Raw genomic sequence first — 144,179 nt, forward strand, 5'->3', positions numbered from 1 at the left:
AAGTGGTGCACTATGCAGCTTGATTGATTGATTGATTGATTGAATATGAAACTAATGGTGCATTATGTATTACTTTCTTTTGCACTACTGATAGGCACAGGGTCTAAATGTGTGTCTAATATTTTTCTTTTTAATTTTTCGCACCAACCAGCACACCATTGCAGCCTTAAGTTACTGAACTAAGATGAACTCTCTCTCTCTGTCTCTCTCTCTCTCTCTCTCTCTCACACACACACACACACACACACACACACACACACACACACACACACACACACACACACACACACACACACACACACACACACACACACACACACACACACACGTCGCGCGGGACTGAGACAAAATCAGTGTGATTCTGCCCCCTAACGGTGAATAATTCAAACTACAGCTATCACTGGACGTGTACACGGCAGATGGGGGAATTCATCACAGCAACTCTCCTCTCCCTGTGTTGCTGAATGATAGGGTTGACTGTTATTTGGGATTAACTAGCTTTAAGCAATTTCCTTCAAAAATATCTTAATTACTTTAAAACTTTTATTATAAGCAGTGGATTGTCCTTTGTGATATCTCTGTGTCACAGCAACGCATGACATCAAGTTCCTGATAGGTAAAAACTCGTGTGTCAAATGAAACAGCTTCAGATTCCATCCATCCATCCATCATCTGAACCGTTTATCCTGCTCTCAGGGATGCTGGAGCCTATCCCAGCAGTCACTGGGCGGCAGGCGGGGAGACACCCTGGACAGGCCACCAGGCCATCACACAGGGCACACACACACACATTCATACCTAAGGGCAATTTAGTATGGCCGATTCACCTGACCTACATGTCTTTGGACTGTGGGAGGAAACCGGAGCCGCCGGAGGAAACCCACGCAGACACGGGGAGAACATGCAAACAGAAGACGACCGAGACGACCCCCAAGATTGGACTACTCCAAGGCTCGAACCCAGAAACTTCTTGCTGTGAGGCGACCGCGCTAACCACTGCGCCACCGTGCTGCTGCTTCGGAAAGGCAAGGAAAGTGGATTTTAGGGGTTTTAACGGATTCAAGGGGAAAAAAGCTTGAGTTACATGCTTTTATGTAGAGTGACCGAAAGAGTGGCACAATTCCTACGGATGAGCATTTGGTAGTGGACACTTAAACATTTTAAATATTGTGTTCAGTCCTGGCGGCATGGTGGCACAGTGGTTAACGCGGTCGCCTCACAGCAAAAAAGGCCCTGGTTTGAACCCCAGGGTTGTCCAACCTTGAGGGTCATCCCAGGTCTTCCTCAGTGTGGAGTTTGCATGTTCTCCCCGTGCCTGCCTGGGTTTCCTCCTACAGTCCAAAGACATGTAGGTCAGGTGATTCGATCACACTAAATTGTCCCGAGTTGTGTGTGTGTGTGTGTGGGGGCCCCGTGATGGACTGGCAGCCTGTCCAGGGTGTCTCCTTGCCTGCCGCCCAATGACTGCTGGAATAGGCTCCAGCATCCCTGTGACCCTATGTAGGATAAGCGGTTTGGATAATGGATGGATGGCTATTCAGTCTTTTCATAGTAAGTGGGTCAGATATACACCTGCCCTCAATCCCCTGTCCCCTAAAAACTCAACTAATCAGACGATTTGCACATTGAAGAATTTATTTATATGCAAGTATGCACAGGACAGCGTACATTTTATTTTATCTTTAGTCTCAAGCCGGTGCCCTACCTTAGGAATTCAATGAATATGGAGCTGTGTCATAAGGTTTTGTACAGTACATTTTATTGGCTAAAAGGAATTGTGGTATCAGGAATCAACCTCTCCAAAGGTCATCATTACCAGATGTGATAATGTTGAGACAGATGCTGTGAAGTGTTGCAGTGTTCTCACACACCTCATCACTCCACCGTGTAAATAACCTTACAGTGTCCGTGGGCTGTATTTGAAACTCCTTTAAATGGCTAAAGTGAATATTCCCTTGTACAAACCAAACTGTCCGACATAGAGAGATAATGCATGCCATGGCAGATATTCCTGATTAAAATGATGAAGAACTTACAACAGAGTGACATTTGTTATTTAACAATATTTTTTTATTTGCATCTTCAATATCTATATTTTTTTCTTAAGTGGCCTGACAGCCCTGGCAGTGTTCAGTGTTACACTAAGTATGGAAAAACAACTATAAAACTTAACAGTTTGATTCTTCACATTTTGACATTTTGCACAATTTCTAATTCAACTCGTGCATACTTTCATGTATCATTATATATGTCTTGTGCAGTCTCACACATTGCTCTTAATCTCTGCGCGGTGACACGTAACGTCAGACTTTGCTCTCTATGCAAACCTATACTGATCTACATGGTATTTCAATATTCTGCACACAAATCCACTACAGCTGCAATCAAGCTGCTGTTTGTTGGTGTGTAGAGTTACACTATGTAAGACAAAAAGATAAAGAAAAAAAAGAAATGTCTTTATGCAAGCCCCTACTGTAGGCACAGAATGATCAAACTGAAAGCAAAGGATGATTTGTATTTGGCCTTTTCAGCCTATTTTACTTGATAAACCAATAAAACAGGTTTGCAAATCGTGAGTGTGAACTTAGTTTACACACTTTCTGGAGAAACTTCCACAATTTTTTTTGGACAATCATCAAAATCATCCACAAAATCATCTTATAACTCTCTCCTAATCTCAAGGTGAAAATCAGAGCTGCAGAGCTGTGCACAACATGGCATGAATTCATACGTTCACTGACTGTGGAATCGATGTATGTGTCTATGTACTATATGGCACGAGAACACGCCGAATCTGAGTTATTCATCCAGCCATACATTATCCAAACCGCTTATCCATATGCAGGGTCGCGGGGGTGCCGGAGCCTATCCCAGCAGTCATTGTGCAGCAAGCGGGGAGACACCCTGGACAGGCCGCCAGTCCATCACAGCCCCCCACCCCCACCCCCACCACACACCACACACCCCACACACACACACACACACACACACACACACACACACAATTTAGTATGGCCGATTCACCTGATCTACATGTCTTTGGACTGTGGGAGGAAACTGGGGCATCTGGAGGAAACCCACGCAGACACGGGAGAACATGCAAACTCCACACAGAGGACGACCCCAAGGTTGGACTACCCTGGGGCTTGAACCCAGGACCTTCTTGCTGTGAGGCGACAGCGCTAACCACAGCGCCACCATGCCACCCGAATCTGAATTAAGAAAAGAGAAATTTCCACACAGTATATTGCTTTCACGTGCTTTAAATTCCACACACAAACTGATCATAAATTAAAGCACAAGACATTAATACACTCTGTGAAAAATTATTTTTCTTCTTTTATTTTATGCATACTCATTAATCCAGGTAAGGAAATCTCAGAAAGTTGAATCAGTTCATCTGGACACAACGTTCAACTTTCTGTGATTATTTTTCTTCATTTAAAACTTTTTCTAATTTAGCAGCAGTTCTGCAAAGGCTCATGGGGATGTGCATACACTGCTCTTCTTTATGGACGGCATTTATGGACTGTATTTATGCATTATGCATGGACTGCAGTTATGGACAACACACACACACATGCGTGAATTTATGCACGTGTGTGTGTGTGTGTGTTCTTGGATGTATGAGTACGTTTATCACTAGGAATGTGTCGTGTTCTCTTTGCAGCCACAGAAAGGAAAGGTTCCACAGCAGGGCTGCAGCCACGGCTTCCACAAAATCTTCTCCCATGACATCTGGTTTGGGATGGTGTGCACGTGTGCATCGCTGTTTGTGTGAGTACCATCGGATAGTTGTAAGTTTGTGAGCGTGCTCCGATGCTTCTCCATGGCTTTGGCAGTTTGCTCGAGGATCTCAGCAAATCGTCGCTCAGTCTCATGTGTGAGTGGGCGAGACTCTGATGGGTCAAGGAGTAAGTCATAGACTATTGGTGGGTTGTGGTGGGTCACATGGTCCCCGTGACATAAGCAGATCTTTGTTTCGTAACAACCGCCAGCTCCCGGGGGAGAGAAGTTGGGAGTGAAGAAGTGCACCTTAAAGATGGAGTTGCCTGGACAGACAAACATGTGCACACACAAAAACAAATGTAAAACAAATAAATGTAATACATCAATGTAAATAAATGTAAAAAAAACAAATGAGCAGAAACAATGTAGAAGGCATGTATGAACACTCACACAAACATACATCTATGAAGCTTGCATCTATAACGCCCTATAAGCATCTATAATGCCCTATAAGTGTAGCTATATGTCATTGTAAGATTCATTATAACCATGTATATGCTCTCACAACTCCTCATAACCACCTTTATGATACATTATGTCAATTTAAAACGGATTTATGCATTATACATATGTCATCATTATGCCCATTATGATATGCCTGTTTATCTGTCAAATGTCATAATGCATCAACTTGTTTTGCTGAAGTTTTGTAGAGGTGCATAATGAGACTTCAGTGCTATTTCACAGTCTTCAGCCATAGCCGTTAGTCATTGTAATACACATTATAGGAAAGTATGGGCGTTATAGATGCTTATAGGGTGTTATAGATGCAAGCTTCATAGAAAGTGTTACCACTAACTCCCCCCCCTTTTTTCTCCCCAATTGTATTTGGCCAATTACCCCACTCTTCCGAGCCGTCCTGGTCGCTGCTCCACCCCCTTTTCCTATCCAGGGAGGGCTGCAGACTACCACATGCCTCCTTTGATACATGTGGACGCACCTGCTGCTTCTTTTCACCTGACGGTGAGGAGTTTCACCAGGGGATGTAGCGCATGGGAGGATCACGCTATTCCCCCCAGTCCCCCCCAAACAGGCGCCCCGACTGACTGACCAGAGGAGGCGCTAGTGCAGTGACCAGGACACATACCCACATCCGGCTTCCCACCCGCAGATATGGCCAATTGTGTCTGTAGGGACACCCGACCAAGCCGGAGGTAATACGGGGAATTGAACTGCCGATCCCCATGTTGGTAGGCAATGGAATAGACCGCTACACTACCTGGATGCCCTTTCAAGCAGTAAGTTAATCTAAAAGTTTCTTCAAAGATTTGAGTAATCAAAAGGACACGCATTATGTCACAGCTGGAAGTCTAGTGTTAGGTGCTCATATTCCACTACTGCTTACACATAAACAATCTTTATCCTATACAAACACATTTACCTCCACACTGAAAGTTCTGTTTGTTTGTTTTCCACAATGTTTTTCTAACAAAACTGCAAATGTTGTCTAAGTGCTTGTGTTTGTGCATGTTATAATGACTGAGTGTGTGCATATGTGTCTGAGCTGGCATGTCAGTGTCAATGTTTGTGTGTGTGTGTGTGTGTGTGTGCGCGCGCGTGCGTGCGCATACATGTGTCTGAGCTGACATGTCAGTGTCAATGTGTATGTGTGTGTGTGCACGCACGTGCAGGTGTATGTGTATATATCTATGTTTATGCACTTACTCCCGGGTGGGTGCCAGCGTACTGCGTTGAGGTAGATGCCGCAGTAGTGGAACAGGAACTCATGTTCTGATCGCTCTGCTTTCCCCTCTAACAGAGGCATGAGGTTATGGCCATCCAGTGGTCTGAGTAAGGATAACCCAATGAACAAATAGCAGAAAAAGTGGAATAAGAGGAGATGAACATGCACCCCCCCTTTTTTTTCTCCCCAATTGTACCTGGCCAATTACCCCACTCTTCCGAGCCGTCCCGGCTGCAGACTACCACATGCCCCCTCCGATACATGTGGAGTCACCAGCCGCTTCTTTTCACCTGACAGTGAGGAGTTTCACCATGGGGATGAAGCACATGGGAGGATCACGCTATTCCCCCCGGTTCCCCCTCCACCTTGAACAGGTGCCCTGACTGACCAGAAGAGGTGCTAGTGCAGCGACCAGGACACACACCCACACCCAGCTTCCCGCTGCAGACATGGCCAATTGTGTCTGTAGGGACACCTGACCAAGCTGGGGGTAACATGGGGATTCGAACCAGCAATCCCCATGTTGGTAGGCAACGGAATAGACAAGTACGCTACCCTGACACCCCACGGAGATGAACATGTTAAACATGGGGGACAAAGGTCAAGAAAAAACATGTAAGCACCTGTGCAAAAAGACTGAGCGAGAGCAAGAGAGATAGAAATAAAGAGTCAGGTACAGTCAGACAGAAAGGAACATCGTATTGCCTCGCAAGCCAGACCAATCTCAACAACGAAATCATGTTGATCTCCTCGTACACTGCTCAAAAAAATAAAGGGAACACATAAGCAATGCAATGTAGCTCCAAGTCAATCACACTTTTGAGATATTAACCTGTCCAGTTAGGAAGCAACACTGATTTGTGAATCAATTTCACCTGTTGGTAAATTGTCTAATTTCCACCTGGTGGAAATTAGACAATTTGCAAGACAACCCCTATAAAAGGAATGGATTTGCAGGTGGTGGCCACAGACCATTTGCCTGTCCTCATCTTTTCTGGCCGATCTTTGGTTAGTTTTTCATTTTGCTAGTGCCCTCACCACTAGAGGTGGCATGAGGCGGTATCTGCAACCTACAGAAGTTGCTCAGGTAGTGCAGCTCATCCAGGATGGCACATCAATGCGTGCTGTGGCAAGAAGATTTGATGTGTCTCCCAGCACAGTGTCCAGAGCATGGAGGAGGTACCAGGAGACAGGCCAGTACACCAGGAGACGTGGAGGGGGCCGCAGGAGGACAACAACCCCGCAGCAGGACCGCTATCTGGTCCTTTGTGCAAGGAGGAACTGGAGGAGCACTGCCGGAGCCCTACAAAACGACCTTCAACAGGCCACTAATGTGCAGGTTTCTGCTCAAACAGTGAGAAACAGAATGCACAAGGATGGTATGAGGGCCCGACATCCACAATTGGGGCCTGTGCTCACAGCCCAACACCGTGCAGCCCAATTGACCTTTGCCAGAGAACATCTTGGTTGGCAGATTCGCCATTGGCGCCCTGTGCTCTTCACAGATGAGAGCAGGTTCACACTGAACACATGTGACAGACGTGAGAGAGTCTGGAGACGCTGTGGAGAACGTTCTGCTGCCTGCAACATCCTCCAGCATGACCGGTTTGGTGGTGGGTCAGTGATGGTCTGGGGAGGCATATCCTTGGAGGGCCGCACAGACCTCTACGTGCTAGCCAGAGGTACCATGACTGCCATTAGGTACCGGGATGAGATCCTCAGACCCATTGTCAGACCATATGCTGGTGCAGTGGGCCCTGGGTTCCTGCTCATGCATGACAATGCTCGTCCTCATGTGGCCAGAGTGTGTCAGCAGTTCCTGTATGTCGAGGGCATTGATGCTATGGACTGGCCTGCACGTTCCCCAGACCTGAATCCAATCGAGCACCTCTGGGACATCATGTCTCGTACCATCCGCCAACGCGATGTCGCACCACAGACTGTCCAGGAGTTGACCGATGCCCTGATCCAGGTCTGGGAGGAGATCCCTCAGGAGACCATCCGTCGTCTCATCAGGAGCATGCCCAGATGTTGTAGGGAGTGCATACAGGCACGTGGAGGCCACACACACTATTGAGCCTCATTTTGAATCGTCTTGAAGAATTTCCACAGAAGTTGGATCAGCCTATGTTCTCATTTTCCACTTTGATTTTGAGTATGATTCTGAATCCAGACCTTAATGGGCTAATGATTTTGATTTCCATTGATCATTCTTAGGTTATTTTGCTCTAAACACATTCCTCTGTCTAATAAATAAAGATTTTCAGCTGGAATATTTCATTCATCGAGGTCTATATTGTGTTTTTTAGGTGTTCCCTTTATTTTTTTGAGCAGTGTAGATTGGGTCTGTCTCTCCTCTCTATCTATGAGAGCTATTTTAATAAGGCAGGGTTGCTGCAAAGTCTAATCAAAGCCTTGCAGACTAATCAAAAGGGGGCTACGTGAAACACGGGCAGCAGACTTCTAACCAGCAATGCCGAGTTATTAATCTTACATCGCCGAATAATTTCTATGACAGCGGACAACACACATACACATTGTGCCAACTTCACATGGAATGTTGTTCTTCGGCTCTCGCCTATTGTTTGGTTGGGGCCCACCCTTTTGAAATCGCTCTCAGAATTCCCTCTGCAACATGATCAATTGGTGAGATCTGTCCATCTGGCAAGGTCACCATATTACACCTTTCACAACAAAAATGAAAACACACCACCAGTCGAACACACACACATACACACACACACACACACACACACATACACACACACACACACACACACACACACACACACACACACACACACACACACACACTCTCCATTATCATAATCATCATCATCGACAATCACTCGGGTTCGAGTATGACCGTCCTCCCTCTGGGTCCTCAGGTGGGTGTAGAGGCCAATCCTGGAGCCCCATATCAGGAGGACGCCTTTCCGTGACAGCTCTTTATGTGGAGTGGCTGATACACCCGCAGCCACCACATGGTCCTTGGGAAGGGGTGGCCAGAGTCCAACGTCATGTAGAACCAAGACGACTGGGGACCACCCTCTGTTGCAGCCTTCATCAACCTTCACTGCTGTTGTGACCTTGAGACATCTTCCACCAGCCCCACCGTTGAGGTCTTTGTTGGATCGGGCTTCGTCTGGAAACTCCTCCTTGACCTGTCCACCTTGGGTGACCCTACTAGGAGCCAAGCTCCGGACGGCATGGTTCTTGGGATTATTAGTACACGCAAGTTTCTCCACCATGGCAAGGTGGCGATCCAGGAGAAGACACACGCACACGGGCACGCACGCACGCACGCACGCACACACACACACACACACACACACACACACACACACACACACACACACACACACACACACACACACACACATGCACGTGAGAGGCGAGAGTGTCCCCTTCACCTGTCTGGTTCTGTGTCCTGGGCCAGGTGTTTGAGTGTGGGGTACAGGTCCATGAGGCTGGTTGGTTCGTCTACTTCCCTCCCAGCTGGCAATCTGCCAGGCCAGCGGAAGATTCCGGGTACTCTGATCCCCCCCTCCCAACCCCCCATAGCCTTCCCACCTATTGGGATGAGGAGAGGGGGAATTGATTATCTAAAACAGTGCTACTCCCAGCATTAAAATACTGACACAGAGACTCCCGAAGACATACTCTTCCTCAGAAATATAATGATTAAAGTAGTCAGACTATCAAAGTTCTGTAGTAACTCTAGTTTGGAGCATTAAAACTGCAGCTTTAACTGTCTATATGCTCCCTAAAAGCACTCCCACCCGGACACTTGAGTTTTATTTCATTTTGCACAGTACTGTGGTCTTAAATCTGCTTCTTTTTTTTTCTTTGCCTGCTTGTATGAAATCTCTTAGTCCTTGAATAAATGATCCTACACTTGTCATATTTTGTGCAAGTATTAATATTTAGAAGACAGCAGAGGAGACGACGGGAGAGGAGGAAATGTGTGGCAGTTATGAGCACTAAATTCTTTAAAAAAAAGAAAGAAAAAAAACTCCTCAGTTGGCAAATATGTCTTTTCATCTTGATGAATTAGGGACATTTTGCTGTGAATTTAAATTATGTAAATGGTGTCTTTAAGCTATGTTAACTGATGCTGTTTTAGGTTATGAGACATGATTTAATGATTTCCCCATGGCTGTGGATGAAAGTGTAGATTTTTTTTTTCTTTGCAGATTTCATGTAATGTTGTAAATATGTTTAGTGGACTGAAAGCCACAGAGGGCCATGCACATCCAATCATTTGACATCTAAAACTATCAGACACCTAAGTGGCTGCATACATTAACTTGTGTTTGCGTTATGGTAACTCAAAGCTCGGCATACAGAACAAAGTAAGTGTGACATGTGATTATGTACCTTTATAAATACCATTCCAACCTCCTTTCTGGCCCTGGGCATCAGCGTCTTCAATGTGTCCGCCATGGTCCGAAGTAAAGTACATCAGCGTGTTATTTGCTAGTCCTAAAGAATCAACCGTCTCTGTCACTTGACCTAAAAACATAAATACACCATTTTAACAGCATTAGTGCACCATACTGTGGAGTGCATGGCAATCTTTTTCAGCAGAACTGAACTTAGTTGCTTTTAAGGTCTCACAAATGTTATGCATTGATATACACTGTTATAATTGTACTGTAACATAATTGTTACAATACACTCAATGAGTTAAAAGCTTCTCCGAGGTTAAATGCATAGTTATCATGTACTTTTTTTTATGTATGTATACTACCGTTGCCCTTCAGCAAAAACTTGTACACATGCAAACATGTGCGTGTGAACACATGCACATGCACACAAACACAAACATAGGGGTGGGCATAGCTCAGGAGGTAGAGCAGGTCGTCTAGTAATCAGAAGGTCGCTGGTTCGATCCCCGGCTCCTGCGGAGAGTGTGTCGAAGTGTCCTTGAGCAAGACGCTGAACCCTTAACTGCTCCTGATGAGCAGGTTGGCACCTTGCATGGCAGCCTCCACCATCATCAGTGTATGAATGTGTGTGTGAATGGGTGAATCTGAGGCATACGCTGAAAAGCACTTTGAGAGGTCAGTAGACTAGAAAAGTGCTCTATAAATGCAGTCCATTTACCATTTTACACACAAACACACACAGGCTTTACCATAACCGGGATTCTCATTTCTCATATTTATGTAACCTTGTCTCTGCATGTTTCCTTTGTCCTAATTCTGACGCTCTTAGTAAACTTTAGCTTGAAAAGAATGCAGTTAAAATAGTTATTATGATCAGCATTGTTATTTCTACAATTATTTTAACTTATCAGTGGTATCATGTAATACAATGGATTCCTGAAAGTCTGGACAGCCACTTTATTTTGTTATTGTACAGGTTACAATGAATGTGTTCTCTGCATTTAACCCATCCTATTGTATAGGAGCAGTGGGCAGCTGTAGCACCCGGGGACCAACTACAGTTCTTCTTTCCATTGCCTTGCTCAGGGGCACAGACAGGAGTATTAACCCTAACGTGCATGTCTTTTTGATGGTGGGAGGAAACCGGAGCACCCGGAGGAAACCCACGCAGACACGGGGAGAACATGCAAACTCCACACAGAAAGGACCTGGGACAAGCCTTAATTATGATTTACATAAAATTACCTTAATTATCTTCTTCTTTCAGCTTGTTCCCTGTTTCTCAGGGGTTGCCACAGCGGATTTTACAGTTTCCATTCGGTACCCTGTGAGGGCACAGCACCAATGGTGGCCATTGTTAACCTGGGCCTTGACCGATCAGGTATGGTCTTGTCAATCCGCATACTGATTTGGCAAAATGTTATGTGGGATGCCCTTCCTGACAACCACTAACCATATGGATGAGGGCACAGGTAAAGTGCTGGATGCCATCCCAGTATTCATGGACTTGTGCCAATGCCTGTCGGCAAAAAAATTACCTTAATTACGTTTTACGTAAAAAAAAAGCTTTCTATTTTCTGGTGGAATTATAAAGTGAGAATAGACCATATGCTTCTCTTTGCTACTTTTGACCAATTCACCTCTGGAATTTTTTTCCCTCATTACCTCTTGCGTCGTTAAAAATATGCATATAGCTAGAATTCATTTTTTCTCCCCCTCTTTTTCTCTCCAATTGTATCTGGTCAATTACCCCACTCTTCCGAGCTGTCCCGGTCACTGCTCTACCCCCTCTGCTGAGCCAGGGAGGGCTGCAGACTACCACATGCCCCATCTGATACATGTGGAGTCGCCAGTTACTTCTTTTCACCTGACAGTGAGGAGCGTCACCAGGGGGGCGTAGTGCGTGGGAAGATCACGCTATTCCCCCCAGACGTTCATTTAGGATGGAAGAGCTGGAGAACATTCTAAAATCAGTGAGGTCCAAGCACAACCACTGATAAGGCAATTTAATACGTCATGTCTTCTCCGTCTAACCAACCTATGATCCAGTCCATTTCCTCTATGTTGTCACCATAGGACCCATGGCGGCTTTTGCCAGCGAAGGCAGGAGTTGTGAAGAGCGGGGTGTGAACATGGGCCAATGAGAGGAAGAGGAGGAATGGACGATCTGCATTCCTGAACAGAGGAGAGGAGAAGTTTGTGAATGCGAGCCAATGAAATGAAAAACAGCAAAGTAGGTTAGGGCAAGCAGCTGAAAAAGGAAAAGGAACACGAAGAAGAAAGTAAAGATGAAGGCAAGTTAATGAGCCATATGAAATAAATAGACCTCCTCTATCCATCCATCCATTGTCTTAACCGCTTATCCTGCTCTCAGGGTCGTGGGGATGCTGGAGCCTATTCCAGCAGTCATTGGGCGGCAGGCGGGGAGACACCCTAGACAGGCCGCCAGGCCATCACAGGGCCGACACACACACCCATTCATTCCTAGGGACAATTTAGTACCGCCAATTCACCTGTCATACATGCTTTTGGATTGTGGGAGGAAACCGGGGCCCCCGGAGGAAACCCACGCAGACATGGGGAGAACATGCAAACTCCACACAGAGGACGACCTGGGATGACCCACCAAGGTTGGACTACCCCGGGGATCGAACCCAGGACCTTCTTGCTGTGAGGCGAGAAGGTCCCTAGGCCTCCTCTAATTAACTAGTTATCAACTGTTAAACCTTGAGGGTCTTAAATGTAAGGATAATTACATCCTCTAAAATAGAATAACAAATATTCTTCAATAATGAGGTTTTGTTTCATACCAAAGAATGTTAAGCTTTTAAGTTTCCCATTTTCAAAACGGTGGGTATTAAGTATGGACATCCTTAAAATCACCAAAAGCGATGAGGAAGAACAATGACAGCAACAAATGAGTCAGCACCTTGGACCAGTGTAGGACACTTGAATAAGAAACAACTCGCTCCCAAAGTTAGAAACCAACACAATAAGGCCTGGTCCACTACGCCTCCTTCTACCTGTGTGTGTGTGTGTGTGTGTGTGTGTGTGTGTGTGTGTGTGTGTGTGTGTGTGTGTGTGTGTGTGTGTGTGTGTGTGTGTGTGTGTGTGTGTGTGTGTGTGTGAGCTACCTGGCTGGCTACCTGCTGTGTGGTGTCCACACAGACAGCTGCTGCAACTGCAGGCCTGTCTGTCTACATCCAGTTTACTGTTGATAATGGCCATCAATACTGGAATATTTCATTTCATCATATATTACATTATAAATTGTTATCATAAATTATAAATTATTATATTATTTATTATAAATTAAAAAAAATATTAGCATTTATTTTTTCCATGTTTGTGACATATTCTGCAGATATAGACATTGAAACTATAGCTGTTATTGGTGTGGTTGTAACATAGGTATATAATATAGTATGTAGTTTGACGTTGTGAGAATAGTCCAATATAGTGAGAATATATAGATAGCATTGTTCATGGGCATGATAGGTAGTGGAGCTGTAGTATGGTATAAGGTATAGTGTATGGGCGATATAGTATATAAGCAATATAGTATAATATATGGGCATAGGTTGTTGATTCACAAAACCCTGTATAGTAGTGACATACCTGCTGTGCATACATGCTTGCCTCCAATGTCCTGTTGTTGTTCCATTTATTTCTTGCTTTTTTGTTTGTTGTTTTCTTTTGTTTTCCTTTTTCTTTTCTTGCATGAGTGATGTCTGCAAGTGCTAAAAGCTGCTGTGTACCAGAGTCAAATTCCTCGTGTGCATATAGGCACACTTGGCCAGTAAAGCTGATTCTGATTCTGATAGTGAAAGGTGTCAGTTACGTAATGTAATGTTGCTGGTGTGAGGTCAACATGACTATCAGCAGATCATTTTATCTGTCTATTTTTGCTGAGCCGTGCTGCTGACGCGGGCTCTGTGGCTGCTCTGTTAACGTGGGCGTCCAAATGACAAGCAAGAGGTTCTGCTGCACACACGCTGCTCAGGTGGGCGGTGTGGCCCGCCCGGGCTACTTGCAAAGGCAGCTAGACAGAGGACACAGCTACAAAAGGTTGCTCAGATGATTGTGAGAGCAGCCTGGGATACTTTCTGGAGATATGAGTACACTTTCGATTTAAGAAGTTAGTAAAACCATGACATAATGAAGCTAGTTCCAAAAAAGGAAAAAGATAAATCAAAGAATGATATTATTGGTAAGGCACTTTTTCAAACAAATGCTACAAAGTATTTCATAACAGACTGCAAAACTAACTGAGTAGTTGGACAAAAAATAAAAAATAAAATAAAATGGCAACAAAACGACTGAAATGAACAAAAAAAAAAATTAAACCAAAGTAAAATAGGGAGAAATCGTAGGACAAAATATAAGAAAGATTTGTTCATAAAGGTGCATTTTAAATGGTGACTTAAAAGATGAATCTGATTTTGCCAGTCTAAGCATAATATCAAGGAGCCTGACGGCAAAATCTTGACACTGTAGGTTTACACAATGAATCAACAATTCACTGTCTGTTACACTTTCTGAGGTGTGATTGCATGTCTTACCTCTTTATAAAGTTTTGTGCCTCACCCAGAATTCTCTGGGGTAGTGTCTCCAGTGTCATTGGCTGTTCAATCACCTCCTGGTTCCTCATGATGATGCAGTTCCAGGTTGGCAGGAGTTGAAATGGCACAATCCACACAGCAACCAGCAGGATACTGACACAGGCCACTGCCGCAATGAAAAAGAAGCTGACCTTGAAAAGGCCACAAAGACGAACAAACACCTGAAAAAGCAATGCACACAAACACAAATACATAAATACATACCTAGGCAGACCACACACACACACACACAAATATACATGACTGTGGGGCTGCATGTGTGCACATGTTTGTGAGAGAGAGAAAGTAAAGTGAATTGTATGTGAACATGCAATATGCAATTGCATGTAAAAACACACACACACACACACACACACACACACACACACACACACACACACACACACACACACACACACACACACACACACACACACACACACACACACACACACACTCACACACACACACACACACACACACACACACACACACACACACACACACACTGTTTTAGGTTGTCCGTCGTGTCCGATGATGACAATCCTGCCTCTGTCACTTGTGAGTCTTCTTATGGCTGTAAAGCCCAATCCGCGATCCACAATGTCTGCCACAGACAGAACAGGTGAAATCACTGACTGGGGGTGTAGGTGTGGTACTGGCTTCATGTCTCTTCAGACGTCTTCTGGTCCGTCGATCACCGCGGTCCTTCTCGAGGTTTTGCACCCCTTGTTGACAGAGCTGCCGCCAGATGGAGCGTTGGGCGGCAGTGTCTTCCAGCTGGCTCGGGTTCAGGCCGCACTTCTTTATGATGGTCTTCAGCTGGTCTTTGTACCGTTTTTTCTGGCCCCCTGCCAAGCGGCGGCCAAGATGTAGCTGGCCATACAGCACTTTACGCGGTAAGCGCTCCTTTGGCATCCTGATGACGTGACCGAGCCATCGAAGTTGGTGCTGGGTGACGGTAGCCTCCATGCTGATGCAGTTGGTCTTGCGGAGTATTTCAGTATGGGGCACTCGGTCACGCCAGGTTATCCTCAGGATGCATTGTAGGCATCTGATGTGGAAGGCCTCAAGCATCCTGAGGTGGTGGCTGTACAGGGTCCACGCCTCACAGCTGTAGAGGAGAGTCGTGATGACAACTGCCAAGTAGACAGATATTTTGGTGTGGAGGTTGAGGTCTTTGTTTTGAAAGACCCTTCTCCTAAGTCTGCCAAAAGAGGATGACGCTTGTTTAATCCGGTTTTGCATCTCCCTGTCGATGCTGCAGTCGTCAGAGAGAAAGCTGCCCAGGTATTTGAAGGATTCCACTGTTGCAAGCGGTTTGTCGGAGATGTTGAAGGTTGGTGAATGAGATGGAGGAGTAGATGCCCACTGGCATACTACTTCAGTCTTTGTCACATTTATAGAGAGCCCCAGCCTACCATACGCCCTTGTAGCAGCTGCAAGGGTAGCTTGTAGTGCCTCGGGTGTGTGGGCCACAACTGCACAGTCATCTGCGTACTGTAACTCAATGATGTGCTCCGATGTCATTTTTGTGACCGCTTGGAGCCTACGGATGTTAAATAGGTTTCCATCTAGTCTGAAGTCCACAGTAACCCCACTGTCCTTCCTGATTTCCTTGTGGAGCAGCAATGTCACACACAGGAGGAAGATGTTAAAAAGAACTGGAGCAAGGATGCACCCCTGACGTACCCCGGTGCACACCCTGAAGGGCTCAGATTCCTGGCCTCCAATGGTCACACGTGCCATCATCCCCACGTGAAATCTTTGAAGGATGTTGACAAACTTTCGTGGACAGCCAAACTTCAGGAGGATGTTCCATAGGATGTCCCTGTTGACTGTGTCGAAAGCCTTTGACAGGTCGATGAAGGCTATGAAGAGGTTCTGATGTTGCTCCCTGCACTTCTCTTGGAGTTGCCGTGCTGTGAACACCATGTCCACAGTACTCCTATTCTTCCTAAACCCACACTGTGACTCAGGCAACAGCTCCTCTGAGATGTGTTTTACCAGCCTGTGTAACATGAGTTTGGCCAGGACTTTTCCAGCAACAGCCAGTAGTGAAATGCCACGGCTGTTGCAACAGAGGGACTTGTCTCCTTTGCCTTTATATATGGAGATGATGTTAGCATCCCTCCACTGCTGAGGGACAGTTTCGTTCTTCCATACGTGTGAGATGAACAGGAAAAGTGCACGGGTGCAGAGGTAGCCTCCCTGTTTAAAAATCTCTGCAGGGATACTGTCAGGGCCAGGGGTCTTGTTATTTTTCAGCGACCTAACTGCACAATGAACCTCTTCAAAGGTTGGTGGAAGGTCAAGGTCTTGGATGGTGGGGCGGACAGGTAGTTCATCCAAGATCGAGGGATCGGTTGGGGAGGGCTGGTTCAAAAGAGTCTCAAAATGTTCTGCCCATCTTTTTGTGATGAGTTTCTGGTCTTTTATGAGGGTGGTACCATCATCAGACTTCAGGGGGGAGACAGAGCAGTTTCTTGGGCCGTAGATGGTTTTCACTGCATCATAAAAGTTGTGCATATCATTTCTATCGGCATGGGATTGTATTTCATTTGCCTTCGATATCCACCACTCATTCTGCAGGGCACGCAATTTTGACTGCACCTCTCTCCTGGATGCTTGCCATTGTTGCCGGAGTGTAGCTGATGTGGGATTGTTGAGGACAGCACTGTGTGCTTTATGCATGCCTTTGAGTATGGAAGTTATTGTGCCTGTGTTGTCATTGAACCAGTCCTGGTGTTTTCTGCTCTTGTAACCGATGGATTGGGATGCTGCCTTGTAGAGTCTGGAGCTCACGGAAGACCATTTCCTGTCAATGGAATCATCCGTGCTCAAGAGAAGCTCAATGTCTTCCAGGTTTTCAGCCAGAGAGAGGCGGAGATTGTTCTGGACCTCAGCCTTTTCTAGCCGGGTACAGTCAAGCCTCTTCTTTCCTGACCTTTGGAGACGAACAGCAGGGCGTACCTCCACCTGGAGCCTGGTCATGATGAGCCGGTGATCTGTCCAGCACTCAGCACCTCTCATTGCACGAGTGAGTAAGACGTCTTTTGTATCAGCACGTCTCACAATGATGTAGTCCAATAGGTGCCAATGTTTGGAGCGTGGGTGCATCCAGGATGTTTTGTGCTTGTTTTTTAATTGGAAGAGGGTGTTTGTGATGGTCAAGCCATGCTCAGCACAGAGGCTTAGGAGGCGCAGTCCATTTGCATTGACTTTCCCAATGCCATGCCCACCAATGACACCACTCCACACCTTGTTGTCTTTCCCCACTCTGGCATTGAAATCGCCCAGCAAAAAGATCTTGTCCTCCTTGGGTATATGACGGAGAGCCTCATCTAGTGACTGATAGAAGCGGTCCTTTACGTCATCCTCTGATGGCAGTGTTGGTGCATAGGCACCTAGGAGGGTGGCATAACGTTTCTTGGCCAGAGGGATCCTGAGCGACATGAGTCTTTCACTTATGCCAATCGGTGTTTCAGTGAGTCTTGGTAGGAGGCTGTTTTTTATTGCAAATCCCACACCATGCTGATGTTGTCCTCCTGCAGGGTATCCCTTCCAGAAGAAGGTGTAGGTGTCCTCCTTCAGGGAGCCTTCATCCAGGAACCTGGTTTCACTGAGTGCAGCAATGTCAATATTGTAGCGATTGAGTTCCGCTGCAATTAGTGCAGTCCTTCGCTGAGGTCTTTCGGCATTAACGTCCAGCAGAGTTCTTATGTTCCATGTTGCCAGTTTAAAGGGAATTATTTTCTTTTTTTTATTTCGACCGCAGAGTGGAATGTCCTGATAGGTGCGGTAGCCTATCCAGGATGTTTTGAGTGGGCAATGTTTAGGCCACCTTTTCTAGGCCCCTCCCCAGTTGGGGTGAGCAGTGTGGCTCCTAAATAGGGCTGCTCAGACACACAGGGGTCTGCCGAGAGCAGCTGCCACTCAAGCCCAGCTGCTGGCGACCATGAATAGCCCTGTGCCGCTGGCGTGCAGGGGTCTGATTAGGAGCTTCCAGTGCATTCATACCTGCTCCCGTCACCAGACACCCCATCGCCGCCAGACTTTGATCCATATTCCGGTTGCTGGTCTCACCGAGGCAGAGGTGGATACCTGCGCAAAGAGATTATTTACAGTGCCGCTGGGGGTGCGCATGTCCCAGCAGCACTTCTTCACTGTGAGAGGGTGGGATCTGGTGGCAAGGGGGGCCCAAGACGACCAGCACTCTTCCACAGCTGCAGGAGGCTGCCGGAGCTCCAGTCTGTCAGAGGACCGCCTATCGTGCGCCGCCATGCACATTGCTTTTCTCTCAGGGTGTGCTCCCCTAGCCTTTGTCGTCCTACACTTACCCACAAGGCAGTGGGACAGTGGTTGGTCAATGCCAGGGCGTATCCACTTCACATGGGCCTGCGCATTAGACCTCTGGGGACCACTGTAGCTCCGAGATCCCCTACAGTTTAGCCAGGGACCGCAAGGTACCCAGTTACCGTGTGTGGCCACGAGGAGGCACTGCAGGAGTCTTGGCGGTAGAGAGGCTATGTACCGGCAGGGGAGACTTACGCACTCGGCTCCTCTTTTCACCCCCACAAAGAGGGCTAGCCGGCGGCAGTAGCTGAGAGCAGAGAGTAGCAAGCAGAAGCAGCATGCAGCATGCACTAACTACAAGCACTACTACCCCAGTATTACTGCACTGACGCATCACACACGCCCTGTGCATCACACACACACACACACACACACACACACACACACACACACACACACACACACACACACACACACACACACACACACTATAGGGAAACCACACAAATTGTGGTAAGTGTTTGTGTGTATTAATGTCAAGTTATTTAGGGGAATTTGCTTCAGCTCTGGCCCAAACTTGAAAAAGGCCTTAGCCAACCACAGGGAATTTATGGCACAACTCGAACAGCAATCTTCTTTACTCTTGTTTTAATTGAATTATTTCAACTTTTAAGCTTTTTGATGATTGTGTTGTTAGGTTGAAAACCTTTACAATACAAAAACAGAAAAAAAATAATGCTGCCATTACTGCTAATTTCATTCCACAAGTACAGAAAAATAAACCTCATGTTTTATTTAATCATTCTTTTTAAGGGTATGAACAAAATTAATCTCACTCATATTCTACATCCTTTACCAAATTAAATCCATATATAACCAGACACATTGCACTTAATTGCACAGAACATAGCTAACCTCAAGCTAACTGAATTACACGTGAGATAAACTACACAGCAAGGCAATCTGAGTGATTTGCTAACCGTTTTAACATTAGCCTAATACCTGAATGCTAACTAGTGTAGCGAATTCGAGGGGGCCACGCAACCACTGAACTGCTGCGGCCGGGAAGCGAACCCGTATCACCAGCACCGCAGGAGACATCGCTAACCGCTGGACTAAAGGGTCAGACCCGCCAGCCAGCGGCCAGCGTGTCTACTTATCCATGCTCGTTACACTAGCAATGAATTATAACAGTAACGCTAACCACCAATGAATTCTTGTGAGAAAAAAGGATTAATTAGCCCACCAGTGGCATCCCTGTAGACGGCCAGCAAGATGAAGCTCTCCCTGCTCCAATTTTGGTTTAACTGCGACTAGTTGGCTCCCAGATAGCACGCATCTGCAGCTCACGCCACACTCTCCGTCTCTCCCGTCGTGAGCTGAGACTGCCGAGTCTACTCTTTGTTGCTCTTCAACTGGAAGCAGGATAACCAGATGCCTGATGGCTCTGTGAAGAATTGTGGCAGGAATCTTGTTGATGGGTTTCTTCCCATTTCTTGCACTCCTACTCATGGCTGTCTCATGAGCTGGTTTCTTAATCATAACTGGGTGGCTGGGAAATGTCTGGAAATTGACGTCTCTCACAATGCCTTTCTTGTCAGTATATACACTGTTCACCCTGCCCAACTTCAACTGACCTCTCAAGGAATTCTGATCTGCTAGGCACATAACATCCCCTACAGCAAGATTCCTCTCTCTCGTGTGCCACTTGCTCCTGACAAACAGGTTCGGACCTGCCAACTGACACCACTTCCTGCAGAACTTGTTTACCTCTGATTGGATGGCTCTCAACCTCTTGTGGGGGTAACCCTCGAGTTGGAAGTCTCCTGGGTCCCCTCTCAATAATGTAAACCTTTGGTAGGTAAGCAGAAATCCCTCTGCTGACAGGTCACCAACAATATCAGCGTTCATGGCCCTGGATGCAATGCAGCTGAATACAACTCCCCAGACTTTTAGCCTTACTCACTTACTCACCTCATGTTTTCCTTCATAGGGCCCAAACAAGTCCATGGTGGTGAACTCAAATGGAGATGCTGGTCCTGCCCACTCTGGTGGGAGGTCACTCATTATCTGTTGACAACAATTTGCTCTCGCTTTCCTACATGTCCCACAGTCATCTACCACCTTTTTGGCTACTCTTCGACCTTTAACTACCCAGGCTTTTCTTCTCATCCTCAAGAGTTTTCCTGCCACTACCTCATGATTTGCACTGTGGGCCTCTCTAGCTAGAAGTTTAGATATCCACGCTTCATGTGGGAGAATCGGCATTGCAGTTTTCTCTTAACTGAAGGACTGGATCCTGGCTCTGCAGATAAGAGGTCCAGAATCTTTGTCTTTAAACACCACTAACCTGTTGAGTGTTGTGTCAGAGAATGTCACACCTTCCTGAGCTGCTAAACAGAGGTCTCTAAAAGCATACTCATGGTCTTTGACATTAACCACAAGCACTCTGGGTTTTTCATTTGAGGGTAGTGTCTCCCACTTTGCCTGCTTTATGGCCTGGCTCTTCAGGCCGAACCACTTGTTAGCGGCTCGCCACACCCAAGCAACGACTCCAGCCAACCTAGACAAACTGCTGAACTCCTTCACATCAAGAAGGTTTTTGACAACTGAGCCGGCACCTATTATTCTCGGTAAAGGCCCATCCAACCTCATTCATACATCAGTTTCAGATGTGTCTGAGCAGAGAATGGGTTGAGTCAGGTTAGCGACGTTTCTTATCTTCGATTCTTCAACCTTGGGGTTCTCCTGAGGGATGTCCCCTGGGCCTCTCTTTACCTGAGCTCTTGTTACCACTGCTGAAAATGCCTTCCTCTGCAGCTTGTTGACGCTGTCCCTTGCGTTAGCCACAACATCTCCAGCAGACTTTACTGGCAATTTTTCCAATGGCAATCTCAAGAACTTCGGTCCACTCTGCCAAGCAGTATCATCTCGTTGCTCCCAATACTGTTTGGCTGTCAACCATGGCATTTTGCAGGTAAATTGTCTTTGTTTTGAAGGGGACTTCACCAGTGACCTCCTCATACTTGACAGCAGCTGTTCTCATGGAACGAGCAAAGTGTCTTCGACTTACGTGCGGTCACATTTATTTTCTCAAACAGGTCAGGGTGTGCCCCGCCCACAGACTTTCCAAGAGGGCTCTCCCACAAAACAAGGTCTCCCACAACTTTAACCCTTTGCGGGGCGAGTCTCCCTTTTCTGTGACTGATAAGCAACTCAATCTTCTCAGGTCTCTTTAGCTCTTCGAGCTCAACTTCTGGGAAGAACCTCTTAAGCTGTTCAGGCCTGACTAACTTGATAATTTTGGCAATTTCCCTCAGGCCGTAGCAGACATGTTTGTGAGCTTTCTCAGTTCCCTTAGGGGCTTTGACTCGGACCCTGAACAGATATCTTCTTGTGGCTACTTTAGTGGTCATTCCACCGACCCCATGCACAACTAGTGTAATCTTTTCACTCCTCGGATTCAATCTGTTGGCAGTTTCATGGGTGATGTAGTTGGTGTCTGAAGCCAGGTCTACCAAGGTCCCAATCTTCTGCCCTGCATTAGCAGTTACTTCCATCAGCATCATGATAACAGGGAGCTCCTGCAGCCCACTTTCTTTCAAAATTCCCAACTGGGACTTAGCAGCAGAGTTTACCTTTGCAGACTTGTCAGTGAATGCCTTCTTGCACCTTTCTGCTAACTCTGGGGAAAGTTCCCTCATGGACTTCTCCTGTTCCTCTGTTAGGCCCCTTTTGTTTCTGCTGTCTTTCTACATTTTCTGCCAGTCACCTCTCTTGGCTTCTCCTCTTGGAGAGAGAAAGAAGTGATGATCTGACAACGCTCTCTTTCTGCAGTCCTTGTTTCTGCACAGATAATAATCTTTACAGCCATCATCATTCTTATGGCATTCTAAGCACTCCCTGCATGCACCAATCATTTCAACTACAGTTTCCTTTTCTGACAGCTTCAGGCCTTTAATTTTTTTGCAGAAGAAAATCTTGTCTTAGTGCTTCTCATCTTCACAGACAATACACCCATCTTCAGTGTCATCATTCTTGGTGGCTTTAGTTGAGGCATATTCTTTGTTAAATTTCCTTTCTGCTTTATCTGATTTCTCTGATTTGTTTATTATTTTAAGGTGCTCCAGTCTCTCAAAGATCTCCTCCTGCCTTTTCAGGAATGTGAGAAGCATGTCAAAATGATTGTCTTGTGTGACACCATTATTGGGATCAACCATGAAGACAAGCCAGTCTTTCTTCACAAATTAAGGAAGCTTGCTCTATATGGACCTTACCACCAACAGGTTTTTGATGGCACCAGTATTCCCAAGATCAGTGAGATCTGAAAGGGCTTTTTCTGCTGTCTGGATTAGGTCTATCACTTTCCTTGGCTGGTTTCCTTTCACAGGTGGGATTTTGTCCAGCTCTTCAATAATTTCTAAAGCAATGGAGGACTTATTATCATGCCTGTTTGCCAGCACTCTGAATATGTCCTTAGCTGTGTTGTAAGTCGACAGCCTAAGGTCTCTAGCAATCTTCTCATCCACGCTGTCAAGAAGCTGGACCTTTTTGACCTCAGCTGAACCAGTCGGCTCACTCTGCTTTTGCAGGCTTTCCCAGTCCTTCTTCCAGCAATAGAAATCTCTCTTGCAGCCACTAAATTTAGGTAGCTTAGTTGGATTAATTGTCACCGTTGGCATTATCTGTCTGGTTGGTTGTTCTCACACCTATAGCTGCTGAAGCCTGCTCTTCCTCAGTAACCCTCCGTGCTCTGGCAAACTCGGCCTTTCTTACCTCAAGATCATTGTTGGCTATTTTTAGGCCCCTGATACTTTTTTGAAAGTCACTTCCCTCTGTTGTGGGGATCCATGGCTCCCAGACTGACAGAGCTTTAGACGCTTCCTTGATCGATTTTTCCAATACAGTTAGATGAACTTCACAGCCTTCACAGTTAACGCTTTCTACAATTATTTTGTAAGCGTGTTCACAGACCTTTTCAGCTTCTCCAAATGGCACTGTCAGCTCATCTAGCCCATACCTAGTCCAGAGGTTAGCTTGAACAATCTCCTTTACTTCATCAAACCTTTTCTCACAGTCACTGGTGACCTTCTCAAGGCTTGTCTCCTGCTCCCTCTCTTGCAACGCCTCTTCACCATCTTCAGCCTTGGCTTCAACCTCTAACAATAGCCTAGTTCTGAAATCATCATTAGCTTCAATGACCCTCCGCACATTGGCAGAGAACTCTGCAAATTCTTTTCTGAACTCTGATTCAGTTAAAGTGCTTGCCTTCCGACTGAGGTAGTTGGCCTGCCTAGTGAAGCAGCTCTTTGCAGCCGTTCTCTCCTTTCTTAGCTGATCCAATGTTTTTGCCAAGAACTTCATCTGCCATCTTGATCTGTGAGATGTTTCTTCTCTTTTCTGGACATTCTGAAGCCTTTGATCTTCTTGTCCTGTTGCTGCACTGATGAGTATCAACAGCTACCTTTTGATCATCAACTGAAATGCCGGTGGTTTTTCAAGTGTAACGCCTTTGGTTTTCAACTGTCAAGTTATTTAGGGGAATTTGCTTCAGCTCCTGCCCAAACTTGAAAAAGGCCTTGGCCAACCACAGGGAATTTATGGCACAACTCGAACAGCAATCTTCTTTAGTCTCATTTTAAGTGAATTATTTCAACTTTGAAGTTTTTTGATGATTGTGTTGTTAGGTTGAAAACCTTTACAATACAAAAAGAGAAAAAAATAATGCTGCCATTAGTGCTAATTTCATTCCACAAGTACAGAAAAATAAACCTAATTTTTTTACTTAATCATTCTTTGTAAGGTATGCACAAAATTAATCTCACTCATATTCTACATCCTTTACCAAATTAAGTCGATATATAACTGTAAGGACCTCTAAAATCTATTGTACATACGTTGTGGTACTTCATTTACCAGCATGCTTTGTGTCTTGGATATTTCCTATGTTCGTGTGGTTTCCAAACATGTGGACCAATGGAATGTATTTGTTCTTTGTATTTGTATTTGAATTTTGTTATTAGCCAATGATGTGGTGTGGAGTTTATATGCCCGCGAAATCGCGAGGTTCGCAACGGTCGATCTCCTCACGGGAAGGGAGGAGTTTGTGATTCGAGGCAAGACTCTGAGGAGAGACATCCATTTTTCTCTACTGTTCCGTCTGAGTACCCGTTTCGCGGAGACTTTATAAACAGCCGTGTACTAGGCCCGCATTTGAAGACAGGAGTGTTGCGATTGGCCCGCGGTCGTATGCTTGCTGGTGGGGTTTGATTTAGTCCGATTATTTTGTTTCTGCCCCATAGCCAGTGTCGCCGCTAGCTAGCTAAGTGGATTTAGCATCCAGTGCTAGTGTTAGCCGACTAGAGTTGTTGAGGCTACCCAGAAGTCATCGGGCTGCGCTGCACGCTGCTCTCCGGCGCTGGCCCACTGGAGGACCATTATCTTCGTCAGGGTTGTCTGAACATTGCAACCTGTGGCCATCTTGCGGGTGGAGGCCGCTACCGGGGAGCCGACACTTAGCACTACGCCTTCCATCCTCTGGACTGCACACAGCCTCCCGGTCGAGGGAGCGATGGGTTGTGAGTAACCCGAAAATTTCATTTATACTGACCACACACATACACTTTTATCTCGTCGCCTGGGCATCGTAGCGGTGGCTGCCTTGCCCTCCGCTCAGAGAACTGCTTTAATGTGCACCAACGGGCCCCAATGGAAAGCGCTGGGTATTTTTGTGTTCTTTTGATACGTTCTTTCTGTTTATTGTGACCGGTTGTCACACCCTGTGTAATTTAAATTAATATTTATTTAATCAACAATACTACACGCTGTCTCTCTCTCTCTCTCTCTCTCTCTCTCTCTCTCTCTCTCTCTCTCTCTCTCTCTCTCTCTCTCTCTCTCTCTCTCTCAGTATTATCAAATAAATCCTATTATTATCAATTATATTTCGGGTGTATTGGCAGCTCATTTACTTTGAGAGTGCTGGTAATAAGCTTGTACAGTACTTCAGTACACAGCAGGGTTATAAGATCTGCATTAACCACATGTTTGTTTAATTCTGGGAAGATACACCATTCACTAGCCGTAGGTAAGTGTAGTATTTTCACAATGGAGGCACCGTGCTACTAAATTTATTTTTATCTTGGTTAATTATTTCTATTATCAATTATCACTAACATTGTCATTAGTGGCGCTAGCCTACTAGTACACAGGAGGTTCAGCCAGCTCACCATCCCACCGCTGAGAACTCAGGATCCTGTTGCGCTATTGATTTGTATTGTAACACTTTAGTAACTGGTAGCATTACGCTTTTGTCTTGTTTAAATGTGCTTGGTGTTGCCTGCCAGTGAAAAAGGGGTTACATTTTGGAGGCACCGCTAGGATTTTCCCGTTTTACTAACTTTAGTAGGTAGTTTGCTGTTTATTGTTGTTTGTTGTTGTGATTTAAGACAGTTAGCATGGAGCTTAGTCAGGCTGTCGAGTAGAGCTGTGAGGAAAAGTGGATGTGTCTCATGCTATTTTGCTTGGCAAGGTGCCAATGAATGTCGGAAATTATATTGTGAGCCGTGTACTTGATACAGTCAAAGTTTTGGGTCGCACTCGGATACGTGGTTGCCGTAGCGACAAGACTGGTAGGCACATGTTCATTCTAGTGGAGACCTGCTGCTTTAGAGCCCGTTTCTTTACCCCCTGAGGTGGGAATTGTAGGTGAAGTGGGTCCCTGGTCTGTTCATGCTCTGAGTAGCTTGCCGTATGCTAACCCTGTCCCTGAAGGGGATGCATTTGAGGCCAAGCTGTTGGCATTGTTACAGCAGGAGGGTAAGTCAATGGGTGATGTTAAGGCTGTTGTCATGGGCACCCAGCCTCCTACACCTGATGTGAACACGGATTTAGTCAATGTCATAGGCAAGCTGGTTGACCGCTGTAATCAGGCCCCATCTGATGCACCTAGTTATAGGAAGCTGAGGGCTGAGGTTGTTTTCAGGTTTGCGACCTGTTCCCCCTGGTGAGGAGGAATATGATTCCTTGATAGAACAGGCTACTCAGATGATCACTGAATGGCAGTGTGCAGATGCTGCAAAGAGGCAACGCATTGTTGAAAGCTTGCGTGGGCCTGCTGCAGACATCGTGAGGTTCTTGAAGGTCGGTAATCCCTCTTCCACAGCTACTGAGTATTTAGCTGCTCTTGACATTGTATATGGGTCCACTGAGAGTGGGGCAGATCTTATGGCGTCGTTTCGCCATACATTCCAGGAAGATGGAGAGAGACTGTCTGCTTACCTCTATCGCTTAGAGAAACTCCTCCACCATGTTCTTGTGAGAGGAGGGATTGGTCCTGCTGACTTGAATCATGCACACATGGAGCAGCTCTTCAAGGGTGCCCTTACCACTGACTTGGTGGCTTTACGTGTGCGAATGATGCATACTTTACAAGATCCACCTACTTTCTCTCATCTGATGCGAGAAATCCGAGAAGAGGAGCATTGGGCAAGTCTGAGAGAAAACACTAAGCTTTCTGTTGCTGCCACTGCTGTTCCTCGTTTGCCTGTGTCTGTTGCTGCCGCCGTTCCTCATGCACCTGTGACTGCTGCTGCTGCTGTTCCCCAGGTGGCTGTGAATCCGATGCCATCTGAGGTGGATAGTCTAAGGAATGAAGTCAAGGAACTGACAGCTTTAGTAAGTAGAGTTTTGAGTACTGCTACCCTGACTCCTGCAATGCCAGCCCCGCAGACTGCAGTGGGCCCCAGCTTAGAGACCACTGTTTCGGCTGTTTCCCCGAGGGTTGTTTCCTCGACCTTTCCCACGACTGCTGCTTTATCTTCTTTGCCTGGCATCTTTTGCTATAAGTGTGGGGAGGATGGTCACACCAAGCGAGGGTGTACGCATTCTGAGAACCTCATACTGGTGAATCAGAAGCTGATCAAAAGGGTCACTGCCACAGGGAAACTTCAGCAGAACTCAGTGACGGAACGGCGTCGAGCTCCATCACACAAAATCCGTTCCACCCAATGCTTACCTCAAATTAAAGTCAGCCAGTCACCCCTGCCGGCTTTCTTAGTGGGGACCTCTACCGAGGTGCCTGTGCAGATAGAGGGGATTTATGCCAAAGCTCTTCTTGATAGTGGTTCCCAGGTCACTATCTTGTATCGCAGCTTTTATGATGCACATTTGAAACATTTGCCACTGCAGCCAGTGGAAAATCTTGAAATATGGGGTTTGAGCTCTCACAAATACCCATATGATGGCTACTTGTCTCTCAGGCTTGAGTTTACTGAGGCTGTTACTGGAGTGCCTCAGGTGGTAGACACCCTAGCTCTTTTGTATTCTGACCCTCAGACCAAACAGGGGATAGCTATTTTGGTTGGCACAAACACTCAGGTAGAGAGAAAGTTGTTTGCTTCTTGTAGGGAACAGGCAGGAGACCGGTTTCTCAGCACTCTTGAGAATACACCCGGTCATTAAAAAGGCTTTTGAGTCCCTCCAACACACTGGTGTCATGGAAGATTGTGTGGACAAGCATGGCACTGTGTGGTTTACAAAGCCTAAACCTGTTGTCCTGCAGCCTGGCCAGGTGTTGCAGCTTTCCGGCGTGCCTAAATTACATGGTACCTGTAGTGAGTGTTCTGTGCTTGTAGACCAGGCTGTTACCAGTGAGGAATCGTCTGTCCCTGAGCTACAAGTGAGGCCTGAAGTTCATCCTGTCTCTGTTGTGTCTAGTCGGCATATTATAGTAACCATAAGGAATGTTTCCTCTAGGGAATTATTGGTGAAGAGAGGAAGTCCCCTCGCTCACCTCTTTCCAGTTGAAGTAGTGCCGCAGGTTCCGTCCACTAGCCGCTCTGAGGATGTCGGTGTGCTCAGCCCTTCTTCTTTTGACTTTGGCACTTCTATGCCAGAGGAGGCCAAGCGGCGCCTCTTCGAGAAGATGATGCAGCGAAAAGATGTGTTTTCCTGTCATGAGTGGGAAGTGGGCTGTTCCAAAAGCACCATGCATGATATTAGGTTAAATGATGCACGGCCTTTTCGAGAGAGGTCTCGCCGCTTGGCCCCAGCAGATTTAGAGGATGTGCGAAAGCATTTGCAAGAGCTTCAGGAGAACGGCATCATCTCAGAATCCAGGAGTCCGTACGCCTTGCCTATTGTAGTTGTGCGCAAGAAGTCTGGAAAGGTCGGGATGTGTGTGGACTACAAAACGCTTAACAAGCGGACCATCCCTGACCAATACACGGTTCCCAGAATTGAGGACGCCCTCCATTGCCTCTCTGGCAGCAAGTGGTTCTCTGTTTTGGACTTAAGATCTGGTTACTACCTGATCCCCATGAGTGAGGCTGATAAGGAGAAAACTGCCTTCATCTGTCCTTTGGGGTTCTATCAGTTTGAGAGGATGCCTCAGGGAATCTGTGGTGCCCCCGCCACATTTCAGAGAGTCATGGAGCGGACTGTCGGGGACATAAATTTCCTGGACGTTCTGGTGTACCTAGATGACTTGATTGTGTTCGGACACACATTAGAGCAGCATGAGGAACGGCTCCTTAAGGTTCTGGACAGGTTGAGAGATGAGGGTCTGAAACTATCTCTGGACAAATGTCAGTTCGGCAGGACATCGGTGAACTATGTTGGGCGCATAGTTTCACAGGACGGTATAGCCACTGACCCTTCCAAGATAGCTGCTGTTGTTTCTTGGCCTCGACCTCAGACGGTGACTGAGCTGCGGTCATTTCTGGGTTTTTGCGGTTATTACCGTCGCTTTGTGAAGGGTTTTTCCACACTGTGTCGACCCTTGAATGAGTTGCTGCAAGGCTGCCCATCGCGTGTCAAGAAGAAACCAGTGAGTTCCCAGTCCCCGGACTCAAAACCTTCTTTTCGGCCCTCTGAGCCATTTGGCCCCAGATGGAGCGACCTGTGTGAGTCTGCTTTTCAGGAGTTGAAGATGAGGGTTACTCAGGCTCCGGTGCTGGCCTTTGCAGACCCCCAAAAGCCATATGTGTTGCATGTTGATGCGAGTTTGGATGGTTTAGGTGGCGTCCTGTATCAGGAGCATGTTGACGGTTTGCGCCCAGTAGCTTTCATCAGCCGTAGTCTTTCCCCTTCGGAAAAGAATTATCCAGCTCATAAGCTGGAGTTTTTAGCTTTGAAGTGGGCTATTGTTGACCGGCTGCATGACTATCTTTATGGGGCCACTTTGGAGGTCAGGACTGACAATAACCCGCTGACTTATATAACTAAGTCAGCTAAGCTGGATGCCACTGGTCACCGTTGGTTGTCAGCCTTGTCCACCTACAGCTTCAGCTTGAAGTATAGGCTGGGGCGGCGAAACATTGATGCAGACGCGCTGTCGAGACGCCCTCACATCAGTCTGTCCCCTGATGATGAGTGGCAAGAAATTCCAGCGCCTGGTGTCCGAGCCATTTGTCAGGTGGTGTCCTTACAGCGAGCAGGTTGTTCCTCGTTCCCCTGTGTTGTCAAGCAGATTGGTAATCATGAGTCAGCCATTCCGAAAGTGTTCTGTAATGTTGCTGTGGTAGCGACTGATCAGATGCCCTCTCTCAGTTCTGCTGAGCTTCAGGATGCTCAGAGGACAGATCCTTTCATAGGAGAGGTGTGGCATGCCATTAGTCTGAAGAAACCTGCTGGCAGTATCCAGACTACGCACCCAGATTTTAGGCTCTTGAAAAGGGAGTGGGACAAGTTTTCTATTGAAGGAGGGTTGCTTTAAAGGACAGTTACAAGGGGGGACCAGCGTGTTAAGCAGCTGCTCCTGCCAAAGCGTTTTCACAGTCTTGTCTGTAAGATGCTACATGATGACATTGGTCACCTGGGGTTTGACAAGTCATACAGCTTGGTGAGGGACAGGTTTCATTGGCCTCGCATGAAACTTGATGTTGAACGGTATTGCAAGTCCTGTGAACGCTGCATCAAGCGGAAGACTCTTCCTCAAAGAGCTGCTCCTCTCTCCCACATCCAGAGTTCTGGGCCCATGGATCTAGTTTGCGTCGACTTTCTTTCGATTGAGCCTGACTCTCGGAATGTCTGCAATGTGCTAGTGGTCACTGACCACTTCACACACTATGCCCAGGCTTTTCCCACCAAGGACCAGACAGCTGTCATGGTGGCAAAGACTCTGTGGGAGAGGTATTTTATCCATTATGGCTTGCCTACGCGTGTACATTCTGACAAGGGGAGAGATTTTGAAAGTCGGCTAGTGACTGAGATGTTGTCCATGTTGGGTGTAAAGAAGTCTAGGACGTCTCCTTACCACCCACAGGGTGATCCTCAACCTGAGAGATTCAACAGGACCCTGTTGGATATGTTAGGTACTCTGGAGTCTCATGAGAAGTCTAAATGGAGCCAGCACATTGCACACCTGGTGCATGCATATAATTGCACACCTAATGAGGCTACTGGGTACTCACCCTATTTCTTGATGTTTGGTCGGGAAGCTTGGCTCCCTATAGACGTTTGTTTTGGTGTTTCATCTGATGACACGTCGTCTGCGTCACATATGAAATATGTGGCAAAGATGAAAGAGGAGTTGCAAACTGCTTATCAGCTAGCGCAAGCTTCCGCGGATAGGATGAACCAGAGCAACAAGAAGCGTTATGAACAGAAAATTCGTTATCATAGTCTGAGTCCTGGGGATCGGGTTTTGATTCGGAATCTAGGTTTGAAAGGGAAGCAAGCTTGCAGACCGGTGGAGCTCCTGTCCTTATGTGGTGGATGGGCGGCTGGCAGATCTTCCTGTGTACCGCCTAAAACCTGTGGATGATGGGCCAGTCAAAGTGATGCACCGTAACCACATCTTGCCTTTGGGACAGGAGGTAAGATTGGGTCCTGTGGCTGACACCACTCCTGCTCCCAGCGCTAGAGCTGTCAGGCGAAGAAGAGCTAAGGATAAGCGTAGAGTCATTGAACCTGAAGTTCCGACTGCTGTAACTCAGGAACGGTTCAGTTTCTCAAATAGCGATTCCGAGTCTGAGTTTGGCTGTTATGCTGAGGATGCAGTGCAAAACGCTCCTCTGGGTGTAAACATCCAGGATGTGCAGCCTGTGATGGAGTTAGACTCCGCAGTGCCTTGTGTCTCCATTGCGGGTAGAGGTTCTAGTCCAGTGCATTCACCTAGTAAGAGGGTTAGTGTTCCCGCAGAGATGGAACCTACTGTCAGCTCACACGGTATAGTGGAGGTTGAAGAACCTGTTAACCAGCACTATAGTTCTGATGCTCCCCTTCCAAATGCCTCTGATGTAGTTTCTTCAGAGTCCTTACCTGCAGTACGAAGGTCTCAACGGACGAGGAAACCTACTGATAGGTTAGTGTATGGAGAGTTAGGAGTCCAGGGTACGAACCATGTAGTAGCATCACACATAGCGCCAGTGCAGCCTCATGCCTGGTGGTGTAGCCCAAACTCCTGTTGCAACACATGCGCACCCACACCTGTGCTTATGCCATGCGCTCCTGCCATTGCACCCATAGCTAGTTTCTGAGTGCTAGACTATGTCTGTTGTTTTGGTAATTTCTTTATGTTCTTTTCTTTTCTTCCTTATTCACCTTAGTAAGTATGTGACCTGGTATGGGCAGGACATGTTATTTATTTGGTGGGGTTGGTGGGTGAGTTTTTTTTGTTTGTTTATTGGGTTCTTTCTTCTCTTAATGCCTGTGTGACTCAGCATGGGGGCATGCTGTTTATTTGGTGGGGGGAGAGTGTAAGGACCTCTAAAATCTATTGTACATACGTTGTGGTACTTCATTTACCAGCATGCTTTGTGTCTTGGATATTTCCTATGTTCGTGTGGTTTCCAAACATGTGGACCAATGGAATGTATTTGTTCTTTGTATTTGTATTTGAATTTTGTTATTAGCCAATGATGTGGTGTGGAGTTGTTATGCCCGCGAAATCGCGAGGTTCGCAACGGTCGATCTCTTCACGGGAAGGGAGGAGTTTGGGATTCGAGGCAAGACTCTGAGGAGAGACATCCATTTTTCTCTACTGTTCTGTCTGAGTACCCGTTTCGCGGAGACCTTATACACAGCCGTGTACTAGGCCTGCATTTGAAGACAGGAGTGTTGCGATTGGCCCGCGGTCGTATGCTTGCTGGTGGGGCTTGATTTAGTCCGATTATTTTGTTTCTGCCCTATAGCCAGTGTCGCCGCTAGCTAGCTAAGTGGATTTAGCATCCTGTGCTAGTGTTAGCCGACTAGAGTTGTGGAGGCTACCCAGAAGTCATCGGGCTGCGCTGGATGTTGATCTAACTAGGGGAGCCGCTCTGCTCCATTCCTGGGACCTGTCTGCTGTCCAAAGAGGACTCGCTTCATCTGCTCTCCGGCGCTGGCCCACCGGAGGACCATTATCTTTGCCAGGGTTGTCTGAACATTGCAACCTGTGGCCATCTTGCGGGTGGAGGCCGCTACCGGGGAGCCGACAGCTAGCACTACGCCTTCCATCCTCTGGACTGCACACAGCCTCCCGGTCGAGGGAGTGATGGGTTGTGAGTAACCCGAAAATTTCATTTATACTGACCACGCACACACACTTTTATCTCGTCGCCAGGGCATCGTAGCGATGGCTGCCTTGCCCTCCGCTCAGAGAACTGCTTTAATGTGCACCAACGGGCCCCAACGGAAAGCGCTGGGTATTTTTGTGTTCTTTTGATGCTTTCTTTCTGTTTATTGTGACCGGTTGTCACACCCTGTGTAATTTAAATTAATATTTATTTAATCAACAATACTACACGCTGTCTCTCTCTCTCTCTCTCTTTCTCTCTCTCAGTATTATCAAATAAATCCTATTATTATTAATTATATTTCGGGTGTATTGGCAGCTCATTTACTTTTAGAGTGCTGGTAATAAGCTTGTACAGTACTTCAGTACACAGCAGGGTTATAAGATCTGCATTAACCACATGTTTGTTTAATTCTGGGAAGATACACCATTCACTAGCCTTAGGTAAGTGTAGTATTTTCACAGTGGAGGCACCGCGCTACTAAATTTATTTTTATCTTGGTTAATTATTTCTATTATCAATTATCACTAATATTGTCATAAGTGGCACTAGCCTACTAGTACACAGAAGGTTCAGCCAGCTCATCATCCCACCGCTGAGAACTCAGGATCCGGTTGCGCTATTGATTTGTATTGTAACACTTTAGTAACTGGTAGCATTAGGCTTTTGTCTTGTTTAAATGTGCTTGGCGTTGCCCGCCAGTGAAAAAGGGGTTACATAACCATACACATTGCCCTAATTGCACAGAACATAGCTAACCTCAAGTTAACTGAATTACACGTAAGATAAACTACACAGCAAGGCAATCTGAGTGATTAGCGAATCATTTTAACATTAGCCCAATACCAGAATGCTAACTAGCAATGAATTATAACAGTAACGCTATCCACCAATGAATTCTAATGACAAAAAAGAATTAATTAGCCCAGCAGTGGCATCCCTGTAGACAGCCAGCAAGATGAAGCTCTCCCTGCTCCAATCTTGGTTTAACTGCGACTAGTTGGCTCTCAGATAGCACACATCTGCAGCTCACGCCACACTCTCCGTCTCTCCCGTCGTCAACTCCCCTTATCTTTCTTCTTCTTCGTGATTTTTTGCACGACAACCACCAAACTCAACTTCCTTCCATCAAAATAAAAGCCGCCGTTGATTTAGGCTCCGGCAGCACAAGTAATGTGTGTACAAGATAGAAACAGAGATGGACAAGAGTATTTTAACATGAAAATGTGTCACACAAACAATGACCTACACACACACACACACACACACACATAAAAAAAGGAGATGTATAAAAAACACCCACAAACAAACTAACTGTGGTGTGTGCGAGAGAAACAGAGTTAGAAAGAGTCTGTATTTGAGCTTCCATGTCGTATGAATGCATGTGTGTGTGTGTGTGTGTGTGTGTGTGTGTGTGTGTGTGTGTGTGTGTGTGTGTGTGTGTGTGTATGTCTCTACATGTGCACTCTAGACACACCCAATTAATTACACCTACCAATGTAACCAGTCCAAGTCCTAGCCACAATGACAGACTTTGAAGCATGTGCTGCAAGTCTGCCAGGACAACCGACTCATTTCCAGGCACACAGTCACTAAACAGGGTGAATGGTAGGCCGTAGTAGTAACTGAAGCCATGCTGATTAGGATGATGGCAGTGGTCCCCTCGGTGTTCACAGTTCAGTCCAAGGTGCCACTTTCCTATGGGGGTTGGGAGTGAGTAGAGTGGGATACAGACGCATAATGGGAAGGAGGGAGAGAGAGAGAGACGGTGGGTGAGAGAGAGAGAGAGAGAGAAAGAGAGAGTGGCAGAGTGGGACAGACAGAGAGACAATGGGAAGAAGGGGAGAGAGAGAGGACAAAGGGAAAATAAGAAAGGTAGAAATAGAGCAGGGGATTAATGATTGTCTGAGGGTTAAAGAATAGTGACAGGGCCAAAAAGGCACTCTTTTCATTGATCATCGGTCAAATTCAACATGCTGCAATATCTATATTAGCTCATTTTTGTAAGCCAGTTATAGGTCAAAAAACTGAAAAACACAAGTACAAGCTCTGTTCTAGACAGGCACACACCCTACTTGAATCCCTACCAGCTCTAGGGACTACAAACAGCTCTGGCAAATTCCTGTGATTAAACCTCCCTGGAGAGGAGCGAGTGAAAAGAGAATCTCCCTACGGGAATTAATATAAATCCTAATGAACTCTCTTACATAAGTAATAAACATAACCGTAGGTTTCTGTTTAGTACTATCAATCAGTTTGTGAATCCCTCTCTTCCTACCATTTCCGCCTATTCTGCTAATGACTTCGAAAATTTCTTGTCTTTCTTTGTTGACAAGATAAATGGTCCAATTTTACCCCCACTGTTTACCCCGCCCCCCCCCTCGCCGATTTCCGTCCAATTTTAATATAGGACTTTGCTCCTGTGATATAATTCCAATAAACATTTTAAAATCTATCCTCCCTGGCTTAGGTCCCAGCCTGCTCTCTATCATCAACTGCTCACTCACATCTGGGTCTGTACCTGACTACTTTAAAATCGCCTGAGTTCAGCCCCTCCTCAACAAAAAAAAAAACCCTCTCTTGATCCAGCAAGGGTAGAGAATCATAGACCAATTTCCAAGCTTTCTTTTTTATCCAAAATCCTTGAAAAAATTGTTGCGGACGAAATCCTGCAGCTGACTGAGGGTCATAACATTTTCGATAAATTTCAATCTGGCTTTAGTCACAAGCATAATACTGAGACTGCATTACTAAGAACGTCTAATGACATTCTTATGCATGCTGATGAAAGTGAATAACTCTATTCTTATTCTCCTAGATTTAACTGCTGTCTTTGATACCATCGATCATGCCATCTTACTTGATAGGTTGGAGAACTGGGTTGACATTTCTTGTACAGCATTAAATTGGTTTCACTCTTATCTGACTAATAGCTATTTTAATGTTTGTATTAACAATCTTGCATCCTCGTCAGCTCCCCTAATGTTTGGAGTCCCTCAGGGGTGTGTACTTGAGCCAATCCTCTTCTCTTTATACATGCACCCCCTGGGTCATTTATTTAGTCACTTTCAAGTCATACCAAACCACTGCTATGCCGATGATACTCAGATCTATTTCCCTGCCAAACCCAATAACCTGAATCAACTGTCCTCCCTCCATGATTGTTTAGCTGCCACCAAAGACTGGCTGTCCCTTAATTTCCTTCATCTAAATCCTGACAAAACTGAAGTTCTCTTAATTGGTCCTGAGAACTTTGCCACAGCAGTTGATCAGTTTACTGGTTCACTTCATTCAAACATCAAACCTACCACTAAAAATCTTGGTATCATCTTTGACCAGAATATGTCTTTTGATCACCATGTTACTAAGCTTGTCCAATCCTGTTTTCTTCAGCTAAGAAATATTGCAAAAATCAGAAATATTTTGTCTTTTAAGGATATTGAATTATTAATTCACTTTAATTTTCTCCTTTCTAGATTAATGTAACTTCCTCTACTCTGGCCTCAACCAAGCTACTTTAAATTGTCTACAGTTGGTTCAGAATGCAGCTGCTAGACTACTAGCTAGAACTAGCTGTAGGTCCCATATTGCCCCTATTCTTGCATCCCTCCATTGGCTTCCTGTAAAACTCAGAATAATCTATAAGATCTTATTCATTACATTTAAAGCACTGCATGATCTTGTCCCCAGTTACATTTATGATCTTCTCATTTCTCATTCCACTTCCCGACCACTCTGATCCTCAAACCTCGGTCTTGTATCCACCTCTCACTCCAACTGCAAAACAAATCATCGCCAATCCATTAGATTTGCTGAATCTTTGGACTGTTTTAAGCAACTTCTAAAAACCAATCTTTTCAGGCAAGCCTTTTTATAGATCCCCACCCTGCCTTCTGGTTCGGTTCATTTTTAGCTTGGTCAGTTACTCCCTACGCCATGTTTTATATTAATTCAATTTATTTTATGTATTTATTCATATTTTGTGTATTGAGTGTAAAGCACTTTATAACCGTGTTTTTAAAAGTGCTATATAGATAAAATTTTATTTACTTACTTACTTACCTACAAGACCAGTGATGTAGCCTTGTTGCTGTAGCCTCATAGCGAAGGTGGTCTCACTCAGCGGCAGCCCCCCTGAACCTCCCAGGAAAAGCAAAACCTGCACCCGGCCTGTGCTGCCCAGGCCTTGAATGTCCACACATACATACACAAATACACACACAAATGCATGCATGCACAGATGGCCTCACACATAAAAACATACGTATGCATGCACTCACATCTGTACATGCACACACGCACACACACACACACACACACACACACACACACACACACACACACACGCACACACAGACATGGATGCAGACATACACACACAAACATTAACTTATGAGCCCATACTTGCATACACACAAACACACACATGCATTAACACACATACACATAAGCATGAGCACACAAACTAACAGATAGGAGTATATGCATTCTTGCACAGATGTACACACATAGAACAGATTCACAAAGCAGAATTTGCAACACATTGGTCATCACTAAACAGCCTTATTGTAAAAACCTATTATATACACTCACCGGCCACTTTATCAGGCACACCTGTCCAACTGCTCGTTAATGCAAATTTCTAATCAGCCAATCACATGGCAGCAACTCAATGCATTTAGGCATGTAGACATGGTCAAGACGATCTGCTGCAGTTCAAACCGAGCATCAGAATGGGGAAGAAAGGTGATTTAAGTGACTTTGAACGTGGCATGGTTGTTGGTGCCAGACGGGCTGGTCTGAGTATTTCAGAAACTGCTGATCTACTGGGATTTTCACGCACAACCATCTCTAGGGTTTACAGAGAATGGTCCGAAAAAGAGAAAATATCCAGTGAGCGGCAGTTCTGTGGGCGAAAATGCCTTGTTGATGCCAGAGGTCAGAGGAGAATGGCCAGACTGGTTCGAGCTGACAGAAAGGCAACAGTAACTCAAATAACCACTCATTACAACCGAGGTATGCAGAAGAGCATCTCTGAACGCACAACACGTCGAACCTTGAGGCAGATGGGCTACAGCAGCAGAAGACCACACCGGGTGCCACTCCTGTCAGCTAAGAACAGGAAACTGAGGCTACAATTCGCACAGGCTCACCAAAATTGGACAATAGAAGATTGGAAAAACGTTGCCTGGTCTGATGAGTCTCGATTTCTGCTGCGACATTCGGATGGTAGGGTCAGAATTTGGCGTCAACAACATGAAAGCATGGATCCATCCTGCCTTGTATCAACGCTTCAGGCTGGTGGTGGTTTAATGGTGTGGGAGATATTTTCTTGGCACACTTTGGGCCCCTTAGTACCAATTGAGCATCGTGTCAACGCCACAGCCTACCTGAGTATTGTTGCTGACCATGTCCATCCCTTTATGACCACAGTGTTCCCATCTTCTGATGGCTACTTCCAGCAGGATAACGCGCCATGTCATAAAGCTCGAATCATCTCAGACTGGTTTCTTGAACATGACAATGAGTTCACTGTGCTCAAATGGCCTCCACAGTCACCAGATCTCAATCCAATAGAGCACCTTTTGGATGTGGTGGACCGGGAGATTCGCATCATGGATGTGCAGCCGACAAATCTGCAGCAACTGCGTGATGCTATCATGTCAATATGGACCAAACTCTCTGAGGAATGTTTCCAGTACCTTGTTGAATCTATGCCACGAAGGATTAAGGCAGTTCTGAAGGCAAAAGGGGGTCCAACCTGGTACTAGCAAGGTGTACCTAATAAAGTGGCCAGTGAGTGTATATGGATATGCACTCTTTGTGAGTGCAAACTGTAAGTCTACTTTTGATAGAGAGATTTTAAAGATTATTTTCTCTTGGCATTTCTGCTTTTATTTTAGGACACATGAAGAGGAAGGGGGTTGATTCAAATACAGGATGTTACAGATACAGTTTGAAGCCAAATGGTATGAGTGCTATATGGTTCAGCTACCAGGACACCCTGTGTTTGTGTCTACAACTGTGTATGCAAGTGTTTATACACTACCTGAACGCAGTGCATAGCGCCCAGTCATGAAAGCGGCCCTGCTGGGAGTACAGAGAGGAGCAGCTGTAATATGCTGACTCAGCTTCACCCCTTCTGAAGCTAGTCTGTCTATGTTAGGAGTCCTTCATAGATAGATTGAATAGACAGAGAGAGAGAGAGAGAGAAGAAAGACAAAAGAAAGAGAGACTGAGACATTGTTTATTAGCATTAGATGTCAAATCTATATGCAATATTCTGGTGTGAGTGAGAGGAAAGATGAGAGAGAGACAGAGAGAGGTATAGCAAGATAGATAAGTAGACAGAAGCAGGGTGAGAGATATGACAACATACAGCACTGAGAGGAAGTTATACAGTTTTTGTGTAAAGACATTCGAAAATACCAGCTTGGGGGGGGGGTGAAGAAAGAAAGAAAGAATGATTTGGAAACTATGTGTTAGACACATATTTTGCTCTTGGCTTTTACCTTATAGTGTCATTACCGTAGCAACCCACGTCGCCGATGCCTAGATCATCTGCCATCATCAGAATGAAATTGGGCCTCCTGTCGACCTCAGCTCCTGTGACATAATTTCCTGTTGCCAAGAGTATGGCTAGGAGGGGAATGACGAGCAGGATGGGCCTAAAGCTGGCAATTTAAAATTGGTAACTTTAATTAAAATGATGAAATCATTTATTAGAATTGTTTTTCCCAAATACATGCAAATCAAAGACTGGTATGCATTAATTTTGTGCTGGGTGATTTTTCCTGTCAGCTTATAGACTTATAGGAATACTAATCATTTTCACTCACGATGGACAATACCAGTAATTTGTTATTACAAAGTGAGAGTGCAGAATATAGCTCCAGCAATAACAGTGCCACTGAGGACTAGGTTAAATGAACAAATGCACACAACAATGCACCTAACAAGCTAATTAATAATCAACGACAGTGTAAAAGATTGTAATTTACAGTTACATAATTAGGCAATAGCCAATATCAGCAGGAGTTATAGTCCATGGGCCAGAGCCCAAAATTTCCTATTTCGGTACACTCAAGGTGGCAAAACTTACTTATAATTTTTGAAAGGATCCATGTCTGTAGATGATATTTTGGTATGATAACCATTCCTGAGTGGCAGCTGTATCACAGTTTTCAGCTCATGAAGTTAACCACCCCCTAAAGTAAATTGCATTTTAGACGCTGGTGCATATCCTGGTTTAGCCTCATGGTCAGGACATTTTTCAATGTTCTATAATATTGTCTTTGGTATCATTTTAAAGGGGACCTTCTTAGCTTTCATTCAAGCCCTGTTGTGGATATTTCTCACAAATATAGAGGTCACTTGAGCTCTTCAACCCGTCAATAACACACATCTTTCTGCAATGTTCGCCTAAACTATATACTTTCTTTTAGCCCTGTGGCATCTAGGAATATCAGGGACACAAAACACAAAAACTGGAATACTCACAGGACTGTAAAGATTCAGGAAATGTATAATATACCCATACTATTTCATTGTGTGAGGTGATTGTGAACCTTAAATTAGAAGGGCATTATTACTAAGAAACTAACTAGACCAAAGCCAGTTAGTCCATGGGTCAGACCAGATATCGATATCACCCAAGGTGACACAACTTCACTGGTGCCATTTTATTTGGTACACTACAGAAGTAAAATAATACATGATAACCTTTCCAAATGAGCAGCTATTTCATTTTTCTTTCAGGAAACCTGTTTCTGTGCCTCTCACGATCGTGTATTTGCCCAGATTTTTACAAATATAGCATTTCAACACCCCTGGTACTGATTAGCCTAGCTTAAACTCTGGGACAGTTCTTAGTTGGCCAACAACCAAGGATAACCAGTACTGTGTACTTCCATTCATTGTGCTAAGCTAGGCTAACGTGCAGCCAGATAGCTTTCTACTAAACACATATAGAGGAAACTGGTATCTATCTTCTTGTCTCACTCTGGAGAAGATTGTAAGCTAATTTCCCATAATGTTAGCATGTTCTTTTAATGTATATGTTAATATGATTAGTTAAAGTGGCTACGAGGAACTTTCATCTTGTGTTGATTTTAGTGGCCTCATGTGGACAAAATACAGCTGTTGCATAGCAACTAGGTAATGTATCTATTTGTGGCTATGTAAGATAAATAATGGTAATATGACGCTGGTGAACCAAAGTAAACTTTATTTTAGTAGTGTTCATACACCTAAGTTACATGTATTTGTTTGTATGTGGCAGGTGAAAACTGACAGAATATGGCCACTGGTGAACAAGCAAGTTTTTACCCAATACCAAAGCGCCCACGGGTGGAGTGCATTATCCACTGTTCTGATGATACAGATAAGCTGGTTTCACTACAAAGTGTCGACTCATGGAGAGCTCTGCTCAGGGCAGCTCAGATACGAAATCATGCACCAGTTTTGAAACTGGCAAAAGACATTCCTGAGGGACAGATTCCAGCAATCTACTACCACAGAAAGTGTCGCAGTATCTTCACTACGAAGCAAATTCTTGATGGCCTCCTTGCAAAAGAAAAGAAAAGTTGTGTCTCTGCTGAAGAGAAACAATCTAAGAGAGTAGCTCGACATGCTCCAAGTACATCTAGGACTTATGATGCAGAGTGCATATTTTGTCAGAAAAACAGCAAATATTCCAAGAGACAGAATACGAGAGAAGTACTGGTGCAGTGTCGAGAACTGCGAGCTGATGCAAAGATCAGGAGTGCAGCCACAAAGAAAAGGGACAGCAGAATCCTTGCCATTGTGAGTAGAGACCTTGTAGCAGCTGAAGGGCACTACCACAGGTCATGCTATAGACTTTACACCAAAGAAGAGGTTTCCAAAGGAGAGGTTGCCAGCAATGAAGATGATGATGCTGCAGCCCAGTATGAAGCTGCTGTGAATAAGGCATACAATGAGCTGTTCCCCTTCATCAGGATGGAGCTTTTTGGCAATCCTCAAGTGATGACAATGACTGATCTCTCTTCTAGACTGGTAGCTTCAATGAACTCCCAAGGCATTGCCCAAGTCAAGGAATCAACCAAGAAGCACATAAGGCGAAACCTGGAGAGTGAGTTTGCTGGAGCCTTGCAGATATTCCCTGATGAGAAAGGAAAATTCCTCCTCTATCCCGATAACTTGTCCATGAGGGAACTTGCCAAAGAAAATCAGTCTCTCAAAAGGGAGCTGCAGACCCTGAAAAGTGTCAGTGCACAAGATGTTATAGCCAAAGCAGCCATCAAATTGAGAGCAGACATTAAAAGTCAAGATGTTCCTCAAACCTGGCCGCCTGAAGTCAAACCAGAAGCAGAATGTCCTACCATTCCAGAGTCGCTCATTATCTTCCTGTACTCTCTACTCACAGGCTCAAATGATCCTGATCATGCATCCCAGAGAGTGCAGTGCTTTCTGCAGTCATTTGGCCATGACATAGTATATGCAGTGACATGTGGAAATACCAAGCCTTCCAAGCACATTGTTCTGCCACTCAGTGTCAAATCGTTGACAGGAAATGTAGAGTTGATAAACATCCTCAACCGACTTGGTCACAGTGTGTCCTATTCACAGATGGAAGAGATCAACACTGCCCTGTGTCTCCAGAAACTCTCATCATCAGGGAGTGGCATTGCCCTTCCAGCTAACATCCATCCTGGCATATTCACAACTTTAGCCTGGGACAATATCGACCGTCTTGAAGAAACTGTCAGTGGTGAGGGAACATCTCACAGAGTCAATGGGATTGCTGTGCAAGCAAAGCCAGTCAACCCACTTCCTGTCCAACCCATGCCCACTGTTCCCAAAACAAAGAAGAGAAGCATTGATGGACCCCCACCAATGTTACCAACTTACAATGCTGGACAACGGGTAGGGCCACCACAAAGCAAAAAGTCAGATGCCGATACTGCAGCCAATACTAAGCTTGCCAGAGAGAAAAACCTTCTTTGGGTCCTAGCACGCATGTCACAACAAGAAGAACAGTCAGTCAGCAGCTGGACAGGCTTCAACATCCTGACTCGAGGAGAGATGACGGTCATCCCCGACAATATAGGCTATCTGCCTACCATCAATGCTCCAGCGACACAAATGTCTACTGTCAACGAGGTGCTTAACCAGTCACTGAGCATCATGCAGCGCCTAGGCCTGAGGAAGATTGTCTGTGTCTTTGACCAAGCCCTGTATGCGAAGGCTGTCGAGATCACATGGAAACACCATGACAAGTTCCATGATATCATCGTTAGGCTTGGGGTATTCCACACCATCTGCACACTGCTGGCAATAATAGGAAAGCATTTCCAAGATGCTGGACTCAAAGACCTCTGCATTGAGTCTGGCATGATTGCAGAAGGCTCAATTGCTGGTATTATGGATGGCCGCAAGTACAACAGGGCAGTGCGACTACACAAGCTCCTGTATGAGGCTCTCATGCGACCGACCTTGAATGGTTTCCTGTCCTGGTTGGAAGAAACTCACAGGAATGACATGGTTCACCTGAATGAGACACTGAAGACCATTGACAGCCTTGGGAAAGAAGTCTCACAACATGCTTTGAAGGAGGTCCTCGAGAACAGCTCTTGTACACGCATCATGGATCTATTTGAAGTCTACCGTGAGTTCCTTAGAGGTGGAAACGGCAGCCTCTCGAACTTCTGGATGTCCTATTTGGACATGGTTGAAATCTTGTTGGGGCTCATCCGAGCATCCAGAGAGGGAAACTGGATGCTACACTTGGCTAGCATTCGAGCAATGATCCCATGGTGCTTTGCTTATGACAGGATGAATTATGCACGCTACCTCCCCTACTACTACGCCCAGATGTCTGAGCTGCCCATCACACACCCAGATGTGTACACAGAATTCATGGAAGGAGGCTTCTCAGTCCAACTGGGCTCCACCAATCCCTTTGGCCGAATCCCTGTTGACCAAGCTATAGAAGAAACGGTGAACAAAGACACCCAAACAGCTGGAGGGACAAAGGGATTCAGCTTGAAGCCAGGAGCTGTGACCAAATATTATCTCACAGCTGAGTATAGAAGCATGTACCTCAGACAGCTGAGAGACCTGACAGGTCAAGGCAGGTGCAAATGGTCTCATCCAGATCTACAGAGTCCAAGGATCAAGAGAGATGAAGCAGATGTCCAGTCTCTCATGGACCTTATGGAGAATAACTGGCTCAATCCTATGTCCCCTGATGAGATTGATTTGGTTAGCCTCTCCACTGGCAACATGGCTCCACCTGATGTGACCACAGATCTCTTGAGCGCTCTTGAGAAAGGAGAAGAGGCCTACCAAGCATTCCAGCAAACAAGGTTAGATGCAGACCCACCACCTGTGAAATTCCACAACAAGATGACCAAGCAAAGTCTGAAAACATTCTCCAATGTCAGCACAAAAAAAGCTCATGGAAAGAAAGCACAGGATGTGGTTCTGAAGGCAGATAGAAACCTTTTCAGTCACATGATCCTGGTGGCTGAAAGCAGGAAGGTGAATCTGAAGGATGTCCTTGCCTACCCATTGGGCCCACTACCATGGGCACTGGCAAATGCTGATGGGTCCTTACGAAAAACAAACAAGGCTGCACTTGCCAGAGAGCTTGAAAAGAATGTATCTCCTGCAGAAGACATCCCAATCCCATCTACTTCCATCATTGATGGGATGAGCCTGGTCCAAAAAATGAATGGCAACAACAAAACCTTTGCACAGGTGGCAGAGTCAGCCTTGACCCAGGTCCTCCATGAGGGAGCACAGAGTGGGAGGATTGATGTTATTTTTGATGTCTATCACCAGACTTCGATCAAAGATGCTGAACGACTGAACCGGGGTGGAGACATCACTCTCCAGTACAAGAATCTTGCAGGGGGACACCACGTCCAGCAGTGGAGAAAATTTCTGTGCAGTTCCTCCAACAAGACCAGTCTCATCAAGTTTCTGGTGGAAGAGTGGAAACTCCCACGATACAGAGCTATGCTGCATGGCAAGCTGTTGTACATGACCTGTGAGGAAACCTGCTACAAGTTGACAGAAGATGGGTGTGAGGAAGCAGCAGAACTGCACTCCACACATGAAGAAGCTGACACCCGTCTGCTCCTGCATGCATTGCATGCAGCAAATGCGGGCTCAAAGTCAGTTATCATCACAGCTGAGGACACTGATGTCATGGTGCTTTGTCTTGGCTTCCAGAAGGACATCACCTGTCCCATCTACCAGAAGTGTGGGACTCAGAACCGCACACGGTTTGTTGACATCACCAAACTGGCAAGTTCACTTGGAGACAGCATCTGTGACAGCCTAATTGGCTTACATGCCTTCACAGGCTGCGACACTGTCAGTGCATTCGCTGGTCGAGGGAAGCTGAATGCCCTGAAGATAGTGAGAAAGCACACTTCCTGCCAAGAGACTTTTAGTCAACTGGGACAGACATGGAATGTGAGTGATGAGCTGTTCCAGAAAATTGAGCAGTTCACCTGTCGGATGTATGTTGCTAATAGCAGCACTGCTGAGGTGAACAAACTGCGTTACCAGCTCTTCTGCACCAAAACGGGAGAGGTTGAGTCCAGCCAGCTGCCACCATGTAGAGACTGTCTCTTTATGCATGTTCAACGAGCCAACTATCAGGCAGCAATATGGAAGTGCTGTCTGCAGGCTAACCCTGTGGTGCCAAGCCCTACTGAGTATGGATGGACAGACGATGAAGGCAAGCTGGCCATTTACTGGATGCGCTCCCCACCTGCACCAGATGTGGTCTTGGAAATGCTAACATGCAAGTGTGTGCATTCATGCAAAATGCCAAGCTGCATGTGCCTGTCAAATGGACTTCCATGCACAGACATGTGCAGGTTACAGACCTGCAGTAACCAAAAACAGCAGGATGGTCCAGAACTGGACTTTGAACTTGGGGAGTCAGATGATGAGAGAAACGAGCAGTTTGATGAATGACAGTGTGATGATTCTGATGGTATCACTGTGGTAGTAGTCTATTGATGCACAGGATGTTGATTCTGGACTTGGTTACCCAGAGCTTGATAACAATAATGTAACCATATTCACATATACCCATTACCCTACCCATTACCATTACATATACCCACTAATGATATGGGATTACATGTATCATTGACTAAGTATATGTAAATGTCAATGTTGTTTAAAATATTAAAATAGTTCATTACCTCACTATGGTATTCCTTTTTATCATGTATTTTGATTGTGTATTTAAACAAATGTATAGAGACCAGTTTGTGACCTAACTGGCTTTGGTCTAGTTCTCATTTAAGGCTCACAATCACCTCACACAATGAAATAGTATGGGTATATTATACATTTTCTGAATCTTTACAGTCCTGTGAGTATTCCAGTTTTTGTGTTTTGTGTCCCTGATATTCCTAGATGCCACAGGGCTAAAAGAAAGTATATAGTTTAGGCGAAAATTGCAGAAAGATGTGTGTTATTGACGGGTTGAAGAGCTCAAGTGACCTCTATATTTGTGAGAAATATCCACAACAGGGCTTGAATGAAAGCTAAGAAGGTCCCCTTTAAAATGATACCAAAGACAATATTATAGAACATTGAAAAATGTCCTGACCATGAGGCTAAACCAGGATATGCACCAGCGTCTAAAATGCAATTTAGTTTAGCGGGTGGTTAACTTCATGAGCTGATAACTGTGATACAGCTGCCACTCAGGAATGGTTATCATACCAAAATATCATCTACAGACATGGATCCTTTCAAAAATTATAAGTAAGTTTTGCCACCTTGAGTGTACCGAAATATCGTCTGGCCCATGGACTATTAATTGGGATTTGTTATGTGTGTGTGTGTGTGGGGGGGGGGGGGAGCTCTGTGGTTTCAGGGCAGTGTTACCAACTTAGTGACTTTCTCACTAGAGTTGGTGACTTTTCAGACCCTCTTAGAGACTTTATTTCTAAAATGCAACTAGCGACAAATCTAGCAATTTATTCAGACATCAGGCAAAAGGTGAGCGATTACATTAGATTGTTTTATTCACCACATGACTAAGGCCAGTGGAATTTGCTTTCGGTACACATTAAACTCTGCAACACAATACATACATGGACAACAGCAGACACTCCACATATTATCACAAACAATAAAGTTACGCAATAGCAAAAACAAACATATTACACACAACAATTAGCGAAATGATAGTATGCATGCCCATGGTGTGTGAGGAGGGGACTATAGGGAGGAATTCTGAGTCCTGACAGCTAGGCAGAAAAAAAACTGTTTGTGAAGCATTTAGCCTTGGTGAACAGTGACCTGTAGCACCTCCCTGAGTGAAGGCGCTGGAAGAGGTGACGAGCAGGATGTGAGGGGTCGGAGATGATCTTCATTGCTTGCTTTACAGTCCAGTGAGTTTGCAGCAATTCACCTGAGGGGGGCGGGCTGCCTATGCTTTTGGGTGCCTCGTTGACAAGCCACTGCAGTTTTTTCTGTGTTTGACTGTCCATGCCGCTGTACCATTCTGTAATAGAAGATGTTATGATGGACTCGATATTGGCTAAGTAAAACAGAACGAGAAGTTGATGATTGATCCAGTAAACATATCAGCTAGGCTGATGTGTTTTCCATACGATGTGCAGTACCACCCAGGTAGTCAGAATGTTGTGGCAGACTGCCTCTCACATGTTTCCCTGGTCAACTCCAGCATGGCTGTGGATTCTGAGCAAGACTTATTCACAGATAGCTGAGATATCTCCTCTCCTGACTGCACTCCCACTTGCGGAATTCAAAGCTGAATGTGAGGACTGTCCTGAACTTGCACAACTGCGGCAGGTCATTAATTCAGGCTGACCTAAGCTGAAAAAGTCTCTTCCAAGTGATGTACAGCCATATTTCGTAGTGTGACATGAACTTGCTGTTGAGTTGCCAATGATCTTCCGTGGAACATGTCTGGTGGTTCCCAAGTCCCTTCAAGAGAGGATAGTACATCTGGCACATGAAGGACACCAGGGCATAGTTCCCACAAAACAACACCTCAGAGAGCTTTACTGGTGGCCACACATGGATGGCTTAGTCCACACAGTTCTGTCATCATGCACATTCTGTCAGTCATCTGACAAAACAGCCAAAACTCCTCCTGTCCCATTGCAGCCTGTTGAGTTTCCAGGGGGCCCTTCTCAGCATGTGGCTGTTGACATTGTGGGTCTGTTTAAACATGGGGCCTATGACTGAAGATTTACCATCACCCTCATTGACTATTTCAGCAAATGGCTGGAAGTAGCCTTTACTTCAACTGCAATGACAGCCACAGTAATGACGTTCCTGGCTTCTATCTTTGCATGTGAAAGAAACCCCTGTGCCATTAATACAGATAATGAGCCACAGTTCACTTCTTCTGCCTTCACGGAGTTCCTGAGAAAAAGAGGCATCAAGCACATCAGAATGAGTGCCTACCACCCTCAAGCAAATGGATGTGTTGAACAGTTTAACAAGAGTGCTGAAAGACTGTATTCAAGCAGCACAGACAGCTCAACGACCATGGAAGCCTACAGTCACTGAGATAATTCATAGCTACCACACCACAGCGCATGCAACAATCAGTGAATCCCCATTTCAGCTCCTGAGGGGGAGACCAATGTGGACAAAGATAAATGTCCTATCACCTCCCAAGGATAGAGGGAAATACGATCAAGTCAGGGCCAGAGTTGTCCTACAGCAGGCCAAGAGTAAACATTACATGGACGCCAAGAAAGGTGCAAAACCTCCCAAGGTCACAGTTGGTAATAAAGTTCGGGTATGCAAGCCTTTCCACATGGGAAGGGAGAAAGACAGTACACTGACCCCTTGTTTGTGCAGCAACAGACTGGGCTGAACACCTTTATCCTGAGCGATGGGAAAAGGTGGAATGCAGCACATCTTTCTCTCTGCCCAGAGAAACCAGAGGAGTTACTGTGGGCTGGTATAGCTGAGGAAAACATCAGCCCAGCAGAGACTTCAACAAGACCAACTGCTCATCATAGAGAGAGACAGCTACCAACTTAGACAAAAGACTATGTGATGACATAGGTCTAAGCCTAAAACAAGAAGGCATATAAAGGGTGTAAGTGGATCACTACCCTATGAAAATAAAATGTGAAAGTGAAATGTGGAAAAAGTGAAACTAAAGGGAAAAGAAATAGAGTACAATACAATTGTGAATTGGAGTTAAGGTGGCATTAATGTGAATTTTAGTTACTATGTTAGAATGTTTTGAGTATTATATATGATGCACTTTCAGTTGCACTTATATGGTAAGGCTTATTAAAATACCATGGAGAATTCAAGTTGGTTACAGGAACCTTATGTTTTCTGATATTATAACATTGCTTAAGTTATTACTTAGCCCAACTACTTTATATGCTTCATTTTGGAATACAGTAATACAGTACAGCCCCTTTTGTAAGTGTAGTTTCTGGAAAGATATTGTTCCAGTTTACATTAATGCCATATACAGTTGTAATTATATACCAACATACTGGATAGAAAAGGTTTATGAGAATGGAACATTAATTTACCTGATAATGTTACATTACAAAAGGAAAATGTTTAAGGCTGCCTAGGGTAAGTTCAGTCATAATGAGGTAGTAGTATTTCCATGAGTAATGGGGGAGATGTTAGACATTACATTCTATCACCAGTCGTTGTTGAGCTTTTGCAATGATGTGTCCAGTGCTAATTTTCCACTTCACGTTATTGCTGATGTATGTTCCAAGGAATTTAACAGAGTCAGTGGTGGTGATGGGGTCTCCGTTCATTTGGATGCATGTTTTGGGATTCAGCATGCATCGGAAGTCCATAATGAGTTCTTGGGTTTTGGCTGTATTAAGCAGAAGGTTGTTGTTTGCACACAAAGTGAGAGCTTGGTCTACTTCAGTGCGGTACTGTGTTTCATCATTCTTGGCGATGAGGCTTACAGTTGTCGTCTCTCATCTGTGTATTTTATTATTTTCACAGAATTGTCTGTAAAGTGAGTAGTGTAAAGTGAGAAGTGCCAGGGGAGAGAACACAGCCCTGAGGAGCAGCTTTACTGAGGGTAAGAGGGTGTGAGGTTAGATTATTAACTTTCACCCTCTGTGGCTTGTTCCACAAGAAGCTCCACATCCAGTGGCATATGGCTGGGTCAATGCTCATAACCAAGAGTATGGTAAAGAGTTTGAAAGGGTTGATGGAGTTGAAGGTGGAACTAAAGTCTATGAACAGGATGCGTGTTAGGTGTTTGGTGATTAAAGGTGTTGCAGGGCATGCTTAAGGGCTATGCTAACTGCATCCTCAACAGACCGGTTGGCTTGGTAGGCAAATTGATATGGGTCCATCATTGGGGAGGTGCAAGATTTCAAGTATGACAGAATGATATGCTCAAATGCTTTCATGGCCATAGATGTTGGGGCATCCGGTCTGAAGTCATTGAGGCAGGTGATCTTTGAGGACTTTGGCACAGGAATTATGGTAGAGAGTTTAAAGCACTGTGGGACTGTACATTGGCTTAGAGAGGTGCTAAATATGGTGGAAAATATTGGGGCCAATTGTGCTGCACAGGGGCTCAACAAAGCAGAACTGATGCCGTCTGGCTCTGCTGCTTTCCTAATGTTCAGCTTCTTAAATGTCGCTCTCACCTAATACTCCTGGATGCAGAAGGGTGGGGCATTGGAGTGGGAGTAGGGGGTATAGCTGGTTTTTCAAATCTTGCAGAAAACTCATCTAATTTATTTGGGAGGTTATGGCCATTATCTGGAGGGGAGCAGGGGTGTTTTTTGTAATCTGTCATTGCCTTAAGATTTTTTCCATATTGATCTGGAGTTACTGGGAGAGAATTGTTGTTCCAGTTTTGTTGCATAGCTGGACTTTGCTTTTCTAATTGCAGCACGCAACTTATACTTGTTCTCCATCTCCCTCTGCTAGGTGTATTTCCACAGAATGGCGATCCAGTGCTGTTTACAACCAGTATATCCTCTGTTAGCAGAAATGTTGGCAGAGAGTCCCAAACCACCAAATGTTGTCCTCCTGATGTACAGCAACTCCTCATGGTTGTATTTCCATAGACGTTATGCTTTTTTGACATAAACCATAGACAAAAGTGCAAGAAACAGCAGCAAAGCAGGAACTGGGGCAAGCCTCATGGCAGCCAACTTGCCTATCTTTAGAGATTGTAATTCATTCCCATGCAAGAATCTCAGAGTAATCGCAGTCCTCTTGCACTGTGTGCAGGCAGTCAGTAGGCATTGGCAGGTGGATGCGTCTCACCGCAGGAGTGGAGTTCAGTTGTAGTGAGTTTCTATGGTTGCACTGACATTGTCGCTCTGAAACTTTCTCTGGATTGGCACTTTTCAAAGCGTGAGAAAGTAGTGCTCATACCATTCAAATGTTTTCTTGAGGATTTTTTTTTATAGAATCTAATTCAGCAAAGTTGTAAAGTGCTTTCATAGCTTGTACATAGTAAATACTTAGTTTGATCTTGTAAATATTTGAATAGTTCATTTGATCTTCTCCATAACTTTGTAGATTTTTTTTTTTACTTCAAATATACGATGTCCCTGTAGTGAGTTTGTGATTATTTGGCTAAGGATTTCGCTATCTACCCTCGCTGCAACCGACACAACCCCTCAGCTTTATGCAAATGAAGATGTGATGATGCCAACAATATACAAATGAACATATGACATCATCTGGTGACTTTTAGCGACTTTTGGAGCTAGTGCTAACTACTGTCATTGGAAAAGAGTTGGCAACACTGCTTCAGGGTTGGCATGGGTGCATGTGTGTGCACATAGATTTTGATATGTGCTAGCTTGCTTGACAGTTTGACTCAAACTAGAGCTTGCCAAAGATTGGTGGCAAACTGCCAGAAACTATAATGCGTTCGTATCATTTTGCAAAATGGAAACATTGTTTAAACAGAATATCAGACCAATTTACATTTTGTTATTAAACCTGTCAGTTACTGACCTGTTGTTTTCTCCACCTTGCCATCCATCTATGCCACATACTGGCCTCCGGCCTAATTTGATTAACAGCCTAATTTGATTCATATCAATTTACAGTCACAAAATTAAGCCTAGTAAAATGGCCCTGGCTGCTGATATTACTGAAATACCTACACTACCGTTCAAAAGTTTGGGATCACCCAAACAATTTCGTGTTTTCCATGAAAAGTCACACTTATTCACCACCATATGTTGTGAAATGAATAGAAAATAGAGTCAAGACATTGACAAGGTTAGAAATAATGATTTTTATTTGAAATAAGATTTTTTTTTACATCAAACTTTGCTTTCGTTAAAGAATCCTCCATTTGCAGCAATTACAGCATTGCAGACCTTTGGCATTCTAGCTGTTAATTTGTTGAGGTAATCTGGAGAAATTGCACCCCACGCTTCCAGAAGCAGCTCCCACAAGTTGGATTGGTTGGATGGGCACTTCTTTGAGCAGATTGAGTTTCTGGAGCATCACATTTGTGGGGTCAATTAAACGCTCAAAATGGCCAGAAAAAGAGAACTTTCATCTGAAACTCGACAGTCTATTCTTGTTCTTAGAAATGAAGGCTATTCCATGCGAGAAATTGCTAAGAAATTGAAGATTTCCTACACCGGTGTGTACTACTCCCTTCAGAGGACAGCACAAACAGGCTCTAACAGGTACTATTTAATGAAGATGCCAGTTGGGGACCTGTGAGGCGTCTGTTTCTCAAACTAGAGACTCTAATGTACTTATCTTCTTGCTCAGTTGTGCAACGCGGCCTCCCACTTCTTTTTCTACTCTGGTTAGAGCCTGTACCAACGACCGCCACCAGTACTGTTAACCAGCAGGGTGCCAGTGGAAACTATGCTACTGTTGGGCGAAGGAGAGGGAAAGGGAGAAGGCATGTCCAGAGGCAGCGAGAGAGGAGGAAGGGTAGGAGTGTGGAGGTGAGAGTCGGAACATTGAATGTTGGCACTATGACTGGTAAAGGGAGAGAGCTGGCTGATATGATATAAAGAAGAAAGGTAGGCATACTGTGTGCAAGAGACCAGGTGGAAGGGGAGTAAGGCCAGGAGTATCGGAGGTGGGTTCAAACTCTTCTACCATGGTGTGAATGGGAGGTGAAATGGGGTAGGGATAATTCTGAAGGAAGAGTATGTCAAGAGTGTGCTGGAGGTGAGGAGAGTGTCAGACAGAGTGATGAGTATGAAGCTGGAAATCGAAGGTGTATTGCTGAATGTTATCAGTGCATATGCCCCACAAGTTGGGTGTGAGATGGAAAAGAAATAAGAATTCTGGAATGAGTTGGATGACGTGGTGGAGAGGGTACCCAAGGAGGAGAGAGTGGTGATTGGAACAGACTTCAATGGACATGTTGGTGAAGGGAACAGAGGTGATGAGGAGGTATGGTGTCAAGGAGAAATGTGGAAGGACAGATGGTGGTGGATTTTGTGAAAAAGATGGAAATGGCTGTGGTGAATACATATTTCAAGAAGAGGGAGGAACACAGGGTGATGTACAAGAGTGGAGGAAAGTGCACAAAGGTGGACTATATATTATGTAGAAGGCGCAATCTAAAAGGGATTGGAGACTGCAAGGTGGTGACAGGGGAGAATGTAGCTAGGCAGCATTGGATGGTGGTCTGTAGGATGACTTTGGAGACCAAGAAGAGGAAGCAAGTGAAGGCAGAGCCGAAGAACAAATGATGGAAGTTGAAGGAGGACTGTTGTGTGGAGTTCAGGCAGGAGTTAAGACAGGCACTGGGTGGTAGTGAAGAGTTGTCTGATGGCTGGGCAACCACTGCAGAAATAGTGGGGGAGACAGCTAGGAAGGTACTTGTGTGTCATCAGAACAGAGGAAGGAAGACAAAGAGACTTGGTGGTGGAATGAGGAAGTACAGCAAATTATACAGGAAGAGGTTGGCAAAGAAGAAGTGGGATAGTCAGAGAGATGAAGAAAGTAGATAGGAGTACAAGGAGATGCAGTGTAAAGTGAAGAGAGAGGTGGCAACGGCAAAGGAAAAGGCATATGGTGAGTTGTAAGACAGGTTAAACACTAAGGAAGGACAAAAGGATTTGTACCGTTTGGCTAGACATAGGGACCGAGCTGCGAAGGATGTGCAGCAGGTTACAGCGATCAAGGATCGAGATGGAAATGTGCTGACAAGCGAGGAGAGTGCTGAGAAGGTGGGAGGAGTGCTTTGAGGGGCTGATAAATGAAGAAAATGAGAGAGAGAGAGAAGGTTGGTTGATGTAGGTATAATGAATCAGGAAGTGCAGTGGATTAGCAAGGAGGAAGTGAGGGCAGCTATGAAGAGGATGAAGAGTGGAAAGGCGGTTGGTCCTGATAACATACCTGTGGAGGCATGGAGATGTTTAGGAGAGATGGCAGTGGGGTTTTTAACTAGATTGTTTAGCACAATCTTGGAAAGTGAAAGGATGTCTGAGGAGTGGAGAAGCATCATACTGGTACCGATTTTCAAGAACAAGGGCAATGTGCAGAACTGTAGCAACTACAGCGGTATAAAGTTGATCAGCCACAGCATGAAGATATGGGAAAGAGTAATAGAAGCTAGGTTAAGAGGAGAGGTGATGATTAGTGAGCAGCAGTATGGTTTCATGCCACGAAACAGCACAACAGATGTGATGTTTGCTTTGAGAATGTTGATTGAGAAGTATAGAGAAGGCCAGAAGGAGTTACATTGTATCTTTGCAGATTTAGTGAAAGCATACGACAGGGTGCTGAGAGAGGAGGTGTGTTATTGTATGAGGAAGTCGGGAGTTGCAGAGAAGTATGTAGGAGTGGTGCAGGATATGTATGAGGGAAGTGTGACAATGGTGAGGTGTGCAGTTGGAATGACAGATGGGTTCAAGGTGGAGGTGGGATTATATCAAGGATCGGCTCTGAGCCCTTTCTTGTTTGCAATGGTGATGGACAGGTTGACGGACAAGTTCAGGCAGGAGTCTCCATGGACGATGATGTTCGTAGATGACATTGTGATCTGTAGCGAGAGTAGGGTGCAGGTTGAGGAGAGCCTGGATGTATGCACTGGAGAGAAGAGGAATGAAAGTCAGTAGGAGCAAGACGGAATACCTATGCGTGAATGAGAGGGAGGAAAGTGGAATGGTGAGGATGCAAGGAGTGGAGGTGACAAAGGCATATGAGTTTAAATACTTGGGGTCAACTGTCCAAAGTAATGGGGAGTGCAGGAGAGAGATGAAGAAGAGAGTTCAGGCAGGGTGGAGTGGGTAGAGAAGAGTGTCAGGAGTGATTTGCGATAGAAGGGTACCAGCAAGAGTGAAAGGGAAGGTTTACAAGATGGTTGTCAGATCAGCTATGTTATATGGTTTGGAGACAGTGGCACTAGCGAAAAGACAGGAGGCGGAGCTGGAGGTGTCAGAGTTGAAGATGCTAAGATTTTCACTGAGAATGACGAAGAAGGACAGGATTAGGAATGATTATATTAGAGGGACTGCTCAAGTCTCCTCTGACCTCTGGCATCAACAAGGCATTTTCGCCCACAGAACTGCCGCTCACTGGATATTTTCTCTTTTTCGGACCATTCTCTGTAAACCCTAGAGATGGTTGTGCGTGAAAATCCCAGTAGATCAGCAGTTTCTGAAATACTCAGACCAGCCCGTCTGGCACCAACAACCATGCCACGTTCAAAGTCACTTAAATCACCTTTCTTCCCCATTCTGATGCTCGGTTTGAACTGCAGCAGATCGTCTTGACCATGTCTACATGCCTAAATGCATTGAGTTGCTGCCATGTGATTGGCTGATTAGAAATTTGCGTTAACGAGCAGTTGGACGGGTGTGCCTAATAAAGTGGCCGGTGAGTGTATGTTTCTGCAATCTCTGACTGCACATCAACAAGGCATTGTTTTCTTATTGCATAAGTCATAGGCCTTGATATCATCCCCAAATCATAAAATACATTGGTTTATCATAATTATCATAATAATTTTTGCTGTTCTTATTTAATTTGTCCTAATTAAATGTGAATAGGCCTACTTTCCCCGCCCCCCTTTTCTCCTCAATTGTATCCAGTCAATTACCCCACTCTTCCAAGCCGTCCTGGTCGCTGCTTCACCCCTTCTGCCGATCCAGGAGGACTGCAGACTACCACATGCCTCCTCCGATACATGTGGCCAGCCGCTTCTTTCACCTCACAATTAGCCCTTTTCCACCAACAAGGAACGGGTTCGGTGTCGGTTCTCAAACCCTTTTTTGAATGGTTCAGACTATTTCAACCAAAAATAAATTGGTTTCGAAACCGAAAAGTTAGTTCCGAACCGGCACCAAAAAATAGCAGGCTTTTCAGCGCGAACCGTGACGACATCAATGGCTGCGTGACAATCCAAAGGAAGAAGAGAGGCCTAACGGTAGATAATGGTGAAATCGGCAGATAACAAGGGTGCACAGTGGTCAGCTGAGGTAACTCAGTGTTTGGTTGTTATCTGGGCATCTCCCGAGTTTCAGGAAAAACTAGAGTAGCACGAGAAAGAGTAAGCTGTATGGCAAATTAGTAGAAGAGATGGCCAAGAATGGGTTCACTCGAACACAAGAACAAATTATCAACAAGTTAAAAAAACTTAAGGAGGACTACCGAGACGATAAAAAAGAGTTGTCCAAAAGTGGAGCTGGATGACGTATTATGCCATATTATGATGTACTTGACGGCGTCATGGGTCACAGACCAGCAAACCAGATGAGTGGGACACTGAATTCAGTCACATTAGCAACAGTGGAGTCCACGGAACCTCATCTGTCCACGCCAGAATCTGATGGTAGGTTGACTGCATTAATATTATAGTCTTACATTTTGTCTTTTAAATACACAATGCAACGTTCATATTGGGACACACAGACAGGCATGCAGGAAGACAAGTGGACAGTCTAATCGCAACACACTTTTATAGCCTAATAAGCCTATAATTAAAACCAAGCAAATGCTGGGGATATGCTATTGACTTTACTGTCAACTTTATGCATGCCTACATTTCCAAGCTGTTTTACATACATTCGCCTCATGTGTGACGTGCAAGTAACATTACATCACATTACAGTCATTTAGCCGACGCTTTTATCCAAAGAGACTTACAATAAGTCCATTTAACATAAGAAATCAGGAGAACTACTAGTCATCTGAGGTCATAAGTGCATCTAAACAAGCATCTAAGAGCAAAACCAGTGCTAAAGTAAAAGTGCAAGAAAGAGTTTTTTTTTCTAATGAGTGAATACAATAAGTGCTAAGAACAAGTAACAGGGTAGTAGTTCTGAAAGAGGGGAGTTTTCAACCTGCGCTGAAAGATGGGCAGTGACTCCGCTGTCCTGACATCAGAGTTCATTCCACCACTGTGGGGCCAGGACTGAAAAGAGTCGTGACCGGGTCGATCGCAGCAGGGGCTTCTGAGCGACAGGGCAACCAGGCGTCCCGAGGCAGCAGAACGAAGTGGTCGGGCGGGGGTGTAGGGCTTGACCATGGCTTGGAGATAGGAAGGAGCTGTTCCTTTCACTGCCCTGTAAGCTAGCACCAGAGTCTTAAACTGGATGCGAGCAGCTACTGGGAGCCAGTGTAGGGACATGAGAAGGGGAGTTGTGTGGGAGAACTTAGGGCGGTTGAACACCAGACAAGCTGCAGCTTTCTGAACAAACTCCAGAGGTCTGATGGCCGACGCCGGGGCACAAGCAAGGAGAGTTGCCGTAGTCCAGCCCAGAGAAGACCAGAGCCTGGATGAGCACCTGTGCCATCTCGTCGGTGAGGAATGGGTGAATCCTCCTGATGTTATAGAGGAGAAATTTGCAGGAGCGAGCAACCGATGCAACGTTTGTAGCATATGACAGTTGTTCATCAAGGATCAGTCCCAGATTCCTCACAGTCCGAGTTGGCGTCACCACAGTGTTGTCAATGGTGATGGCCAGGTCTCGGTGCAGGCAACCTTTCCTCGGGAGGAACATCAGCTCTGTCTTGTCCAGACTGAGCTTCAGGTGTTGTGTCGCCATCCACTCCGAGATGTCCATCAAGCACGCAGCAATGCTTGTCTCTACTTGTGTGTCAGAGGGAGGAAAGGACAAGATCAGCTGGGTGTCATCGGCATAACAATGGTAAGAGAAGTCATGCAAGCAAATAAGAGAACCCAGGGATGTCGTGTACAGGCAGAAAAGGAGAGGACCCAGAACCGAACCCTGTGGAACGCCTGTAGTCAGTCTGTCAGGCTCCGACACAGATCTCTTCCATATCACCTGGTAGGAGCGACCTGTCAGGTAGGTTGCAAACATTGAGAGTGCAGAGCCTGTGACACCCAGCCTCTCGAGGGTAGAGAGGAGGATCTGGTAGTTCACTGTGTCGAACGCAGCTGACAGGTCCAGGAGTATCAGGACAGAGGAGCGAGAGTTTGCTCTCACAGAGTGCAGCAATTCTGTCACTGCAAGGAGGGCGTCGAGTGACCCATCCTGAACCCAGACTGGTTGGGGTCCAGGAGGTTGTGCTGGTGGAGGTACAAAGAAAGTTGGTTAAAGACAGCACGTTCGAAAGTTTTGGATAGAAAGGGTAGAAGGGAAACCGGTCTGTAGTTTTTGATGTCAGAGGGGTTAAGTGATGGTTTCCTGAGAAGGGGGGGGGGTGACTCTAGCAGTCTTGAAGGCAAAGCATCCTGCCTTGAGGGAGGTGTTGATGAGGTGGGTTAGATAGGGAAGGTGTTCAGGTGCTATAGACTGAAGAAGAGGGGAGGGGACCGGGTCAAGGGAGCATGTGGTGGGGTGACTGGATGTGATGAGGTATAGAACCTCGTCGGGGGAGAGGGGAGCGAGGTGGGATAGGGTGGGATGTGGAGAGGTGAGGGAGTTTGCAGAGGGTCAGATAGTGCAAGCAGAACTAACCGGGTGGTGAGAAAAGGAGGATCTGATGTCGTTTACCTTCTTGTCAAAGAAGTTAGCGAAGTCATCAGGGAGAAGGAAGGAAGTAGGAGGAGGAGGTGGGGGTTGAAGAAGCGTAGAGAAGGTTTCAAAGAGTTTCTCAGGATTAGAGGCAGAGGATAGGATTTTAGTGTGATAGAAGGCAGCCTTAGCAGCAGAAAGGGAAGAGGAGAAAATGGAAAGAAGAGCCTTGAAATTCAGAAGGTCCCCTGGGAGTTTGCCATTTCTCCATTTGTGCTTTGCCACTCTCAAGCTCCATCTGTCAGTATGTACTGAGTTGGTTAGCCAAGGGGCAGGTGGAGTTGGGCGTGCAGGCCTGGAGGTGAGGGGACAGAGATTGTCCAGAGAAGAGGAGAGGGTAGAGAGAAGAAGATCAGTAGCAGTGTCAGGGGGTAGGAGAGAGAAAGATTCAGGTGTAGGGAGGATAGAGGTAACAGAGGCAGAAAGATCAGTGGCGGAGAGAGAGTGGAGGTGTCTACGGGTGGAAACCATGTGGGTAGGGGAAGGGGCTGAGGGGGGTGAAGAGAGGGAGAGAGAGTAAGACATGAAATAGTGGTCAGAGAGCTGGAGGGGAGTAACAGAGAGATTGGAAATAGGACAGTGTCTAGTAAAGATAAGGTTCAGCTGGTTGCCGGCCTTGTGGGTAGGAGGAGAGGGTGAGAGGTGAAGGTGAAAGGAGGAGAGGAAAGAGAGAAGAGGATCTAGCTAGTTAGTGTGGATGTTGAAGTCACCAAGAAGGATAAGTGCAGTCATCAACAGGGAAGCGCGAGACAAGTGTGTCAAGCTCCTCCAGAAACTCACCAAGGGTACACATCCACAATGGTGAGTTTGACTGGATAAGAGACAGTAACAGCATGAAATTCAAAAGAGGGTGGAGAAAATTGTGGAATGGAAACAAGAGAGTATTTCCATTTCAGGGAGATAAGCAGGCCAGTACCACCACCCCGCCTCCCAGCTCTGGGAGTGTGAGAAAAAGAGTACACATCAGACAGAGCTGCAAGTGTGGTAGTGTTTTCTGGCATGAGCCAGGTCTCAGTTAGAGCAAGAAAGTTGAGGGAGAGCAAGGATGCGTAGCCTGAGATAAACTCGGCTTTTGGCACCGCAGACTGGCAATTCCAGAGCCCTCCCGTCACCACTTGCTCAACGTGAGTGGAGAGAGTGGGATAGATGAGATTGGTAGGGTCACAACGCCTAGGAGTAACCCAACATCTATGCCAGCCCCAGGAAGAGGAAAAGACGGGAACGCAAAGAAAAAACATAGTCTATACTAGGTACACAAAATACAGATGACTGATTGGATCTAAAAAGAGCAGTCCGTGCTTGATAAAGTCTTGGCTTGAAAAAGTCGTTCTTGCCTTTGTTCACTTTAGCCTTCGTTCAACCTAGACAACGTTTTTGTGATTTTATTTTGCCTTTAGAATTGTCCTTCAGCAAAGACACCCATGCCGATACTGAGCCCTCTACCAGTAGGCCAACACCTAATAGGCATACCAGGGCTGCTTCTGAGGATGGAGATTTCCAGAAGAACAGGAGGAGCAACCAAAGACAAGAGAGAGTATGTTTGTTTGGCAGGACGTCCTAGTTTTAACACAAAATTATTTCTGTATTGATTACATGTTGTCTTTAAAACCAATGCTGTTACTTCAATCAGGAAAGAAGACACAGGACATTAAGGATGTCCTTGAATATATGGAGAGAGCAGATGACAGGGCTGGGGAGAGAGAGGAGAGGATGATGCAGCTGATGCAGGCCTCTAACAATGCTGTGCTAGGGCTGGTTGAGAGGATGATGTCTACAATCAAGACAGTCAACAGCATTCAGAAATAGTATCATACTAGACCTACTTCAACCAGGTTGTCAGGTAGTCATTTTTTGGTTTCAAGTTTGTAAACCTGACTGTTTTTTGTTTACATAGCCTATGTCTTCAGTGTTCATAGACCCACTTAAACCAGGTTGTTAGGTGTTAAGTTTATAAACCTTTTATACATACTGTATGTCTTCAGTGTTTTTTTTTGTTTTAAAGAAATTCTTGTTTTAAAGAAACTGTTTTGACAGCAAAATGTCATTGTTTTCATAGAAAACTTTAATAAAGACTGTTTCTATGACACTGTGTACAGTGCCACTGAACTCTCAGCTGTGCAACAGTGCACTACAACTTTATATATATACAGAATGCATTTGCAGAATGCAGTTAAAAAATAAAAAATGAAAATATGTAGAGCAGAGCAATACAAGTAGAAATAGCTAAATAAAAACAACAGTGTGTCTGCTACAAGAAACAATGTATTGGAACAGCTGTTTTTTTGGGATGTGTGTGCAGGAGAGTGTACAGTACAATTCTGGACAGTCCATCAGTCAGAGTTGAAGTACTCTATCAATGCAACTCTCATATCAGCGCCTTCCTGCTGCTCTCCTTCTTGCAACATGCAAACAGGAGGCTCCATGTTCACATGCCTCACTGGACCGTGTTCAATGTATTGATTACCATGCTCTTCACAAATATTGTGCAACACCCAACAGGTCAGAACCATCTTCTTTGTAAGGTCCAATTGGCAGTCATTCCTCTTTAGAAGACACCTCCATCTACCTTTGAGTCTCCCAAAGGTAGTCTCAACAATAGCCTTGCACTGCTTAATCTGGAATTGTACCTCAGCTGCTGTGGGTTCAGTCTGCTTGTATCTGAAAAAGGCTTCATCAGCTAAGTTTTTAATGGGTATGCAAGGTCTCCAATTAGGTAGGGTCCTACTTCATGACCACAGATATTGATAATGTGTTGGCTAAAAAACTGTCCATCCATTGCCATTTCCCACAAACGTGACTGTTGCAGCACTCGTGAATCCTGCACACTCCCAGGATAGCCGACACACACATCCCAGAACAGACCCTTTCCATCAACAACAGCCTGTAGTATGACGGAATGCCATCCTTTTCTATTGTGATAGTCACATGGGTACAGTTCTGTTGCTGTTATTGGTATGTGGCTGCCATCTACTGCTCCAACACATTGCGGTGCTCTCCATCTGTTGTGGAAAAAGTTGCCATCTCCATCAACTTCCTAGCATCAGGGGTCTTGGTGTGTTCAGGAAGCAGCATTTTTATTACAGCATCGCAGAAGTCCTGCACACAATTGCAAACAGTTGCAATACCAATGCCAAAAAGGTGACTCGCTCCGGTATTCATTGTTCTTGACCAGTTTTCACAGGGCTATGGCGATCCGTTTATTCACTGGTATGCACAGACGGTAGTTAGTGTTTTTCTTTTGCAGAATAGGGCCAAGACGTTGACATAGGTAATTAAAGGACGCCCTTGCCACACGCAAGTTGCTCATGAACTGCTCGTTGTTGAAGCCAGGAACAATAGTGTTCCACCATAGCTGCGCACGCGGATGTGTCCACGCCGTCCGTCTTCTCAGGGCGTTTACCAATGCCTGTAAAGTTGAAATGTGCGTTAACATCACATTTCACTTAACATGCTTTGTTATATACGGTACATATGACACATTAAAACCAATTTGCTGACTCTAGTTTTCCTTATACTCGTGTGTAGGCTAATGTTAACGTTAGTTTCCTGGTTGGCCTACTGCTGCAAGTAAAAATAATTTACATACCATTCATCTTGCACGTAAGAATCTTCTATGTCTTCTCATCATCAGTGGACGTTCCATGTTTTTTTTGGAAGAAAGTAAATATTTGAATCAACAGAACAAAAGTTCGCAAGTATTCAATGCGCTCCATTTTGCTAGCTAGTGGGTTTCAGTGGGATGCAGCTAATGCTTACATCCGGCGTGCAACCTGAAGGTGGTAACACACATTGTTACTTTGTCCAAAAATCATATTCACACTTAACTCTGTAATGATGCATGTTACTTATCCAGTCATTTCATGCTAGTCTCCTCAGACTAAAACAAGTCTGTAAATTAGTGTTATGTTGGTGCACAGATTACCTAACACCTTGCAGTTTGTTCTGCAGAACAAAGTCCATGACTTTAAAAGCCTTTAATATGGTCTGAACCAATTCTTTACTCTTTACCCAAACCCCCTAGGCTAACTGTCTTATTATATAAGTGTATGCTATAATGCATGGTATATTATAATCAAGATGAGTCATATTGATTTAATTTAAAGGAAAATAGAACCCAGGGTTTGCATAATGCGTTTCTGGTTGGTGGTTTGCTTACAGCATTTGACTACTTGATAGCCTTTTGTGTGTGTGTGTGTGTGTGTGTGTGTGTGTGTGTGTGTGTGTGTGTGTGTGTGTGTGTGTGTGTGTGTGTGTGTGTGTGTGTGTGTGTGTGTGCAATTGTCTAAGGACAGGACTGAGAAAAAAATTGTAATTTGTGATATTGGGCTATCCACAAATAAAACTGACTTGACTGAATGAGCTCAGAAAAACATCCTATTCGTCACTGTTAATATTAGCCTACTTGACTATAAAGGTTCTGCAAAATAGGAGACTAACCATCAACAGTTATGTGTATGCATGTAGCCTATTTATGTTTTAGCCTATTATTAGTAGAATATTAATGCTTGAAGAAAACTGCGTGCTGTGCGTGCCCATGAACAACACATTGTGGCCACCTCTAGACACCCCTTTGCCATCCCTGGGGCTACCACAGTTAAAAATTCCTAGAACCGCCACTCTTTGTCTGATATGCCCACTAGGGACGCCAGGGTGAGGAAATGTTCCCACCGGTTAACAAACTCACGGTGACAACAACAGTGTTACCGGATATACCAACCGGGCATCTTCCTTCACCGGGTCCCGCATGAGTCGGGCGCGAGAGCCGGTAGATACGACCGTCAGCTGACCGCGAAAGTGATGACGTACGTCATTTTAAACTCGAAAAAAAAATGAATCGGTACTTATCTAAATGGCAAGCATTGTAATATATGTATTCTTTTGACAATAAAGGCAGACTAAAATGTATGAATGAATTAATTATTGATGGAAGATGATGCTTTTCTGTTTTATTTTATTCATCTTTTTTTTTGGGCTGGTGTTCAATTCAACCTGATGACGTTTGAGGTGCTATGTGGCGGTGCTGAGCCCCAGCCCAATTTAATCCCTGATCACCCGATTTGACTGTTATCAGTCTATTGAATATGAGTTATCATCACACATCTGCCCCAGATATATTCTGTTATACTCGGATTTCAAATCGGGCGCCCTGAAATCAAAGGGCAGCAACACCTCCGTAAAATGGCACCACCATGAAATGTCCACTGACAGCAATAACTTATTCTTACTTTTCAAAGGACAGGAAAATCAAAGTATGATGCACATAGTATTTCAAAAGGTACTTAACATAGGATCTGATGTAAGACTCTCATGTGCAGGTTAGGTTATTTGAAGACTCTAGATTGTCACAGACAGGAGGTATCATAGGTGTCTGAATGAATGGTGACTTTGTGTGTTATTCCTGCAATGGACCGGTGACCTGTCCAGGTTGCCTTCTGCTGAAATTCACTGAGTAGGAATGTATGGAGAGTATAACTTTCCTGCAGGGGAGAGTGTGTGAGTGTTGGCCAGGCGGAGAAGGATCAGTGTTGTTCTTGTCCTATGGACTTAAGTTTATGCAAATCATTACTCGCATGGTACAGTCTAGTAGGTCTGTACTAGGCAATTTAGTCAAATAAACTATTTTTGCAGTTTTATGTGCTCAAGCATGATATGGGCCGTTGTAGATTTCTTAACAGCAGCCAAACGCGTTTTAAGTGCCCCCAGACACAAGTCCACTTAGACAAACATTAAAGTACTCGACCAACTCGATGTTGGCAAAAGCAACACGTATCAGGGTTAACCAGTGCCAGTCTTTGTAAAGTCTTCTTACCATATGATGAATTTGAGGACCCCCCTTGAAAACGAGGTGGTACATCTCAAGGGGTTATTCCTAATAAGGAATTTCAAATAATACTATGGTCTTTTGCCTGGTACTGCTCTTTAACAGAAAATATGCAACATGCAAATATATGTTGCTAAATGTACGAAATTATCACCCCCGCGTAATCTTTGGGGAAAATGCGTGCAAAATTAAGTCACATCTGCTCACATCGTTCATATATTCTTTTCATCAAGAACTCTTAAGACATGCAAAGTACGAAACTTAGGATTCACTAGATGTTGTCAGAGAGACTCACCTCATGTCTACACAACGGAGCGATTCATGAAGCTGCAAAATGTCACGCTTTCACTTCAGTGACGCCGCTAACATCTACCGTAATGACTCACGTAGGAGGGAACAACCGTTTCTGTCTAATATGTGGCGTACATTTGCCGGTCCTATTTAAAGTTACGCCCGACTCCTAAACTATCCCGCCGGCTCTCATTACGACAGAATTATCGAATACCTCACCGGGGAGAAAAAAAAGAATTGTAAATTATCTCTGGATTTTTAATGACCGTGACACGCAGTCCGCTTTAGTCCTGGCAACTTTATGTTCTTCCCCGGTAGCTACAGATCATTTTTCTTGTTTTTGCATTAACAAAATTCAGGACGCAGCACAATACGTGACTACGCGGTGCAGTTTCTTTTATCGCCAGCTATCCACAGCTTCCTTCCGTTTTTCCTCTGACCTACTGCATCGTGACCCTTTAAAGAAACAAGATCCTTTCCCTTTACAAACACAATGCAGTCTCCATAGTAGATCAATACAAATGCATGTCAACATGTTTGTATAAAAACGTAAATATATAAAAAATTAAATAAATGTAAAATATTATTTCTTTGTTGCTCTGGGATAGTTCCTGATTCCAAGTCGCAACACCCTCCTTTACTAAAAAAAATAAAATAAAATGTTGCCATAACATTTTCTTTTTACTCACCAACATAAATAAACTTTCGACATACAATAAAACAAATAACATCACATCACAAGAGGAGGTGAATGCTTGTATACAACTCAACTCAACTCAACTCAAAACTTTATTGTAGACTCAGAGTCCATAACACACAAAGACAAGGTAAAAAAATAAAAAAAATAAAATAAAGGCATAAACGATAAGAACCACTGGTAAAGGATAAACCCTAGACAATACATAGAGTAAACAAATAAAATAAAATAAAAGGAAAAAAATCAGTGTCTTACAAGGAGGCAGCTATACCAATAGTCCCACTGCCGGGATTGGTAGCGAGTGGCACCAAATCTTATATTTGTTAAACTCATGGTGATTACATTATCAGAGTCCTTGAGCTAGCAAATAAATGTATACATGAGATTTCTTAGAACACTCTGAAAAGTACTAACTCCTACAGCCACAAACATTTCACTTGCACTACACCATCTTGGTCTTTTTAGTAGTATTCTCATAGCATCATTATAAGATACTCAAAGTCTCTGTAAGCTTGCCTTTTTCTCTCTTTTTTTTGTATTTTGACCACCGGTGTGCAGTATAAAGTGGCGTACAATATGCTCTGAAAAGAGACATCTTCACACTAACTGAACACATACCAAACTGCACGAGACAGTGTTTGCTTGCTTGCAGTTTCGTTTCACAGACTGCATTAGCATTGTCTTTTATTCAAGCTACAATGGCATTAATACAAACATATACTACTACTACTACTACTACTTTCGGCTGCTCCCGTTAGGGGTCGCCACAGCGGATCATCCGACGAAAATAGGTAGACCAAAGAGGAGGTTTATGGATGTGGTGAGGGAAGACATGCAGATGGCTGATGTGACAGAGGAAGACGCAGAAGACAGGGAGAAATGGAAACGGATGATCCACTGTGGCGACCTCTAATGGGAACAGCCGAAAGTAGTAGTAGTAACCATCCATTATCTTGACCACTTATCCTGCTCTCAGGGTCACGGGGATGCTGGAGCCTATTTCAGCAGTCAATGGGCGGCAGGTAGGGAGATACCCTGGACAGGCCGCCAGGCCCACACACACACACACACACACACACACACACACACACACACACACACACACACACACACACACACACACACACACACACACACACACACACACACACACACACACACACTCATTCATTCCTAGGGACAATTTAGTATGGCCAATTCACTTGACCTACATGTCTTTGGACTGTGGGAGGAAACCGGAGCCCCGGACGAAACCCATGCAGACATGGGGAGAACATGCAAACTCCACACAGAGGACGATCCGGGATAACCCACCAAGGTTGGACTACCCCTGGGGCTCAAACCCAGGAGCTTCTTGCTGTGAGGCGACCACGCTAACCACTGCGCCACCGTGCTGCCATCAATAAATCATTATTCCTTTAAAACTGGTGTCGGTGTCTTATTATGTTTTCCATCTCAGTAGACACTTGCACATTTTACTGTATTAAATCACCTCAAAACTAAGCATAGAATTGAATTGTAACCAATATAAACTCTAAGATACTACTGTGCTGTAACTTGTAAATCTACTTTCGGCTGCTCCCATTAGAGGTCACCACAATGGATCATCCATTTCCATTTCTTCCTGTCTTCTGCATCTTCCTTTGTCACACCAGCCACCTGCATGTCCTCTCTCACCACATCCATAAATCTCCTCTTTGGCCTTCCTCTTTTCCTCTTCCCTGGCAGCTCCATGTTCAGCATCCTTCTCCCAATATACCCGGCACCTCTCCTCCACACATGTCCAAGCCATCTCAATCTTGCCTCTCTTGCTTTGTCTCTAAATCATCCAACTTGAGCAGTCCCTCTAAATAGCTTAACTATTTTAATGCACTTTACAGTGACTCATTTCTACCAGTATATGAACTGTGTATTAGGAATCAGAGGATACTGGTTCCAGAGAACTGGTTCCAGAGGACTGGGTCCAGAGGACTGGGTCATTTCTTGTCAAGGGAGGTCTTCTCGGCTTTGCCTCTCCATCATCCACACTGCATACCCTCAAGTTCACTGGCTGGAATGCAGTGGTGGACAAAGTATACAACCCCTTTACTTGAGTCAATGTACAGATACTCCTGGTCAAATATTACTCAACTACAAGTAAAAGTTGCTCAGTCAAAATTTTACTTGAGTTAAAGTACTGGAGTACTTACTTTTAAAAATACTTAAATATTCAAAAGTACGTTTTCTTTTTAATATCAACACGTTGCTTTATTGTTTTCACAATGCATACAGAACCTAGTAACTCTCTGAAATCACTTAATAAATAAATGCACTGGCTTGCTTGTACAATCACTCGGCCACACAAAGTCTTAGAAAAATCTATAAGAGCTTCAGCATAGATATTTTCCACCATATTTAACACCTCTCTAAGCCAATGTACAGTCCCACAGTGCTTTAAACGCTCTACCATCAATCCTGTGCCAAAGTCCTCAAAGATCACCTGCCTTAATGACTTCAGACCAGTTGCCCTAACATCTGTGGCCATGAAAGCATTTAAGCACATCATTCTGTCACACTTGACATCTTGCACCTGCCCAATGATGGACCCATATCAAATTTGCCTATCAAGCCAACCGGTCTGTTGAGGATGCAGTCAGCATAGCCCTCCACCATGCCCTGCAACACCTGGAATCACCTTCGCAGGCATCCTGTTAATAGACTTTAGTTCTGCTTCCAACTCCATCAACCGACTCAAACTCTTTACCATACTCTTTGATATGAACAGTGACCCAACCGTATGCCACTGGATTTGGAGCTTCCTGTGGAATAGGCCACAGAGGGTGAAAGTTAATAACCTAACCTCACACCCTCTTACCCTCAGTGCAGGTGCTCCTCGGGGCTATGTTCTCTCCCGCTGGCTCTTCTCACTTTACACCACCCACTTTACATCCACAGATAGCTCTGTGAAAATAATAAAATACGCAAACGAAACAACCATTGTAGGCCTCATCTCCAACAATGATGAAACCCAGTACCGCACTGCAGTAGACCAATCTGCCACTTGGTTTGCAAACAACAACCTTCTGCTTAATACAGCCAAAACCCAAGAACTCGTTATTGAACTCCGATGCACACCGGATCCTAAAACACCCATAAAAATGAACGGAGACCCCATCACCACCGCTGACTCTTAAATTCCTTGGAACGTACATCAGCAATAACCTGAAGTGGAAAATTAACACAGAACACATCATTGCAAAAGCCCAACAAAGACTTTATTATCTTAGGCAGCTTAAAAATACCAGATCAAACATCAACTGCTCGTTCTGTTTTACTCAGCCATTATCAAATCCATCATATCATCTTCTATTACAGTATGGTATGGTGGCACGGACAGTCAAACATGGAAAATACTGCAGCGGATTGTCAACAAGGCATCCAAAATCATAGGCAACCCACTCCCCTCAGTTGAATCTCTACATACTAACTGGACTGTAAAGTGAGCAAAGAAGATCCTCTCCGACCCCTCACATCCTGCTCATCACCTCTTCCAGCTCCTTCCCTCAGGGAGGATCTACATGTCACTGTCCACTAAGACTAAATGCTTCACAGTTTTTCCCCCCTAGCCATCTGGACTCTGAATTCCTCCTTATAGTCCCCTCCTCACACACCATTGGCATAAATACCACCATTCACCTAATTGTTATGCGTGATATGTTTATTTATGTTATTGTGTAACTCCATTGTTTGTGATAATATGTGGCGTGTCTGTTGTTGTCCATATATGTATTGGGCTGCAGAGTTTGTGTACCAAAAACAAATTCCACCAGCCTTGGAGGAGGAGGTGTAGAACCTGTTTTGAGGGTCAGGAGCATTGCTGGGGTGAGGATGAGAGGTGATTCCAGATCCGATGACACTGGGAAGAGAGGTCTTGCATTCATGACCGCCGCCACCTCAGTCGTGAGTGTTATGAGAACTTCATGACACTCAGGTCTTTTTCTGTTCAAGCAGCATGTAGTCCAGAATACAACGGGCAATGCCGATCATACGTTCCCACACGCCACCCATGTGAGACGCGTGAGGAGGATTAAACACCTAGGCACAACTCTGTGTGCTCAGGTACTTCTCCACAATATTGAAGCTCTGACTTGTCTTGTCCATGTCCAGCTCTCGGGAGGCGCCAACAAATTTCGTGCCACAGTCAGATCGTATTTGTTTTGCAGGGCACCTGATTGTGAAGAACCTTCTTAAGGCGTTGATGAAGCTGCTGGCGCTCATTGCCGCGATCACTTCGATATGCACTGCCCTTGAAGACATGCACGAAAACATCATGGCCCATCATTTAGAGTTGGAGTGTCCTCCTCTTGTGCGGCACGAGACGATATCCCACGGCCCAAAGACATCGACACCTACGTAGGTGAAGGGAGGCGCCACTTGCAGTAATTCGGCTGGTAAATCCCCCATTTGCTGATATTCTGTCTTTTCCCGTAACTTCCTACAGATCGAAAAGCAGGCTGCTGGTACATCGCTTTGTGCCTACCAGCCAGAATCCAGCGGCTCGAACAGCGCCTTTGGTGAGGTGTCTTCCCTGATGTTTCATGGCTTCATGATGGTGACGCACCAGCAGGGCTGCCAGATGATGCCGGCCAGGGATGATGATGGGGTGAGTCTCGTCCGTGCTCACACTTCACTGTCCTATGCGACCTCCTACTCTCAGAAGTCCGTCACGGTCTATGCCAGGGCACAACTTCCACAAGCTGCTAGAGGATGGGATGTTGAGTCCCGAAGACACACACTTGAGCTCTTCTGCATAGCAGTCGTTCTGGATACTCTTCACAATGCACAATTTGGCCTTCGTCAGCTCTTCCTCTGTAGGGTGACGGATGTGCCATCTCTGACACTTGTCTTGGACGGAGCGGGAGAAAGATCGAGCTACGTTAATCAGGTGTGCCACTGTTGTGATGAGGGTGGTGAACTCAGAGAAGCGTTCAAAGCATTGACGGTGTACCACATTCCTGGTAACATGTGTGAGATGTGTCGTCACTTAGGAACATACCTCAGAGTCGGAAGCAGGGTCGATGAGGTTGTAAGTCTCTTGAGGTTCAGATGGATGCAAGGATGCATTCTGTAGAAAGGCTGGTCCTGTGAACTATATTGTGCGGCTTAGGAGAGCTGGTGGCATGGATCTTGAGCCAATGTCAGCTGGGTTCAGGTCGGTATGGATATACTTCCACTGGCCAGAACATGGTGATTGACAGATACGCTGAACCCTATTATGCACGTAGACACAGAACCTCCTTGACCGGTTGTGGATGTATCCTAGTATGACTTTGCTGTCCATGTAGTATGTGATGTTGTCGAATGTCACGTCCATCTCTGTGACTATCATCTCAGTGATCTCCACTGCAAGGACGGCCATGCACAGTTCCAGTCTTGGGAATGTTAGGTAAGGTTGGGTAGCCAGCTTCGTATTTCCAAAGACAAAGCCGACTGCAGTTTGTTTAGCATGGTTCGTCCCCTTAATGTAGGTTACAGCTGTGATCGCTTTCACTGATGCGTTTGTGAAGACATAAAGTTATCTTCTTTGTGCGCCTGTGGTTGAGAAGGATGTGTAGGAGCGTGGTATCTGGAGTTCCTGTAAGTCGTGGAGTGACTCTTGCCATCTGGTCCACTCAGTCTCCATGTCTTTGGGGAGTGGCGAGTCCCAATCCTCTGCTTGTGTGGTGAGCTCTCTGAGTATCAGCCTTCCTTGAACAGAGACGGGTGCAAGGAACCCTAGGGGGTCGTACAGGCCATTTACTGTGGACAACACCCCTCTATGAGTAAAAGGCTTCTGGCTGTCTGTAATCTGGAACGTGAAGGTGTCTGTGCGCATATTCCAGGACAATCCAAGACTACGTTGGACGGGCAGGTCATCGACGAAGAGGTCCAAGTCTTCAACATCCTTGCTGTGGTCCTCAGGTGGGACTGCACCAATGACAGCAGGTCGATTTGATGCAATTTTGTGTAGCCCGAGGTTGGAAGCTGCAAGCATCTTCTGTGCTCTCCCAAGAACACTGATGGACTCTTCATCAGTGTTGAAGGACTTTAGAGCGTCATCCACGTAGAACTTGTGGTCGATGAGTTCTTTTGCATCACTGCCGTAGTCTGCCTCTGCTTCTTTAGCTGCTCTTTGTAAACCGTACATAGCCACAGCAGAGGAGGGACTGTTGCCAAAGCGGTGGACCCGCATCCTGTAGTCCACGACATCAGAGGTAAGGTCATTGTTCCTAAACCATAGGAAGCGGAGTAAGTCCCTGTGGTCTTCCTTCACCACGAAGCAGTGGAACATGGGTTCGATGTCAGCGGTGATGGCCACCCACTCCTTCCTGAACCTCATGAGTACACCTAGCAGGCTGTTGTTAAGGTCAGGGCCTTTGAGCAGGACATCGTTGAGTGACACTCCTTCACATGGCGCACTGGAGTCGAAGTCCACACGGATCTTGTTTGGCTTTTTGGGATGGTACACGCCAAACAGGGGCAGGTACCAGCACTCTTGTCCACATTGCAGGGGCGGTGCAACCTCTGCATGTTCTCTGCTGAACATGTTCTCCATGACCTCCAGTAAGTGGGTCTTCATCTGTGGTCATTTTTCCAGTGTGCGCCAGAGTGAGACAAGATGGTTGTGTGCTTGTTTCCTATTGTTAGGCAGCCATTGTCTTGGCGATCAGAAAGGTAGGGGCCCAACCCAGCTGTTGGAGCTGTCCTGATGGAACTCAGCCTCCATGATCTGAAGAAATCTCATGTCCTCCAATGATGGTGCAAGTCTGTGGTTATCGGCAGTACGTGTAAAGATGGTTTGTCCCAGGCTGTCTCCACCATGCGTTTTGAGCTTGTATTTGGAGGTTAGTGCTGGTCGGTATTGATGCTTAGGTGGTTGACTGAACATCTCCTTCACTTTAATTTGGCTGCTGCACGGTTGTAGATGGCTTGCATGACCGTTCTCTAAGATGGATGTTTTGTAGCTACTCACCTGTAGTGGTCTGTGGGCACCGCTGAGGCATACATCACCCATGAAGACCCATCCTAGGTCCAGCCTTTGAGCGAACGGTGCATTGTCTGGACCACTGATCTGGTCACGGACTTTGTGTACCCTCAAGATATCTCTGCCCAGCAGGAGGAGTATGTTGGCATCAGATCGAGGGGTGGTATTCTGTCAGCGATGCATTTCAGGTGAGTGTGATGGCAGGTTGCGTCTGGGGTAGGTATCTCAGAGCGGTTATTAGGGAGTTGGTTGCACACGAGGAGTGTAGGCAGAGGAAAGCTCAGATTCTTGTCTACTGACTCCACAGTGTAACCACCGGCTCTTCTCCCCGTAGTCTCTTTAAGTCCAGCACATGTTTTCAGCGTGTATGGGTAGGAGCACCCTGAAACTTTGAAGAGGTTGAAGAACTCTGACCGTGCAAGGGAGCGGTGGCTCTGCTCATCGAGTACTGCGTACATTCTCGTGGATTTCTCTCTGTGTCCAGTTGGGTACATGATGACGAGGCATATCTTGGCGCATGCTTCCACGCTAAGTCCTTCGCCACACCCTTGTGTGCAACTTGAAGTGACCTCTTGGTCATCTGCTTTATCTCCCTCCCTGCAGTATTCTGAAGCGGGCGGGAACAGCTTAGATTCCAGGTAGCTGGTCCTGGGTGGAGCGCTGTCACATGGCTGATGCTCTCACATGGCCGATGCTCTCACATTCCATGCATTTGACATCAGCTGAGCAGTTCCTGGTGAGGTGCTCAGTGGAGGAACAACATCGGAAGGAGATAGTGTTCCTTTAGGGGCTGTTTGCGTTCTTCCAAGCTCTTTTCCCAAAAGCCTCTACGTTTCTTCAGAGGATGAGGTTTGATATGTATGGGGCAGCGTTTGTTTGGGTCTGCTGATTCTTTATCTCCTCTAGTCTCAGATTTGTCTGTTGAAGAAACTTGTGTCTTATGAACATACACAGGCGCCTTCACAGACTTCTCCCACTTGTTCTTTCCCACTGTTGAAGCTTGCGCGAAGAGGTTAAAGCTGGGGTCTGTTCAAGCCTTTGCCTCCATGAGGATGAGGTCTACAAACACGGAAAAGGGTGGTAAACTGACGTGATGTTCGCGCTTGTATCTTGACCCAAAGGATATCGACTTCTCCTGTATGTTGTGTGGGAGTTTCTCAACGATTGGATTAACCCCTCTAGAGGTGTCCATGTACGACAGGCCTGGGAGGTTGCCATCTTGCTTAGCGGCTTCCACCTCTGACAGCAGGTCTGCTAGATCCCGGAGTCTCCGTGGATCTTTCATTGTGACTTTGGGGAAGCTTTCCAGCTTGCTGAAGAGAGGCTGTTCGACAGCCTCGGGTGAGCCAAATGTTTCATCGAGCCACTCCCATGCCATCGCCAGTCCAGTGGGTGGCTCTCTGATGTTGACTGCTCTAATTCTTCTCACCTGTTCTGCTGACTCATTTCCCAAGTACTTGCTTAGCAGGTCAAGTTATTCTCCATCAGTCAGGTCTAAGCCAGCGATAGCACTTTGGAACGAGGTTTTCCAAGCCCAGTAGTTCATTGGCTGGTCATCATATGTGGTGAGCCCTGAGGTCACCAGGCTGCTGCAGGCAAGGTATGTGGCAAGATCGTTGGTGATTTGAGAGTGGCCACATCTAGGTTCATGGGGCGTCCCATGTACAGACCAATGAACAGGAAATGATGACTGCTGATTAGTGCTCTGATAGCTAGGTTCATAGGGCATCCCATGTACAGACCATTGAACGGGAAATGGTGACTGTGTCCCACTATCCCGAGGAGCCTGAGATGTGTAATGAGGCGTAGCGTAGGCAGAAGCGGCAGTTTGTGTTTGGTAGATATTGTGTGGGTGAGATACTGTTGGCTTAACTTTATCTCTCTTCATTTTGGTTGGCAGTTCATATGTGCACATGCTGGATTGCTCTGACACGTAGGCAGCGGTACGCTGGTATTGTCTGTTTTGCAGTGCTAGACTGGAGGCTTCGCTGCGTACTTCTATATCTGACTCTAATAAACCAGCCTGCAATATCTTTGCCTCTGCTAGGGTAGTATCCATTTCCTTTTCATCTTTTAATGCGTCAAGAGTGGCTTGAATGTGTGCCTGCTCAACCTTCAGTTCAAGTTCCCTTTTTGCATGTGCTACTCTAGCCTGTGCTGCTTTGGCTTTTGCTTTTGCTATGGCAACTGCTAAATTATTTTTTGAGCTACTTGATGAATGAGATGACTGTGAGCTCGTAGAGCCCTCATCTTCATTTCTTTTATTTGTGTTGTTAGGTCTTTCCATTATGCCTTAATGTTTTGATACCAAAATAGTTAAGCTGGCATGAATGCTGTCTGGGTGCCTGGGTGTTAGCCACTTAGCTCTTGGATGTGTACCTCTGCAGGAAGGCTGTCCTCCTCTCCACTGCTAGCTATGTTGCTGTATTTTCACTGTGTAGATCTTGCTAGCTATTTGGTGCTAGCTACCTTCCACCAGATAAACACTTCCAAAAAAAGATGACAGACGGGGATTCTCTTCCATCAACTTTAGTTGGAAACTTGTGAAACTGTAACACAATACAGACACTGTATCAGAAATGCATGCAACATTACAGCTAGCAACAGAAATACGACATCACAGCTAACATAAGAATACAGAGCTAACGGAGCACGCCTAGTCTAACTTAGCTACATTACAATTCGGCTGAGTATATTAATATATTTGTTAACATACAAACTGTACTCACAAGCGTTGCTTTAGCTGGCAGGAAAATAATAATAAAAAAACAGTGTTGAGGAACTGAAGAACTGCAGAACTGACGACTGCTAGAGACGAGAGCACCAACGTAACGTTACACTTCAGTAGGGAGCCTCGCGTGCGCCAATTTAAACAATAACAACCATAGCTATATACTGCTACAGGAGGGCGCTATGACATGCGATAAACATACAGCTACACATGAGGCAGAACAAGAAGCGTTAGCTAAACCAACAGCGACCTGCCAGCTTCTCCTTCACTAGTCTCAATGGTGGCAGCTTGTCTCTGCCCCTCGTTTGCTGGCAAGTCTTGCTGATCGCCCCATTGTCACAGGTGGCTGTCGTGTCGGCTTGCTTCCTAGCCTGTCTGATCTGCCCGTCCCTCCCTATAATCGATTATGTGAATTAGCATGTTGCTCAAATGTAAGTTAACCTGTGTCGAGAATCACCTTCGTGGTCCTCGTCCCCGAGTCCGTTGATGTGAAGAAAACAGACACCACGTCTTAGGAGATTAAAATGATTTTATTGAGTACAGATCTGGAGACACACTCTGCCAATCCGTCGTGTGTGTCTGACTTTCTTTGTGTGTCAGCTTCTTTATATGCTAAACCTCCTTTGTTCATTCATCACACATGACCTTGATTTTCCTGTCCACTATGTTTGGTCAATGCTCCCTTTCATGGTTGAGCTTTAGGGAGTGTTCATCCTGTCTGGACCTGCAACTCTTAAGCGGGGGCCCTCCTTGCACCAGACACGGTATCTCTCCCAAGGCCTCAGAGGAGGGTGTAATATTTGATTTGCTAATGTCCCTTACAGCTTTCCGTAGCGCCACAACAAAGTCACGTGATGTACGTAACAACGTCAGTCGGAATCCGGTCGATGAATAAACACCCAGCACGAGAGAAGTCGTCCTTGCTTCATTAATTTTATAAGTTAACTTAGCCAGAGGGCACAGATCATTACATGGTGTCAGAGTAGCGGAGTTTAAATACCCAATATGGATTCGTACGGCGTTCCAGCTCCACGGATGGACTGGGAATCGGCGAACTTACCTGAAGCATGGAGATGATTTCGACAAACAACGGAGCTAATGTTCAAGGGCCCCCTGCGCGGGAAGAACGAAGAGGAGAAATGCAGCTACCTCCTGCTCTGGATAGGGGAAAAAGGGCGCGATGTGCACAACACTTGGACACTCAGCGGAGAACAAGCCAAGAAGCTAGAAACGTACTACGATAAGTACACTGAGTACATCACCCCCAAAGCAAACCCGATTTATGCCAGATATAAATTTCATGAAAAGATGCAGGGAGAGAGTGAATCCTTCGAACAATTTTTAACTGAGCTAAAGCTCCTAGTCAAAGACTGTGGCTACCCAAATGCCGACGAGATGGTCAGGGACCGCATCGTGTTTGCCACCAACTCACCCAGAGTGAGAGAAAAGCTACTTAGCCAGGGAGCTGAGCTAACGCTAGAAAAAGCCATAGATGTAGCCCGCTCACACGAGCTAGCAAAGCAACAGCTAAAGTTTATGGGCCAGGGCAGCACACATGAAACGGTGCACGCAATAGGCAGAAAGACTTACAAACCGAACGCACCCAAAGCAGCTAACGCTAACTTCAGACAAAGGGAAGGTAACGTTAGCACCGCCGCTAGGGCGTGTAGCTATTGTGGAGGGCTACACGGCGCTAAAGCCACTTGCCCAGCTAAGGGTAAACAATGCATTAAATGCAAGAAGCTCAATCATTTTGCTAAAGTATGCAAGTCTAGCTCCCAGGGACAGACAAAGTACTACCGCGGCACAGTACATGCCGTCGGAGAGAACCCAGAAGAGTACACCACTGACAGAGAGCAGGAAGAACTGTACTTCGACAACATTACAGTGGAGAGCACCGCTGTGGGAGAACAGACAGAGCTGTACATAGACTGCATCTCAATAGAGAACAACGGAAAAAGCAACGAGCAGGCTTATGTAGAGGTTGGAATTGGCACACCTCCACAGAAGGTAAAGTTTAAACTAGACACTGGGGCACAGGCCAATACTATTCCCACCAACCTGTTCCAGGCGCTGTTCAAAAATGTGACACTGAAACCAGCAATACACAGACTCACTGAATATGGAGGAGGCGCGCTGAGCGTGAAAGGCACATGCAAACTCAAATGTAAGTACAGAGACAATGCAATGATGCTGGACTTTTACGTCATTGACACAAACGCCCCACCAGTCATGGCAATGAAAACATGCCATGACCTAAACTTGGTAAAAATAGTGATGGCTGTGAGCGAGGAAAACAATGTCACATCACAGAGCATAATGGATGAGTATGCAGATGTTTTCCAGGGAATAGGAGAGTTCCCAGGCGAGTGCACCTTCCGCGTCACACCAGATGCAACGCCGGTCGTCTGCCCGCCACGCAGAATCCCCATCGCTCTACGCAGCAAACTGAGGGACGAGCTTGACAGCATGGAGAAAGGCGGCATAATCTGTAAGGTAACAGAACCCACAGAATGGGTGAACGCACTCATCATTGTTGAGAAGCCAAAGACGGAGTGTGTTTAGACCCCAGAGCTCTTAACAAAGTGATACAACGACCTCACTACCCCCTCCCCACGCTGGAGGACGCCACCACAAAGCTCGCTGGAGCTGAGTACTTTAGCGTGTTAGACGCGCGGTCAGGCTATTGGGCCATCAAACTGAGCACTGAATCCTCAATGTTGACGACATTTAACACAGTGTTTGGCAGGTATCGTTTCCTCAGACTGCCATTCGGAATCGTGTCCGCTCAAGACGAGTTCCAGAGACGCGTGGATGAAACATATGAAGGATTGGACGGTGTGACGGCCATAGTGGACGACATACTAGTGTTCGGCAAGACTAAAGAGGAACATGACCAGCGTCTCAGAGCGATGCTGAAGCGCACAAGGGAGCGAGGGGTGAGGCTCAACCCCGACAAGTGTCACATATGCGTGTCCGAGGTAAGCTACTTCGGCCACACGCTCTCACCCGAAGGCATCAAACCAGACCCACACAAGGTGAAGGCGGTCAAGGACATGCAACCCCCACAGAACAAAGCAGAGCTGGAGACAGTCCTCGGCATGATCAACTACCTCGCCAGATTCGCTCCACACCTCTCACAGATAAACTCACCCCTCAGACAGCTTCTGAAACAGGACAGTGAGTTTGTGTGGGATGCAGTCCACGACAAGGCGTTCCAAGAGATGAAGAATCTCATTACACAGCACCCAGGTCCAGTACTCTCATATTTCGACCCGCAGAAAGAGCTGCGACTCCAAGTGGATGCATCCAAAAGTGGCCTTGGGGCTGTCATGCTCCAAGATGGCAAACCAATTGCCTATGCGTCCAAGTCACTCAACAGCACTGAAGAAAACTATGCACAGATAGAGAAGGAGCTCTACGCTGTGGTCTTCGGCTGCAAGAGGTTCCACGAGCACATGTACGGACGAAAAGTAATTGTGGAGTCAGACCACAAGCCTCTGGAGGCAATACTAAAAAAGCCACTGGCAGCAGCACCACCCCGGCTGCAACGGATGATCCTGGCGCTCCAAAAATACGACATCCAAATCATCCACCGCCCCGGTAAGGACATACCGGTGGCCGACACACTGTCACGCAAGTCAATAGAACACCATGACAGTGACCTACAGGAAGGGATGGAGGCCCAAGTGCACACAGTCCTCAGCAACATCCCTGTGAGCGACACAAGACTCACAGAAATCAAGCAGGAAACAGCGCAAGATCCACAGCTCACCGCACTCAGACGAGCCACACTCACTGGCTGGCCAGACACAAAGAAAAAGTGCCCGCCCAGCATCCAGGAATACTGGAACCACAGAGCAGAAATCTCAGAAATGGACGGTATCCTGTTCAAAGGTGAGAGAATCATTGTCCCCCAAAAGCTTCGCAAGGACATGATACAGCGCATCCATGCCAGCCACCTTGGCGTGGAAAAAAGCAAATGCCGAGCAAGAGACTTACTGTTCTGGCCTGGCATGGGGAAACAGATCGAGGATGCGGTAGCAGACTGCAGCATATGCCAAGAACGGCGCAGCGCAAATGCAAAGGAACCAATGATGTCACACGCCATACCCGAGCGGCCGTGGCAAGTGATAGGCACAGACCTATTCACATGGAACTCACAGGACTTCATAGTCACTGTGGACTACTACTCCAGATTCTTCGAGCTAGAGAGACTTTACAGCAGCACCTCATCTGCCGTCATCATGAAGCTGAAAGCAGCAATGGCTCGACACGGAATCCCCGAGACTATCATCAGCGACAACGGTCCGTGCTACAGCTCTGGTGAGTTCCGCAACTTCTCACAGACATGGGGTTTCTCACACACCACCACAAGCCCCCATTACCCACAGAGCAACGGCCTCTCCGAGAACACTGTCCAGACGGCCAAACGCATCCTGGACAAAGCCAAAGCTGAGAACAAAGACCCCTACATGAGCTTACTGGAGTATCGCAACACACCGGTGGACAACCTGAAATCACCGGCACAGCTACTGATGAGTCGGAGGCTGCGGTCCATTCTCCCATCAACAGCAAAACACCTGCAGCCACAGATCGCCAGTCAGGAGGATGTTCACAAAAGGAGAGAGGTATGTCAACAGTGCCAGCAGGCATACTACAACCGAACAGCCAAACCTCTGCCCCACCTGCCCGCAGGCACACCAATCCGCTTCCGGCAGGAGGATGGATCCTGGAGGCCTGCAACTGTGGAAAGACCAGCGAACACAGACAGGAGCTACCACATCCAAACCAAAGAAGGTCAGATCTACCAACGCAACCGTCAACACCTGCGACAAAGCAGAGTGAACACTCACACTACACACACTTCACAGCAGACTGTTACCAGCGCTAACAACAACACACAAGCCCATCAGCAAGAGCATGCTGAACCTCCAGACATGAACAATCAGCGACAACCAGACACACAGCCTGGTTACACCACGAGGTCAGGTCGCACGATCAAACCAAGACAAATCCTTGACTTATGAATGTTAAAAAAAGAGAGAATTTTACACCAACCTGTACTATACCTGCTATGTTTTGAAAAGAAATATTTACAGCGTTCACTTACCTTGTGTACCTACCTGCTGTTTGCAGTTACCAGTAATGACATGAAAAAAAAAGATGAAATGTTATTACGGTGTCACATTTAGACAGTGAAGGAAATGTTTTACACTACTTTGTTGCAGTCCAGTTATATAAGAGTTCCACTTTCATATTCTTTCTTATTAAGATTGTATTCGCTTATAAACGTGCTCAACGTGGTCTGTATCTCTGCAGAGAAAGCAGCACTTTTCAGAAAAAGGGAGATGTAATATTTGCTAGTAATATTTGATTTGCTAATGTCCCTTACGGCTTTCCGTAACGCCACAACAAAGTCACGTGATGTACGTAACAACGTCAGTCGGAATCCGGTCGATGAATAAACACCCAGCACGAGAGAAGTCGTCCTTGCTTCATTAATGTTATAAGTTAACTTAGCCAGAGGGCACAGATCATTACAGAGGGGAACCCCACACATTCCGTGCGAGGCATGCAATATATTTTATCGACATGAATGTGTCTTTCTTCACCCTCTGTTCCGGTTGCACACATTGGTTACATACAGAGTAATACAAATTATACCTTGGTTACATACATAGTGATACAAATACACTCGGGTTATATGTAATATCAATCAACACCTGACATCTCATACTTTACATGTATCATATCATATTAAATAGCCTTCATCAGCTTTTTAGGTCACTTAAGCCTACCTGCCAGCCTCGTCTGAGTCTCCACTAGCTGTCACTCCGGTCACTGTCAATGCTGGCACCATCAGCCCCCTCTGCTCTGTTCCTAGCTGGGGATATTGACAAATGAAGCGAATTATCAACTCTCTAAAAACACACAATGCAACCATATCATATGTCATCATGTGACAGTCGCATGTTAGTATTTGAACTAGTTAGCTAGTAACCGCTGGCTTCTTCTATCAGCAGAGCATTAAATTTAGCTAACTGTTACAGCTAACGCTAACGTAGGCTATAGCTAGCTAACGTTAGCTAACTTAACCTGCTATTTCCTCCTCAGTCCTGGCTGCATTGTTAGCCTGTTTATCATCGCCACATGTTAACGTTACTTGAGCTGTATCTACAACAACCTATTTATTTTAGTATTAAATTTTTTTCAAACTAACTGTCAGTTGCTAGCTCGCTAATGTTAGCTAACTTTAGTCAGCTTGCTTACCTAGTAGCCTATCGTTAATGTTACCGTCTCAACTTGCTATCTGTGTCTGACTGAACTCAGATGAACTGCTCTCAGTCTGATCACCCTCCTGCTGCTGTGTTGTTGGTTTGGTTATCCAGTTTGACAGCGATGTTCTCTTTTCTTTTCTTTTTTTCAGTATCCTAATTTTTATTTTTCGGTTTTGGGCGCCCGAAAGCTTCTTTTCCCATCCATGATGCTTGCTAACTTACTATCTCGCTAACCGCTCGACTAAAGGGTGAGATTCGCGAGATAGTGGCCAGCGCGTCTTCTTATCCATGCACGTTACATTACCCCCCTTCTTCGGGAGCGTATCAACTCCTTCACGCCTCAGGGAGCCTACGCCGATGGCCTTACGGTCGCTCCATCCCACTTCTGACACCAATATAGCGAATTCGGGGGACAACGCAACCACATGAACTGCCGCGGCCGGGAAGCGAACCCGTATCGCCCGCACCGCAGGAGACATCGCTAACCGCGAGACTGAAGGGTCAGACCCGCCAGCCAGCGGCCATCGTGTGTTCTTATCCATGCACGTTACAGTATTGTGTGGCGTCCGCGGTGATGCGAACTGCGCTTCTGTCTGGGCGAACCAAGCCGACGCGGACGACTACCAGAACTCCGGCAGCTTGAGAGAAGCTGCATTAGTCGTCATGTTCATAAAGAGTTGTCTCTGCAAACGTCCAGCAGACAAACGCCTGGGTCACCAATGTGGAAATTGCAAAAAGTGGAGACGGACAATTTCTCTCATTGACTGCACGAACGCGTGTCGTTTATTCTTCCGTACAAACTCACAACGCGAGCAACATAGCGCTACTCCAATCATCCTCGTCCTCGCTCCGCCCAGTGGCGCCCCAGAAATTTTTCATAGGGGTGGCCAAATGGGGCCACTGAAAATCTTGGGGTGGCACACCAAAACCAAAAGCCATGACTGAATTTCGGGAATTCTGTGATGCTGTTGTAGTATACTGTATAGGCTAGTTGAAAACGGTCAATATGAGAGTTAAGAAAAATATTTAAATGAACAGCACCTAATGTAAAATATCAGATAGAAGCATATTATGCATAATCAGAAGCATATTCTGCATATGCGACTCGTGGCTGGGGGGGCCAGCGGGGGGGGGGGCCAGGCATAGTATCAGGGTGGCCGTGGCCACCCCTGGCCACCCCTTGGGGGCGCCACTGGCTCCGCCCTGTCAACCTAGAAACCTTTCCTTATATAACTCTATAAAACCCTTATATATATATATATATACACTACCGTTCAAAAGTTTGGGATCACCCAAACAATTTTGTGTTTTCCATGAAAAGTCACACTTATTCACCACCATATGTTGTGAAATGAATAGAAAATAGAGTCAAGACATTGACAAGGTTAGAAATAATGATTTGTATTTGAAATAAGATTTTTTTTACATCAAACTTTGCTTTCGTCAAAGAATCCTCCATTTGCAGCAATTACAGCATTGCAGACCTTTGGCATTCTAGCTGTTAATTTGTTGAGGTAATCTGGAGAAATTGCACCCCACGCTTCCAGAAGCAGCTCCCACAAGTTGGATTGGTTGGATGGGCACTTCTTTGAGCAGATTGAGTTTCTGGAGCATCACATTTGTGGGGTCAATTAAACGCTCAAAATGGCCAGAAAAAGAGAACTTTCATCTGAAACTCGACAGTCTATTCTTGTTCTTAGAAATGAAGGCTATTCCATGCGAGAAATTGCTAAGAAATTGAAGATTTCCTACACCGGTGTGTACTACTCCCTTCAGAGGACAGCACAAACAGGCTCTAACCAGAGTAGAAAAAGAAGTGGGAGGCCGCGTTGCACAACTGAGCAAGAAGATAAGTACATTAGAGTCTCTAGTTTGAGAAACAGACGCCTCACAGGTCCCCAACTGGCATCTTCATTAAATAGTACCTGTTAGAGTACTATCACACATAGGTATTCCGTCTTGCTCCTACTGACTTTCATTCCTCTTCTCTCCAGTGCATACCTCCACCTCTCCAGGCTCTCCTCAACCTGCACCCTACTCTCGCTACAGATCACTATGTCATCCGCGAACATCATCGTCCATGGAGACTCCTGCCTGATCTTGTCAACCTGTCCATCACCATTGCAAACAAGAAAGGGCTAAGAGCCGATCCTTGATGTAATCCCACCTCCACCTTGAACCCATCTGTCATTCCAACCGCACACCTCACCATTGTCACACTTCCCTCATACGTATCCTGCACCACTCCTACATACTTCTCTGCAACTCCTGACTTCCTCATACAATACCACACCTCCTCTCTCGGCACTCTGTCATAAGCTTTCTCTAAATCTACAAAGACACAATGCAACTCTTTCTGGCCTTCTCTATACTTCTCAATCAACATTCTCAAAGCAAACATCGCATCTGTGGTGCTCTTTCGTGGGAAGAAACCATACTGCTGCTCGCTGATCGTCACCTCTCCTCTTAACCTAGCTTCTATTACTCTTTCCCAAATCTTCATGCTGTGGCTGATCAACTTTATACCTCTGTAGTTGTTACAGTTCTGCACATCGCCCTTGTTCTTGAAAATCGGTACCAGTATGCTTCTTCTCCACTCCTCAGGCATCCTCTCACTTTCCAGGATTGTGTTAAACAATCTAGTTAAAAACTCCACTGCCATCTCTCCTAAACATCTCCATGCCTCCACAGGTATGTCATCAGGACCAACTGCCTTTCCATTCTTCATCCTCTTCATAGCTGCCCTCACTTCCTCCTTGCTAATCCGCTGAACTTCCTGATTCACTATCCCTACATCATCCAACCTTCTCTCTCTCTCATTTTCTTCATTCATCAGCCCCTCAAAGTATTCCTTCCACCTTCTTAGCACACTCTCCTCGCTTGTTAGCACATTTCCATCTCTATCCTTGATCGCCCTAACTTGCTGCACATCCTTTGCAGCTTGGTCCCTCTGTCTAGCCAATCGGTACAAGTCCTTTTCTCCTTCCTTAGTGTCTAATCTGTCATACAACTCACCATACGCCTTTTCCTTTGCCTTTGCCACCTCTCTCTTTGCTTTACGCTGCATCTCCTTGTACTCCTGTCTACTTTCTTCATCTCTCTGACTATCCCACTTCTTCTTTGCCAACCTTTTCCTCTGTATAATTTGCTGTACTTCCTCATTCCACCACCAAGTCTCCTTGTCTTCCTTCCTCTGTCCTGATGACACACCAAGTACCTTCCTAGCTGTCTCCCTCACTATTTCTGCAGTGGTTTTCCAGCCATCTGGCAACTCTTCACTACCACCCAGTGCCTGTCTTAACTCCTGCCTGAACTCCACACAACAGTCTTCCTTCTTCAACTTCCACCATTTGATCTTCGGCTGTGTCTTCACTCACTTCCTCTTCTTGGTCTCCAAAGTCATCCTACAGACCACCATCCGATGCTGCCTAGCTACGCTCTCCCCTGTCACCACCTTGCAGTCTCCAATCCCTTTTAGATGGCGCCTTCTACATAAGATATAGTCCACCTGTGTGCACTTTCCTCCACTCTTGTACGTCACCCTGTGTTCCTCCCTCTTCTTGAAATATGTATTCACCACAGCCATTTCCATCCTTTTCGCAAAATCGACCACCATCTGTCCTTCCACATTTCTCTTCTTGACTCCATACCTTCCCATCACCTCCTCATCACCTCTGTTCCCTTCACCAACATGTCCATTGAAGTCCGCTCCAATCACCACTCTCTCCTCCTTGGGTACCCTCTCCACCATGTCGTCCAACTCATTCCAGAATTCTTCTTTTTCATCCATCTCAGACCCAACTTGCGGGGCATATGCGCTGATAACATTCAGCAATAAACCTTCAATTTCCAGCTTCATACTCATCACTCTGTCTGACACTCTCTTCACCTCCAGCACGCTCTTGACATACTCTTCCTTCAGAATTACCCCTACCCCATTACTCCTCCCATTCACACCATGGTAGAAGAGTTTGAACCCACCTCCGATACTCCTGGCCTTACTCCCCTTCCACCTGGTCTCTTGCACACACAGTATGCCTACCTTTCTTCTTTCCATCATGTCAGCCAGCTCTCTCCCTTTACCAGTCATAGTGCCAACATTCAAAGTTCCAACTCTCACCTCCACATGCCTACCCTTCCTCCTCTCTAGCTGCCTCTGGACATGCTTTCCCCCTCTCCTTCTCCTTCGCCCAACAGTAGCATAGTTTCCACCGACACCCTGCTGGTTAACAGTACCGGTGGCGGTCGTTGGTAACCCGGGCCTCGACCGATCCGGTATGTAAGTCTTATTTATGATCCGCATATTTGATTTGGCAAAGATTTTACGCCGGATGCCCTTCCTGACGCAACCCTCCCCATTTGTCCGGGCTTGGGACCGGCACTAAGGATGCACTGGCTTGTGCATCCTCAGTGGCTGGGTTGCACCGCCAGCAGTACATCAATAAATAAAAAAGGTTTATTCCACCCAATTGCTAAAGTAATTGTTTTGTTATTAAAGGTTAATGCCAAAACAATTCTGATTCATATTATCCCATTATCATGAAAATATGTAGATTCAGACCCACATTTATGGGACTGCAGTTCTAGGCCCGTTATGTTTTTGCGACTGCTGCAGTTTCAGGGTCGCATTTATAGGACCCTAGGTTTTACAATACTGAAGGTTAATTCCACCCAAATGCCAAAACAATTCTGATTCATATTATCATAAAAATATGCTTAAACCTCTTAAAATGGCTCTAAATCATACCAGAATCATTTTGCCTTACATTTTGTTCAGAAATATAGGACACAACTTTTGTGAACATCCTTTTTATTAAACAAACTATTTTTGATGCTTCTGTCACACTTTGCGTTGGCTTCAATTGACGGAAACTCCCGCCTGGTAGAATCCCTAAAAGGATTTACGACTCCTGAGAGAGATATGCAAGAAAACAAGCAGGAATAACATGTAATTGACATATTCAACCCCCAGATTGTGAAGTAGGTAATAGCCCTACATACCAATTGAATGGTTTTCCTTCTTTCTTCAACAGTCGATCTATCCCTCTAGTGAACTCTTCCACTTCACTGAAATAGTAAATGGACAACATAATCACTGCTGGGTTAACAGATATATTGGAAACACTTAAGGCACATTAATTAACATAACTACTTCTTAATTAAGGTATTAATATCAAATAGTTGATAGACTTGTGTTAAGAAATTACATTCTTACCTCTGATGATAAAGCTGACCAGTGAGGAAGACCTGCTCAGCCTCCTGCAAGGACAGATTTCGCAGCACAGACAGGCCATATATGATGGCCTTCCAAAAGAGAATATTATAATAATATACACTCACCGGCCACTTTATTAGGCACACCTGTCCAACTGCTCGTTAACGCAAATTTCTAATCAGCCAATCACATGGCAGCAACTCAATGCATTTAGGCATGTAGACATGGTCAAGACGATCTGCTGCAGTTCAAACCGAGCATCAGAATGGGGAAGAAAGGTGATTTAAGTGACTTTGAACGTGGCATGGTTGTTGGTGCCAGACGGGCTGGTCTGAGTATTTCAGAAACTGCTGATCTACTGGGATTTTCACGCACAACCATCTCTAGGGTTTACAGAGAATGGTCTGAAAAAGAGAAAATATCCAGTGAGCGGCAGTTCTGTGGGCGAAAATGCCTTGTTGATGCCAGAGGTCAGAGGAGAATGGCCAGACTGGTTCGAGCTGACAGAAAGGCAACAGTAACTCAAATAACCACTCATTACAACTGAGGTATGCAGAAGAGCATCTCTGAATGCACAACACGTCGAACCTTCGGGCAGATGGGCTACAGCAGCAGAAGACCACACCGGGTGCCACTCCTGTCAGCTAAGAACAGGAAACTGAGGCTACAATTCGCACAGGCTCACCAAAATTGGACAATAGAAGATTGGAAAAACGTTGCCTGGTCTGATGAGTCTCGATTTCTGCTGCGACATTCGGATGGTAGGGTCAGAATTTGGCGTCAACAACATGAAAGCATGGATCCATCCTGCCTTGTATCAACGGTTCAGGCTGCTGGTGGTGGTATAATGGTGTGGGGGATATTTTCTTGGCACACTTTGGGCCCCTTAGTACCAATTGAGCATCGTGTCAATGCCACAACCTACCTGAGTATTGTTGCTGACCATGTCCATCCCTTTATGACCACAGTGTTCCCATTTTCTGATGGCTACTTCCAGCAGGATAACGTGCCATGTCATAAAGCTCGAATCATCTCAGACTGGTTTCTTGAACATGACAATGAGTTCACTGTACTCAAATGGCCTCCACAGTCACCAGATCTCAATCCAATAGAGCACCTTTGGGATGTGGTGGACCGGGAGATTCGCATCATGGATGTGCAGCTGACAAATCTGCAGCAACTGTGTGATGCTATCATGTTAATATGGACCAAACACTCTGAGGAATGTTTCCAGTACCTTGTTGAATCTATGCCACGAAGGATTAAGGCAGTTCTGAAGGCAAAAGGGGGTCCAACCCGGTACTAGCAAGGTGTACCTAATAAAGTGGCCAGTGAGTGTTAATACACCATTATAGCAATGCTGAACAGCAAGCCATTATACATGGGTCCATACACAAGAAGCACCATTGTAGCTTTTTAGTTAGGCTTTGAAAGTGCAGGAACACACACACATACATTACATGGTTAGACCTACCTCTGGAAATAGAACACCTAAGATGAACTGGACTTCATCCGTGAAGCCCAGTGTGTTGGTGTTCTGTGCAAAAGCTGTTCATTGATACCCCAGTTCCGAAATCCTTTGTAATTTCATCCAGGCGTTGTTTGTTTTTATAAACATTGTAGTGGTGGATGATATTCCTCATGAGGAACAGATGGGTAGATGGTAATGCCATGTTTAGGAAGTAATTGGTTTTTTTTCCATGTTTGCAAACAGCTGTTCTGCTACTTGACTGTTTACTTTTCCGGCAAGTTGTGGAACCAGGCCAAGCTTCCTCAGGACATCTCGGGCATCCTTTGTGTTGTCCTCGTGAAATCGATCATATAGAGCATAATGCTCAGCTGAACCTGTTATTGGATGACCATCACAGTCTGGGACCAGTTTCTTGAAGTTTAGCCAAGGCAGTGACACCTTCAGCTTCCCAGATTTTGCCAGGGCTATATTTTCTTCAGTTGGGTCCCTTAAACGTCCTTCGAAGGGTTTGAAGGGAATCCTCTCTGGATCTCTAAGGTTCATGTGCATCGCTAGCCCACGTGCAAAGTCATAAATGACTATATTTGGCATGTGTTTCAAGGAAAGTAGGAGATCAGTGTAGTCCCGTGGGCTTTCTGCTCGAATGTTACACTTTATACTATATACAATGCCGCATGGGCACATAATCACAGCCCAACCACCTGAGCTGGAAAAAAAAGACGGATGAAAGGGATTGTTACAGGACAACCTCTCAGTATCATTATGGAATTCCATTTCAGATAACCTTTTAGAAGTTATTCCCCTGTTATTATTATTCTAAATACATAAACTATGTGAACATTTGCTTACCTGAAGCAGCCCAAATCTTTTGAGCCACCTTGTCATACGACTCCCTTGACTTCATGTCGATGGTGCTGTGTCCAAGCATTCCTCTACATCTGTGCTCCTTACTTTTCTGAACAGACTGGGGTCTGTTTCAAATAAGTGCCATTTGGCAATATATTTGTGTGGGCATGATCTCTGTTTTGGCACAAGGACAGTGAATTCTTTTTGGTGTCGGACGAAACTATGACTCTTTCCAGCCGACTGTAGTATGAAATGGTAGGCTCGTAAATGGAGATACATTTCTTGGACTCAGGTGTTCCTGTTTTGGTGAGTATGGAAAGGGGCTTACGGTTGGTTGTGGCAAGATTTTGTCGATCAAGGTATAACTTATTTTTGTCTTCGCCAAACCACTTGCTTTTTACCATCTCAGTTAGTGTTTCTTCCTGTAGTGTAGGACAGGCGACATATGATGAACAGCATGCAGTCGATTTCAGGTGAACACACTGATAAGCTTTTAAGCCACTCCTCCATGCCAACTCCATGTTTACCTGACAGTGAGTAGACTCACAGAACACATGTTGATTTTCCCCCCATACTTTATTTTGAACATGAAGAGGATTATTGGGTCCAAGAAATGATTTATGGACAGTAAAGATCCCATTTTCTGGATCGATACATTCACTGTCAAGGTGGGAAGTAGCGGTTCTGTCTTTATGTTTGCTGATGTGCTTTCTTGCAATATGTCTTTTTAAATGTCTCTTGTTCATCATTACCTGACATATGGGGCATTTTTTTTTTGGAGCACTGGCTTCACACGGACCCTTTTCATCTGTCCACTTGGGGTGGCTGGTGCAGTGAAGGATGGTGTGGTTGTGGTGGAGGATGTCGGTGCCAGGGTGGTGGTGGAGCATGTCGGTGCCAGGGGGGTGGTGGAGGTTGTCGATGCCAGGGGGGTGGTGGAGGATGTTGAAGCCAGGGGAGTGGTTGCCAGAGCTGGACGGTTGGCACTGTGCTGCTTCTTGCACAAATCAAGATGATTAATAAAATCTGGTTTGCGTATCAGTGTTAAACTGCAGTATAGGCAATGATAATGCAGCTGGAGCCGACAACCCAGTCCACGTCTGTGAATGGTACATCCTTAAAACATAAGAGCATAGAATCAAGTATTATTATATAATCAGTATTATATTCCAAATTGTCAAGGTTAGCAAAGTGAGGACCCAAATGGAGGCCACTCGAGGCAGCAGGAGAATGTTTGCAAACTTTACCTTCATGGCAAACAGTACGGTTAAAATGCAGGTCCAGATGTTTTTGACACTTGCTCAACTTCGTTGGGTTGAACAATGTTGGGCTGAAGAACGAACAATGTTGGGCTGCAAAACGGACAATGGAAGTTCTGACAACATGTTGAACATTTGTTGAGCAGGGGCAAGGTCCAACCTTCCTGGATTGTTATGTGCACCTTTAAAAGAGAGTGCCTAATTAGTCAAATTTAATATTTTTTACAGTTTTACAGACATAAACTAGGCCTAAACCTAATAATAGACAAAAATACATTTCTGATCTTACCTGGATGCAAAAAAGGTAATGTCCGTAACATGGTCTGCACACTGTTTAAAAGCAGGTCAGACAATATAAAGGCAAGCAAACAAATTAGCTGCACAGGTTGTGATCTGCATGATCAGCATATTCTGGAGTAGGACCAATCAAAAAGCAGGGCTGACCAACACTGTCTTGACACTCCTGCATGAGAGAGAGATTATGCTGACCATGCAGATCACAATCACCTGTGCAGCTAATTTGTTTGCTTGCCTTTATATTGTCTGACCTGCTTTGTGATTGTAAGAAATGCCTGAAGAAGATCAGTGAGATTGAAACGTTGCACTTGTCATTAAAGTTACTTGGACCTTTTAAACAGTGTGCGGACATTACCTTTTTTTGCTTTTGGCTCTTTATTGATCCAGCACCTGTATTACTTTTTTTTTGGATGTGCACACTCACCCTGTTTTGTCTTTTGATCTTACCTGGAGGACTTTAATTTCTGTCTTCAAAATCTCTAAACACAGTATAGAGTAACATAGGCTAAATGTAAATACTGATATAAACATACATGATATGTAATATGATATATAATAATACATGTTAACATACATGATATATAGTCCTAATACATAATTTACTTTTAGCATAAAGTAACGTTGTGTTTCTGCAATGTCACAATTTCAGAAAATGTAAACAGTTCCATGCTTTTCTGAAAACGTAACGTTATGCCTATAGGTGTTTTTCTCATGTCATCCACTTAATTGCTTTAATCATTTTTTTATGTTTAATTTAATGCATCGCACTTCGGTTTCATTAAACAAAATGTACGGGTCAAACAGTTCATTTCCAACAAGCTAGCATTAGCTACCTATTAGCTTAACCTAGATGAATATTTGACGTGCCTTTCAGACTATCATGGTACACAGAGTCATATCATATTAAACATATCACATTAAAACGTACATTTCGCTGTCAAATTCAAGTCAAAAGAGTATTTTTATGACATTAAACAAATAATGTGATTCATGTTCAATACTCACACTCCGATCCTGTTCCATTTTGCTGTCACCCAGTTCGATAGGTGGCGCTGTCGCAAAAACATGAGGGGCTTAGATCTGCGGTCCCACATATGCGGGTCTGAATGTGTAGCCTCCGGGTCTGCAGAGATACCCTCATCGAGCACAACAGAAATATGCTGAAAAACACACGAACGCCATCTTCTCCTTTACACACACACTTGCTTGCTTGCTGGTTGTCCATCGTGCCCGATGATGACCATCTTCTTCTATTTGTGGGTCCTTTGAGGACTCAGATAGCAGAAGATACCTGCGCAGAGATGGTTTTTAAAGTGGCATGGGGGGTGCGCTTCTCCCAACGCCACATGACTTGATTGTAGAGGAGATGGTTCCAATGGCAAGGGGGATCCCTAGACGACCGGCACCTCCACACAACTGCAGGGAGCTGCCGGAAATCCAGTTTTTCGGAAACCGCCTCGAAGCGTGCCGCCACAGCTTGCTTTTCTGTTGGGGTGAGCTCCCTTAGCCTTATGTCTTCCAGACTCACCCACAAGGCAGCGGGGCAGTGGTTGATAGGTGCAAGGGCATGTCCACCAGGGTGGGCCTGCACACCATATCTCTGGGGCCCACTGCTGCTCCGAGATCCCCTGCCAAGTTAGCCTGGGGCCGCAAGACCCCAGTTACCATGTGTGGCCACGGGGAGGCCTGGCAGGAGTCTTGGTGAAGGAGAGGCTATGTACTGGCAAGGGAAGGCTTACACGCTAGGACGCTTCCCTATTCGCCACAAAGGCTAGCCAGCGGCAGCAAGCTAAGGGCAGGAAGGACACAAGCGGGTTGGAAGAACACATGCACCTTCCCTCCAACTACACACTGCTGCACTAGACGCATCACAACACCCTGTGTGTATGTACACACACACACACACACACACACACACACAGACACACACACACACACACACACACACACACATATATATATATATATATATATATAACTTTGTTAAAGGAAATACTCAATGGTAGGGAAAGTTCTCAACAAATAAGGAGCAAAATAATCCAGTGAGTCAAACAGCTGATGATTGCTTATAGCATGAAACAGGCTTATACTGTCTCATAAAGAATTTACTTGACTCATTGGATTATATAGCCGCTCATCATTTGTTGAGCACTTTTATCAACACCATTGACGGTTTCCGGAAAAAAAGTATATTCCTCAAACTCAGATTTTCTTCCAGAGGCCTGGGAGTTTGAGGGTTCTGCACAGTATCTTAACGGTTCCTAGGACTGCACTCTTCTGGACAGAGACCTCAGATGTAAGTCACTGGGAGCCACTCTCCTGGTTTGGGGATCACAGCCCCTAGTGCTGCTATTACCACTGGGACTATTGTGGATTTCACCGTCCACGTCTGATCTAGTTCTTCCTTCAGCCCTTGGTGTTTCTCTAGCTTTTCATGCTCTTTCTTCCTGATGTTGCCATGGCTCAGGGTTGCTACATCGATGACTACTTGTCGACCATCCTTGTTGACCACCACAATGTCTAGTTGGTTAGCCAGTACCTGCTTGTCAGTCTGGAACTTGAAGTCCCACAGGATCTTAGTTCTGCCTTTCTTAACCACCTCTGGCGGTATCTCCCATTTGGACTTGAGGACTTGCAGTCTGTATTCAGTACAGATATTCCTGTACACTATCCCAGCCACTTGGTTATGCCTTTCATTTTATGCTTTCCCAGCTAGCATTTTAAACCCTGCTACTAAGTGCTGGACTGTCTCAGGGGCGTCTTTGCACAGCCTGCATTTTGGGTCTAGTCTGGTGTGCTAGACCCTTACCTCAACCGATCTGGTGCTGAGTGCCTGTTCTTGTGCTCTGTGATCAGAGCCTCGATGCTGTCTTTCAGTCCAGCCTTTCCTAGCCACTCGTAGGATTTCAGGATACCAGGCATGTCTTCTATGTGTCGATGGTACATTTTATCGAGGGACTTGGTCTTCCATGATACCTGCACTTCTTCTTCCTCCCCACTCTCTGTCTTCTTCTGCCTGAGGTACTCACTCAGTTGTTCATCCTGGGGGGGACCTCTTTCTGACGTACTTGTGGATATTCCTTGTTTCATCTTTGATATTGGCTCTGATACTCATTAATCCTCAGCCCCCATCTTTTTGCTTATCGTACAGTCTCAGGCGGCTGAACCCTCCATGCATTGTGAGGAGTTTCTGTGTCCTGATATCTGTGGACTTTATCACCTCCTTTGGCCAGCTTATTATTCCAGCTGGGTATTTGATGACTGGTAGGGTATATGTGTTGATGGCTTGGATCTTATTCTTCCCATTGAGCTGGCTCCTCAGGACTTGCCTCACTCTCTGGAGGTATTTGGCTATAACTGACCTCCTTGCTGCCTCCTCATGGATTCCATTTGCCTGTGGAATACCCAGGTACCTATAATTGTCCTGTATGTCTGTTATCCTGCCATCTGGTAATTCAACCCCTTCAGTCCTCACCACCTTTCCTCTTTTTTTGCCACCATTTGACCGAATTTGTCCAGTCTGAATGTCATCCTGATGACATTGCTGTAGATCCTGGTGAGGTGGATCAGTGAGTTTATGTCTCACTCATTCCCGGCATTGATGTCATCCATGTATAGGAGGTGGCTGATGGTAACTCCACTTCTGAACCTGTATCCAATGTTTCCAATACATCAAGCCAATCTAATGTGTCCAATGCATCAAGCAGTGATAGCTTTTGGTTCATTTTTTATTTTTTTTTATTTGGATATCATAAATTGCATTACAATGATTTATAATTCAGTTTTAATGAGATGAAACATGAATATTTGGTATCAACAATTCTATTTGAACTATGTAAAAATGCTGATAGCAGAAATTCATATCTTGAAATCACAAACTGAACTTTAGTGAGGATCACAACTTCTACCTCATTCATTTCAGGAAGAGATGGAATTTTAACTGGCTAAATTGCCGGCTATGTATATCAGAAATTCATTTGTTGGTATCAGAAATTAAATTTTAACTCGTTAAAGTGCCAGGTGTTGATACCAGAAATTTAGTTTCTGGCATGTCACAACATGGATTGCTGATAGCTACTAAATTCCTGATATTTTCCCTTCTCTTCTCTTCTTCTTTTGTATAGCCCAATATCACACATTACAAATTTGCCTCAAGGGGCTTTACAGCAACACAACATCCTGTCCTTAGACCCTCGCATCTGATAAGGAACAACTCCCTAAAAAAATACCCTTTAACAGGGAGAAAAAATAGGAATAAACCTAAGGGAGAGCAACAGGTGAGGGATATCGCTCCCAAGATTGACAATGTACAATGGATGTGGTGTTTACACAATTTACAGAATACAACATTGAAAGAGGATAACAGAATTACAATGGAATTATAAAATTTATGAAGAATATGTTGCGCAGGATGTCAAGCAGTATCACAAATTCACAAATGGCAAAGGGGGGGATTATAATTCTTACTATTTAGCTATTGATTTTTGATGTCAACAATTGTCCTTTCAACCAGTTAATTTGTAAGGTCAACAACTGGCATTTTAACATCTTAAAACTGAATTTTAAGTAGATGTAACTCAATTTATTATTTCATATGAAAAAAATGTATATTTAAACTAAAAAAATGGTTTTATAAAAAATAAAAAGGGTTAAAAGCTAAAATGGGTTGTCATAGTGGTACTACCTCGAAATTAGCTTCAAGGTAATTCTCTCCTCTCCTGTCCTGCACTGTTGCTCCGTGTAGTGGTGCAACATATGTCTGTCATTGTCTAACTGGCAGTCTGGATTGTGTGAATGGAGTAAAGAGATGCAGCTTATGCTTGTAGACTCCACATGTAATTTCCGAGTGCCGACCTCTATCGTTCCGAAATTCAGTAGAAAAGTACCAGATAATCGACATCTGCTGTTTTGGCACGCCTTCACTAGATATTATTTTCCTATGATCGCTGACTGGTTTTCATTAAGGACCATGAGTGCAAGCGTCACACCTTATCTCATCAAATAAAAGATTGCGAAATGTTCTGGGAGTCAGCCCAGCAGAGTTTTGTTTAATGAGTCATTTCGTTTTCCCGCAGAACAACAAACAGTTTTAGCCATAAAAATGTGGTCTAATGAACTTGGGGACTAATCATGCTCCTTAAAGAGCAATCAGGTGATGATCAGGCTTGCAGTCCAAGTGTTGGAGTATGCAGTGAATGTGCGTGTGTGTTTGCATTCATATCAGTGTGTGTGTGTGTGTGTGTGTGTGTGTGTGTGTGTGTGTGAGTGAGAGAGAGAGAGAGAGAGAGAGAGAGAGAGAGAGAGAGAGAGAGAGAGAGAGAGAGAGAGAGAGAGAGAGAGAGAGAGAGAGAGAGAGAGAGAGAGAGAGAGAGAGAGAGAGAGAGAGAGAGAGAGAGAGAGAGAGAGAGAGAGAGAGAGAGAGAAAGAAAGAAAGAACTGAGAAGTTCTTTGGAACAAGTTCCCATATGTAATCTCTGAAGCCTCCGGCTTGTCTTTTATAGACCTGTCATCATCAATCACTCACAAAATGCAAAACCCTCTATGTTTGTGTTTTTTCCCTGTACGAAAACATCTTAAATATGAAGTAGTGTGCATCACGTGTTTTGAATCTTTAGTCACAACTGTGTTTGTCCCCTCCCTCAGTTAAAGAAAAAAAAAACCTTCATTAGAGCTGAACACAACCTATACAAGTACAAATGGAGTGAGACACATGCATAAATACACATATACTATAAGTAGTGGTTTCTGTTATATGCTGCTCTTTCTTGGTCGAATCTAACATCTAGACTATTTGTATGCTTTTGTTCACACTGTTGTGTCGCAGTCAGTATCAGAAATATCACTCTGGCATATCAATAGAGACATATATTTTGTGATGGTGACATACATCTATACAAGAGTACCCAGAATGCCGATGCACACAACACCTGATGTCTCATAATACAACACCAACACACTGACTGGACAGGTTCCCTCACAAAACATTTTTATTGACTCCTCGAACATTATTTACACAATTCAAAATGGAAAAAAAAGAAAAGGCGAGTGCTAGGTGGTAAAACCAAATAAAACATCAGAAAAAGAAACATACAAACAAAACGGATAAATTAAAAAAAAATGTCTATGTGAGTTGTCTAAATATGTAGATGTATACAGACAGGAAAGTACTTCTCCCAAAGAAATTGTGTAATCAAAAACACCTGCAAAAAAAAAAGAAGAAAATCTCCGCTCGTTCCATTGTTGCTTTAGGGTGCTGATATAGTTCTTGCTTTCTTCTCATTCGAGAGGCGTTATAAGGCAGGGTTGGACTGTGCTGTGGATAATGTCATAACATTATCGAGGAAGTGCACTTGGGGAGCCAATAAGTCACAGATTTGCTTATTTACATTCTGGTTTGGATGCCGTGCTCCAAAACTTTGCATTCTATCTACATTCGGTTTGCAATTAATTTGACTGCTTGGCTATCAGCGAATTTTGTTGGGGACAATTAATGTGAGGCTACGCAATAAGCTCACAAACAATCGAGAACAATATTGGTTTATGCTCACAGTGTGGTGGCATTTCACAGTTTTGGACAAGCCTGATTGTGTTGAACAGGGTACTGAGCAGGTTTGCTACCTCGACTCATCATCTAATCCTTGTTTTTTCCTTCTAGGATTATCACTTTCTTCTATAAGGAATCGTTCACTTGGCTCCTAGCATGCATTTTGCATGTGAAGGTGTAGTGGAGGACAACAGACCCCAGGCTCGATCCCTTATTCACTTTCCTTTGATTTGACTGGAGAGCACTATAGGCAGTACCTGCACTTAAAGGGCTGCTTACTGTCTTAAAGGGATTGCTTCTGATAGCATCAGCTCTCCAAAATGTACAAGTAGTGCATTCCCACTGCATACTTATTGGTATGTGGTGTACATTATTCACTGTGAGCTTCCAGACATGCTGTCCTGTTGGTTCAGTAAATATACATGCCGTCCTGTTGGTTCAGTAAATATGTAAAAAAAAAAAAACAGTTTGTCATGGATTCAAGGATGTGAAGGGAATTCAAATATGGGCCTTACCCCGGGCGTCAGCCTACAGTTTGTGCAGCAGAACGTGGCGGTATATATATGACATCTCAGACTATTCATCTCGTCCAGTTTGAAGCTAGGCCACCAGCAACAGTCTCTGTCGTCTACATTACAGCTTCACTGTGCTTTTCAAGTTACAGCTCTGTCCATGTGTGCACTTAATACTACAAACCGTGGCAATACACAACCTCAATAAATCTGTTTCACAATATAAAGAGCGAAAAGCACGTAGAGAGCTGCAAGGCATAAAATAATAAGGCATGAGAAAGACATTCTTAAGTAGATACTATCATTGAGATATACCAGTGAGATAGCGCTTGACTTTTTTTTTAAGACTGCTGCTTCTGCTAAAAGGCTTAGCAGTCTGTCAGTTTTGATGTGCCACTGTGATATGCAAAAGACATGTAAATGATACCAGGGGAAGATATAGTAAAAAAAAAAAAAAAAAAAAACTGAACAAACCACACACAGTGGCAGAAACCGGCTTGTTTAGTTATTCCAGAGACGTACAACGAAAAGAGTTCTGCAGCTGACACCAACAGGCTTTAAAATTCAAAGAACAATATCTAAAAAAAAAGCTGTGGGTTTTCTTCCTGGAAGTAAAGATATAGACTGACCTTGGAATGATGCACTGTCTGTAGTAGTATGCGATTTAATTCAACAGTTTTAAACAGATTGAAAAGTAGATTTAAAATTTTTTTTATTTTTTTTTAAGTGGGTTAGAATAAACCAAAAACACTAATTTTTTCGTTGAGTATCCAAAACAAATAACTTCTACTTTGGCTTCATTTTTACTGAAACAGCCCATTACTTCTCCCTGTATGTCTCTGGACCGGTCCTGTCGGCCTGTGTGTCAGGTTAAGGCACTGCAGAGGAGAAACTACTGCATCACAACTATATTGACACACACTTGATCAAAAAGTCTAATGCCTCTACTATGTGATCACTTTAAAATTTGTTCATTTTAGATGGACATCCATCCACTGACAAAGACAGAGTTAGACTTCACTTCAACTCAGCTCAGTGAATCCAGGCAGGAAATATATATTTAGAAAAAATTAAAAATTAAAAAAAAAAAAAAATTGGTTGAATACAGAGAAAACGAAGTGACAGATTTTAAAAAGCTGCTCACTATGTTGGTTGTGGTCACTTAATTTGTCCTCAATTCATACGGATGGTTTGACATGGAAATAACTTACTGGGTCTGTTGACACTGATTAAATTGAATCTGCCCTGAGCTGACTGAGAAGAAGTGAAAGTCACCTAAGAGGACTCAAAACAAAAACCCCAACACCTACCAAAACACACGTAGATGTACATATAGCGATGTCATTGGTCCACTTAACAGGGAAATGGACCATGAAAGAGCATCTCCAGGATTCAGGAAGTACTGGGTTAGTCATAGAAGTCCCACTTTAGGCATCTATTGTGGATTAGCACTGCAGCAGTAGACAAGCGTTATACAAATCTTTGTGCAATATCTTAGAGTAGCTAAAAATGAAAATTTTGCAATCAAAAGATTGCATCTGGCAACTGATTGTTATCAGAGAAGACCTTAAATCTCTTGATGGCAGAAATATGACAAAATGTGAAATTTCTAAAAAATAAAATTCATACAATTTTCTGGTGCCCGGAGGAGAGAAGAAGGCAGTAGTAGCTTTTATGCATTTAAAAGTGGAACTTCTATGACTGTAACACCAGTAATTCTGTAACTGGTTTTGAATGCTTAACCTCACAACTACATGTGTTACATAACACATCGGATTTACATTCACATTTTACTGTATGACAATTGCTTGACTGCAGCCATACCAATTAAATAAAGAATAGTTATTATTCTGTAATTGTTATTGTTAGTGATTCGTTTTCTTACTGAATGATGTTTGAAAGAACAGATGTTTAGTTTACAATTCCAGATTTGGCTTAAAGTAGACCATGTAACCCATTATTTTAGGGGTTTCCCCATTTTAAAAATCATAATATCTGTATTTTTTCTACACAAACACTTATTCTGTCTTTGACAGCTAACGTTTGATTCCCTATACACACTCCTAAGCATGTGCACGCACGCACGCACGCACGCACGCACGCACGCACGCACGCACGCACGCACGCACGCACGCACGCACGCACACACACACACACACACACACACACACACACACACACACACACACACACACACACACAGTCCTACAGTGGGGTCTCACAGTATTATAGCCCTATTGAGGGTAGAGCCTGCCAGTGTGATCACCACTTTGCTTGACTGTGATTGGTCCAGACAGTCATGTGATCTCTGCCAGTCTAAGAAGCGTTGAGTAGGTTGCTAAGGACTGAAAGTAGAAAAAATAGGACAAAGATCAGTATAAAGATCAACACATTTGAAAGTAACTGTTTAGTCAAAGCATGTCTGCATTTGTGTATACTGTATGTATGTATGTGTGTATGCATGTGTGTGTGTGTGTGTGTGTGTGTGTGTTTTATACCCTGGGGGTCTGACTGTGCCTCTGCTGCATCAGCTTTGCGAGCAGCTTCTGGATCTGCTGTTAGAGAGAAAAAAGAGGGGGGGGAGTGAGTGAGTGAGTGAGAGAGAGAGAGAGAGAGAGAGAGAGAGAGAGAGAGAGAGAGAGAGAGAGAGAGAGAGAGAGAGAGAGAGAGAGAGAGAGAGAGAGAGACATGAATAGTCGAGATAGACATGAACACAGAAAGACAGCCATACAGACGGAGAGATTAATAAAGTGAGGGGAAAAGAGAAACAAGGCAACAGACAGAGGCAGATAGAGCATTTTATGTCAGCTTGCATTTTTATTGCATTTAAATTTTTTTCTCTTCTTCAAAGAAGTCAAGTCAATTTTATTTGCATAGCCCAATATCACACATTTTCCTCAGGGGGCTTTACAGCATCCTGTCCTGGATCAGGTTTTATTTTAATACTGTCCCCTATAACAGACAGACAGAGAGAGAGAGAGAGAGACAGAGAACAAGTAACCCCATTCCCAAACCTGCGATGCCAAAGTAATATACAGCTCTGCCAAAAACTGGTTAAAAATAAAAGTGATCTGTTAAAGTTAGTGGTACTTCCCCCCTTCCCCTCCATCACTACTAAACAGAGCTTGTTTTTTATGTTAACAATCCTTAAGTGGGTCCAGGAAATCCTCTGCTCAATGTCAATTGTTTTTCCCCTTGATTTGTCAAGTTGAACGCATTCTTTCTGTTTGGTCAGCTCCATGTTGACTGTAAATTACAGTTCTGCTGAATCGGTGGTATCAGTGCGGAGGATGTGTACGTGACCCTGATGGTGATTGACAGCAACCTCTGAGAGGTAGAGCTGAGTTGGCCAGGTCCCAATGCAGCGCTGATGATGTGAAAAAACCAGCAGAGTGTGAGTTTCTAACCTTTTAAGTGTAATCTCCCCTCGATCTCGCCTGGGTGACCTACTAAAACGGACCCTCAGAAGGTCTCAGCCATTCACTCCTCTGTAAGGGCTGGATGACCTTCAAAATGGGACCGGTGTACTCAAGTGGGAGTTCATGTCATTGTGTGATGGATAGTAAGTAATGGGGCTGTCCACTGATTCAGTCATTTATTCTTCCTCTATGCAGACCAGTGGTCCTCAGAGAGCTTTAACCAGGGACCCAGCCGAGACATAGACGCTTATGATCAGACACCAAGTTCATAAAGATATAGTATTGGCTTGTGCTAAGGGGAACCCAATAGAAGTATACTAATGATTTATTTAGAGCGATACACCCTATAATAACCTTCACCCTACAATAACCAGCCACGACTGTCTATTCAGCGCCATAGCAGAGGGGTTTCATCTCTGCAAAATGACCCTTCTGCACATTAGGGTGCTGCACCTGCGGGCAGTGGTGAGAACGGTAAAACGAGGGTGGAGTGGGTGATGTATGTCGTAAGCTCGGTCATAAACATACGCTTTGCATGTCACAACTGCGCTAATGAGATCCCATAAGATAGGAAAACAGTTATCTTTGAAGTTGTGTGACTTTTTACAGGGGTGATTTTAAGAACCGAGGGCTTTGACGAGTCACTCGTATCATGGCCGTAGCCTGTTAGGTAGTTGATTTGGCCTACGTGCTGGCGCTTATCAATTTTACTTGTTGGATTTCTCTTAAGCTCTGCATTAAGTCTAAAGGTTGCAGTGGGCAATGGGTCAATTCTCGGTAATGTGAAATTTAATTTGGAAAATAAAACAGACTTTGCCTTGTTTTTTTTTTTTTATAATGATTGTGACAGCCTGTTAGTTTTTTAGTAAATCAGTCATTAAGATGGATAATCACCCTCTCTGTTTTTGAAGCAGAGTTTCTTCTTTTGGTAGGTAAAGTACCCGGTGGCCGCGCCCACCACGGCCACGGCTACGGCACTCAGGATGCCCGCCACCGAGCTGGAGCTGCTGCTTGCTGAGGAAGAACAAACAAAAACAAAACAAATCAAGGTCACTTATCAACACAGGTGCATCGGGAAGTTTAAATATGTGGATTAATTTTTCTCTCTCTCTCTCTTTGTCAGTAAAGCTTCTTGTGCGAGCAGAATATGAGTCATTGCCCTCTTTATTACGGCTTTCAGTGCAATGTGAACTTACGAGGTGCACCATTAGATGGCGCTTTGTGGTTAAAGTGGTGGAGGTGGATAAGGAAGATGTACGTCAGAGAGAGGGCGAGAAAGAGAGACAGAGAGAGAGAGAGAGAGAGAGAGAGAGAGAGAGAGAGAGAGAGAGAGAGAGAGAGAGAGAGAGAGAGAGAGAGAGAGAGAGAGAGAGAGAGAGAATACATTTTCTGATCCCATTTCACTCAGCTTTCCCATAATTAGACCCACTTGGGCCACAACACCAGCAACATAATACTGTCTTCTCCTGTGGCCCTACTACTATGACAAAAATGCTGCAAAATCCCAGAATAATTTGTGTGCTGTGTCACAGAATTTATTAGATAGATCCATGTAACACACACCCTTACTTACAACAAAGACACACATATGCTCAAACGCAGGTATACACACACACACACACACACACACACACACACACACACACGCACACACAACATTCAACTACACTTAAAATAAATGGAATAGAATTAGCGATTGTGTCCATTTTATCAAGTAAAGCATTATTCCCTTGCAAGTCTACTTTCAGATGTTTCAGCTGGTTTGTGAAGTTGTGGAAGGAGGACCTTAGCCCATAAGAGCCCTTGGGGTAAGCTAACGTCATGTTTGCAAGGAGGCTATGTCTTCAGCAAAAGCAGACGTTATGAATGCAGTGTTGCTCAGTTCTCCTGATTAGACAAGCTTACAAATCCTGATTTACTGGTGGCCCATGAGATTCTTAACCAGTGACGGCAAGAAACCAGTGAAATCATGGAAGGAGTCAATTAGTGAAGAGTGAAACTCACAGGATGACGAGCTAATACTGGTCTGACGTTCCTGTTTTGCTGTTATCATCAAGGAAGTTTTGTTTGAAGCCGTTACAAGATGTTTTCCCAGGAAAATAAAGTATTTAAGGGTTAACATACAGGGTAAGATGAGCTCAACTCTCAACGTCAAATCCTAATGACAGGCCTGAGACTCATATTAATGAGTCTTCTAATAAATGCCTTATTGCCGTCCCCGGAGTTACGTTCTCTCAACACACTGCAATAAAGAAGGGATATAGGCTAGAAGAGAGAAAAAGAGGGAATTGATTAAAGAGGAAGGCAAGATGAGAGGGAGCGAGTGAGTCAGGAAGAGGAGAGAGGGGATGAATGGAAGGCTACAATAATTAATGGTGCATTCACGTGGTGTTGGAATAATCAAAAAAATGAATTCCCGACTGGGAAAATTCCTATAAATGCCGTCTCAAGTTGGGCCAACAACTCAGACTTGTGATGTCATATACACAAGAACATGGCGGATGAAAGTAAATGTTTGGTTTATGGTAAGAAATTTATTAATTCACGTATTGCATATCAATTTTTTTGCACATCTCATTTGTAAGGTAAGCCATGTGGTGTTAGGTTGTAACCAACAGTTGCCGTCCACGTAGAGTGACCTAGATTAGTTAGAAAAGTTATTTACATATTAGCATTAACCCTGACAACAAGTCAGGTAAAGCAACATTTTAGTGGTTTTAGGGGATATACTGGTGCAGCAACCAGTCTGAGCAACAACACACCTTTGCAGTTACCATGTTGTTTCCACGTTATGACTTAAAAGCTCATGAACACACTGAAGTTGGAGGAACGGCCTCCCAACTCGGGAAATGGGATCACCCGAGGAACACGTGAATGCGCTGTAAATCACGGAGTAAAACAGACTGAAAGGGAAAGTTAAAAGAGGGCGCTAGGGCATGAGAAATGAAAGAGAGGTCCGATGAATTAAAAAGCAAACCCTCAGAGAATATGTCAGTTAAATCAAACAGGAATGACTAGGAGAGGGTATAGTGAGTCAGAATGAATTATAGTAGACAAGTTACTCAGGTACAGACACACGAGGACCAGGAGACAAACACATGTGCACACACACACACACACACACACACACACACACACACACACACACACACACACACACACACACACACAAAGGTTGGGGAGTGGTATATATGATGAGGAACATGCAGCAACCGGTAGGCCCTCAAAGCACCACCAATACCATTTGCCTACTGGAGGAGAAAGCAATGGGAACGATGTGTACTCAGCACCCGCCACCCTTATCACATACGTTGCCAACTATGACCTTTGAAATAAACTTTTCAAGTATTGCTAATACAACTACTATGACACACAGTAATTGTACAGGGGAACAGGGAGAGACATTTCAAAGAAATCACCATGAGAGATGAAGAGAATTTCCATTATGCCATTTTTATGCAAATTGTGACGCTAACCTGTTAAGGAGGGGCACAGGCTGTTTGGGCTGTTGGGGCATACAAGGTAGCCAGGTGGTAGTCAGATATTGCTTCAACAAGGCAAACCCGTTGAAGTGTCCTTTAGAAAGTTACTGAGTCCGTAGAGGCTCAAAGTTTGTGTGTGTGTGTGTGTGGGGGGGGGGGGCTTCTGTGGCTGTCCCTGCGCTTTGACCTCCCTCACTGGGAGAGGGACGATATGACTTTACCCCCAGTAGTCAATTAAGTTAAGTATCGCATCATTATGCATTGACTCATGAAGTAGACCAAAAAACTAAATGAGAAACAATTTCCAAGAAAGTGGATTTGCATACAGGTAAAAGGTCCTAGAAATTGACCTTGTATATTTTCATATGGTAAGCAGTGATACACCTGTGTGACGTTCCAAGAGGCAAGAGAAAACAAAATGGTTGTGTGGACAGATATGCACAGCTGCAAACATATTCATGGGGGCGGAAAAAAAGAGTTCAACTCACCTTGGGCCTCAGGTGTTCCAGCTATAATGGAAGGCACACACACACACACACACACACACACACACACACACACACACACACACACACACACACACACACACACACACACACACACACACACACACACACACACACAATTAAATTGATATACCATTTTCCGGACTACAAATTGCACCAGAGTATAAGTCGCACTAGCAAAAAATGAGTCATTGCGAGGAAAAAACAGATATAAGTCGCTTCGTTGTATAAATCTCATTTATACGCTAGTACAGTATTTTCAATTGAGTCACGTCATTAAACAGTGCCACCTAGTGGCTTTTGTTGAAATGTAGTATCTTCCTCCGACAAAATTACATTGTATAAATCGCTTTAGAATATAAATCGCAAGACCAGCCAGATGCGTAACAAAAAAAAGTGACTTATAGCCTGGGACACACAGTACAAGCACTATGTAATATTGCGTATGTAAAAAAAACAACAAAAAAAAACAATCTCTGAACTGATATTATTATAAGTTTTTAAAAGCTCGATACACAAAACCCCTTGCTTAATTGTTTCAAAGCTATTCCCTAAAGCCAACAGAGTATCTGAGTTAGGTGGGTGTAAAGACGGCAAGTGACATTCTATCTGTTTTACAGTTGGCAGGCAGGAAGAGAAGTCGGTTTAAATAAAGGAGAAATGCCGGTTTTATTACAGAAGAATTCACAAGTCCTTATAACAGATGTGACAAGTCTACACATGAAAATTCACAGAAAAAACACTCAAGAATGGCAGTTTCAGTCATCAGTTTGAGTCATGTATCCTGTTTGTATTGTCTGAAGCACGCTAGTAATATCTTTTGTGCTTCCCTAGGCTTTAAAACAACAGGATTTCAGCTGGCTCCACTGTCTGTCCATCTGTCTGCCTGTCTGTCTCTCTTTATTTTCCTGTCTGTCTTCCTGTCCATCTTTCTGCCTGCCTGCCTGTCTGCCTGTCTGTTTCACTCTGTCTTTCTTTATTTTCCTTTCTGTCTGTCTATCCGTCTGTCTTTCTGCGTGCCCATCTGTCTCTCTGTTTGTCTCTCTGTCTGTCTTTCTTTGTCTTCCCATCTGTCTTCCTGTCTGTCTGTCTGCCTGCCTGCCTGCATGCCTGTCTGTCTGTCTGTCAGCCTGTCTGTCTACCTGTCTGTCTCTCTGTCTGTCTTCCTGCCTGTCTGTCTATCAGCCTGCCTGCTTGTCTGTTTGTCTGTCTGTCTCTCTGACTGCCTGCCTGCCTGTCTGTCTGTCTGCCTGTCTGTCTGCCTGCCTGCCTGTCTGTCCGACTAAAGTTTGTGTGCTTTGAGCTCAGGATGGTGTTAGATTGTATTATTATTTATTTATTCATTTATTTTTGGTCGTTAAAAGCTTAAGAGACTTACCATCTCCTGTGGCATCCGATGAGTGGGCTAAGGAGATAGAGAGAGAGATAGAGAGAGAGAGGGAGAGGGGAGAAAGGGAGGTTATTCTCTTTGTAGTGGTTTATACCCTGGAGGGATTAGAGTTCTACAGTTTCTATCCTAACGGATCTTGATGCACACACACACACACACACACACACACACACACACACACACACACACACACACACACACACACACACACACACACACACACACACACTGTCTACGCAACCACACATGCATACATAAACACACTTAAACAAACACTCACACAAAGAAACTCCCACATACACACCTACTTAAAAACACATCTTGTTGCCTCACTATCTCTGTCTCTGTCTCTCTGTCTCTGTCTCTGTCTCTCTGTCTCTGTTTCTGTCTATCTCTCTCTCACACACACACACACATTTTCTCTTTCTGATCTTTGATTGTAATTCCAATGCAAACAAACCCAGTGTCTACTGCCTGTCTGTATCTGCCTGCTGACAATATTACTATACCTGCCGAAGCTTGACGAAGCCACTAATTACAAGGCATTGGAGCTGAATGTCATTCACTAGATTATAATGGTTATAATGACCTATGTGAGTCAGCATCCAGATGAGGAATAACTCCAGGTAAAACTCAGGGAGAAGTTGCTTTGGTAATAATATTTTTCCCGCCACACAGTTAAACGGTCATGAAGATTTTCCTAAGGGAATAGGGAACTTAACCTTTTTTTGTTTGTCTCTGGGAACTATGCTCATTAGAAACATTATTGTTTTCTTGTCATGTGCAGATCCACCACAAATACGTCCATCGTCTAATTTGTTTCAACCCACAACTGTTAACATGCGCAGCCTTAGGAAATGTCTGGGTGCTGCAAAGGCTTTTACTACCCGACTTATTACAGATCTGCTGTATGGACTGGGTGGACGATGATGACTATCTCACAGTTTAATGTCTGTAGACCTAAAAACTCACTTTTATTACATGTCATGAACACAGCAATCACATACACATAGCTACTAAAATAATGTGTGTTACTTTTATTTAACATATAAAGTTGCTTATATATATGTGTGTGTGTGTGTGTGTGTGTGTGTGTGTGTGTGTGTGTGTGTGTGTGTGTATAGGGAAAAAACCTTTTCCACTCCTCATTTGTTGAGCACTTTTATCAACACCATTGACGGTTTCCGAAAAAACAAAAAACAAAACAAAAAAAACGATATATATATATATATATACACTACCATTCAAAAGTTTGGGATCACATTGAAATGTCCATATTTTTGAAGGAAAAGCACTGTACTTTTCAATGAAGATAACTTTAAACTAGTCTTAACTTTAAAGAAATACACTCTATACATTGCTAATGTGGTAAATGACTATTCTAGCTGCAAATGTCTGGTTTTTGGTGCAATATCTACATAGGTGTATAGAGGCCCATTTCAAGCAACTATCACTCCAGTGTTCTAATGGTACAATGTGTTTGCTCATTGGCTCAGAAGGCTAAGTGATGATTAGAAAACCCTTGTGCAATCATGTTCACACATCTGAAAACAGTTTAGCTCGTTACAGAAGCTACAAAACTGACCTTCCTTTGAGCAGATTGGGTTTCTGGAGCATCACATTTGTGGGGTCAATTAAACGCTCAAAATGGCCAGAAAAAGAGAACTTTCATCTGAAACTCGACAGTCTATTCTTGTTCTTAGAAATGAAGGCTATTCCATGCGAGAAATTGCTAAGAAATTGAAGATTTCCTACACCGGTGTGTACTACTCCCTTCAGAGGACAGCACAAACAGGCTCTAACCAGAGTAGAAAAAGAAGTGGGAGGCCGCGTTGCACAACTGAGCAAGAAGATAAGTACATTAGAGTCTCTAGTTTGAGAAACAGACGCCTCACAGGTCCCCAACTGGCATCTTCATTAAATAGTACCCGCAAAACACCAGTGTCAACATCTACAGTGAAGAGGCGGCTGCGGGATTCTGGGCTTCAGGGCAGAGTGGCAAAGAAAAAGCCATATCTGAGACTGACCAATAAAAGAAAAAGATTAAGATGGGCAAAAGAACACAGACATTGGACAGAGGAAGACTGGAAAAAAGTGTTGTGGATGGATGAATCCAAGTTTGAGGTGTTTGGATCACAAAGAAGAACGTTTGTGAGACGCAGAACAAATGAAAAGATGCTGGAAGAATGCCTGACGCTGTCTGTTAAGCATGGTGGAGGTAATGTGATGGTCTGGGGTTGCTTTGGTGCTGGTAAGGTGGGAGATTTGTACAGGGTAAAAGGGATTCCGAATAAGGAAGGTTATCACTCCATTTTGCAACGCCAAGCCATACCCAGTGGACAGCGCTTGATTGGAGCCAATTTCATCCTACAACAGGACAATGACCCTAAACACACCTCCAAATTGTGCAAGAACTATTTAGAGCAGAAGCAGGCAGCTGGTATTCTATCGGTAATGGAGTGGCCAGCGCAGTCACCAGATCTGAACCCCATTGAGCTGTTGTGGGAGCAGCTTGACCGTATGGTACGCAAGAAGTGCCCATCCAACCAATCCAACTTGTGGGAGCTGCTTCTGGAAGCGTGGGGTGCAATTTCTCCAGATTACCTCAACAAATTAACAGCTAGAATGCCAAAGGTCTGCAATGCTGTAATTGCTGCAAATGGAGGATTCTTTGACGAAAGCAAAGTTTGATGTAAAAAAAATCTTATTTCAAATACAAGTCATTATTTCTAACCTTGTCAATGTCTTGACTCTATTTTCTATTCATTTCACAACATATGGTGGTGAATAAGTGTGACTTTTCATGGAAAACACAAAATTGTTTGGGTGACCCCAAACTTTTGAACGGTAGTGTATATATATATATATATATATATATATATATATATATATATATATATATATATATATATATATATATATATATATATACGTATACGTATATACGTATACGTATGTATGTATACGTATGTATGTATACGTATGTATGTATGTATGTATGTATATAGCATTTTTTTTCAGAAACCGTCAATGTCATTGTAAGTGCTCAACGGATCAACCGCTCCTCATTAGTTGAGCACTTATGAGATCACCATGGACCCAGTGCATTCTGGTTATTCAACAAAATGTTGAGATATATATATATATATATACACACACATAGTATATATACACATATACATATATACATATATAGCCCTGTGATGGCCTGGTGGCCTGTTGAGGGTGTCTCCCTGCCTGCTGCCCAATGACTGCTGGGATAGGCTCCAGCATCCCCGCGACCCTGAGAGTAGGGTAAGCGGTTTGGATAATGGATGGATGGATATATATACTGTATACTGATACATTTTAAGTAAAGGGGAAGTATACTTTTTAGGATACTTTTTAGGATAAAACACATAAAATAAACTACATCACAACTATTTAAAATATATTTAAGCTACATGATGGATGTGGTGCTTATTCCCGTGAGCTGAGTGGAACAGAAAAGCAGAGAGAGGAAGGGGGCCACTTAGGGCTGCACAATTAATCAGCTATCGGGATTTTTCTTGTTTTTTGCAATGAACGATTATGCAATTTGAAGTTATTGAATTATAATCTACATTATATTATTATTATACAAATCAATGTAACTAACAGTCTCATATTATGCCTCACCAATCATGCACTACAGTGTGCAACTTGCACTCATGTGACTGAACCCGAAGAAATCGGCACAAGTCAGGGTGGGAAAGAAAGAGAGAATCACAGCCTAGCACATTCTTGGAAAGAGTGATGAGTAAAGAGAAAAAGAACCGGAAGGCCCAGTGTTATGAGTTGCAAATGTGCATTGAAGAAATGTTGTGTCCTGAAACTGAGATAAATAATAATTTATAACCATAATCACAATATTTGCATTAACAGAACAATGAGGATTAACTCTTGAGCTATAGTCATGCAGTCCTACAAATCACTGTGTACGGTGGAAGGGTACAGCTGTGTGAATGGCTTTTGTTGCATACAGTGAATGGGTCCCCCCCCTACAATAACTGGAGTATACCATAGGAAACTTTCCCTCGTAGACATTGAGATGAGGGCAGTAGGATGTGAAAATACAAGTGGTTGGAGCTTGACAATATTATTAGTGGAAAGTGCGGGAAAAAAAACATTAGGTTCGGTAGCATAAATTATGAGTTGGCGAAACTTGATACTCCAAAATTTAGGCAAAAATGTTCAGCTGGGGGAAATGCATGTGTGACTCCAGCTGAAATGGTGAGAACGTTTTCCTCATGTTAAGTTTGGATTTTTTTGGCATGCAGGGGGCATCATGTGGGAAAAATCCATTTATTTTGTAAAAGCCAGAGCACTAATGCCAGGATCCCCCCCCCCCCCCCCACCACCGGGAAGTCATCTCCAGGTTACGTAAAGGTTTTGGTGTAGTTACAGTTTACAGCAGTGCTATCAAAATACCAGATGGGTTTAAGAGTATCACTTAGTGTTACTAACCAATGGATCCACCGCTGCGGCCTTTGTTGGGCGGGGGAACTTGTGGATCTACCTTGTCTCCTTTCAGATTGTCTTCCACATTTTCTCCATCTAATAATGAACAAAAGGTTATTAGTATGCTAAATAATGAGCATATGTACAGCCTTAGGGCTGGGAGTTAACAGTTTTGGCCAGTAACCAGGGAACCCTTGTTCAATCTTTTATCAAGTCGTCTTTGGACAGGATACTAAATCCCAACCGTACCCTCCAGGTGAGTGAAGGTGGGCAGTGTAAAATACAGAGAGAGGGTTTACAAAAGGTTTGTATGGAAATAGTGTCCACGTGGAAGAAAGTTAAGTCTAACATATTATATTATATCAATCATAGATGACTAAAATCTATAGTGACTCATACAAAGTCAACAGTTCAACAAATCCAGAAACTAGTTTTGGCTTGGGCAGGCCAAAGGGCGATTCAATGAATTAAAATGCGGTTGACAGGACAAAAGAAGTGCATTTATCCAGAGATTTACTCATTTACCAGATACCCACCTGAAACCAGATCACATGCATCAGCATTGTATAACCTAGGATGTCAATTTGACACCGTTGAGCCCACAGATGTAAATAGTAAGGCAATCCCCACATTCAGCAGGAACAAGATCCTGACCTGGGCTATGCTGCTAGGCAAGTTTCCACATAGCGCGCTGTACTGCAGCCCATCTAGGTACAGCCCATCTATCTGCTGCCCATCTATCTGCTGCCTGTCTATTTGCTGCCCGTCCATCTGCAACCTGTCTATCTGCTGCCCGTCTATCTGCTGCCTGTCTATTTGCTGCCCATCTATCTGCTGCCCATCTATCTGCAGCCCGTCTATCTGCAGCCCATCTATCTGCTGCCCGTCCATCTGCAGCCTGTCTATCTGTTGCCTGTCTATCTGCAGCCTGTTTATCTGTTGCCTGTCTATCTGCAGCTATACACAGGGCTACCCCTCCCTCGTCTCTTCACTCCTGTCTGCTGCCCTCTCTCGTTCGGTCCTCACTGAACCTTTTTTTTCAATCTGCCTCAACTCCTCTGCTCTTCTCTCTCTTCTTTCTTATCTTACACTTATTCGTTATTTCCCTTTCATTTCCTATCCTATCCTTCCTGCTCATATCCTTTAGGCAACATTTCGCTCCTCTCAAGTCAAGTCAATTTTATTCGTATAGCCCAATGTCACACATTACAAAGTTGCCTCAGTGGGCTTTACCGCAACACAACATCCTGTCCCTAGACCCTCACATCGGATAAGCAACAACTCCCTTAAAAAAACAAAACAAAACTATTTAACAGGGAGGAAAAAATAGGAAGAATCCTCAGGGAGAGCAACAGAGGAGGGATCTATCTCCCAAGACGGACAACGGGAAATGCATGTTGTTTGTACACTATTTACAAAAACAACGCTGAAAGAGAATTATAATGGAATTATAAAATAACGAAACATAAGAAATACAGTTGAAAAACAGAACATGTAAGAATGGCTCTACTGAAATGTGGATTCAACGAGGCATGTGGGAGTGATAAAGATGGAAGGATGGATGGATGGATGGATGGATGGATGGATGGATGGATGGATGGATGGATGGATGGATGGATGGATGGGGTGAGTAGAGAGAAGGAGAGATGAGGTGAGGAGACATCTCACATGCAAGGTTTTGGAGATATTGTATAGCAGCACAATTCACATTATGGTAATTTGGGGGAGTGAGGAAATCTTTAAAACAAGGCTTCCCCCAAAACAAAACATACAGGAACATTTTGTTGTTGGTGAAACCCAACATTATTTCAAAAGCAGTTTTCCCAGAGCAAACCACATATTTTTTCCAGACGAACAACACCATGTTGAATTAAGCCAAGAATTTAAATGCCTTAAACACATTAGAAAACCACAGGTACATGAAGGTAACCCTATACAACTGGACCACTACCACAAACCTAGAAACAAACCCTTTACTGTGGTACCAATGTGTTCAGTAATTATGCTATATTTTGAAGACTTCAGGTAGCTGTGAAAAATTTTGAATGTGGGGGTGTCCAGGTAGAATATTCCGTTGCCTACCAACACAGGGATTGCTGGTTGAATCCCCGTGTTACCGCCGGCTTGGCTGGGTGTCCCTACAGAAACAAACCGCTGTGTCTGCGGGTGAGAAGCCAGATGTGGGTATGTGTCCTGGTCGCTGCACTAGCGCCTCCTCTGGTCGGTTGGGGGCACCTGTTCATGGGGGAGGGGGAACTGGGGGGAATAGCGCAATCCTCCCACGTGCTATGTCTCCCTGGTGAAATTTCTCACTGTCAGGTGAAAAGAAGCGGCTGGTGACTCCACATGTATCGGAGGAGGCATGTGGTAGTCTGCAGCCCTCCCCGGATTGGTAGAGGGGGTGGAGCATCAACCGGGACAGCTCGGAAAATAGGGTATTTGGCCATGTACAATTGGCGAAAAAAGGGGGAGGGGGGGGGAATAAATAAAAAAAATTTTTGAATGTGAACTTTTCAAATGTGCACCTATACTGAACTGTACATTTCCAGACATGCCCATACCTTCAGGTCAGGTTCAGGCTTTGGGGCGAGAAAAAAAAACAGAAATGAGCACGGCTAAAATGAACAGTAGCTACATCTTTATATTAACAGTTTTTCCAAGTCAAATTCTCACTGGCAGTCAGATGGTACTACTAAATATTCAAATGTGTTGCAGCATTCATTTGAAATAATTTGTTTATGAGTTGAATGCGTCATAAAAAAAAGCATGAAAATGCTTTTCATCCTTTAAATTTTGAGGAGAATTCATCAGTTTGCTTAATTGTGTTAAAAATAAATTGCTCTACCCTACCACAAAAAATGCATAAACCACACAAACTAACAATGCAGATCACATCAGATATCCAATAATCCCCAAATCCCTCACTTACAAGCCAAGCCACACATTCTCAGTTACACGATTATAAGAGAGTTTGAATAAAATTCTTGGACATCTTTACTGCTCTTTATATTGGCTATTCCACCAAGCCAAATATCTTAAATGTGCAAATTTATTTGGCAAACAATTAAAAAAATGTGATTGAACATAAAATATTACCCCCCCACACACACACACACTGTTTCATCTAATTACATACTCATCCATCTCTGACATTACACATCAGATCATTCAAATTGACCAAAACGAAGTGGGATGATTGACAGTATGGTCACCCCCCCCCCAAAAAAAATCCCTCAACAAACAGATGCCTTGAGTTCACTGAAACAAGTCTGGAACTGACTGTGTTGTGTGTCTGACTCAACAACAGTATTCAAACTAGTCTTTCAATAACTTCCTCCACACGTTCCCTTTTAATGTTCTTTTTTAAAACTATTTCCAACCAGGTCCATGGGCATGGATTTCTGTAGTAGTATTGATATCCCTGTTTTTTTTTTGTTTTTTTTCCTGTATGTATTAGATTTATTTGATCAAAATTAATCTTAGTAAAATCACTTTCTCACAAGTCAGTTCAATCTGGGCCAGATCCAGCAATTTATTGCATTTCTCATATTGACAGATATTGTGATTGTCTTCCAAGTAGTCACACATGGTGCGGCACATTATTCTGATGTTTGAGGGGATGGTGTTATTTTGGTTGTGTTGGGGCCTGTGGCCAATGGGGTTTGACTTGGACATTGGTTAGAAGGCAAGGAGAATCAGGACTGACTCATCTGGGCTACAAAACAAGCAGATGTGGACACAACGTCACATTAAACTGTGTGAGCTAATTGTCCTTTTGGGACTGTTTGCATATTTTCTACTTTGAACTGTGCCTTCAAAGAATAGGATTTGAGTGCCGTGCCTGTTCATGTTTGTGATTCATTTAATAAGGCCCGCAAAGTGTGCCAGCACGTTGCTCTCACGGTGTTTCTGAGATGTGTCACAAGGCCATAGAAGTCATTTAAAGCGTAAATGTGGGAATTAAATGAATGGTAATTTTACCTCCAGGCTCCTTAGTTTCAGTGACCTCTGGCACATCTGCAGGCGCTGATGACAAACAGAAGAGACATGATGAGTTGTAAGTTATCAGATTAAAAATAAAAGTGCAAAACCAGCAACCAAAAGCAAGGACACTCGTCCCTGTCAGAGACAATGTCAATGCTCAGTAACCAAATGTTCAACTGCTGCTTGTTGAAAAACAACCTTCAGTCCAGTACAGTTACTCGTAAACAAAATAGTTTCTATTTCATTTCTGGCACACACATAAAAGAGGACTGAAATGACACTTCAATGATTTGTAGGCTACTGCAACAGAATGACATGCATGTCTTTGGTATGCAGGTTGCATATTGTCTTTAACTTTGTACTGACAGAGCCATCTCAATACATACAGTCCAGCTACTGAAATTACTGTGTCCTTATGTGTATATATATATATATACACACACACACACACACACACACACACACACACACACACACACACACACACACACACACACACACACACACACACACACACATACATACATACATACATACATACATACATACATACATACATACATACATATATAAATACATATATATGTGCTGAAACTGTTGCAAGCACTCTGAAAACTAAAAAAATTCAAATAACCTAATTTAGTTAGAAAGTGGAAATAAAGTTAGGAACATAGGAGTAGCATTTTACAAAGTGGTTGACAGTGACAATGAATCTGATCCTCTTGTAAGAACACCAAAAATTCACAGAAAGTTGAATCAGTTCATCTGTTCAACTTTCTGTGAATTTCTTACCTGGATTACTGAGCAAGCATGAAGACAACACCAAAAGAATGCAATGTGGAAACACTTTGGTTTCTGGACTGTCAATGAAACAATTGAAAGTAAGAAGTAATGTGCTACTATGCAACCATGAACTCTGCTAAGTGTTTTTGGAAATGTTTATCCTCATATTTTTTGCACATTTTGCTAAGAACTTCTTTTAAATGATTACCGTCTCTGCTTCACTTCACCGTGCAAATGGTAAAAAACATGTTAGACAACTCATCACTAGCCACTGGATAGGTCTATATTTAGACTTGACATGTGAGACATTTTTGACTAGCAAATTCAAATACCGGAGGGTGTGCTTCAATTACCGAGGCATCACATTGCTCAGCCTCCCTGGGAAAGTCTACTCTAGGGTGCTGGAAAGGATGCTCCAACTGATTGTCGAACCTCGGATCCAGGAGGAACAATGTGGATTCCTTCCTGGCCGTGGAACAATGGACCAATTCTTTCACCCTTGTGGAAGTGCTCAGGGAGGCATGGGAGTTTGACCAGCCAGTCTACATGTTTTTTGTGGACTTGGAGAAGGCTTACGACCATATACCCCGTGGCACTCTGTGGGGGGTACTGCAGGAGTATGGGGTACTGAGGCAGTTGTTACAAGCCTTCCTGTCCTTGTATAACCAAAGTGAGAGCTGTGTCCACATTCTTGGCACAAAGTCAAACACGTTTTCAGTGGGTGTCGGACTCCGCTAAGGTTGTCCCTTGTCTCTGATTTTGTTTGTGATATTCATGAACAGGATCTCAAGGCACAGCCAAGGTGAGGAGTGTGTCCGTTTTGGGAACCTCAGAATTGCATCTCTGCTCTTCGCAGATGATGTGGTTTTGTTGGCTTCATCAGAACGCGACCTCAAGTGTGCACTGGGGTGGTTTGCAGCCGAGTGTGAAATGGCTGGGATGAGAGTCAGCACCTCACCTCCAAGTCTGAGGCCATGGTTCTCTACCGGAAAATGGTAGATTGCCCCCTCCGGGTTGGGGATAAGTTGTTACCTCAAGTGAAGGAGTTCAAGTATCTCTGGGTTTTGTTCATGAGTGAGGGTAGGATGAAGTGGGAGATTGACAGGCAGATTTGTGCAGCATCAGCAGTAATGTGGACGTTGTACCGGACCATTCTGGTGAAGAGGGAGCTAAGCCGTTCCAACCCTCACCTATGGTCATGAGCTTTGGGTAGCAACCGAAAGGATGAGATCGCGGATATAAGCGGCTGAAATGAGTTTCTTCTGTAGGGTGTCTGGGCTCAGTCTTAGAGATAGGGTGAGGTGCTCAGACATCCAGAGGGAGCTTGGAGTAGAGCCGCTGCTCCTTCACGTCAAAAGGAGCCAGTTGAGGTGGTTCGGGCATCCAATTAGGATGCCTCCTGGGCACATCCAACTGGGAGGAGACCCCGGGGTAGACCCAGAACTCACTGGAGGGACTACATGTCCAATCTGGCCTGGGAACGCATTGGGATCCTCCCGGAGGAGCTGGAGGGCATTGCTGGGGAAAGGGATGTCTGGAGTGCCCTACTTAGCTTGCTGCTATCGTGACCTGAACCCGGAGAAGTGGCTGATGATAAGATGAAATTCGAATATAGATTCAAACTTGTGTACATTTCTATTCCAAATATTGAAAAGGGTTTTTCTAATGTCTTTATGCAGGCTCAATAATCCAGGTAAGAAAATCAAAGAAGGTTGAATCAGTTCATCTGGACACCACGTTTACTGACAGATACATTCCATCACTCATTTAAGTGACTGCTGCAGTCTAAACTGACTGCAGGTATCCCCACCCTTGTAAACGCCCATATTTGCATATGGAACCGGTTGTTGGTTTCAGTCGTTATGCCACTGTATTGTTTATAAGGGTGATGATACCTGCCATCAGTTGAGACTGAAGAGGTCACTTAAATGAGTGGTGAAACATATCTCTCAATAAACGTTGTGTCCAGATGAACTGATTCAACCTTCTTTGAGGGTTTTTATTTTAAGATTTTTTTTTTTGGCATTTTCTGCTTTAATTTGACAGTGATAGTAGAAAGGCAGTGGAGAGAGAAAGGGGATGACATGCAGCAAAGGGCCCAGGCTGGATTCAAACCCAGGCCACTGTCGTAAGGACTCAGCCTTATGTGGTACGTGTTCTACCAGGTGAGCCACTGGGGCACCCCCTTGAACAGGGTTTTTTTGCTGAAGGCAAAGCCCTAATATGCAGCATGGCAGGATGGTATATAGTTGTTAATGAGCTTATCCCCTAACTGGAGGGTCTGTATTCAATTCCAACACTGCCATACCTTGAGTTAGATACCCTACCTTCTCCAGAGGTGATGCACTAGCAGAACTATATAACATATATTTAAGTGTGTTCTCACCAGGATGGGGAGGGGGTGTCTCTGGCCTGGACTCTGGTGCTGGTTCTGTCGGAGCCTCTGTGTTCTCTCGATCTGTCTCTGCGGATCCATCAACTCCAGTCTATTAAAAATGTATTACAAATGTCTCTGTAATGTCTCTAGAGATGTGTCTGTGTCCAACTACTCTTATACCTAGTGATGGTAAGCTGTGCTGATCAAAGGAATATTAATGTCTTTCTAATCATTCCTGTGAGTTAGTGCATATGATGTTTCTTGTACTCTTCTGGAGCTGGTCTGTTATAAAAAGGATGCACACAGGCGATCCAGACACATGCAGGGCATAGACATCTTGCTAGCAATGTAACCAGCCTCAAGTCTTTCTTCCGTCTTCCTCACTTCCTAAAACTCACTATTGCTTGTTTCTTAAAAGGCAAACCAAAATACAAGAAAAGCTGTTAAATCTAGTCAACAATAATCTAAACACAATCTGAAAGTGTGGACTTTGTCTCACTGTAGTGGGTAAATATTTTTATCATGTATTTATTTTTTCCCTAATCTTGTCTAGCTGGTGACAAAGGAACACACAGCTCTTTTGATATCTATGATATGATTTACTATCTTACCATTTCTATTGCTCAATCACTTCAAAAGGTCTAGTAATTGACTACGTAGATGAAGTTGGGTTACACCGGATAAATGTGATAGAAGATTAAAAGACTGTAGGTTTTAAGTTGATGTGATATTTGTCCTGCGGTTCCACACTTAATGTGTCACAAATTTTCACACATCTTAAAAGGTTTCCAAGATTTCTAATGCTACTAACCTCCTCCTGAGTGGGAGGTGCTTCAGTTTCTGCGTCAGCATTTGAGGCAGCTTCCTCCTCTGCCTCTTTCTCGACTTCTGGCTCTGGACAGGAGAGACAGAGGGGGGTGAGGGAAAGAAATAAATGCAATGAGAAACGAGTGAACACTTCTATAACAGCAACAGGTTTATTGATATTTCTGTGCGGGTGAAACTTCAGATGCAAGATACTTAAACACTGCTGCAAAACCATTGCTGGCTGAAATTCAAGTTCAAACCACGTTTGCTCAACTGTTATATATATATGTATAGAAATACAAAACATGAGCTAGGCATGTCACATGTCTGCAGAAATTGTTTGGTATCAAGTTTCTATATCTATATGTACTGTAACGTATTCAGGGGGCAGCCAGGAACCGCCACAGCGGGGATGCAAACCCAGATCTCCTGCACCACAGGTGACTACATTAAATAGTCAAAAAGGGTCTGACCCATTAACCAAGGGCTAGCGAGTCTAGTCATTCATGGTCATTACACTATCCCCCTCCTTCGGGAAGTGCGTCAGCATATCAGCTCCCTCACGCCTCTGGGCACACGCACTTCCGATGGCCTCATGGTCTCACCATCCCACTTCTGACACCAATGTAATGAATTCGGGGGCAAGCCGGGAACCACTGCAACCGGGACGTGAACCCAGATCTCCCGCACCACGGGTGACAATGTTAACCAGTCGACTAAAGGGTCCGACCCATTAGCCAAGGGCTAGCGAGTCTAGTCATTTGTGATTGTTACAGTATGTTTAACATATGTTTAGAGATTGTTAACATATTTAAATATGCAACATTTTAAAAGTAAGAAGTGTCTGATGTGTCTGATCCTCACCTCCCTCTGATGGTGGAATTGCAGCCCCATCCCCTTCATCTTCTGTGGGGGCAGTTGTCTCAACCTTTGCCCCCTCTGTAGGGACTGCTGCCTCTAGCTCTGCCCCATCTTCAGGGGCTGCTATTTCTGTCTCTCCCGTCTCTGTTGGGGCCGCAGCCTCCGTCTCCTCCGCCTCTGCAGGGGCAACTGCTTCTGTGGGGGACGCTGCCTCAGCCTCTCCTGCCTCTTCAGGTGCAGCCTCAGCCGCTGCTTGTGTCTCCTCTTGTGCTTCTTCCACCTATTAAGAACAAGGTTTGAGTTGCTTAACATTATCAGAACATAATGTTATTGCTCAAGTCGTGCAGAACAAGTATACGAATATACAAAAAACCTATTTCTAAAGGACATCTCCAAACTGATGCATGTTTATGTGTTGCATTGAGTTACAGAAAAATAATTATGCCTGACCGCAGTGTGTTGTTGATAGTTTTGAAAGTGGCAAAAATATTGTTTGAGGGCATCTGGGTAGCATAGCGGTCTATTCTATTCCCTACCAACACAGGGATCACTGGTTCGAATCCTTGTGTTACCTCCAGCTTGGTCTGGCATCCCTGTAGACACAAATGGCTGTGTATGTGGGTGGGAAGCCAAATGTGGATATGTGCCCTGGTCGCTGTATTAGCACCTCCTCTGGTCAGCTGGGGCGCCTGTTCAGTGGGGAGGGGGAACTGGGTGGAATAGTGTGATCCTCCCAGGTGCTACATCGCCCTGGTGAAACTCCTCACTGTCAGGTGAAAAGAAGCGGCTGGCCACTCCACATGTATCGGAGGAAGCATGTGGTAGTCTGCAGCCTTCCCCAGATTGGCAGAGGGGGTGGAGCAGTGACCGGGAAAGCTCAGACACAATTGGAGAGAAAACCCCAAAAAACTAAATACATTATATATATATATATATATATATATATATATATATATATATATATATATATATATATATATATATATATATATATATATATATATAGTAGCACTCTGCTAATACAGACTCTTGAAGAAAACAATGGCTTCTGAAATTGATAACAATATTATAACTGAAACTCTTGGGAGTATACAGTGGTAATTAAAGAGATTCATATATGGGGTGGCAAAATGGCTGCGAGGAGACTTTTAGGGGTGGCATCCCTCTGTGGACTGATCTCAAGAGACAATATCCTACCACTCATAATTTTAAATGCACACCCACCTCAACAGCTCCCAATGTGTCAAAAAACTTTTTTTTTTGCCTGCAATCAATATGGGTCCCTACAACACTGCCCAGTGGGCTGCCTAGCTCTGTTTGTGTTTTCTATCTCTTACCTTACTTTGGTTTGATAGAGAGCCTATTTTAAACACACACACATAATCTCTGCATATCTTTAACCATTAACTACTAAAGGCACAAATAAACAATCAACAAGGACAAAATGAATCCTGAAGATTAGGAGTCTGTTTGTTTGAAACATGCTGAAATAAAAAGTAGACTGAGTTTACACAGCATGTGGAATGGCTACAAAATGTAATGTAGCTATTCGGTATTCATTATCTACGTATATGAACACCAATGTAAATTAACATTGAACATAGAGAGATAAATGTTTGATCTCCTAGAAAGCACAGCTCTCCAAATCAAAATGGTTTTATCACTGAATTATCAAAATGGTTCACAATAGATGTTTAGTGACTTTCTAGTTTTTCCACATGAGAGATTATACTGGTTATACTTTATTTTAGGGGGTCAGAGGGAGTCAGAAATTACCTAGTAATTTCCTAGTAATTTCTTAGAAATAAGGTTGAAATTACCTTGTAATTTGGGTTAGGGTTAGGGTAAGGATTAGCTGTACAATTACCTGTAAAAACTACCCCCTTATTACCAGGAAATTACAAGGTAATTTCAACCTTATTTCTAAGAAATTATGTGATAATTACCACCTTTTAACTAGGAAATTACTAAGTAATTTCCGACCCCCTAAAATAAAGTGTCTGCTCAGCAACTGGTTTTAACAACAAGCCACCATTCTGTGTGGATCCGGGTTTTAACTGGTTTTAACAACAAGCCACCATGCTGTGTGGATCCGGGTTTTAACTGGTTTTAACAACAAGCCACTATGCTTTGTGGATCCGGGGCACAACGGGGCTGGGGGAGGCAGATTCAGTGTTTGGTACCGGGTAAGTTAGGGAAGATCGTTGTAAAGTCAGAAAAAATAATGTAAAGATGTAATATTCAAAAAAGTGTTTTTATATCAGTTGGTAGTCTGAATATGTGGGTTGGCAAATGAATTGGTAAGTGAGGGTGTCAAGATGATTTTTGGGGGGTGGCAGTTGCCAACCTGTGCCACCCTTGTGGCTTTACTACTGGGAGTATAGTGAGAAAGGACACAAGACTGATAGAAATGTATAAAGAAAGAAGGGACTATTTATAAATGATTAAAAAAAACAACAAACTCACACAAAAGGAAAACAGCATCCAAACATGTCAGTGAGCAAAAAAAAACAAACATCTTCTTTTGTCACCTCCTCTCTAGTTTCAGTACCTCAGTGGGTTCTGCCTCTTTGGATGCCTCTGGTCCTGCTGCCGCACTGTCCAGGCCCGGGTCCTCAGGGGCCGGGTCCTCAGGGGCCGGGTCCTCAGGGGCCGGGTCCTCAGGTGCCGGATCCTCAGGCGCCGGGTCCTCAGGCGCCGGGTCCTCAGGCAACGGGTCCTCAGGCAACGGGTCCTCAGGGGCCAGGTCTTCAGGGGCCGGGTCTTCAGGGGCCGGGGCAGCAGGATCCTCTACTGCTGGTGTGTCCGGTGCTGTATTGACATCTGGGTCTGGAGATGGAAAAAAAGAAGAGGAATATAACATTGAGGATAAAGGCAGTAATGACACAGTACTTACTGTTATTGTGCTATATTTAAGAGTATTTTTAAGTTTAAGTAAAAAAACATCTCAAATCTTTGGGTGAAACTTGGACAAAAGTTTTTGCTTTGCTGTATTTATGGATTTAAAACCTAAAACATTGAATAGACATACATATTCTTAAATAGGTTGGTCACCATCAACGAAAATGTTTTTGAGAGATTTTTTTTTTCCAATATTATTTGTGTAATGTTAGTCCATTTGTGAATAAACATTCACATTCAAGCCGATAAACCTGCGAGCTGTTTGAACTCACAACACAGTTGCAAACTTGTATGGAAACCGGACAAGTTTCCATAAAAACTTGTATGGAAACAAATACTTGTTGCTTAAAACTTAAAGTTTGTAGAATATATTTGACCTAAGAGAGTAAATCTAAATGAGTGTTACAGCAGTATGCTTCCATAGAGCATAAGAGGAAAAGTAACATCTATAATTTGAGAAGACAACATAGGTGTTGGGGATAACCCCCCCCCAAAAAAACCCACAAAAAAACCCCCTCAAAAACCAAAATTATTATCATTTTGGACTTACGTACACCATTTCTGTTTCAGCATCCCCATAAGGAGAAATTTCTCTGTTCAACTCCCATCACAAGGAGGTCAGAGTTACAGGGTCAGTCAAAGGATGACAGACCATAAACAAACCATGATTCCATGTCTTTTGTCAGGGCAGGTACTTGGCTTTGAACCACAGTCCACTTCCCTGCTGTCATACGTACTTATATATTGTGGAACAACTCTGGGATTGTGTGATGTCATTTTCTAAGGTGTTCCTGTCTCTTTTTCTTTTCATAATCGAATAAAGCATGAATAACCATAAATATTGTTTTGGGGGGGGAACAGATAACGCCGCTATTGAATAGTTTAGTAGTTGGTAATTTATTGCAAGTCTCCTTGCATCTGGTACTGTTTAAAGTAACTCTTAAAAGTGATTCTTCAGATGTGGATTCCCTTTATTTCTCTTGTTACACGACAGTCCACCACTCCCATAATCCCACTGCCACACCCTGCCCTGATTGGTGCCTGATGTCTGAGCTCCAGCCGCGATTGGATGATGGGACACATCAATCACGCCTGACCCGCCTTATTCTCGCATAGGCCTTAAGGTTTCAGCACTGGCATTGCAGCTCGGCACTAATGAGAAAATAAAAAGTGCATGCCCTTGTGTGTGTGTGAGAGAGAGAGAGAGAGAGAGAGAGAGAGAGAGAGAGAGAGAGAGAGAGAGAGAGAGAGAGAGAGAGAGAGAGAGAGAGAGAGAGAGAGAGTGAGAGAGAGTGAGTGAGTGAGTACTGTGACATTCCCCTTTCGTGTGTGAGGAGCTGAAACAGCGAAACAGCGCACTCTGACTGGACAGGTTTTCTCTCTGCTGATATCAGCAGCAACCAAATGCTGGTTCAACTCAGGCAACCTCGTCATTACCACATAAACTACCAACGATAAGCCAGGAGAAGCAACCTGATAACGCTTTCATGAACCGCGGCTGTCACTGCCCTTTACAATCACACAACAGGATCTCATAAAAATGGGATGGGAGTTAAAAGGGGGGGGTACTACTTTCCCGGTTTTTAAAACAGATTTGCATGCGTGCGTGTGCACTATGTGTGTGAGGACTGGTGCCCATGTTTGTTGACGTTCGTTGGTTGTTATCAGGCTACAGCAGCTGATTGAACATGCGATCGGGGCTCATTAAAGACCTTCCCCAGTGGAATATCTCTCGCCTGTTTATTAGCAAATGAATAGAGCAAGTTATCAAAGAGGGTCTAAAAGAAATATTTAAGCACACTGTAACCCCCCCAACACACACACACACACACACACACACAGTCACGTTTTACACACATGAACCTTCCCATCATGCTCCCAAGAAAACGATTGTTCACGTTTAAAGAGTTGCTTGCTGCCAAGCCAGCATTCCAGCAGCGGATGAGAGAGTCTAGCTTGTTTGAGTGTGAGATTACATCAGAGTTTCTGCAGCCTTGAGGGGGGAGAGGTGAGAACAGGAGATATCTCACACCATAAATCAAGTGGTGGTGGGGGGCGGGGCGTTATACCTGGTTCGCCGTAACACACTAATAGATAAGCATGCATGCGCGCGAGCACACACACACACCCTCTATTTTTCTTTCATTTCGTCGTTGATTACCCTCTCCACGACGCACCTCTCTACCCAACAGGTACCACTCATTTTTATGCAACCCGCTGGAGTGAGTCATTCTGAAATCACTTTCTTCATGGTGATTCAGCGAACGGGAAGAAGAAAAAAAGCCCGTTGCTTTTGTGTTCCCCGCGTGGCGTGGCCTGCATGCATGCTTGTACATATCCCTCCGTTTCACCTGCACGCGATCGCGTCCTCATCGCTGTTCTCATCAGAAATTCAAGTCGTGAGGAGACAGAGATAACGTTTTGGCGCATTTGTCATCTCGGTCGAAAACGGGCCCGACGACAGAATTCTCTGCTATCCAAGTGTCCGGACTCGAACTCTCAGCAGCCCCAGAATCAAGTGAAGCGTTATGGTTTCCCCCCATGCACCGAAACCAGTTTTAACATCCCGTTACGAGCCTTCGAGACGCATCTACCACCACTGATGATACGCCTAACCAGCTGCCGGCACAACTTAGCTCATTAAACTGCTCGTGCCAGAGAATCCCGGTGTTCCCATGGTTTTAATTACTGTACACGGGGATGTGTCAGACCGGCCCGACGCTAATGGTAATAAATATATATAACAGAACGACGTTTATATTTGGCCCCTCCTTGGAATGGCAGTCTTGAGGGCTGTTCCTGAAAAGTTGGGGGAACCGTTTGTTGTTTTTGGCCATTTTACCTCGTTTCTGTTAGAAAGAGACCAAAAAAAAAAGGAAAAGGGAAAAAAAAGATAATAATGGGTGGAGACCGAAAAGGAAGACACGATGCAGCAAAGGACCGCAACCCCACCCTCAGAGAGCTGTTGTACTAAATCCATTGACCCCAACACCCCGAGAATAATCCTTCTTTTCAAGGTCTTAATTTCAAAAATTACATTTGGAGGTTTGGTTGGAAAAGTCAGTTTTGTTTTAAGAAGGTAAGGTGTGCCAGAATTTGTTTGGACACTTGAACGACCACCGATATGTCACCGGGGCCTGTGTTTGTGTGTCTCGTGTATGCATTTTTGCAGGTGCATATGAGTAGCCTTGCATATGCATAGATAAATGAACACACACACACACACACACACACACACACACACACACACACACACACACACACACACACACACACACACACACACACACACACACACACACACACACACACACTTTGTGGGGACCCTTCAAACAATTTTGGGTATTTCAGTGGCTGGCCAGTCCTCATTTCTGTAAGGGTCTATTCAGAGAAGGTTTTTGATGCTATTGCACCCACGTGTATGTGTGTTTATGACAGTATGTGGATTTTATGTAGACAGTATTGCTGTGTGTGTGTGTGTGTGTGTGTGTGTGTGTGTGTGTGTGTGTGTGTGTGTGTGTGTGTGTGTGTGTGTGTGTGTGTGTGTGTGTGTGTGTGTGCTTTAGCCCCCCCAACTGCTGCCATTCTATAGAACATTCAGTTCCTGTCTTTCAGTTTTCCACTTCCTTCTCCTTAACTACATCCACTGACACACAAAACATGCACACACCTACACTAACACACACACACACACTCACACCTATACTCGCACACAAATCCACATGTACAAAGTCATTAAATGTTTTTTATTTTTCCATTTAAGTTGCAAACTTGTATTCTCGTGTTCACAGCGGTACGCAAGCAAGCAAACACACACACACATACACGCACACACACGCACACAGAGTAAGAGTAAGGGGTGTCCTGGTTTGTGTTAGTGTAGCAGCAGTAAAACAAATTACAGCACATACCCCCTTGCCTCCTCCTTTCCCTTGCTGCCTCAAGTCTATCAGTCTCCGCTTCTTTTCCTTCCTTCCTTTCTTTAACCCCCCCCCAATCCCCACATCCCCCGCCTCTCGGCACCCCTCTGCCCCTCCAGGCTGATGAGTCATTTGTGTCTCACTGCCATTAGTTGGAGCACGTTGTCGTATGGGAGCGAACATAATGTACAGAGTTAAGCGGCGAACAGGTCCCGGTGGGAAAACTCCACGTTAAACTGAACTTCAGACTTATGGGAAAGCATCCGGGGCTCTGATACACGCTGTTCTCTTCTAGGGCGGGGGGGGGTGTGTGTGTGGACTGACGGCTTCACGGACAGACGGACGGACGGACGGACGGACGGACGGACGGATGGATGGATGGATGGATGGATGGATGGATGGATGTAAAGACAGATAAACAGACATGTGGGCAGGCAGACAGAGGGACGATGAGTCTTGTCCTCAAACGACGCACGCTTTGATGAAAAGAAACCACGTGACTATGTGACCGTAAAATATGGCATGTCACCACGCTACGTCAGACGGATGAAAGAGTGCAACCACACTTGCATCATGTTACATCATGTCCTACAGCCACTGGAGGGGGGAGGGGGTGTTACTGTCCCACACCTTATAAGCACGAGGACCGACTTGGTAATCAATCACCTGGTGTCTCCAGGTGTTAATATTCTAAAATATGGATTTGTATTGATTCTAATTAAGGACCTGCAATAAAAGGCTGACCCCCCCCCCCCCCAGCATCTGGGTAGCATAGCGGTCTAGTCAGTTGCCTACCAACACGGGGATCGCCTGATCGAATCCCCGTGTTACCTCCGGCTTGGCCTGGCGTCCCTGCAGACACAATTGACCGCGTCTGCTGGTGGGAAGCCGGATGTGGGTATGTGTCCTTGTCGCTGCACTAGCGCCTCCTCTGGTCGGTTCAGGGCGCCCTTTCGGGGCGGGGGGGAGGGGGAACTGGGGGGAATAGCGTGATCCTCCTACGTGCTATGTCCCCCTGGTGAAACTCTTCTCTGTCAGGTGAAAAGAAGCGGCTGGCGACTCCACACGTATTGGAGGAGGCGTGTGGTACTCTGTAGCCCCCCCCCCCCCACCCCCCGGGTGGAGCAGTGACCGGTATGGCTCGGAAAAGTTGGGTAATTGGCCGGATACAACTGGGGAGAAAATAGGGGGGTGGGTTGAAAGACTGACCCCCCTCCTTCTATTACCTATTACTCTATTATATTGAAGTGAACGATTCAAAAGAACAAAGCAAAAAGGTTTTCTTCGGCTCGTTGTCTGAGCTCTAGTACGTTAAGGGTGACCATATATTGGGGCTCATTCTATACATGTTACACGTGACATAGTGCATGTTGGATCGTGTGATTGGTACAGTGAAGCGTGCCACCCATTGCAAATAAAAAGGAAGTCCAATTCCTGAGGGGAAATCGCGTGAGAGTCTCTGTTTGTGGTTGAGTGATTAATTGTGAGCTTGCCTGTGTTTGTGTGTGTGCGTGCACGCATGTGTGTGTAACCAATAACCAAACCTTGCCTTGTAACACAATACCAAACTGCGTGTGTGTGCGTGTGTATGTGTGTGTGTGTGTGTGTGTGTGTGTGTGTGTGTGTGTGTGTGTCAGCTGATACGCTAACAGTCTAGAACACATTGTTCTCCCAGGTATATCCTCACTGTTTGTTTGTGGGATAGCAACTGCTCTTTTAGCCCAATCATAAACACCGTCATAATGGCCCTCAAAGGAGGTCTTTACACGGAAAGACAGAGTGTCCAAGGAGGGAGAAGAGAAGACAGACAGACCTACAGGTAATCAGACAGGTAGAGAGAGACAGGCATACAGACAGACAGACAGATAGATCAACAGGAATAGAAAGGGATGGATAGCTAGATAGATAGATAGATAGAGAGAGAGAGAGAGAGAGAGAGAGAGAGAGAAGTGTGTGTGTGTGTGTGTGTGTGTGTGTGTGTGTGTGTGTGTGTGTGTGTGTGTGTGTGTGTGTGTGCGCCCTATTTCCCCCCTATCCACTAAAGAGCTGATTTATGTGTTTATTTTCAAAAAGAGTAAATACAGCCTTAAACACAGCCACACACTGTACACACACCAAACACCTGGCACACAAATGCACACACACACACACACCACCTGGCACACACATCACATGCCTCTATGGCCTTTCATGTCACACACGCACGCACACACACATGCATGCAAACACACACTCACACACACTGACTTACTCTAATATGTCAATAAAGTACATGTGCACATCCATATTATATTAAAGTTATAGCCCACACCCACCCATATACTGCTAGTTTACACACACACACACACATGCAAACACACACACACACACACACACACACACTGACTTACTCTAATATATCAATAAAGTACATGTGACATCCATATTACATTAAAGTTATAGCCCACACCCACCCATATACTGCTAGTTTACACACACACACACACATATACACACACACACACGCACATGCACACACACATACACACACACTGTACACACACACACATGCACACACACTGTCCTGCGTGCGTGTGTGCCGTGGGCCCTGAGGGAGAGGAAGGCGCTGTAACTGGTTGTGTCGTTGGGTGTTGTCTGCAGCTGGAGTTGGATCTGGTTTCGGAGACACTCCCTACCCTTCAGTTCTATCACACACGCACGCACGCACGCACGCACGCACACAAACACACACACACACACACACACACACACACACACACACACACACACACACACACACACACACACGTGTGCGCTTCAGACATGCAACTGACCCGGCACCCTCTATCCTCGAGTTCTGTCACATATGTACTAATGTACAATGGTTCAGAAATTGACACCGTTACATGCTCACTCACTCACACACACACACACACACACACACACACACACACACACACACACACACACACACACACACACACACACCAAGGGAAAGAGCTGATTGACCCAAACACACCCATCCAGAACCGACATGCAGAACTGACATCCAGAACTGACATTTATATGGCGGTTGAGTGCATGTCTGCGAGTGTGAAAGAAGAGGAGACGGAGAAAAAGGGAAATAGACAAAAAGGTCCGTTGGTTCCTGCCCCTGCGGTTTGCCCGGCAGTAAAGGGTGAACCAGCAGAGAGAGTGAGGTAACATTGCATGACTTCCACGCATGATTACTTTATATCCCGTGTGACGCTCGCTTCAGGACTCACGCTCCAGCTTTACAGACCTGTCAACCTTTATTTTCACTGGAATTTTAGCGGCAAGGAACAAATACAGACAGTGAAACATAGCCAGACAGACAGACTGATATGGAGACAGACATCCTTCAGATCTCTCTCTCTCTCACACACACACACACAATGCCTGGCTACCTGTTGACTGGATCTCTCTCACATCCCCTTCTTCTATTTTTCTCAGATTCTTTCATTGCACAGTTTAAGAATCTAGGGGCCCACAGAACACTGATCATGAGGAGGACAGAGATGGATGGAGAAAGAGTGGAAGGATGGGAGTGTGGATGTAGAGAGTAACAGTCATCCAAAAGACATGGTAAGAGGGATAAAAACGGGGAAGAGAATATATACATAATATATACATATATACGTGCATCATATATACATATATACGTGCAAACACACACACGTGCACGTGCACATGCATGCACACACATGCACAAAGGGAGAGAGAGGGAAAGGGGGAGAGAAACCCAGACAGAAACAAGAGAGAGTAACCTATGAAAGGTCAGTGGGTCCTCCCCACCAGGCCCAAATATACGTTCAAAGGGAAACACACACATATTGCATGACAAATGTGGCCCAGACTTAATGGCTGGCTCATTAGCTGTGTGACAATCAGAGTCGGCGCTGTGAGAGCTGCGTTTGTCTTTGCAAACAGGCAGAACAAAAGCACAACACAACAGGCAGGTTGTAGCCAAGGGCGGATTCATTTGACAGAAAGACGGGCCATCAGACAAAAACACCAGAACACACAGATCACACAATGAGACAGACTGGCAGAGAGAGAGAGAGAGAAGGCAAGAAAAAAAGAAAAAAAGGGAGAAAATGGCAAAGTAAAAAAAAAAGAGAGAGAAAGAGGGATACAGACAGAAAGACAGACAGAGATACAGACCCAGTGAAATGGTGACAGACAAGGCGCCTCAGACATAACAGAGAAGGTGAGGCGGTGGAGGTGGGGGGGGGGGGGGTGAGTGTCTGGGCTCTGGGCGCAGAGAAACATGGATTCAGACTGAATTGAAAGCTTACCTTGTGCTTTGGTGCTCCAAACGAGCAGGCTTCCTAATAGCAGAATCCACAGGTATGACATCATGGGAACACGGTGTTCTGGCTTCAGATGAACGGGGCCCGGACTCTGCTGTATCTCAGCCACAGACAATTAACTATTCCGGTGACGCAGGTGAGGGTGAAGTGGCGTCTGTCCGTCCGCGTCTGTGGACGTCGTGTGAAACGCTTCCCTCGGCAAGGTGAGGATGCTGCGCGCAGATCGCTCGTGCTCTTCTTTTGTCTGGGCTGGGGACGAAACTCGGGCTATATTAGGGGGCGGGTCTCCTTTCCCACAGACAGACCGACAGAAAGGCAGACAGACAGACAGACCGATAGACAGACCGCACATATCTGTACGTCCGTTTATTATATCGCCGGGGAGCACACACACACACGCACGCGCACGCCGTCTCCATTCATATTCTTCGGAGAATAACATTTTGGTAATTTAATGACGACATTGAATTGTGAAATTCTGCCTTGATATGAAAGGTAGACAGTCTTTTATGTGTCCTTTGTCTGAACGGTTGGTAACAGGTCGAAAACATGCAATTTCCATCTGTGGGCTTAACTGTCTTTATGCATGCTCGATAATCCCGGTAAGGCAATCACAGAAGTAGGCTTAATTAAATAGAGGCTTAATATAGGAAATATTGGCTCAACCGTTTTGACAGTGTCGGTAAGGCAGTAATGAAAGATAGCCTACATGTTAAGTATCAAGGGACAGCGTTAAACGAATTAGACTTATTGGGCTAAATGAATCTTAAACTGGGGTACATTTTGGATGAGTTGGCACACCTGAAAGCGGCACTGTGCACACCTGCGGAGAAAGTCTCTTATTTGTCTCCGTCAGATTATACTGACATTTATCAGCAGGGGGCGACATCGATTCAGAATCTTACCCCAGAAACATTTTAACCCTGGCACTACGATCCAGATAGATAGATAGATTATATTGGCCCAAAGGAAATTTGTTCTCACAGCCAGTATATGCACAGGAACATACAATAGCCACACTGCAACGTACAGCTATGCATACAGATACATAAACACATAATACTCATTCTCCGTCTGTATCCCAGCACATATACATGTATTAAAACCACAGATAAATTTGGCTCTATGCTAGGTCAGCAAGGCAGCTTGTTTGGTGCTGCTGTGGCAGAAGGGATGAAACTTTTGCCAAAGCGAGCGCTTCTCTATTTCAGGGTCCTGCATCTACAGTGGTGCTTGGAAGTTTGTGAACCCTTTAGAATTTTCTATATTTCTGCATAAATATGACCTAAAACATCATCTGATTTTTCACACAAGTCCTACAAGTAGATAAAAAGAACCCAGTTAAACAAATGAGGCAAAAATATTATACTTGGTCATTTATTTATTGAGGAAAATGATCCGATATAACATATCTGTGAGAGGCAAAAGCATGTGAACCTTTGCTTTCAGTATCTGGTGTGACCCCGCCTTGTTCAGCAATAACTGCAGCTAAACGTTTCTGGTGACTGTTGATCAGTCCTGCACATCGGCTCGGAGGAATTTTAGCCCATTCCTCCGTACAGGACAGTTTCACCTCTGGGATGTTGGTGGGTTTCCTCACATGAACTGCTCGCATCAGGTCCTTCCACAACATTTCGATTGGATTAAGGTCAGGACTTTGACTTGGCCATTCCAAAACATTAACTTTATTCTTCTTTAACCATTCTTTGGTAGAAAGACTTGTGTGCTTACAGTCGTTGTCTTGCTGCATGACCCACATTCTCTTGAGATTCAGTTCACGGACAGATGTCCTGACATTTCCCTTAAGAATTCGCTGGTATAATTCAGAAGTCATTGTTCCATCAGTGATGGCAAGCCGTCCTGGTCCAAATGCAGCAAAACAGACCCAAACCATGATACTAGCACCACCATGTTTCACAGATAGGATAAGGTTCTTATGTTGGAATGCAGTGTTTTCCTTTCTCCAAACATAATGCTTCTCATTTAAACCAAAAAGTTCTATGTTGGTCTCATCCGTCAACAAAACATTTTTCTAATAGCCTTCTGGCTTGTCCACGTGATCTTTAGAAAACTGCAGATGGGCAGCAATGTTCTTTATGGAGAGCAGTGCCTTTCTCCTTGCAACCCTGCCATGCACACCATTGTTGTTCAGTGTTCTGCTGATGGGGGACTCATGGACATGAACATTAGCCAATGTGAGAGAGGCCTTAAGTTGCTTAGAAGTTACCCTGGATTCCTTTGTGACCTGGCTGACTATTACACGCCTTGCTCTTGGAGTGATCTTTGATGGTCAAGCACTTCTGGGGAGGGTAACAATGGTCCTGAATTTCCTCCATTTGTACACAATCTGTCTGACTGCAGGTTGGTGGAGTCCAAACTCTTTAGAGATGTTTTGCAACCTTTTCCAGCCTGATGAGCAGCAACAAGGCTTTTTCTGAGGTCCTCAGAAATCTCCTTTGTTCTTGCCATGATACACTTCCACAACAAACATGTGTTGTGAAGATCAGACTTTGATAGATCCCAGTTCTTTAAATAAAACAGGGCACCCACTCACACCTGATTGTCATCCCATTGGTTGAAAACACCTGACTCTAATTTCACCTTCAAATTAATTGCTAATCCTAGAGGCTCACATAATTTTGCCACTCACAAATATGTAATATTGCTCCCCCTTGGTAACATCATACATCCTCATGGTCTCCAGTTCCACCGATGACGTCCAGCTCTACGTCTCCACTAAATCCATCACCACTACAATTTACTACAGTCTGACAAACTGCCTCTCTGAAATCAAATCATGGATGCAAGCCAACTTCTCAAACTAAATTGTGATAAATCTGACATGATCATCATTGGTCCCAAATCCCTTACCAAAACCACTCACGTTTGCCTTGCCATCAATAACTGCACTCTGCCTCCCTCCCAACAAATCCGTAACCTTGGAATAATTTTTGAAAGTAATCTCCCCTTTAAACACGTCAATCAAATCACCAGAACTGCCTTTTTTCCACCGAAAAAACATGGCTCGTCTCCGCCCACCACTCTTCTTCTCTGCTGCTGAAACTTTGATCCATGCCATCATCACATCCAGAATTGAATACTGCAACAGCATTCTCTATGGCTCATCTTCCCACGTTCTAAACAAACTCCAGTACATCCAGAACTCTGCTGCTCGCCAGCTCCCACTCTCGCTCTCATAACTACATCACCCCTGTCCTCTACTGGGTCCCCATCAAGAATTCAAGATTCAAGATTCTTTATTGGTTACGTCTCATTATACAAGTACAAGAGTGTAAAATTATTGTGTTTCAGCTCAACACTGCAGCAACAATAGTAATAAATAACAACAGAACAAAAAAGCAGTAATAATAATAAATATTATGTAGGGTGCTGTGTGTGTGTGTGTGTGTAGGCTCAGCCTTAATAAATGTGCATATGTGTATGTAGTTGTTTGTATATTTGTGTGTTTGTGTATGCCAAGCTATGTCTGTGTGAGTGTGTGTAAACTGATGATCCACTGAAGACCATAGGTCAGTACCAGTCAGTCCAGCAGCAGGCTTAGTGTCTTTAATGTTCTTTGTTCAAAAGCCCGGTTGCTTGGTGGAAAAAGCTGTTCCAGAGCCTACTGGGCCGAGCTTTGAGGCTGCGGTACCACTTGCCTGATGGTAGCAGCTGGAACAGTCCATAGTTGGGGTGGCTGAGGTCTTTGATAATCCTACGGGCTTTGCTGACACAGCGTCCATGGTATATGTCCTGGATGGAGGGAAGCTCACATCCACTGATGTCCTGGGCTGTCCGCACAACTTCTGCAGTGTTTTGCAGTTGTGGACAGTACAGTTCCCATGCCAGGCAGTGATGCATCGTGAGGACGCTCTCAGTTGTGCCTCTGTAGAAGGCCCGTAGAATCCTGGGCCCCATGCTGAACTTCTTCAGTTGCCTGAGGTGAAAGAGGCGTTGCTATGCCTTTTTTCACCACATGGCTGGTGTGGACATTGTGGTGTCCCACAATGGATGCAATCCAAAGTCCCTCTTCTCACTCACATAGCCCTCCATAACCAGGCTCCCTCCTACCTCACCAACCTGCTCCATTACCATACTCCTTCTCACAGCCTTCGCCCCTCCAATGTCAACCTCCTGTCTCCACCATACAGGTCCAAGCACTGGACCTGGGACAACAGAGCTTTCTCCATAGCGGCCCCCTCCCTCTGGAACTCCCTCCCCAAACCCATCAGAGACTGCACTCATCTGTCCATGTTCACATCAAAACTCACCTCTTCAGAATTGCTTTTAATGTGATTGTGTTTTATGCTTTTGGTGTGTTGTTTCTTTAACATACATAAGCGTCTGAGATTTTAAAAAAGCACTGTACATGTAAATTGTATTGTTATTTTTATTAGCATGTGCTAAAGTAACAAAGTAAGTGCATTGACAATAGAAACGTTTCAGTTTACACAAACCAGCTCTGCATTACTCGGTTTTTACTAGAACAGAAGTGAACTTTAAAAAAAAAAACCTGTTGTCTACGGCAATTTCTGATTTATAACTTTGGCTTCATAAAACAAAAGTGATGACCAAAGTTCTAGCAAGACTACTGGTTTATCTGGCAAGGTGTCCTGTGTTAAAAGCTCAATTTTTATCCCCCTCTTTCTGTCCCCATCTTTCCCCTGGATGCAATTATAGAATTCAAAAAAATTCAACTCAAAATAACATAAAAAGAAACAAGAGTTTATTAGTGTCTTGCCACAATGATTACATAAACATTAAAATAAGTCATCTTATGTGTCCATTATAACACACATTAAAGCCCCAATCCTGGATTTTTCAAACCGTATTTTTAGTAAAGATTATGGTTATATGCTTGTAACATTTCTCAAAGGATAGGATTCACCGGAGGACAATAATCTCTGCAGGACTTCCTTCTTTCTCTGTAATTCCAGTTCCACTTTGCAACCATGTTTACAAAAGTCATCTTCCCTGGAATGGATATCTCACAAAGACAAATGACAGTAGGTGTAGTCTGGGCATGTAATGCATCAGCAGGAAAAAATCTGATTGGTCTTACTGCATACCAAGTGGTGAAAATGTGCACCTGCAATTTTTGTACTCTGCCATCGCGTATTCCCTTCATATGTAGCGACACAAAAAAAAAAATGTCCTGGACCCATGAGAGAAGATGAGGCACTAAGACGGTGTGAACAGATGACCTATCTACCTTCCTGTTCAGCCGCTCTTGCAACATATACAAAACAAACGATTTACAAATTAAGGCTACGGAGATTCATCTTTAGAAAAAGGCGTAAACATCTAAATCTGTGATCAACTGTTCTTCAACAATTACCGTGAAAGATTCACACTAGTAGATCAGGTAGTTGTGTGTGTGTGTTTCAGTCCTCCAAAGTGGTCTCTCCTTTGTGGAGTCCAGGTGAAGGAGGTTCGACTATTATCCAAATTGTGCGAATTGGTCTTGGTGATTTCAATATACAGAATGTACGACTCATTATTTGTCTGCATGTTCAGCAAGAAATTACCACCAACTAGCAAGACTAACAAAAGCTTGTTCTCTGTCGCCATTTTTTTTCCCCAATCACCTCTATGCATTTGGTCAATAGCACTTTGGCACTTGTTATTTTAGCAAAAAACAGCACGATTGATGTCAGTGTGAGGAAATGTATATGAAACAAAGGAAATATGTTGTGACTGTGTCAAACAACTTTGGTCCAGTACCGTCCTCTATAACCTAGTTTTTAATAATGGATCAGAACCTACAATGGATTACAAGATTAGTTGTGGATCTCTGTCTGACACCAAGTATTAACGCAATTTCATGGGATCAAGTTTAATGTTTGACTCCGAGGTCCTAAATGTTGATCGAACCACCCCATGATATGTAATCCATGAATTAAAGTCTTAAGAAGCTGAATGCCAAACATCAGACTTCCTCAGCACCTGCAATTCAATGGACACCCCTACTTATGTTTTGAGCGCTTTGGGGATGCTCCCATTCTAAGATGTGCAGGTGAATGGGGGCTCTTAAGCTGACTTTTTGAGCCTTGTCTATGCAACAATTGATTGTTGCAGTTAAGCAAAGGGGCTTGCTCATCATTTTGTGCAAATGACCAGCTTTCTTTGTTAATCGGGATATATAGAAAAAAGGTGAATCTCTTCTTTTTTTTTTAAACAAATTCTTGACCAGATATTTTATTTAGGATTTTCTCTAAATATTGTATGTATGATTGCCAAAAACTATTAACTTAGACCAAACCAGAAGCAAAGAAGCAGGTCTCTGGTACTGAAATTGTAATGAGGATTTTTTTTTTTGCGAGCACGAGTGTTAGTGTGAAAACCCTTGACGTATAATTGATTAAATTGGGGAAAAAAATCTCATAAAACAATTGATTCACCAAGCAAGGCAACAAAAAAAGGTTCATTACTAATTGAAATGTCCAGTTTCTCACTACAAATATCTAGTGAGGTAAATTTTACGCATCACTCAACCAAGCAAGGCCGAGAGAAAACCAATGATCTTGGCACTCATTTTAGAGTCCTCCCTGATCTGTACTGTTAAATTTCCAGAGGCAAATGAAAATGTTCAGTCTAAGACAACAGAGGAATTAGTAAGTGGAACTTCTTTGATACTTAAACCTGTGGGCAGCATAATGGAAGGTGTGTTGTAACGAAAACACACTTGGATCTACAAAGCATAGATAAATTCCATTTTTCAAAATAGAACCAAAAAGAAATTATTGTCTTAATCTCAGTGTGTTTTTGAGTGCAAGTAAATCCTCAGGAACTTCTTTAATATAGCAACAATATAGTGGCCTCTGTCCTCTCACCATTCATCTCTTTGGGATTGCAGTAAAATGAATGGCCAAAGGCCAAAATCTGATCAGAACAATCTGATTGGCTAGTTGCTTAGGTGTCTGTAAAACCGATTGGTCAAGGGACATCTCACATCTTGTTGAAACACTCCTTGGCATTGGACCAAACCTGAATTCCCTAAAACAGTGAAAAAGTCAAGAGTGAGACAGAGAGCGAACAAACAACCATCACAAACTAAAAATCAGGCAGATGGGAAGGTAAAACTTGCCAATCTAAAGGGACAAAAGACTTTTTAACCAAAGCCTGGCTCAGTAGTACTAGATTATAGTGAATTGTTCACAAGCATACAACAACAACAGATGCCAATGGCCTGTCACAGTTGCCACAAAAAGACATTTGGGTTTCAAGCCCTCTGCGTGGCTTAAAACATCAGCACATCAAATTCAGAAGCAGAATCTGTTTGAATTCCCATTCTTTATGTAAAAGAAAAAAAGTATATGAAACAAATAGATGTATGGATTCTGTTGTAATATAATTTAAAATAAATAGTATCTACATGACATAAATAAAAGAAATTGAGCTCAAACTAAAACAGTGATATGCGCAGGAACATGCTGAGCTCTGTACAATATATACACAGCTGGAGTGAGATTGAGTAAAAAGCCTTCTACTTTTAATTCAACAGCTGCCATGATTTTACCCTCATAAAAGGCACACGTGCACACACACACGCACACACATACACACACTTTTTACCTTCTTACACATGCTGATCTGCATGATAGCATAGCTGATAAGAGCCTCCCGCAAATCTCTGTCTTTCTGTTCCTTAAAGCGCTCTATGTCTTCCCAGGCTGTCCGCACAAATTCTCTGGGAGACAAAAACATATATTTAATTACTTTTCTTTTTAATTCCCCTTTTTGAATGGCAGTGCAGCATGTACTCCTTTTTGAATGCACATTCCAGAGCTGGCAGTGACACACAGTTAGTCACATGTAGAGAGGGGTAGAGTCACGTGTAGAGAAGGGGTAGATCAGCATAATGGGCATACTCCAAATTTGAGGGGAATATCTTACCAAAAACCTTAATAGGGCTGCGCATGAGGGACAAAATCAAATATCATGATATTGTCGGGCTAAATACCTCAATATCGATATTGTGGGTGAGGATGACTATTGGTGCTTTCACAAAACATTTACACAATCAGATTTTTGATAAATAATCATCAGTAATGCCTTTATAATAAATAAGTAAGGAAAGGTAAATAATAGAACAGCTAGAACAGTCTGGTAAGCTCAAAAAATTACATCATTTTACTGTAATGGAGCCTTTAAAACCACGCAAAGACAACACTTCTTACGATATCCAAAATCCCAGACATCTAGTCTCATATCACGATAGATGTAATATCAACATATTGCCAAACCCTGCTTCTCAATGCATTGATTTGTTGCAAATTGTGAAAAGCTCTAAAGCGTTAAATCCCTATGAAGGAGCATGCTCACAGGGTGTAGATCAAGACGGGGATAAAAACAGGGCAAGACTGGCAGTTGACAGCGAGAGAGAGAGAGAGAGAGAGAAAGCGAGAGAGAGAGAGGGAGGGAGGAAGAAAAATGGGGGCACGTACAGCTCTGCTGATAGAAAATAGTCTGAGCAATCAGAGCAGCTCTAATCTTTCAAGGTTAAAATTGAACTTTCAGTTTACAAAAATATTTGCCGATGCATTATGTGGCTATATCAGGGCAGAATTAGTGGACTGGAGAAACTGAAAAATCGCTATTAATGTAGCAGTCTCATTAACATCACAACTTCAGGGAGGGAGGGAGTGGGAATAGCCTGAATCTGCTGCGCAGCTGAAGTTTTCTGTGGAAGGGATACTTTGTTTTCAAGAGTCTCTTGAGGCAAAGCGGGACAGACCAGACATACAGGCATGGTAGAGTGTCTCAGCAGAAACAAACATGCTGGCCAAACACCCGCCCCACAGCGAAGTGGACGCCAATGACGTGGCAGAAATGTTGGGGTGGCATATCAAATTGTAGGGGTGGCACTGGCCACCTCAGCCCCTTTAAAACCACTTATGGGCAGGAGGTTAAAAAAAAAGTGATAAAAAGAAAAGGATAGTGAGTGGGAGACATTTCGAATAATAACTGTACTAAGTGAAAGGGAGAGAATGTTTGGTAAGTGTTTAGATACCACTCAATAAATCAATCAATACATGTAGAGGACAATGTTTGCACATTAAAATGCAATGCAATGCTCTTTACGTAAGAATAAGAAGTTAAAAGTGAAGGCAGAAGATAATTTAATCTCCAAATAGGATAGGGATCTGAACACACCAGAGGTGGCGCACTCGTGGAACGGCTCACAGTTCAACCTGCTGTCCTTGTTAACCGATGAGAGTGAACACAACAAACACCCTAAGAAGCGCCGCACTCAGGACACAGTTGCACAATATAGTTTTTGCGTTGAGTCTATTTTCTCTGCGTGCTGCAAGCAGGTTTTCTCACATAGACTAATGAAATTCAGTGCAGATTTCATATTCCCATGTCATTAAAGCAGAACTTTATATACAACTAATCATCATTTCGTTGTTAATGAATACTCCAATATCAGTTCAAAAAGTTGGATATGAACATTGGCTCTGTTCACTAGATTAAAAGGACAGTCGACTGCCACTGCCTGTAATGATGAGAGAGAGAGAGAGAGAGAGAGAGAGAGTAATAACGTTTAAAGCAGTCTAAAAAAAAACAAACAGAGAATTTATTGAGGCACTTACCGAGTGTAAAACAAAGCTTACAAAGTATGCTCAGCTGTAGGTGGCATTTTAGAGAATGCTCCTGGTGTGTCTGCATTATTGCTAGCGTTCTCCTCTGGAGCAGATCACAATGCAACTCCTTTGACGCTAGCAAGGCATAAATATGAGAACGTCTGTCTGTGTGTATGCGTATGTGGCGGGTGAGTATAAAGTCCTGGTTAAGGTGAGAGGAGGAGAAGGTTGGGGATAGGCTGAGGTTGAGCAATGTGTAGCAAACTCACTGGCATTCTGCGTTCTTTTCTTTGAGGGCCTGCTCTCCTTCCTGGATGCTGAGCTCAAGGGCTGCAAGCCGGCTCTCTCTCTGCTCCTGGCTCTCCTGGCCAAACAGCTTACTGGTCATACCCTTCAAAGAGAACACACGCACTGTCTACACACACGCACACGCACACACACACACACACAAATAATTGTGATACAGCATTTCTCTTTATTTATCTCTGTGACCCTTATTCTGCACACCTCAAACTGATTTGTGATTGGCTTTCTACGAAATCCAATTTTACAATCCATATCCTGTGTAGCAACTAGGGATGTTGAAACTAATCAGTTTCATAACAATCGCAACTGGAGATGTCAGTTTACAAACTGTCTAAGTTAATATTAATTCAGTCTCGTGTTCACCCTGTAAAAAAAATCCTTTCGCAAGTGAGTCACACGTTTGTGTGTGCAGTGTTCCTGGTTAGTTCAGCAAAACACGCTAGCCAGGCTAACGTTATACAACATAGAGCTTGGCCTGGCTGGAGGAGCTCACAGTGGACTGGTGCTGTGTGAGTGTAATACTACTTTTATTTCAAGTTGTTTTTGTGGGAATAGGCATCACTTATAGGCAATTACAGGTAATCTGTAATGTACCCGGTTTCCCCAACCATGTTTAGGCTATATGCTTGCAATACAATGCAGGTTCACGTTTAAAAAAAAAAAACCCAAAAAACTGTGACAAATACGATAAAAATGTTTAATAACATTGTTGTATCTTTTACGCTCCATAGTGTTGCATATTAAATTAGCCCCCTATCCTTAGAAAACAAAAAATACTGATAATCCCTCGTGACAATAATTCACCATCAAAATTTCACACTGCGACATCCCTAGCTGCAACTGCTACACACAAGTACTGACTTCTCTACAGTAAAATGATTTCCTTTATTCTAAACCACATTAAAAATGACAGCAGATGGGCTGTAACATCTGTTTTTCTCAAAACATTTCAAGATTTAAAGACGGAGTGATGATAATTTTGTCGTGTGTATTAATGCATGCATCATGTATGTATGATGGTGAACGTTAGACCTGTGCATATATGCATGTTTGTGTATTTGCATGTGTTTACCTTTGTGTTTGTCTGAAAAAGAGAGACCAGACAGGTGTGTGTGTGCACACACGTGTCAGAGACAGTGTGAAGGAGACTAGACCAATGTGTGCCAGTAACTGAAAAAGTGATCAGATCAGTGTGTGTGTGTGTGTGTGTGTGTGTGTGTGTGTGTGTGTGTGTGTGTGTGTGTGTGTGTGTGTGTGTGTGTGTGTGTGTGTCTAACCCCAGTTGCCAGTTCTTCTCGTTGTTGCTTCTTATTGGCCAGGTCCTGAGCTGCCACTTCCAGTTCATACTGGATCAATTCATGCTTCTTACATACTGATCTACAGAAATGCAAAAAGACACAAGGCTATTATCACAAAGTTTTAAAGCAGAAAAACAGCACCTTTGACCAAGACACAGAGCTCCTGCATATTTTGTTCTCAGCAATAGCTTATGTTGGTTTGTTAACATGAGTGGTTTCTGTTGAGTATAATTCTGTTATATTTTACACACACAAGCAAGCTACCTGACTGCATCTGTGTAGAAAAGGTATTCTTTCAGTTGGTCAGCATAGTGTTCCTCTTCCTCCAGAATGTCATCTACTGATGCAGCATACCTGGGTGTACACACGTAGAAAACCACTGTCCGTGCGTGTAAATAAAAAGTTTCCCCTAACAAACAGACAACATTCATCTGCAACCACTGCTTCACTAAAAAAATAAAACTTTATATACTCCAGTAACATCACAAATAATAAAACACTAGAAAAAAAAACTGCAATTATGTGCAGATATACAGTGCATCCGGAAAGTATTCACACCCCTTCACTTTCCCCACATTTTGTTATGTTACAGCCTTATTCCAAAATGGATTAAATTCCCTTTTTTTCTCATCAATCTACATACAATACCCCATAATGACAAAGCGAAAAAGGTTTTGTAGAAATTTTTGCAAATTTATTAAAAATAAAAAACTGAAATATTGCATGTACATAAGTATTCACACCCTTTACTCAGTACTTGGTTGAGGCACCCTTGGCAGCGATTACAGCCTCACATCTTCTTGGGTATGAAGCTACAAGCTTGGCACACCTATATTTGGGGTATTTCTCCCATTCTTCTCTGCAGATCCTCTCGAGCTCTGTAAGGTTAGATGGGGAGCGTCGCTGCACAGCTATTTTCAGGTCTTTCCAGAGATGTTCAATGGTTTTCAAGTCTGGGCTCTGGCTGGGCCACTCAAGGACATTCACAGACTTGTCCCGAAGCCACTTCTTCGTTGTCTTGGCTGTGTGCTTAGGGTCATTGTCGCGTTGAAAGGTAAACCTTCGCCCAGTCTGAGGTCCTGAGCGCTCTGGAACAGGTTTTCATCAAGGATCTCTCTGTACTTTGCTCCATTCATCTTTCCCTCGATCCTGACTAGTCTCCCAGTTCCTGCCGCTGAAAAACATCCCCACAGCATGATGCTGCCACCACCATGCTTCACTGTAGGGACGGTATTAGCAAGGTGATGAGAGGTGCCTGGTTTCCTCCAGACGTGACGTTTGGCATTCAGGCCAAAGAGTTCAATCTTGGTTTCATCAGACCAGAGAATCTTGTTTCTCATGGTCTGAGAGTCCTTTAGGTGCTTTCTGGCAAACTCCAAGCGGGCGGTCATGTGCCTTTTACTGAGCAGAGGCTTCCGTCTGGCCACTCTACCATAAAGGCCTGATTGGTGGAGTGCTGCAGAGATGGTTGTCCTTCTGGAAGGTTCGCCCATCTCCACAGAGGAATGCTGGAGCTCTGTCAGAGTGACCATCTGGTTCTTGGTCACTTCCCTGACCAAGGCCCTTCTCCCCCGATTGCTCAGTTTGGCTGGGCAGCCAGCTCTA

The 144,179-nt window shown here is 44.4% G+C and overlaps 3 protein-coding genes and 1 long non-coding RNA gene across 4 annotated transcripts in view; all 4 read right to left on the reverse strand.

Annotated features, from left to right (window-relative positions):
• Positions 1 to 3,000: 3,000 nt before the first annotated feature.
• arsh (arylsulfatase H) lies at positions 3,001 to 65,329 on the reverse strand. Its single transcript, XM_056289602.1, has 11 exons — positions 65,310 to 65,329; positions 39,769 to 39,930; positions 39,306 to 39,427; positions 37,319 to 37,441; positions 34,752 to 34,954; positions 14,427 to 14,647; positions 11,903 to 12,039; positions 9,854 to 9,988; positions 8,887 to 9,046; positions 5,455 to 5,576; positions 3,001 to 4,052 (listed from the first exon to the last, which is right to left on the reverse strand). Exons 1-11 carry the CDS (start codon positions 65,312 to 65,314, stop codon positions 3,643 to 3,645), a joined length of 1,800 nt encoding a protein of 599 aa, XP_056145577.1. The 5' UTR covers positions 65,315 to 65,329; the 3' UTR covers positions 3,001 to 3,642.
• A 21,485-nt stretch (positions 65,330 to 86,814) lies between these two features.
• On the reverse strand, positions 86,815 to 88,733 carry LOC130120446 (uncharacterized). The gene is made up of 4 exons (XR_008810970.1): positions 88,707 to 88,733; positions 87,233 to 87,276; positions 87,019 to 87,084; positions 86,815 to 86,927 (listed from the first exon to the last, which is right to left on the reverse strand). It is a non-coding gene; the product is annotated as an uncharacterized LOC130120446 (long non-coding RNA).
• An 11,569-nt stretch (positions 88,734 to 100,302) lies between these two features.
• si:ch211-39i22.1 (skin secretory protein xP2) lies at positions 100,303 to 131,610 on the reverse strand. The gene is made up of 12 exons (XM_056290128.1): positions 131,369 to 131,610; positions 122,801 to 123,078; positions 120,253 to 120,529; positions 119,393 to 119,475; positions 118,591 to 118,690; positions 115,419 to 115,463; positions 111,444 to 111,533; positions 106,947 to 106,973; positions 105,551 to 105,571; positions 102,475 to 102,594; positions 100,660 to 100,716; positions 100,303 to 100,506 (listed from the first exon to the last, which is right to left on the reverse strand). Exons 1-12 carry the CDS (start codon positions 131,430 to 131,432, stop codon positions 100,478 to 100,480), a joined length of 1,191 nt encoding a protein of 396 aa, XP_056146103.1. The 5' UTR covers positions 131,433 to 131,610; the 3' UTR covers positions 100,303 to 100,477.
• A 4,019-nt stretch (positions 131,611 to 135,629) lies between these two features.
• Positions 135,630 to 144,179, reverse strand: part of LOC130120682 (sorting nexin-4-like) — a 19,215-nt gene continuing 10,665 nt past the window's right edge. The window contains exons 10-14 of the mRNA XM_056289361.1: positions 142,839 to 142,928; positions 142,554 to 142,653; positions 141,240 to 141,385; positions 138,959 to 139,073; positions 135,630 to 138,379 (exon numbers count right to left, since the gene is read on the reverse strand). Of these exons, the coding sequence (XP_056145336.1) occupies positions 138,332 to 138,379; positions 138,959 to 139,073; positions 141,240 to 141,385; positions 142,554 to 142,653; positions 142,839 to 142,928 (499 nt within the window). The 3' untranslated portion in view covers positions 135,630 to 138,331. The remainder of the gene's footprint in view (positions 138,380 to 138,958; positions 139,074 to 141,239; positions 141,386 to 142,553; positions 142,654 to 142,838; positions 142,929 to 144,179) is intronic.

Source organism: Lampris incognitus, chromosome 11 (genome assembly GCF_029633865.1).
Source record: "Lampris incognitus isolate fLamInc1 chromosome 11, fLamInc1.hap2, whole genome shotgun sequence".
Taxonomy (NCBI): domain Eukaryota; kingdom Metazoa; phylum Chordata; class Actinopteri; order Lampriformes; family Lampridae; genus Lampris; species Lampris incognitus.

Coding starts and splice junctions, on each gene's coding strand:
- arsh (XM_056289602.1), bottom strand. Junction 9,047..9,853: donor TTGGAATGGTATTTATAAAG/GTACATAATCAC, acceptor TCATCCCAATAG/GTGGGAAGGCTATGGGGGGT. Junction 5,577..8,886: donor CAGGACACAGAACCAGACAG/GTGAAGGGGACA, acceptor ATCCTTACTCAG/ACCACTGGATGGCCATAACC.
- si:ch211-39i22.1 (XM_056290128.1), bottom strand. CDS start 131,432: ATGATGTCATACCTGTGGATTCTGCTATTAGGAAGCCTGCTCGTTTGG. Junction 115,464..118,590: donor GACACCCCCTCCCCATCCTG/GTGAGAACACAC, acceptor GTTTGTCATCAG/CGCCTGCAGATGTGCCAGAG. Junction 100,507..100,659: donor GGCACAGTCAGACCCCCAGG/GTATAAAACACA, acceptor TTCTACTTTCAG/TCCTTAGCAACCTACTCAAC.